Source organism: Pseudophryne corroboree, chromosome 1, assembly GCF_028390025.1.
Source record: "Pseudophryne corroboree isolate aPseCor3 chromosome 1, aPseCor3.hap2, whole genome shotgun sequence".
Taxonomy (NCBI): domain Eukaryota; kingdom Metazoa; phylum Chordata; class Amphibia; order Anura; family Myobatrachidae; genus Pseudophryne; species Pseudophryne corroboree.
The window spans coordinates 1,246,669,921-1,246,814,099 of record NC_086444.1 but is presented as its reverse complement, the minus strand read 5'-3'; the positions used below and the strand labels follow the sequence as shown (position 1 = coordinate 1,246,814,099).

The 144,179-nt window shown below is 48.3% G+C and overlaps 1 protein-coding gene across 4 annotated transcripts; it reads left to right on the top strand.

Moving 5' to 3' along the window:
* The first annotated feature begins 79,813 nt into the window (after positions 1-79,813).
* PCGF1 (polycomb group ring finger 1) lies at positions 79,814-137,173 on the top strand. 4 transcript variants are annotated; one of them, XM_063954171.1, is made up of 9 exons: positions 79,814-80,001; positions 100,330-100,432; positions 100,533-100,685; positions 115,676-115,750; positions 115,942-116,050; positions 117,480-117,513; positions 117,679-117,783; positions 124,947-125,027; positions 136,863-137,173. In XM_063954171.1, exons 1-9 carry the CDS (start codon positions 79,912-79,914, stop codon positions 136,908-136,910), a joined length of 798 nt encoding a protein of 265 aa, XP_063810241.1. In that variant the 5' UTR covers positions 79,814-79,911; the 3' UTR covers positions 136,911-137,173. The 4 variants fall into 4 exon arrangements, with proteins under 4 accessions (XP_063810241.1, XP_063810258.1, XP_063810231.1 ...); XM_063954188.1 differs by having other exon boundaries at positions 79,817-80,001; positions 100,327-100,432; positions 117,700-117,783; XM_063954161.1 differs by having other exon boundaries at positions 79,818-80,001; positions 100,327-100,432.
* Positions 137,174-144,179: the final 7,006 nt, after the last annotated feature.

Below are 144,179 nucleotides of genomic sequence, written 5' to 3'. Positions count from 1 at the left end.
TCTCTTACTCATACTTACCTCCTCTCTCCTCCTGTCCTATCCCTTCTCTTATTCTTACTTACCTCCTCTCTCCTCCTGTCCTATCCCTTCTCTTACTCATACTTACCTCCTCTCTCCTCCTGTCCTATCCCTTCTCTTACTCATACTTACCTCCTCTCTCCTCCTGTCCTATCCCTTCTCTTATTCATACTTTCCTCGTCTCTACTCCTGTCCTATCCTTTCTCTTATTCATACTTACCTTCTCTCTACTTCTGTCCTATCCCTTCTCTTATTCATACTTACCTCCTCTCTACTTCTGTCCTATCCCTTCTCTTACTCATACTTACCTCCTCTCTCCTCCTATCCTATCCCTTCTCTTATTTATACTTGCCTCCTCTCTCCTCCTGTCCTATCCCTTCTCTTATTCATACTTACCTCCTCTCTCCTCCTGTCCTATCCCTTCTCTTACTCATACTTGCCTCCTCTCTCCTCCTGTCCTATCCTTTCTCTTATTCATACTTACCTCCTCTCTCCTCCTGTCCTATCCCTTCTATTACTCATATACTTACCTCCTCTCTCCTCCTGTCCTATCCCTTCTCTTACTCATACTTACCTCCTCTCTCCTCCTGTCCTATCCCTTCTCTTACTCATAATTACCTCCTCTCTCCTCCTGTCCTATCCCTTCTCTTACTCATACTCACCTCCTCTCTCCTCCTGTCCTATCCCTTCTCTTACTCATACTCACCTCCTCTCTCCTCCTGTCCTATCCCTTCTCTTACTCATACTCACCTCCTCTCCCTTCTCTTATTCATACTTACCTCCTCTCTCCTCCTGTCCTATCCCTTCTCTTACTCATACTTACCTCCTCTCTCCTCCTGTCCTATCCCTTCTCTTACTCATACTTACCTCCTCTCTCTTCCTGTCCTATCCCTTCTCTTATTCATACTTACCTCCTCTCTCCTCCTGTCCTATCCCTTCTTATTCATACTTACCTTCTCTGTCCTCCTGTCCTATCCCTTCTCTTATTCATACTTACCTCCTATCTCCTCCTGTCCTATCCCTTCTCTTATTCATACTTACCTCCTCTCTTCTCCTGTCCTATCCCTTCTCTTACTCATACTTACCTCCTCTCTCCTCCTGTTCTATCCCTTCTCTTACTCATACTTACCTCCTCTCTCCTCCTATCCTATCCCTTCTCTTATTTATACTTGCCTCCTCTCTCCTCCTGTCCTATCCCTTCTCTTATTCATACTTACCTCCTCTCTCCTCCTATCCTATCCCTTCTCTTACTCATACTTACCTCCTCTCTCCTCCTGTCCTATCCCTTCTATTACTCATGTACTTACCTCCTCTCTCCTCCTGTCCTATCCCTTCTCTTACTCATACTTACCTCCTCTCTCCTCCTGTCCTATCCCTTCTCTTACTCATACTTACCTCCTCTCTCCTCCTGTCCTATCCCTTCTCTTACTCATACTTACCTCTTCTCTCCTCCTGTCCTATCCCTTCTCTTACTCATACTCACCTCCTCTCTCCTCCTGTCCTATCCCTTCTCTTACTCATACTCACCTCCTCTCTCCTCCTGTCCTATCCCTTCTCTTATTCATACTTACCTCCTCTCTCCTCCTGTCCTATCCCTTCTCTTACTCATACTTACCTCCTCTCTCCTCCTGTCCTATCCCTTCTCTTACTCATACTTACCTCCTCTCTCTTCCTGTCCTATCCCTTCTCTTATTCATACTTACCTCCTCTCTCCTCCTGTCCTATCCCTTCTTATTCATACTTACCTTCTCTCTCCTCCTGTCCTATCCCTTCTCTTATTCATACTTACCTCCTATCTCCTCCTGTCCTATCCCTTCTCTTATTCATACTTACCTCCTCTCTTCTCCTGTCCTATCCCTTCTCTTACTCATACTTACCTCCTCTCTCCTCCTGTTCTATCCCTTCTCTTACTCATACTTATCTCCTCTCTCCTCCTATCCTATCCCTTCTCTTATTTATACTTGCCTCCTCTCTCCTCCTGTCCTATCCCTTCTCTTATTCATACTTACCTCCTCTCTCCTCCTGTCCTATCCCTTCTCTTACTCATACTTGCCTCCTCTCTCCTCCTGTCCTATCCTTTCTCTTATTCATACTTACCTCCTCTCTCCTCCTGTCCTATCCCTTCTATTACTCATATACTTACCTCCTCTCTCCTCCTGTCCTATCCCTTCTCTTACTCATACTTACCTCTTCTCTCCTCCTGTCCTATCCCTTCTCTTACTCATACTCACCTCCTCTCTCCTCCTGTCCTATCCCTTCTCTTACTCATACTCACCTCCTCTCTCCTCCTGTCCTATCCCTTCTCTTACTCATACTCACCTCCTCTCCTATCCCTTCTCTTATTCATACTTACCTCCTCTCTCCTCCTGTCCTATCCCTTCTCTTACTCATACTTACCTCCTCTCTCCTCCTGTCCTATCTCTTCTCTTACTCGGGTTCACTACGGCTGGCCGGCGGTCGGGCTCCCGGCGACCAGCATGCCGGCGCCGGGAGCCCGACCGCCGTCATACCGACAGTGTGGCGAGCGCAAATGAGCCCCTTGCGGGCTCGCTATGCTCGCCACGCTATGGGCACGGTGGCGCGTATTCTCCCTCCAGAGGGGTCGTGGACCCCCACGAGGGAGAATAAGTGTTGGTATGCCGGCTGTCGGGATCCCGGCGCTGGTATACTGTGCGCCGGGATCCCGACAGCCGGCATACTGAAGACCACCCCTCTTACTCATACTTAGCTCCTCTCTCCTCCTGTCCTATCCCTTCTCTTATTCATACTTACCTCCTCTCTCCTCCTGTCCTATCTCTTCTCTTATACATACTTACCTCCTCTCTCCTCCTGTCCGATCCCTTCTCTTACTCCTCCTGTCCTATCCCTTCTCTTACTCATACTTACCTCCTCTCTCTTCCTGTCCTATCCATTCTCTTATTCATACTTACCTCCTCTCTCCTCCTGTCCTATCCCTTCTCTTATTCATACTTACCTCCTCTCTCCTCCTGTCCTATCCCTTCTCTTATTCATACTTTCCTCCGCTCTCCTCCTGTCCTATCCCTTCTTATTCATACTTACCTCCTCTCTCCTCCTGTCCTATCCCTTCTCTTACTCATACTTGCCTCCTATCTCATCCTGTCCTATCCCTTCTCTTATTCATACTTACCTCCACTCTCCTCCTGTCCTAACCCTTCTCTTATTCATACTTACCTCCTCTCTCCTCCTGTCCTATCCCTTCTCTTATTCATACTTACCTCCTCTCTCCTCCTGTCCTATCCATTCTCTTATTCATACTTACCTCCTCTCTCCTCCTGTCCTATCCTTTCTCTTATTCATACTTACCTCCTCTCTCCTCCTGTCCTATCCATTCTCTTATTCATACTTACCTTCTCTCTCCTCCTGTCCAATCCCTTCTCTTACTCATACTTACCTCCTCTCTCCTCCTGTCCTATCCCTTCTCTTATTCATACTTACCTTCTCTCTCCTCCTGTCCTATCCCTTCTCTTACTCATACTTACCTCCTCTCTCCTCCTGTCCTATCCCTTCTCTTATTCATACTTACCTCCTCTCTCCTCCTGTCCTATCCTTTCTCTTATTCATACTTACCTCCTCTCTCCTCCTGTCCTATCCATTCTCTTATTCATACTTACCTCCTCTCTCCTCCTGTCCTATCCCTTCTCTTATTCATACTTACCTCCTCTCTCCTCCTGTCCTATCCCTTCTCTTACTCATACTTACCTCCTCTCTCCTCCTGTCTTATCCCTTCTCTTACTCATACTTACCTCCTCTCTCCTCCTGTCCTATCCATTCTCTTATTCATACTTACCTCCTCTCTCCTCCTGTCCTATCCCTTCTCTTATTCATACTTACCTCCTCTCTCCTCCTGTCCTATCCCTTCTCTTACTCATACTTGCCTCCTCTCTCCTCCTGTCCTATCCTTTCTCTTATTCATACTTACCTCCTCTCTCCTCCTGTCCTAACCCTTCTTTTATTCATACTTACCTCCGCTCTCCTCCTGTCCTATCCCTTCTTTTTCATACTTACCTCCTCTCTCCTCCTGTCCTATCCCTTCTCTTATTCATACTTACCTCCTCTCTCCTCCTGTCCTATCCCTTCTCTTATTCATACTTACCTTCTCTCTCCTCCTGTCCTATCCTCTTATTCATACTTACCTCCGCTCTCCTCCTGTCCTAACCCTTCTCTTATTCATACTTACCTCCTCTCTCCTCCTGTCCTATCCCTTCTCTTATTCATACTTACCTCCTCTCTCCTCCTGTCCTATCCCTTCTCGTATTCATACTTACCTCCTCTCTCCTCCTGTCCTATCCCTTCTCTTATTCATACTTACCTCCTCTCTCCTCCTGTCCTAACCCTTCTCTTATTCATACTTACCTCCTCTCTCCTCCTGTCCTATCCCTTCTCTTATTCATACTTACCTCCTCTCTCCTCCTGTCCTATCCCTTCTCTTATTCATACTTACCTCCTCTCACCTCCTGTCCTATCCCTTCTCTTATTCATACTTACCTCCTCTCTCCTCCTGTCCCGTCTCTTCTCTTACTCATACTTACCTCCTCTCTCCTCCTGTCCTATCCCTTCTCTTACTCATACTTACCTCTTCTCATCTCCTGTCCTATCCCTTCTCTTATTCATACTTTCCTCCTCTCTCCTCCTGTCCTAACCCTTCTCTTATTCATACTTACCTCCTTTCTCCTCCTGTCCTATACCTTCTCTTACTCATACTTACCTCCTCTCTCCTCCTGTCCTATCCCTTCTCTTAGTCATACTTTCCTCCTCTCTCCTCCTGTCCTAACCCTTCTCTTATTCATACTTACCTCCTCTCTCCTCCTGTCCTATCCCTTCTCTTACTCATACTTACCTCCTCTCTCCCCTGTCCTATCCCTTCTCTTATTCATACTTTCCTCCTCTCTCCTCCTGTCCTATCCCTTCTCTTATTCATACTTACCTTCTCTCTCCTCCTGTCCAATCCCTTCTCTTACTCATACTTACCTCCTCTCTCCTCCTGTCCTATCCCTTCTCTTATTCATACTTACCTTCTCTCTCCTCCTGTCCTATCCCTTCTCTTACTCATACTTACCTCCTCTCTCCTCCTGTCCTATCCCTTCTCTTATTCATACTTACCTCCTCTCTCCTCCTGTCCTATCCTTTCTCTTATTCTTACTTATCTCCTCTCTCCTCCTGTCCTATCCATTCTCTTATTCATACTTACCTCCTCTCTCCTCCTGTCCTATCCCTTCTCTTATTCATACTTACCTCCTCTCTCCTCCTGTCCTATCCCTTCTCTTACTCATACTTACCTCCTCTCTCCTCCTGTCTTATCCCTTCTCTTACTCATACTTACCTCCTCTCTCCTACTGTCCTATCCATTCTCTTATTCATACTTACCTCCTCTCTCCTCCTGTCCTATCCCTTCTCTTATTCATACTTACCTCCTCTCTCCTCCTGTCCTATCCCTTCTCTTACTCATACTTGCCTCCTCTCTCCTCCTGTCCTATCCTTTCTCTTATTCATACTTACCTCCTCTCTCCTCCTGTCCTAACCCTTCTCTTATTCATACTTACCTCCGCTCTCCTCCTGTCCTATCCATTCTTTTTCATACTTACCTCCTCTCTCCTCCTGTCCTATCCCTTCTCTTATTCATACTTACCTCCTCTCTCCTCCTGTCCTATCCCTTCTCTTATTCATACTTACCTTCTCTCTCCTCCTGTCCTATCCTCTTATTCATACTTACCTCCGCTCTCCTCCTGTCCTAACCCTTCTCTTATTCATACTTACCTCCTCTCTCCTCCTGTCCTATCCCTTCTCTTATTCATACTTACCTCCTCTCTCCTCCGGTCCTATCCCTTCTCTTATTCATACTTACCTCCTCTCTCCTCCTGTCCTATCCCTTCTCTTATTCATACTTACCTCCTCTCTCCTCCTGTCCTAACCCTTCTCTTATTCATACTTACCTCCTCTCTCCTCCTGTCCTATCCCTTCTCTTATTCATACTTACCTCCTCTCTCCTCCTGTCCTATCCCTTCTCTTATTCATACTTACCTCCTCTCTCCTCCTGTCCTATCCCTTCTCTTATTCATACTTACCTCCTCTCTCCTCCTGTCCCGTCTCTTCTCTTACTCATACTTACCTCCTCTCTCCTCCTGTCCTATCCCTTCTCTTACTCATACTTACCTCTTCTCATCTCCTGTCCTATCCCTTCTCTTATTCATACTTTCCTCCTCTCTCCTCCTGTCCTAACCCTTCTTTTATTCATACTTACCTCCTTTCTCCTCCTGTCCTATACCTTCTCTTACTCATACTTACCTCCTCTCTCCTCCTGTCCTATCCCTTCTCTTAGTCATACTTTCCTCCTCTCTCCTCCTGTCCTAACCCTTCTCTTATTCATACTTACCTCCTCTCTCCTCCTGTCCTATCCCTTCTCTTACTCATACTTACCTCCTCTCTCCCCTGTCCTATCCCTTCTCTTACTCATACTTACCTCCTCTCTCCTCCTGTCCTATCCCTTCTCTTATTCTTAGTTACCTCCTCTCTCCTCCTGTCCTATCCCTTCTCTTACTCATACTTACCTCCTCTCTCCTCCTGTCCTATCCCTTCTCTTACTCATACTTACCTCCTCTCTCCTCCTGTCCTATCCCTTCTCTTATTCATACTTTCCTCGTCTCTACTCCTGTCCTATCCTTTCTCTTATTCATACTTACCTTCTCTCTACTTCTGTCCTATCCCTTCTCTTATTCATACTTACCTCCTCTCTACTTCTGTCCTATCCCTTCTCTTACTCATACTTACCTCCTCTCTCCTCCTATCCTATCCCTTCTCTTATTTATACTTGCCTCCTCTCTCCTCCTGTCCTATCCCTTCTCTTATTCATACTTACCTCCTCTCTCCTCCTGTCCTATCCCTTCTCTTACTCATTCTTGCCTCCTCTCTCCTCCTGTCCTATCCTTTCTCTTATTCATACTTACCTCCTCTCTCCTCCTGTCCTATCCCTTCTCTTACTCATACTTACCTCCTCTCTCCTCCTGTCCTATCCCTTCTCTTACTCTTAATTACCTCCTCTCTCCTCCTGTCCTATCCCTTCTCTTACTCATACTCACCTCCTCTCTCCTCCTGTCCTATCCCTTCTCTTACTCATACTCACCTCCTCTCTCCTCCTGTCCTATCCCTTCTCTTACTCATACTCACCTCCTCTCCCTTCTCTTATTCATACTTACCTCCTCTCTCCTCCTGTCCTATCCCTTCTCTTACTCATACTTACCTCCTCTCTCCTCCTGTCCTATCCCTTCTCTTACTCATACTTACCTCCTCTCTCTTCCTGTCCTATCCCTTCTCTTATTCATACTTACCTCCTCTCTCCTCCTGTCCTATCCCTTCTTATTCATACTTACCTTCTCTGTCCTCCTGTCCTATCCCTTCTCTTATTCATACTTACCTCCTATCTCCTCCTGTCCTATCCCTTCTCTTATTCATACTTACCTCCTCTCTTCTCCTGTCCTATCCCTTCTCTTACTCATACTTACCTCCTCTCTCCTCCTGTTCTATCCCTTCTCTTACTCATACTTACCTCCTCTCTCCTCCTATCCTATCCCTTCTCTTATTTATACTTGCCTCCTCTCTCCTCCTGTCCTATCCCTTCTCTTATTCATACTTACCTCCTCTCTCCTCCTGTCCTATCCCTTCTCTTACTCATACTTGCCTCCTCTCTCCTCCTGTCCTATCCTTTCTCTTATTCATACTTACCTCCTCTCTCCTCCTGTCCTATCCCTTCTATTACTCATATACTTACCTCCTCTCTCCTCCTGTCCTATCCCTTCTCTTACTCATACTTACCTCTTCTCTCCTCCTGTCCTATCCCTTCTCTTACTCATACTCACCTCCTCTCTCCTCCTGTCCTATCCCTTCTCTTACTCATACTCACCTCCTCTCTACTCCTGTCCTATCCCTTCTCTTACTCATACTCACCTCCTCTCCTATCCCTTCTCTTATTCATACTTACCTCCTCTCTCCTCCTGTCCTATCCCTTCTCTTACTCATACTTACCTCCTCTCTCCTCCTGTCCTATCTCTTCTCTTACTCGGGTTCACTACGGCTGGCCGGCGGTCGGGCTCCCGGCGACCAGCATGCCGGCGCCGGGAGCCCGACCGCCGTCATACCGACAGTGTGGCGAGCGCAAATGAGCCCCTTGCGGGCTCGCTATGCTCGCCACGCTATGGGCACGGTGGCGCGTATTCTCCCTCCAGGGGGGTCGTGGACCCCCACGAGGGAGAATAAGTGTTGGTATGCCGGCTGTCGGGATCCCGGCGCTGGTATACTGTGCGCCGGGATCCCGACAGCCGGCATACTGAAGACCACCCCTCTTACTCATACTTAGCTCCTCTCTCCTCCTGTCCTATCCCTTCTCTTATTCATACTTACCTCCTCTCTCCTCCTGTCCTATCTCTTCTCTTATACATACTTACCTCCTCTCTCCTCCTGTCCGATCCCTTCTCTTACTCCTCCTGTCCTATCCCTTCTCTTACTCATACTTACCTCCTCTCTCTTCCTGTCCTATCCATTCTCTTATTCATACTTACCTCCTCTCTCCTCCTGTCCTATCCCTTCTCTTATTCATACTTACCTCCTCTCTCCTCCTGTCCTATCCCTTCTCTTATTCATACTTTCCTCCGCTCTCCTCCTGTCCTATCCCTTCTTATTCATACTTACCTCCTCTCTCCTCCTGTCCTATCCCTTCTCTTACTCATACTTGCCTCCTATCTCATCCTGTCCTATCCCTTCTCTTATTCATACTTACCTCCACTCTCCTCCTGTCCTAACCCTTCTCTTATTCATACTTACCTCCTCTCTCCTCCTGTCCTATCCCTTCTCTTATTCATACTTACCTCCTCTCTCCTCCTGTCCTATCCATTCTCTTATTCATACTTACCTCCTCTCTCCTCCTGTCCTATCCTTTCTCTTATTCATACTTACCTCCTCTCTCCTCCTGTCCTATCCATTCTCTTATTCATACTTTCCTCCTCTCTCCTCCTGTCCTATCCATTCTCTTATTCATACTTACCTTCTCTCTCCTCCTGTCCAATCCCTTCTCTTACTCATACTTACCTCCTCTCTCCTCCTGTCCTATCCCTTCTCTTATTCATACTTACCTTCTCTCTCCTCCTGTCCTATCCCTTCTCTTACTCATACTTACCTCCTCTCTCCTCCTGTCCTATCCCTTCTCTTATTCATACTTACCTCCTCTCTCCTCCTGTCCTATCCTTTCTCTTATTCATACTTACCTCCTCTCTCCTCCTGTCCTATCCATTCTCTTATTCATACTTACCTCCTCTCTCCTCCTGTCCTATCCCTTCTCTTATTCATACTTACCTCCTCTCTCCTCCTGTCCTATCCCTTCTCTTACTCATACTTACCTCCTCTCTCCTCCTGTCTTATCCCTTCTCTTACTCATACTTACCTCCTCTCTCCTCCTGTCCTATCCATTCTCTTATTCATACTTACCTCCTCTCTCCTCCTGTCCTATCCCTTCTCTTATTCATACTTACCTCCTCTCTCCTCCTGTCCTATCCCTTCTCTTACTCATACTTGCCTCCTCTCTCCTCCTGTCCTATCCTTTCTCTTATTCATACTTACCTCCTCTCTCCTCCTGTCCTAACCCTTCTTTTATTCATACTTACCTCCGCTCTCCTCCTGTCCTATCCCTTCTTTTTCATACTTACCTCCTCTCTCCTCCTGTCCTATCCCTTCTCTTATTCATACTTACCTCCTCTCTCCTCCTGTCCTATCCCTTCTCTTATTCATACTTACCTTCTCTCTCCTCCTGTCCTATCCTCTTATTCATACTTACCTCCGCTCTCCTCCTGTCCTAACCCTTCTCTTATTCATACTTACCTCCTCTCTCCTCCTGTCCTATCCCTTCTCTTATTCATACTTACCTCCTCTCTCCTCCTGTCCTATCCCTTCTCGTATTCATACTTACCTCCTCTCTCCTCCTGTCCTATCCCTTCTCTTATTCATACTTACCTCCTCTCTCCTCCTGTCCTAACCCTTCTCTTATTCATACTTACCTCCTCTCTCCTCCTGTCCTATCCCTTCTCTTATTCATACTTACCTCCTCTCTCCTCCTGTCCTATCCCTTCTCTTATTCATACTTACCTCCTCTCACCTCCTGTCCTATCCCTTCTCTTACTCATACTTACCTCCTCTCTCCTCCTGTCCTATCCCTTCTCTTACTCATACTTACCTCCTCTCTCCTCCTGTCCTATCCCTTCTCTTATTCATACTTTCCTCGTCTCTACTCCTGTCCTATCCTTTCTCTTATTCATACTTACCTTCTCTCTACTTCTGTCCTATCCCTTCTCTTATTCATACTTACCTCCTCTCTACTTCTGTCCTATCCCTTCTCTTACTCATACTTACCTCCTCTCTCCTCCTATCCTATCCCTTCTCTTATTTATACTTGCCTCCTCTCTCCTCCTGTCCTATCCCTTCTCTTATTCATACTTACCTCCTCTCTCCTCCTGTCCTATCCCTTCTCTTACTCATTCTTGCCTCCTCTCTCCTCCTGTCCTATCCTTTCTCTTATTCATACTTACCTCCTCTCTCCTCCTGTCCTATCCCTTCTCTTACTCATACTTACCTCCTCTCTCCTCCTGTCCTATCCCTTCTCTTACTCTTAATTACCTCCTCTCTCCTCCTGTCCTATCCCTTCTCTTACTCATACTCACCTCCTCTCTCCTCCTGTCCTATCCCTTCTCTTACTCATACTCACCTCCTCTCTCCTCCTGTCCTATCCCTTCTCTTACTCATACTCACCTCCTCTCCCTTCTCTTATTCATACTTACCTCCTCTCTCCTCCTGTCCTATCCCTTCTCTTACTCATACTTACCTCCTCTCTCCTCCTGTCCTATCCCTTCTCTTACTCATACTTACCTCCTCTCTCTTCCTGTCCTATCCCTTCTCTTATTCATACTTACCTCCTCTCTCCTCCTGTCCTATCCCTTCTTATTCATACTTACCTTCTCTGTCCTCCTGTCCTATCCCTTCTCTTATTCATACTTACCTCCTATCTCCTCCTGTCCTATCCCTTCTCTTATTCATACTTACCTCCTCTCTTCTCCTGTCCTATCCCTTCTCTTACTCATACTTACCTCCTCTCTCCTCCTGTTCTATCCCTTCTCTTACTCATACTTACCTCCTCTCTCCTCCTATCCTATCCCTTCTCTTATTTATACTTGCCTCCTCTCTCCTCCTGTCCTATCCCTTCTCTTATTCATACTTACCTCCTCTCTCCTCCTGTCCTATCCCTTCTCTTACTCATACTTGCCTCCTCTCTCCTCCTGTCCTATCCTTTCTCTTATTCATACTTACCTCCTCTCTCCTCCTGTCCTATCCCTTCTATTACTCATATACTTACCTCCTCTCTCCTCCTGTCCTATCCCTTCTCTTACTCATACTTACCTCTTCTCTCCTCCTGTCCTATCCCTTCTCTTACTCATACTCACCTCCTCTCTCCTCCTGTCCTATCCCTTCTCTTACTCATACTCACCTCCTCTCTACTCCTGTCCTATCCCTTCTCTTACTCATACTCACCTCCTCTCCTATCCCTTCTCTTATTCATACTTACCTCCTCTCTCCTCCTGTCCTATCCCTTCTCTTACTCATACTTACCTCCTCTCTCCTCCTGTCCTATCTCTTCTCTTACTCGGGTTCACTACGGCTGGCCGGCGGTCGGGCTCCCGGCGACCAGCATGCCGGCGCCGGGAGCCCGACCGCCGTCATACCGACAGTGTGGCGAGCGCAAATGAGCCCCTTGCGGGCTCGCTATGCTCGCCACGCTATGGGCACGGTGGCGCGTATTCTCCCTCCAGGGGGGTCGTGGACCCCCACGAGGGAGAATAAGTGTTGGTATGCCGGCTGTCGGGATCCCGGCGCTGGTATACTGTGCGCCGGGATCCCGACAGCCGGCATACTGAAGACCACCCCTCTTACTCATACTTAGCTCCTCTCTCCTCCTGTCCTATCCCTTCTCTTATTCATACTTACCTCCTCTCTCCTCCTGTCCTATCTCTTCTCTTATACATACTTACCTCCTCTCTCCTCCTGTCCGATCCCTTCTCTTACTCCTCCTGTCCTATCCCTTCTCTTACTCATACTTACCTCCTCTCTCTTCCTGTCCTATCCATTCTCTTATTCATACTTACCTCCTCTCTCCTCCTGTCCTATCCCTTCTCTTATTCATACTTACCTCCTCTCTCCTCCTGTCCTATCCCTTCTCTTATTCATACTTTCCTCCGCTCTCCTCCTGTCCTATCCCTTCTTATTCATACTTACCTCCTCTCTCCTCCTGTCCTATCCCTTCTCTTACTCATACTTGCCTCCTATCTCATCCTGTCCTATCCCTTCTCTTATTCATACTTACCTCCACTCTCCTCCTGTCCTAACCCTTCTCTTATTCATACTTACCTCCTCTCTCCTCCTGTCCTATCCCTTCTCTTATTCATACTTACCTCCTCTCTCCTCCTGTCCTATCCATTCTCTTATTCATACTTACCTCCTCTCTCCTCCTGTCCTATCCTTTCTCTTATTCATACTTACCTCCTCTCTCCTCCTGTCCTATCCATTCTCTTATTCATACTTTCCTCCTCTCTCCTCCTGTCCTATCCATTCTCTTATTCATACTTACCTTCTCTCTCCTCCTGTCCAATCCCTTCTCTTACTCATACTTACCTCCTCTCTCCTCCTGTCCTATCCCTTCTCTTATTCATACTTACCTTCTCTCTCCTCCTGTCCTATCCCTTCTCTTACTCATACTTACCTCCTCTCTCCTCCTGTCCTATCCCTTCTCTTATTCATACTTACCTCCTCTCTCCTCCTGTCCTATCCTTTCTCTTATTCATACTTACCTCCTCTCTCCTCCTGTCCTATCCATTCTCTTATTCATACTTACCTCCTCTCTCCTCCTGTCCTATCCCTTCTCTTATTCATACTTACCTCCTCTCTCCTCCTGTCCTATCCCTTCTCTTACTCATACTTACCTCCTCTCTCCTCCTGTCTTATCCCTTCTCTTACTCATACTTACCTCCTCTCTCCTCCTGTCCTATCCATTCTCTTATTCATACTTACCTCCTCTCTCCTCCTGTCCTATCCCTTCTCTTATTCATACTTACCTCCTCTCTCCTCCTGTCCTATCCCTTCTCTTACTCATACTTGCCTCCTCTCTCCTCCTGTCCTATCCTTTCTCTTATTCATACTTACCTCCTCTCTCCTCCTGTCCTAACCCTTCTTTTATTCATACTTACCTCCGCTCTCCTCCTGTCCTATCCCTTCTTTTTCATACTTACCTCCTCTCTCCTCCTGTCCTATCCCTTCTCTTATTCATACTTACCTCCTCTCTCCTCCTGTCCTATCCCTTCTCTTATTCATACTTACCTTCTCTCTCCTCCTGTCCTATCCTCTTATTCATACTTACCTCCGCTCTCCTCCTGTCCTAACCCTTCTCTTATTCATACTTACCTCCTCTCTCCTCCTGTCCTATCCCTTCTCTTATTCATACTTACCTCCTCTCTCCTCCTGTCCTATCCCTTCTCGTATTCATACTTACCTCCTCTCTCCTCCTGTCCTATCCCTTCTCTTATTCATACTTACCTCCTCTCTCCTCCTGTCCTAACCCTTCTCTTATTCATACTTACCTCCTCTCTCCTCCTGTCCTATCCCTTCTCTTATTCATACTTACCTCCTCTCTCCTCCTGTCCTATCCCTTCTCTTATTCATACTTACCTCCTCTCACCTCCTGTCCTATCCCTTCTCTTATTCATACTTACCTCCTCTCTCCTCCTGTCCCGTCTCTTCTCTTACTCATACTTACCTCCTCTCTCCTCCTGTCCTATCCCTTCTCTTACTCATACTTACCTCTTCTCATCTCCTGTCCTATCCCTTCTCTTATTCATACTTTCCTCCTCTCTCCTCCTGTCCTAACCCTTCTCTTATTCATACTTACCTCCTTTCTCCTCCTGTCCTATACCTTCTCTTACTCATACTTACCTCCTCTCTCCTCCTGTCCTATCCATTCTCTTAGTCATACTTTCCTCCTCTCTCCTCCTGTCCTAACCCTTCTCTTATTCATACTTACCTCCTCTCTCCTCCTGTCCTATCCCTTCTCTTACTCATACTTACCTCCTCTCTCCCCTGTCCTATCCCTTCTCTTATTCATACTTTCCTCCTCTCTCCTCCTGTCCTATCCCTTCTCTTATTCATACTTACCTTCTCTCTCCTCCTGTCCAATCCCTTCTCTTACTCATACTTACCTCCTCTCTCCTCCTGTCCTATCCCTTCTCTTATTCATACTTACCTTCTCTCTCCTCCTGTCCTATCCCTTCTCTTACTCATACTTACCTCCTCTCTCCTCCTGTCCTATCCCTTCTCTTATTCATACTTACCTCCTCTCTCCTCCTGTCCTATCCTTTCTCTTATTCTTACTTATCTCCTCTCTCCTCCTGTCCTATCCATTCTCTTATTCATACTTACCTCCTCTCTCCTCCTGTCCTATCCCTTCTCTTATTCATACTTACCTCCTCTCTCCTCCTGTCCTATCCCTTCTCTTACTCATACTTACCTCCTCTCTCCTCCTGTCTTATCCCTTCTCTTACTCATACTTACCTCCTCTCTCCTCCTGTCCTATCCATTCTCTTATTCATACTTACCTCCTCTCTCCTCCTGTCCTATCCCTTCTCTTATTCATACTTACCTCCTCTCTCCTCCTGTCCTATCCCTTCTCTTACTCATACTTGCCTCCTCTCTCCTCCTGTCCTATCCTTTCTCTTATTCATACTTACCTCCTCTCTCCTCCTGTCCTAACCCTTCTCTTATTCATACTTACCTCCGCTCTCCTCCTGTCCTATCCATTCTTTTTCATACTTACCTCCTCTCTCCTCCTGTCCTATCCCTTCTCTTATTCATACTTACCTCCTCTCTCCTCCTGTCCTATCCCTTCTCTTATTCATACTTACCTTCTCTCTCCTCCTGTCCTATCCTCTTATTCATACTTACCTCCGCTCTCCTCCTGTCCTAACCCTTCTCTTATTCATACTTACCTCCTCTCTCCTCCTGTCCTATCCCTTTTCTTATTCATACTTACCTCCTCTCTCCTCCTGTCCTATCCCTTCTCTTATTCATACTTACCTCCTCTCTCCTCCTGTCCTATCCCTTCTCTTATTCATACTTACCTCCTCTCTCCTCCTGTCCTAACCCTTCTCTTATTCATACTTACCTCCTCTCTCCTCCTGTCCTATCCCTTCTCTTATTCATACTTACCTCCTCTCTCCTCCTGTCCTATCCCTTCTCTTATTCATACTTACCTCCTCTCTCCTCCTGTCCTATCCCTTCTCTTATTCATACTTACCTCCTCTCTCCTCCTGTCCCGTCTCTTCTCTTACTCATACTTACCTCCTCTCTCCTCCTGTCCTATCCCTTCTCTCACTCATACTTACCTCTTCTCATCTCCTGTCCTATCCCTTCTCTTATTCATACTTTCCTCCTCTCTCCTCCTGTCCTAACCCTTCTTTTATTCATACTTACCTCCTTTCTCCTCCTGTCCTATACCTTCTCTTACTCATACTTACCTCCTCTCTCCTCCTGTCCTATCCCTTCTCTTAGTCATACTTTCCTCCTCTCTCCTCCTGTCCTAACCCTTCTCTTATTCATACTTACCTCCTCTCTCCTCCTGTCCTATCCCTTCTCTTACTCATACTTACCTCCTCTCTCCCCTGTCCTATCCCTTCTCTTACTCATACTTACCTCCTCTCTCCTCCTGTCCTATCCCTTCTCTTATTCTTACTTACCTCCTCTCTCCTCCTGTCCTATCCCTTCTCTTACTCATACTTACCTCCTCTCTCCTCCTGTCCTATCCCTTCTCTTACTCATACTTACCTCCTCTCTCCTCCTGTCCTATCCCTTCTCTTATTCATACTTTCCTCGTCTCTACTCCTGTCCTATCCTTTCTCTTATTCATACTTACCTTCTCTCTACTTCTGTCCTATCCCTTCTCTTATTCATACTTACCTCCTCTCTACTTCTGTCCTATCCCTTCTCTTACTCATACTTACCTCCTCTCTCCTCCTATCCTATCCCTTCTCTTATTTATACTTGCCTCCTCTCTCCTCCTGTCCTATCCCTTCTCTTATTCATACTTACCTCCTCTCTCCTCCTGTCCTATCCCTTCTCTTACTCATTCTTGCCTCCTCTCTCCTCCTGTCCTATCCTTTCTCTTATTCATACTTACCTCCTCTCTCCTCCTGTCCTATCCCTTCTCTTACTCATACTTACCTCCTCTCTCCTCCTGTCCTATCCCTTCTCTTACTCTTAATTACCTCCTCTCTCCTCCTGTCCTATCCCTTCTCTTACTCATACTCACCTCCTCTCTCCTCCTGTCCTATCCCTTCTCTTACTCATACTCACCTCCTCTCTCCTCCTGTCCTATCCCTTCTCTTACTCATACTCACCTCCTCTCCCTTCTCTTATTCATACTTACCTCCTCTCTCCTCCTGTCCTATCCCTTCTCTTACTCATACTTACCTCCTCTCTCCTCCTGTCCTATCCCTTCTCTTACTCATACTTACCTCCTCTCTCTTCCTGTCCTATCCCTTCTCTTATTCATACTTACCTCCTCTCTCCTCCTGTCCTATCCCTTCTTATTCATACTTACCTTCTCTGTCCTCCTGTCCTATCCCTTCTCTTATTCATACTTACCTCCTATCTCCTCCTGTCCTATCCCTTCTCTTATTCATACTTACCTCCTCTCTTCTCCTGTCCTATCCCTTCTCTTACTCATACTTACCTCCTCTCTCCTCCTGTTCTATCCCTTCTCTTACTCATACTTACCTCCTCTCTCCTCCTATCCTATCCCTTCTCTTATTTATACTTGCCTCCTCTCTCCTCCTGTCCTATCCCTTCTCTTATTCATACTTACCTCCTCTCTCCTCCTATCCTATCCCTTCTCTTACTCATACTTGCCTCCTCTCTCCTCCTGTCCTATCCTTTCTCTTATTCATACTTACCTCCTCTCTCCTCCTGTCCTATCCCTTCTATTACTCATATACTTACCTCCTCTCTCCTCCTGTTCTATCCCTTCTCTTACTCATACTTACCTCCTCTCTCCTCCTGTCCTATCCCTTCTCTTACTCATACTTACCTCCTCTCTCCTCCTGTCCTATCCCTTCTCTTACTCATACTTACCTCTTCTCTCCTCCTGTCCTATCCCTTCTCTTACTCATACTCACCTCCTCTCTCCTCCTGTCCTATCCCTTCTCTTACTCATACTCACCTCCTCTCTCCTCCTGTCCTATCCCTTCTCTTACTCATACTCACCTCCTCTCCTATCCCTTCTCTTATTCATACTTACCTCCTCTCTCCTCCTGTCCTATCCCTTCTCTTACTCATACTTACCTCCTCTCTCCTCCTGTCCTATCTCTTCTCTTACTCGGGTTCACTACGGCTGGCCGGCGGTCGGGCTCCCGGCGACCAGCATGCCGGCGCCGGGAGCCCGACCGCCGGCTTACCGACAGTGTGGCGAGCGCAAATGAGCCCCTTGCGGGCTCGCTATGCTCGCCACGCTATGGGCACGGTGGCGCGTATTCTCCCTCCAGGGGGGTCGTGGACCCCCACGAGGGAGAATAAGTGTTGGTATGCCGGCTGTCGGGATCCCGGCGCTGGTATACTGTGCGCCGGGATCCCGACAGCCGGCATACTGAAGACTACCCCTCTTAGGGCTGTAACACACACTCCGGTTTTTCCCGGATGGCAAAAAGCCAGACAAACTTTGTCCGGCTTTTTGCCATCCGGGAGAAACCGGCAGTGTCTGTCACACTGGACGGCTTTGAGCCGTGTGTGAAGCTGTGCGCATGCGCAGCATCAGACACGGCTGCAGAAGAAACCGTTGTGTGTGAAAGCTCCCCTTCACACACACGGTTCACTGGCTCCAAAGACGGCCCGGCGGCCGCCCGGCCGCCGGACCCTCCAGTGGTGAGACCCGGCTGCAACCCGGCAGCCGGGCCGGGACCGTGCAGTGTGAAGGGACCCTACCCCTCACACTGTTAACTACAATGCCGGCACGGGAAAAAGCCGTCCGGCTTTTTCCCGGCCGGCAACAACCGTGTAGTGTGTTTTAGCCCATACTCATACTTAGCTCCTCTCTCCTCCTGTCCTATCCCTTCTCTTATTCATACTTACCTCCTCTCTCCTCCTGTCCTATCTCTTCTCTTATACATACTTACCTCCTCTCTCCTCCTGTCCGATCCCTTCTCTTACTCCTCCTGTCCTATCCCTTCTCTTACTCATACTTACCTCCTCTCTCTTCCTGTCCTATCCATTCTCTTGTTCATACTTACCTCCTCTCTCCTCCTGTCCTATCCCTTCTCTTATTCATACTTACCTCCTCTCTCCTCCTGTCCTATCCCTTCTCTTATTCATACTTTCCTCCGCTCTCCTCCTGTCCTATCCCTTCTTATTCATACTTACCTCCTCTCTCCTCCTGTCCTATCCCTTCTCTTACTCATACTTGCCTCCTATCTCCTCCTGTCCTATCCCTTCTCTTATTCATACTTACCTCCTCTCTCCTCCTGTCCTAACCCTTCTCTTATTCATACTTACCTCCTCTCTCCTCCTGTCCTATCCCTTCTCTTATTCATACGTACCTCCTCTCTCCTCCTGTCCTATCCATTCTCTTATTCATACTTACCTCCTCTCTCCTCCTGTCCTATCCTTTCTCTTATTCATACTTACCTCCTCTCTCCTCCTGTCCTATCCATTCTCTTATTCATACTTTCCTCCTCTCTCCTCCTGTCCTATCCCTTCTCTTACTCATACTTACCTTCTCTCTCCTCCTGTCCTATCCCTTCTCTTACTCATACTTACCTCCTCTCTCCTCCTGTCCTATCCTTTCTCTTATTCATACTTACCTCCTCTCTCCTCCTGTCCTATCCATTCTCTTATTCATACTTACCTCCTCTCTCCTCCTGTCCTATCCCTTCTCTTATTCATACTTACCTCCTCTCTCCTCCTGTCCTATCCCTTCTCTTACTCATACTTACCTCCTCTCTCCTCCTGTCCTATCCATTCTCTTATTCATACTTACCTTCTCTCTCCTCCTGTCCAATCCCTTCTCTTACTCATACTTACCTCCTCTCTCCTCCTGTCCTATCCCTTCTCTTATTCATACTTACCTTCTCTCTCCTCCTGTCCTATCCCTTCTCTTACTCATACTTACCTCCTCTCTCCTCCTGTCCTATCCCTTCTCTTATTCATACTTATCTCCTCTCTCCTCCTGTCCTATCCTCTTATTCATACTTACCTCCTCTCTCCTCCTGTCCTATCCATTCTCTTATTCATACTTACCTCCTCTCTCCTCCTGTCCTATCCCTTCTCTTATTCATACTTACCTCCTCTCTCATCCTGTCCTAACCCTTCTCTTACTCATAATTACCTTCTCTCTCCTCCTGTCCTATCCCTTCTTATTCATACTTACCTCCTCTCTCCTCCTGTCCTATCCCTTCTCTTTTTTTTTTTTTAAAGTGTTTTTATTGACCAGTGAAATACTAGTACAACAGGATTAACAGTATGCATTATATGAACAATACATTGCAAACAAGTATTATCGATGTATGTTAGTATACTCCGTATAGGCCGTATAAGCTGTGTCGGTCCCACATATTAATAGTATAGGAAACGAAACTGAAACTGTGGAGAGTGTATGTTAGCCACTGAAATGTGGGAGATTTAGGCATTGAGCATATGTGATTTTGAGTAGTATAGAACAGGGGTTTAGAAAGGAGGCGGTGTGGAGTCTAATGTCTCCTGCAAGTACCATTTCGTGTCTTTGAAACAGTTTCGCAAGGCTTCCCTTGTAACCTGGGGGAGACCCTGGACATAGGGTAGCCACGTCTGAAAGAATTTCTCGGTCAGTTTGTCTTTTTGTAATGTGGTATTGGTCCAATCTAGATGGAATAGATGAGAGATCCTAGGATGTAGCAGGGAGACGGGGGTTGGGTCAGTGGATATCCATTGAGATAGGATCGTTTTTTTTGTGGCTGCTGCTAGTTTAGTTAAAAGAATACGTTGACCCTTGGACAAGTCGGGGTGATGTTGTTTCTGGAATATGCCCCAGAACGCCCATATCTTGGTGATGGTAAATTGTAGTTGTAGGTCTGTTGTGATGTATGATTGAAGTGCCTGCCAGAGTGTATATACCTTGGGGCATGACCATAGGCAGTGTACGAGGTCAGCTTCTGGAGCAGTGCATTTAAAGCAGTGAGAGGATGGGGCTGCTCCGATAAGGTGTCGTAGTTTGGGGGTGATATAAGCTCTATGTAGAATTTTTTGATGCATCTCTGAGTATGTGACTGAGCCTAGTGTTTTATCTAAGTAGGTGTTGGCCTCTAAGATCTGATTCATTGTAAGTTCTGGGAATTCCCGTCTCCATTTCAGGAGGCCTATTGAGCCGGTATCTACATCTAGTAGAATGCGGGAGTGAGTATATATGAGTGCTGTGGAAAAGTTACCATCTCGGGAGCGTCGTAATGTGTTGTCCAGGGCATGGGATCTATCCTGTATGGATAATGAAGATATGATCTTTTGTACATAGCTGCATGCTTGAAGGAAAGGGAAAAAGGGGATTGGTAAGGATGGGAAACGTGTTATGAGTTGAGAGTGTGTAAGTAAGGTTAGAGTTTCTGCATGTAGAAAATGATGAATGAATTTCAGCCCACCATCGTGCCAGGTCTGAAATATGGGGGAGGTGTTGTGAGGTTTGAATTTTGGGTTATTCCAGAGAGGTAGAAATAATGATGTATGTTGTGATAATTTCAATCGTGAGCGGGTCTGTCTCCATGCAGCGCAGGTAGTGGAAATAAGTATGTTGTCTGATACATTATGTGGAATGGAGGCGGGTGAGGTGTGTAGTAGGGACACTAGAGCCTGGGATGGGACAAAAGACTGTTCCAACTGTATGTTAGCATATATATCGCGTCCACCAATCCAGTCCAAAGCTATCCTGTAGTTGGCTGCTAAGGCGTAGGAGTAGAGGCATGGTAGATTAAGGCCTCCAAGAGAACGGGGTTGGCGTAATTTAAATAATGAAAATCTAGGATGTTTATCCGCCCAAATGAATTTAGACAGTGCTTTGTCTAGTTGAGCTAGTGCGTGTTTGGATGGAATCAGTGGGAGCATCTGTAGTACATAAAGGAAGCGGGGGAAACTAATCATTTTGTACAGGTGGCTCCTGCCAGTGTACGTAAGGGGGAGATGGGACCATCTGGCGAAGTCCGTGTATGTCCTGGTCAATAGTGGGGGGAGATTAAGCGAGTATAGTTTGGATGGATGATCAGGGAATTTAATGCCTAGGTATGTAATGCAATTATTTGTGGCCCAGTGGAATGGGAACGTGTCCCCCCATCCTGTCTTTATTGAAGGAAAGAAAGCTAAGGCTTCTGTTTTGGAGGGATTGATCTTAAAGCCAGAAACTAGTTCAAATGAATCTAGAATGTTGAGTAGATATGGCATTGCTATTCGGGGATTGCTAAAATAAAGTAGGATGTCATCTGCAAATGCTGAAAATTTGATTTCGTGATTGGCCAGTTTTATGCCATGCCATCTATTTTCTCTGCAGAAGTGGCGAAGGAGGGGGTCTAAGGCTAAGTTGAATAATAGGGGGGATAGGGGGCAACCTTGTCTGGTGCCACGGTATAGGGAGAATAGTCTTGAATTGTGTCCATTCACCGTCAGAAAGGCTTGTGGCGTTTGGTAGATAATATGAAACACCTTAACAAAAGCAGTGCCAAAGTTCTGAAGTTTGAGTAATCTGTCAATGTGGGCCCATGACACTCGGTCAAAGGCTTTGTCTGCATCACAGCTTAGTACCATATTGTCTAGCTCTGATGAGTTGTGGGTTTTGTACATAGCTGCCAGCAATGAGCGAACATTGTGCACTGAGTGTTTGTGACGCATGAATCCTGTTTGCGCAGGATGTAGTAGTTTTGGTAGGACTGTTTGGAGACGAGTGGCAAGAATCTTTGTGAATATTTTAAAATCTTGGTTCAGTAGAGAGATTGGGCGATAGGATGATACCAAGGTGTGATCCTTATTGGGTTTAGGAAGGACTATAACTCGGGCCGTGTTAAAATCTGTTGGGGCTGGGTGTCCTTCCAAAAGCGCATTATACAATCGTCTGAGGTGTTCGCTTAAATTTGGGAGGAGTAATTTGTAATAGGACGCTGACATACCGTCAGGTCCTGGGGATTTCCCATTTGTAAGGGATTTGATGGTTGATTCCAATTCTATTGCGGTAATGGGACTGGTGAGTAGATCTCTATCATTCACTGATAGTGTAGGGAGATTTGCCTGTGTCAAAAATGTCATGCCCGCTGTAGGGTTATCAGGTGGTGCGGTGTATAATTTCTCAAAGAAAGTTAGAAAAGTGTCACTAATCTGTTCTTGCGTCGTTGAGAGGGGTCTGTCTGTGTCTCTAATTGTAGGGATGTACTTAGGTGTTGTGTGAGTTTTTACCATGTTAGCTAATAGCTTCCCTGGACGGTTACCCCAGCGAAAGTATTTATTAGACTGGAAAGAGAGGAATAGTTTGGCTCGTTCAGTACATAGAGTATCATATACTGATTTGGTGTCCTTGTATAATTTCCTGTTAGTTTCGGATGGGTCAGCTAGTAGTTGGGAATAGGTCGAGGCTACCTGGAGGGACGTCTGTCAACCTCTCCCGAAGCTGTCTTTTCCTGGCTGCCACATAAGAAATGATCTGTCCTCTAAGTACAGGTTTGGAAGCCTGCCAGAAAAGGTTTGGGTCATTGATATGTTCTGTGTTATCTTGTGTATAGTTGAGATATGATTGTGTCAGCAATAGTTTGAAGTCTTCAGAGTGAGCAAGGTACAGTATTCAGGAAATCGCCAGGTGTAGGAGTGTTGTCGGGTAGTAGTTAGTTTAATTGTTAGGGTAATGGGAGCATGATCTGATATGAGTATAGCGGCTATGGTGGAATCTAGGATTCTATGTATTGTAGAGGCCGGTACTAGCCAATAATCTAGTCTTGAGAATGTTTTGTGTGGGTGCGAAAAGAAGGAGTATTCCCTAGAATCAGGGTGGAGGAATCTCCATGGGTCTAGCAGTTGTAGGGAGTCTTGTAGTAGTGACAGGGATGGTGGCGTAGATCTACTGTAATTCAGTTGTCTGGGGCCGCCTGATGCATCCAGTAATGGGTCTAGCACGATATTAAAGTCTCCCCCTATGATTAAGACTCCGTCCGTCCAGTCCTGCAGTTTAACATAGATGTCTGAGAAGAAGGCGGTGTTTGGCCCTGTAGGGGCGTAAATACATGCCAGCGTGAAAAGTTCACCCTCTATCTCTATCTTCAGGAACAAAAACCTGCCCTCGGGATCTATCCAGTCGTCTTTGATCTTATAGTGTAAAGATCTACGGAATAGAAGAAGTACTCCCCTTGTTTTAGTAGTATAAGAGGCGCTCCTGAAGTCTTCCACCCAAGCGTCTCTAAGTGTATTGGGGTCATTAAGACGCCAGTGTGTTTCCTGTAGGAACACTATATCAGGGCGAAATTTTTTAAGATGGGTTAATACCTTTTTTCTCTTTATCGGTGTATTTAGACCCTCTACGTTCCATGATACTAACTTAAGGGACGTCTTAGAGCCGTCTATGGTGGCCCCATTGTCTCTAGGGGTCGTCATTATCCAATTCCCATTCTAGTGGAGCGTAGAAGGAGTAGCCATAGTCGGCAGTCCTTTCCCCTGTCCCAGCTCGCATGGGGAGGACTAAGATATTGTGTAGGGCAAACTAACGGAGTTAGGGTAGATATAAGATAACTGAACAATGCAATGCAGAAAGAAAATAGTGGTCGATATAGTATAGGCCACCAGTCATAACATTTTGCAATTTTTTGAACCCAGGAAGACAGTTGTAATAACCGTCCATCTGTAACAGAAACTTTAGGTTGGTTAGTAGGGGAGGGGAAGGAGAGGGGTGGTGATAACCACAAAACAACTAACAACCATGTGCTATCCATTGGATAAGGAAAAAAGATGTAACAACGGAGGGGGATATTTGGGTCTGGGAGAGTCAGTCCGCATCGTCCATTCGAGGATCAGGTTGTGATGATGATAGTGATTTAAGGAAGTTCCGAGCTGCATCTGGATTGTCAAAGAAGTAAGGTTTGCCGTCATGATGGACTCTCAGTTTTGCTGGATACAGAAGGGCGAATCTGATATTTTTGGCCTGAAGTTCTTTGCATATTGGGGAGAACTCCCGCCGTTGTGTCGAGACTTGAAAGGAGAAGTCCTGGAACAAGAGAAGTTTGGATTCCTTGTATCTTAGGTCAGTGCATTTGCGGTAGGCTTCCATGATTTTGACTTTGTCGAGGTAATTTAGTAGCCTGAAAATGACTGGCCTGGGGCGTGGTGAAGAGGTTTGTGAAGATTGTTTGTCAGGACCGATGCGGTGAACTCTTTCCACCATGTAGGAGGTGGGGGATGATGGTAGGTTAAGAGCTGAGGGGAGCCAATGTGTGACCAAGTCCATTAGGTCTGTTTGTCTGACGGTTTCTGGAAGTCCAATCAGGCGTAGGTTATTCCGGCGATTTCGATTTTCTAAATCTTCGATCTTGTCGGCCATGGCCACTAGGGTGTTATCATGTTTTTGTTGTTGGGAATGAATTGTTTGATAGTCGTCTTCCAATGTAGATATTCGATCTTCGGCTTCAGCCAGGCGTTGTGTGTGCTGGGTCAGTTGTGCTGCTGCTGATGTGATAGCTTCCATTAGTGGTGCTAATTTTGCGTCCAGCAAAGGAGATATAATGTCTGATATTTCTCTGGCCCTTTGTATTGAGGATGGGCTAGCTTGGGTGTCGATGGGTATCGTGTCGTCAGTAGCTCGCCTGTTTGGTGAATAAGGGGATCCTTGAGGGATAAGGCTGGATTCTCTTTCCTTAGCTGTTGTCTTGTTTTTGTTTTTAGAATTTTTATTCGTGCGTGGTGTTTTGGCCACGTATTTTTCCATGGTGGGGAATATGTCTCTCGAATTATGAAGCAAGGAACTTCTGTTTCTGTGTTAGTAGCATGTATTTTTATGCACTCAGTTGTGTTGTGCTGGGTTGGGGGATAGGGATAGCGTGGGATCCAGGGGGGTTAGCAGGTAACAACAGCACGTTGTTGTAGGATGCTAGGGATCCCTCAAGCAGCCGGGTCAACACTTTCTTTGAGACCCAAAATGGCCGCCGTCATTTATTTGCACACTTGTTTGTGTGCGTTATAGTGGGGGAGGTGATGGGGGGTGGGTGAGCAGGTCACAATTCTGCACCAGGTGGTTAGTTCAGGTGCATGTGCTCAAGTGTCGGATCTCGCCCCTGCCCGGGGGTCGATGATGTGAGGTACGCCTCTTAGTGTTGGGAGGATAGGTGCCTGTTGTGGTGCGGTACACTCTTGTGCGGTATGGTTCTGCGGTTAGCTGTCAACAGAGTGCGCCCGGTGACTGTATTAACCCGATTTGATCCCGGCTGGCGGTGGGTGAAGGAGTGAAGGAGGTGGAGGTGAGCGGGTTCCCAGGGGTTTACCCCTGCTGTTCTGACCCAAAGGGGTTACAAGGATCAGCCGCAGGGCAGGGTCCGCAGTGCTGCTTCGTTTACCCAGGTGTCTATAGCCGGGCCTCCGGTCGCGTCCGCCCGCTGATGAGCGGTGCAGGTGTTATTTGCCGGGGGGTGGGTGATTCAGGGGGACGGCTCACCTTTGTAGCTGCACGGAGCTGCTGGGCTGCACTTCTGATGTGTCTCCTTTCCACTCCACTCTGTGGGTCCCGAGACTCAAGATGGCCGCCGCCTCCGGATCCCAGGGCCGCTCTTTTGGTCTTTCCTCTCCTCTCCCTTGGCGTTGGCTGGCGCGGCGGTTCAGGGAGTAGGGGGGTATGGAGGTAGGGAGGTGAGTCCGGATTCAGGCGGCACAAGCATGTGTGCTCCGAGGGCGCCCTCCGGCCCGTTGCTCCGTCCGGTCCGCGGCGTCGGTGTCATAAATCTAGGCCCCGGCTTTGTGGTGTCGAGTAGGCCGCAATCCGCGGGAGCCAGTAGACCGGCTCCCCGATTCCGCGGCTCTGCATCACCACAGCGGTTTGTTCCCACTGACAGGGGGGTTGAATTTAGAGGGTTTCAGCGGGGCAGGGGGAGAAATAAAAGGTTTTATTTCCTTTTTTTTGTCAGAGCTCTGTGTGCGAGCTGCCTTCCACCTCAGCCTCCAGGCCACGCCCCCTTATCCCTTCTCTTATTCATACTTACCTCCTCTCTCCTCCTGTCCTATCCCTTCTCTTATTCTTACTTACCTCCTCTCTCCTCCTGTCCTATCCCTTCTCTTATTCATACTTACCTCCTCTCTCCTCCTGTCCTATCCCTTCTCTTATTCTTACTTACCTCCTCTCCTCCTGTCCTATCCCTTCTCTTATTCATACTTACCTCCTCTCTCCTCCTGTTCTATCCCTTCTCTTATTCATACTTACCTCCGCTCTCCTCCTGTCCTATCCCTTCTCTTATTCATACTTACCTCCTCTCTCCTCCTGTCCTATCCCTTCTCTTATTCATACTTACCTCCTCTCTCCTCCTGTCCTATCCCTTCTCTTATTCATACTTACCTCCTCTCTCCTCCTGTCCTATCCCTTTTCTTACTCATACTTACCTCCTCTCTCCTCCTGTCCTATCCCTTCTCTTACTCATACTTACCTCCTCTCTCCTCCTGTCCTATCCCTTCTCTTACTCATACTTACCTCCTCTCTCCTCCTGTCCTATCCCTTCTCTTACTCATACTTACCTCCTCTCTCCTCCTGTCCTATCCCTTCTCTTAGTCATACTTACCTCCTCTCTCCTCCTGTCCTATCCCTTCTCTTACTCATACTTACCTCCTCTCTTCTCCTGTCCTATCCCTTCTCTTACTCATACTTACCTCCTCTCTTCTCCTGTCCTATCCCTTCTCTTACTCATACTTACCTCCTCTCTCCTCCTGTCCTATCCCTTCTCTTACTCATACTTACCTCCTCTCTCCTCCTGCCCTATCCCTTCTCTTATTCATACTTACCTCCTCTCTCCTCCTGTCCTATCCCTTCTCTTACTCATACTTACCTCCTCTCTCCTCCTGTCCTATCCCTTCTCTTACTCATACTTACCTTCTCTCTCCTCCTGTCCTATCCCTTCTCTTACTCATACTTACCTCCTCTCTCCTCCTGTCCTATCCATTCTCTTATTCATACTTACCTCCTCTCTCCTCCTGTCCTATCCATTCTCTTATTCATACTTACCTCCTCTCTCCTCCTGTCCTATCCCTTCTCTTACTCATACTTACCTCCTCTCTCCTCCTGTCCTATCCCTTCTCTTACTCATACTTACCTCCTCTCTCCTCCTGCCCTATCCCTTCTCTTATTCATACTTACCTCCTCTCTCCTCCTGTCCTATCCCTTCTCTTACTCATACTTACCTCCTCTCTCCTCCTGTCCTATCCCTTCTCTTACTCATACTTACCTTCTCTCTCCTCCTGTCCTATCCCTTCTCTTACTCATACTTACCTCCTCTCTCCTCCTGTCCTATCCATTCTCTTATTCATACTTACCTCCGCTCTCCTCCTGTCCTATCCCTTCTCTTACTCATACTTACCTCCTCTCTCCTCCTGTCCTATCCCTTCTCTTAGTCATACTTACCTTTTCTCTCCTTCTGTCCTATCCCTACTCTTATTCATACTTGATCTGGATGGTTTCGATCCAGAGAGTCCAACACCAGAACCAGCCCCAGGACCCTCCCCCCAAGAGTGGGAGTATCCACTTGGAATAAAGTATCCCAACCCCTATCCTTAGGCAAAGGGGTTTTAGGACTTTTTGAAGATTTAGGTAAAAGACGTTCACCCTGCTGTGAAACACACAATGTGGACACCTTCTCAGGAGACGCAGTCTCCGGCCGCACTGCAGTAGTCCTCGCAGGAGAGAAAACAATTTCCCTGAGAAGCTCGTCTTGCAATGGAAACGGATCCAGGTCGGATTCTTGGACCTGTATCCCTGTAGTAAATGAGATAACCTCATTACAAGGCCCCCCCTCATGATGTGCTGATAGTAAAGCAGGGACTGTTGTTTCAGGACAAAGCACTGTAAGAGTAGTGGCTGCAGGATACAGCCATGTCTATCCATTGTCATTCGTGTTTTCTGAAATTGTCTATGACAATTTTGCCAGGAAGGACCTTTCACCTGTAAACAGGAAGGCAACGGCGCAGTTGATGATGTAATCCCCCCTGACCGGACACCCACAAGGCAGTCCCAGCGTCATTGTGGGGTAGAGGACGGAACAGAATCGGTTTTCTGATCTTGAGTCCCAGCCGTCCCAGGCTTACCCCCACGTCCATGACCCCTTCCGCTACCAAAGAAATGGGTGGAACCTCTAGCTCTCCCCACTTTATCACCCCTGAAAGGTTGTGGAGATGGACCAAAATAAGGCTTCTTCGGAGGAAGAGCAGCGGAAGGAAGAAAAGCAGACTTTCCTGCTGTAGTTTTAGATATCCACGCATTCAGCGCTTCACCAAACAGAACCTCCCCGTTATAGGGTAGAGATTCTACATTTTTCTTACATTCAGCCTCTGCCGACCACTGGTTAAGCCAGAGGTCCCTGCGAGCAGATACCGCCAAGGCAGATGACCGTGCCGCTAACAAGCCAATATCTTTCATGGCTTCAACCATATATTCTCCTGAATTTTTAATAAGATTCATTGTGGAAATAATTGTATCCTTGTCAACGGTGTCAATATTTGTAATCAAATTTTCTGCATATTTTTCAATAGCATTAGAAACCAGAGCCGGATTAAGGCCCCGGGAGGCCAGGGGTACTAAAGTGCAGGGGCCCCCCATGGACTAAAAAACTAATAAATATATATATATATATATATATATATATATATATATTATTTTTTTTAATTAGTTTTTTAGTCCACTGAAGGAGGAGGGATTCTTTATATATTTATATATATTTTTATATATATATATATATATATATATATATATAGAATGGAGAGGGACGGCGGCACTCAGAGTCTTTCACTCCCAAGTGAATTAAAGCAAAAAGTGCATTTATTAGTCAATGTTTCGGGGGACGGACCCCCTTCCTCAGGACACTGCAAACTAGTGACAATACAAAGAAAAACAACTTAAATACCTTACCTATACCGCGTACCTGCGTCTGTATCCACGTCCCCGCCGTCCAGTGTGTGGAACCCGCACTTCCGGCAGCGTGTGGCATGCGGCATCCGGAAGTCGCATCATCCCGTTACACGGACCCCTTGGTGACGTGGCTGCAGACAGAGGAAAGCCGGTAACCATGGAGACGCGACGCAGCATCACAATGCTGCGCCGCCTCACGTAACACATAAAGCATACAACAATGAATTAAAAACTACCAGTGCTTGCATGAGTGAATGAATTACATGTCAAATATTCTACAATACAGTGAATCATAAAATCATCATACAATACTCATATAAACAGTGAAAGTGAATAACGTAAGTATAATTGCACAAGTTGACCACTAATATCAACCCAGAGTGGCCACTAGTGGACCACACTTGGTCCTGTCACACCAGGACTGCTTAAACAGAGAATTAAACAAACTTGTATGCGACAAATCGATTAATCTAGACATCAATAAATGTGTAGGAAGTATAATTCCTACGTAACCCCTGTTTATGGACTACCTGTACCTGGGTCGCGGATCTATTCTATCTCCGGTTTAAGGCCAAATGATACTTAAAACTTGTTTTTACTACATGTTGTTAACTTTTTAGGGGAGATGTATAATAAACTATTTGAAGACCTTGTGGGCACACTGCTGCAAAGGCATGGTACACACCTTGCTGCAAGAAATGTCCTGGGGCACAGTGGTGGAGCAAAAAATCGTCATGCAGCAGCCAAAAAAAGGTGTTGTTATTGTATCTGCTGGGAAAACTGGGAACAAAACATCACATGAATGGTCAATTACAGATGCCAAGCCCAACTATAGAAAACACTGTAAATTAAGTTGTTCATTAAGGCCTTAATGAACAACTTAATTTACAGTGTTTTCTATAGTTGGGCTTGGCATCTGTAATTGACCATTCATGTGATGTTTTGTTCCCAGTTTTCCCAGCAGATACAATAACAACACCTTGTTTTGGCTGCTGCATGACGATTTTTTGCTCCACCACTGTGCCCCAGGACATTTCTTGCAGCAAGGTGTGTACCATGCCTTTGCAGCAGTGTGCCTGAAAGGATAGGTCCCTCTATTACCTTAACCCTCGATGTGATGGCCTCTTAGACGTCTGGAGTGTGAACTTTTAGCCACAAGGTACATGCACAACACAAGCAGTAAAAATTCACACTGTTTATTATGAGGTTAACAAAAGTATATAAGACAATGCATATGGGTGTAACTGACATGTCGTTACACTCCCATTGGCTCGCCAGCAGCCACCAGGCAGAATAGAAAAAGGCGGATGTTCATATATGGGTTTTCTACAAGTTTCTCAAAACATTTAACAAAGTCTGTAACAGGTTTCATCTGGTATAGAACTGTCCTTGAGAAACAGACACATACAAGCCTGGTATTGTATGAGGAGATAAAGGTATCCTGGCACAGGGTAATACGTATCTATGCAAACACATAACAGTTCATATAGCATGTTTTAACCCTTCATTAGGGAGGTAGAAATATTCACTTTTACACTGTAACTATTATAAGGAAATTGATCATATAAAAAGTAATATTTACAAAGACAGAAGAGCTAACCCTTCAATCCCCTCTTAGAATCATGATTATTATATGACATGATTCTTGAGTGAGGCTCCTTTCTTGTTCCTCCAGTTCTTGAGATATTGGACATAATCGTCGGGTCCCTTACTATCAGAGGAGGTGACAGGACTGGTGGTTATATCATAGTACATCAGGGCCTTATCAATGCCTTTGGAGGTAAGTTTCTTTCCACAGGGAATTACACAATAAACTATAATGCCTACAAGAATTAAAGTTACAAGTATGAATATGCTTATTTGCACAATACCCTGGTGGGAAGGTTTTTAAATTTCTCCCTGTGGTGGTGTTAGATGTATAACAGGTATAGTTTCCAGGATATATGGTTATGGTGCTTCCTGGGTTGGGATTTTTTGACAATATGGGATATTCCCTTTTCCACATTTCGCACTGACTGTCATTTGTTTTGGTGTCATTAAAAAGGCTGAAAAAAAAACAATTTTCCTGTTCTAGGGGTATATTAAGGGGCACTGTACCTAGGTGGGGCCTAGATTTGCCACAGACATAACAGTTGCTTTTATTGTGTTTGTTAGCACTATACTTCATCCATTCCAACCAAAAATTAATGTCAGAGAAACCAGTTTCAATAGCTAGGGTGTCTTCAAAGGTAGGGTTAGTAATAGCCACCATATCTTTAAAAGTGGCAATATGGGGCTTTAAAGGTTTGTTTTGGGGAGCAATTTTAGGCTGGTATTTTGGGTTTTTGTACATATCCCATAAATAAAACCTTTGTCTTGCACTATAGTATCCTGCTTGCCACCATATACCAACTACATAAGTTGCATTATCCCGGTTGCTGGGATGCACTATGTTTAGCCTGAACCGATATGAGTCTGGGCCCTCTTCCATTTTATGAATAGACAATCTTTGAAGTAAGTTCAGATGTTGACCATATCTGTTTTTGGCAGCTGATGGGCGATATCCCCAATCTGTTCCTGTATTCCACCCCACAGCTTCCCAGGAATTACAATTAGATCCATAATATCTAATGTCATAGTACCATTCGTCAGTAACACAAATATATACTGTCTCAGACATTCCTGATTTCCTCCTTTGTTGTATATAATATTTGTCATCAGCAATTTTAGGGAACATGAAATAATCAAGGATATATGTGGCTACGTGTGTGTTAGAGGAATTATACCACAAGGTGGGGATCCCATTAGTGTGTGTAATATCAACCTCACATATTGTGTGGTGAGTGAGGGCCAGTAGGGCTATCAAGGTAGTCCCCAGGATAAAGATAGGGGACAGGTTCCTCATCTTCTTCTGTTCTTCTTTCTTCGCTAGGTGGGAGGTCAGGGCTGTCTGCCCCGGTTCGTACCTCACTGGAATCACTTGCTTCCCTCTCTAGGTCTGGTCTAGGAACCTTTTTACTCGGGATGCATGGATCCAGGTAGGACTTTCCTCTGTCAGGACTGCTGTTCGGGTAACTGCTACGACCTCTGTCTCTGGACCATAGGTGAAGTCTCCTGGGCTCTTGTTCCTGGGGAGCACCTTCACCACGACTCTGTCTCTGACTTTAAAGGGGTGTGTAGGTTCCTGTGGATTCAAAGGGTTTTTACAAACAACCTCATGTTCAATTTCATTCAGTTTTGTTATCAGGGACCTGACATACTCTTCTCTGATGAGTTCTAGATCTCCTTCCTGTATTACTAGTGGTTTCTTAGCCCAGGGTGTAGGAAAAGGGTCTACCCATTAGTATTTCAAATGGGGAGTATCCTAGAGTTTTCTGTGGGGTATTCAAGATGCTGGTGTTTAGCTTTATTAGGGTTGTTCCTGAGGCAAGTGATGCATCTGCTAACATACTGGTCCACAAGTGATTTGGCATTAGTAACATAAAAATCATTGGTTAGTAGGAGGAGTGTTGTGGCTTCACCACGGTGACCAACACCACGGCACTGGGCAACGAGCAAAGGGGCACTGGACTGGGGTATACAGGGTTTCCCCTCTTTGCAGATTAATCCTGATTTAGGATTTTTTCTGCAGAATTGGGTAAGTCCAGTCGGAGAGATCAGTATTAGTCGCAGCAGCTTGAAGTTGAGTGAGCAGATGGACGTTGTCAAGGGAGGGACATGCTCTAGTGAGTGCAATGAGTTCTGCAGCTTGCGCGGACTGATAAGGTGTTGGTAGGGTTTCCAACACAGTGTCAGGGAGGGTGACAATGGCATAGCCAGCCTGGTATGTATTGTCATTGGGCCTACTACAGGAGCCGTCAACAAAAACTATGTCTGCGCCTGATATGGGAACGGGAGACATGTCAAGTCTGGGAGAAGTTTCAGCTTCAATGGAAGCAGCACAGTCATGTAGGTCGGGTGGTTCATCCTCGGGACCTTTCAAGCCTAAAAGGGCATTGAGAATGGGTGCAGGGCCAGAAGAACCAGCAGTGTACTTGATGGTAAGGGTAGGGTTACTCAAAAGGAGTACTTCATATCCACTAAGGCGTTGTGCTGACATGTGCTGTGTGTAAGCCTTTAAGTATTGCCAGGACATCATGTGTGGTGTGGAGTACTGTGATGTGGCCTAAAGTGAGGGTAGTGGCCATTTCTGCAACCATTGCACAGGCTGCCAAAGCCCTGAGGCAGGCAGGCATACCTTGCACAGACACTGGCATGACTTTGGGAAGAAAATGCCACGGGGCGCAACTTCCCTCCATGAAACTGTGTGAGCACCCCCGCCATGGTTTTACAATTGTCCCTTGCATATAGATGGAAAGGTAGTACATAATTGGGGAGGCCAAGTGCCGGACTTTTCATCAACATACATTTTAAACTTTCATATGCAGTTAACATTTCTTGTGACCATTGTACAGTTTTAGGTTTGTCCTTCAGTGTGGCTTGTCTCAAAATGTTATCATAATAAGAGCAATCAGAAATCCACTGTCTGCAGTAATTTACCATACCCAGGAAGGACAGTAGTTCCTTCTGGGTAGTTGGGGTGACCAGGCCCAATACAGACTGTATGCGTTGTGGACTGATTTTCCTCTCTCCCTGAGTGAGCACAAAACCTAAGTAATCAACATGCTTTTTACACCATTGCATTTTTATTTTGGACACCTTGTGTCCACATTCACAAAGCCAGTTTAGTAATGAAACACCATCCTCTCGGCAGGCCTCCTCAGTTTGACTACAGAGCAGCAGATCATCTGCATACTGTAGCAGGACTGAACCATGGTGAGGTTGCCAGGGCCTCAATGTGGCCTGGAGACAACAGGTGCGTCAATAATCTGCACCAGGTAAGTTGTTTACCCTCAAAAGAAAAGGCAAAAAGTAATTGTGTCTGTGAATCTACAGGTATGCTGAAAAAAGGCATTCTTCAAATCAATTACAGAGAAGAACGCAGCATCTGCAGGGATTGCAGAAATGAGTGAGTTTACATCTGGAACAATTGGTGCAATTGGGACAATTAGCTGATTGATCGCTCTGAGATTCTGTACAAATCTTATACTGCCATCAGCTTTGGCAACAGGGTTCACAGGAGTACAGTATGGTGATACAATATGTCTGAGAATACCCTGTTGTAAGAATTGCTGTATCATGGGGCGGAGACCTTCTATCTTTTCTGGTGAGAGGGGATACTGCATAAGTCAGAACACAAAACACTGGTTGTTGCACCGCTGTCCACTAAAAAGGGAATTTTACTTCCATTTATAATAAGTGGCAGCAGAGGTGAATCTTTACTATGACGGGTGAGTTGAATAAAGGCTGGGATACCCTCCTCCGGGCCCCGTCAGTGCGCGGGGTCTTTGGAATCTTCCCTGACTGCGGGGTTGGTTCTGTCTGTCAAAGCGTCTGGAGTTCTGATAGTTATGAATGGGTGGGGAAATGAGTAAGCTTTCTGAGTTAAGCAAAGGTAAGCCAGCGTCATCTGTCCAGCAGTCCTTAAACCTTTTCCAAAACGCAGTAACAGACTATGAAGGTTTCTGTTTACAAGCCACAGCGACAGGCAAAAAAAAAGCACAGGCAAAAAAGCACAGGCTTTAAAGACTTCCTTCATATGTGTATAGCTGCGTCCTTTGCAAGCTTTGCGCAAATAAGATATACAGCCATCGAGGGTAATGGTGGGCTTGGGACAGTGTTTTACTATTATCTAAACTCTGGGTTATTGGTGCGTTAGGGACAGAGCTAGTGGACGCACCCTCCAGCAGTGGAGTTGGAGGCGATCCCATCTAGTGTGAAAGGGTTACTGCTGCCAAGAGATTTGTGTCTCTGAGCGCAGGATACATTGGAATGCAAGGGGGAGGGAGAGGGTTTTCAAAGATTTACAGTTTCTCTGCAGCTTCGCTTCTGTGCTGTTGGGAACTGACATTTTTTCTTAAATCTCCATATAGAAAGGGTAATTACTGCCTTCCCGTAGGAATGGGTCCTGTCCTGCTTTCTCTATCCATCCCGCTAAATTATCCACCCATGGGTTAACTAAGTAATACTCTGAGGTAGAGTTGCGGGCGACATACATCTTGCATGTTTCCCCTGGTAAAGGTGGGGGGGTAAATGACTGTCTTACTCTGACCCCCTCCCATAGTAAAAATGCAATTTACACCAACGTTCTATGCAATTTTACAATAACAATGCAATTTACAATAACTTTCTATGCAATTTTTACAATAACAATGCAATTTACAATAACTTTCTATGCATGCATCAGCTTAACCAGTTAATTAGTCATTGACAATATCACAATATTATCTGTATAGTGAGAACATGAAATCTTTTGACGTGTACGATACTTACCATTCGTACAAGATGTCAGAAAAATACAGCGTTTTAAACAGGAAGCAAGAAAAGTGTTTGAGTAAAGATATCTGGCAGACGAAAACTTACCAGCCGTCTGGACCAAATATAAGAACTTATCTCACTACAAACATACAAGTATAGACGATCAAATCGAGGTATAATCTACGTTACGTATAGACCCCAGGTCTATTTTAAGTATCCCAGATACTAACGTCTTTGGAGAATTGCGCTTGGACCCCTGGTCCCTTCTCAGACGTATCTTTAAGTCCCAGACATTAAAGATGTTTGGTCACGTGTTCCCAGAACACTGACACGGATTCAGCTTCAGTGTATCTTTAAGTCCCAGACATTAAAGATGTTTGGTCACGTGTTCCCAGAACACTGACACGGATTCAGCTTCAGTGTATGACCGCAATCCCGCATGACAAAGACAGACAATAAATTCTCTATCTTTACCATTCGGGGACGATCACTGAATCGCGGACGTAGCCCCCAGCTGAAAGGATAGGTCCCTCTATTACCTTAACCCTCGATGTGATGGCCTCTTAGACGTCTGGAGTGTGAACTTTTAGCCACAAGGTACATGCACAACACAAGCAGTAAAAATTCACACTGTTTATTATGAGGTTAACAAAAGTATATAAGACAATGCATATGGGTGTAACTGACATGTCGTTACACTCCCATTGGCTCGCCAGCAGCCACCAGGCAGAATAGAAAAAGGCGGATGTTCATATATGGGTTTTCTACAAGTTTCTCAAAACATTTAACAAAGTCTGTAACAGGTTTCATTTGGTATAGAACTGTCCTTGAGAAACAGACACATACAAGCCTGGTATTGTATGAGGAGATAAAGGTATCCTGGCACAGGGTAATACGTATCTATGCAAACACATAACAGTTCATATAGCATGTTTTAACCCTTCATTAGGGAGGTAGAAATATTCACTTTTACACTGTAACTATTATAAGGAAATTGATCATATAAAAAGTAATATTTACAAAGACAGAAGAGCTAACCCTTCAGTGCCCACAAGGTCTTCAAATAGTTTATTATACATCTCCCCTAAAAAGTTAACAACATGTAGTAAAAACAAGTTTTAAGTATCATTTGGCCTTAAACCGGAGATAGAATAGATCCGCGACCCAGGTACAGGTAGTCCATAAACAGGGGTTACGTAGGAATTATACTTCCTACACATTTATTGATGTCTAGATTAATCGATTTGTCGCATACAAGTTTGTTTAATTCTCTGTTTAAGCAGTCCTGGTGTGACAGGACCAAGTGTGGTCCACTAGTGGCCACTCTGGGTTGATATTAGTGGTCAACTTGTGCAATTATACTTACGTTATTCACTTTCACTGTTTATATGAGTATTGTATGATGATTTTATGATTCACTGTATTGTAGAATATTTGACATGTAATTCATTCACTCATGCAAGCACTGGTAGTTTTTAATTCATTGTTGTATGCTTTATGTGTTACGTGAGGCGGCGCAGCATTGTGATGCTGCGTCGCGTCTCCATGGTTACCGGCTTTCCTCTGTCTGCAGCCACGTCACCAAGGGGTCCGTGTAACGGGATGACGCGACTTCCGGATGCCGCATGCCACACGCTGCCGGAAGTGCGGGTTCCACACACTGGACGGCGGGGACGTGGATACAGACGCAGGTACGCGGTATAGGTAAGGTATTTAAGTTGTTTTTCTTTGTATTGTCACTAGTTTGCAGTGTCCTGAGGAAGGGGGTCCGTCCCCCGAAACGTTGACTAATAAATGCACTTTTTGCTTTAATTCACTTGGGAGTGAAAGACTCTGAGTGCCGCCGTCCCTCTCCATTCTGCATATTGGGGTCGCCATACCCCTAGGAGGGCACCGGAGCGATACCCCTATGGGGACAACGGAGTGCCGGGCTGCCACCATGGACTATATATATATATATATTGTGACAAGAACACTGGGATAGTGTTTGAGGGCAGGTATATTTGTCCCAGGTTCTTGTCTTACATGTTTTAGAAAATGTTAACTTCTAGGAAAAATGCTTTTTGTTTTGTCTGAACCTTTTCAGTTTGCTGTAAAAGCTGGGTAAAGGCTCTGAGAGAGAGATAAGGCGAGTTCTAGACATTGGGCCCAGTTCGGGTCTTTGGCCTCACAGAGGGCTAATCAGGGTTTCAGCTGTGTAAGTGTGTTATAGTGCTGCTAACCTGATTAGTATGGGCAGACTGCCTGGGAAGGCTGAGGGATCTGTGTGTGAGAGACACGCTTTCTGATGCAAGTGAGCTATACAGTATGTACTTAAGAACTCTGTGTTTTGTTTAGTGACAGTTAGGAATATCTTATGTTTAGTTAGTGCCGGACAGGCAAGGTATTTTTATTTTGGGGTTTGTTTTATTTTCTGTTTCAATAAAACTGGCCGGGGTCAGTTGTACCAGAAACTGGACTTGTGTTGTTCCTCAGCTGCTGCGTGCTACCATATTCCCCAGGAAAAGGCGCCTTGCACCCCTACAGTGTTACAACTTGGTGGAGAATGCGAGCAACCCCGTTCTGCGCATAAGTGAAAGCAGCAGCTTTGTGAGGCCTGCAGAAAACGGTGGTTTATGCAGATACAGCCCAGTGTGAAGTTACTGAGACTCACCCCTGAGGGTTTGATATATGTCTTGGGTGAAAGCAGCTACAAAGCCGCCTGAAAAATCTGTCGACATGGAGGATCTGCTTAAAGCCTTGCTGCAAGCTACAGCGGCTCAGCAGGAGGCCAACCGACAGCAGCAGGTGGCAATGGAGGAAAATAGGAGACAGCAGCAGGTGGCTATTGACGAACTTTACCGGCAACAGCGTCAGGATAGAGAGGCCTTAACAGAAGTGGTGCAGAGCCTTGCAGCCCGGATTGGAGATGTGGCCGTCAGTGCTCCGACCAGCTCTAGTTCTATACGGGCCAGTCACTTCTTGCAGAAAATGACAGAGGCTGACGATGTGGAGGCCTACTTGACCACGTTTGAAAGGATTGCAGAGCGTGAGAACTGGCCAAAAGCACAGTGGGCCAGTCTGCTGGCACCTTTTCTGTCAGGTGAGCCCCAAAAAGCGTACTTTGATTTAAGCCCTGCTGAGGCTCGGGACTATGATAAACTAAAGACTGAGATCCTGACCCGCCTGGGAGTCACGCTGTCAGTACGAGCACAACGGGTGCACCGTTGGGTGTACGCCATGGAGAAGCCTCCGCGCTCTCAGATGCACGACCTTATTCAGCTAACAAAAAAATGGCTACAGCCAGAGACATTAACTGGTCCCCAGATGGTTGAAAGAGTCGTCATGGACCGCTACTTGAGATCTTTGCCCATGGTCCTGCGCAAGTGGGTGAGCCATGGAAACCCGGGTACTGCTGACCAATTAGTAGACATGGTAGAGCGGTATTTGGCAGCAGAGGAACTACTGATGACCACCCAGCAACCCATAGATCCTCGACAGCGCCCTTCAGTAAAGACTGGTAAGACTGTTCCGTGGGAAAACGTTGCTGGGCGGTTAAGAGAACGCAAGGCTGGAGAGACTGTAAACACTGGCCCTGGAGACAGGCCAATGGGGCTAGAACGGTCTATGTTGCCCAAACGGGTTGATAATCGTGTGGTTAAATGTTTTAGATGTGGTATGCCAGGTCATGTTGTTGCCAATTGCCCAGTCATGCAAGAACCCATGCAATGTGATGCTGCCTTTGAATGTCGCAGAATGTCTTTCTTTGCTAGGTTAGCCTGTACTGTGGTACCTTCACCTGAGCTGGAAAAACAAATGTGTGATGTGTTCTTAGAAGGTAACCGGGTAGAGGCCTTGCTAGATTCAGGAAGTTTAGTTACCCTCGTGAAAGCTGGGTTAGTGAACCCCTTAAAGGTCCAGCAAATACCTATTGGGGTAACTTGCATACATGGGGATACCCAACATTATGCCACTGCTGAGGTGAATATAGAAACTTGTTGTGGGTCAGCAATGGTTAAAGTGGGACTGGTCCCTACCTTGGTGCATGAGGCCATAATAGGGAGGGATTTTCCTCATTTTTGGAAACTGTGGGAATCACGGTTATCAACAGATGTGAGAAGTAAAAAGCCAGTTGATAATACCGGTGATTTTATGGATGTACGTGGGTCTTCGGAACTTTCTGGCCCTTTGCCTTTTGCTAGTTTGGCTGGGGAAGTGACAGATGGGGAGTCCAGTGAGGACCCTCTTGCCGGGAACAGAGACATAGTAGTTAGAACTGAAAGCGTGCCTGACCTGGAGGTAAAGAAGGATCTGTTTGCGTCTGAACAGTTAAAGGATCCTACCTTAATAAAGGCTAGAGAGAATGTTAAGATTGTTAATGGGGAACCTGTGGTACCAGGTGACAGGGTTACGTATCCCCACATGGCCATCTGTAATGAGCTCTTGTACCACTTTGTCAAAAGGGGTGAGGATGTGGTAGAACAGCTGGTAGTTCCCCAGCCTTATCGGAGAACGGTACTAGATTTAGCTCATAGTCACGTTACCGCAGGACATTTAGGGGCAGAAAAAACCACTGAAAGAGTTTTACAAAGGTTCTTTTGGCCAGGGGTTTATAAAGAAGTGTCTGAATATTGTTCTTCCTGTCCTGAATGCCAGTATCATGCCCCTAGACCCCATTTCAGGAGCCCACTAGTTCCCATGCCTATTATAGAGGTCCCGTTTGACAGAATAGCCATGGATCTCGTGGGGCCCTTGTTAAAGTCTGCTCGGGGCCATCAGTATATCCTGGTAATTATGGACTATGCCACTCGATATCCTGAGGCTGTCCCTTTACGCACTATCACAACCAAGGCGATAGCTAAGGAGCTGGTGCAGGTATTTAGTAGAGTGGGAATACCAAAAGAAATTTTGACTGACCAAGGTACTCCATTTATGTCAAGGATCATGAAAGAATTGTGCAAGTTATTTAAGGTCACTCACCTCAGGACGTCCATCTACCATCCCCAAACTGACGGGTTGGTGGAAAGGTTTAATAAAACATTAAAAAGTATGTTAAAAAAGGTTGTTGAGAGAGATGGGAAAAACTGGGATTGTTTGTTGCCCTACTTGTTAATGGCCATCAGAGAAGTTCCTCAGTCCTCTACGGGGTTTTCTCCATTTGATTTGTTGTATGGTAGACACCCCAGAGGGCTGTTGGATATTGCCAAAGAGACGTGGGAAGGACAGCCCACTCCTTATAGAAGCGTTATTGAGCATGTAACACAAATGCAGGATAGGATTGCAGCCGTGGTACCTGTTGTCAGAGAGCACATGGAACAGGCCCAAAGTGCTCAACAGAGGGTCTATAACCGGAGTGCCAAGATACGGGAATTTGCTCCTGGAGATAGAGTTCTTGTTTTGGTACCCACTGTGGAAAGCAAATTCCTAGCTAAATGGCAGGGTCCATTTGAGATTAGGGAAAAAGTGAATGAGGTTAATTACAAAGTATACCAGCCGGGAAAGAGAAAACCCGAACAGATTTACCATGTTAACTTAATCAAACCCTGGAAAGATAGGTTGTCTCTGTTAGCGGAGCCTTGCCCTTCGGTGTCTTCACCCCGGTTGCTTCCCGCAGTGAAGGTGTCAGAGACATTATCAGCTGATCAGAACAATCAGGTTAAAGAATTTCTCATCCAAAATAGGGAGGTATTTTCAGAGCTGCCTGGCCGAACGACCATAATAAAACATGACATTGTCACAGAACCAGGGGTCAGGGTTCATTTAAAGCCATATAGGATTCCTGAAGCTCAGCGAGAAGCTATTTCTAAGGAAGTTAAAACCATGTTAGAACTTGGAGTCATAGAGGAGTCTAACAGTGAGTGGTCCAGTCCCATAGTGCTCATCCCGAAGCCCGACGGTAGCATACGCTTCTGTAATGACTTTCGTAAGTTAAATGAGGTGTCCAAGTTTGACGCATACCCCATGCCCCGTGTGGATGAGCTTGTAGAAAGGCTGGGAACAGCCAGGTTTCTCACCACATTGGACCTGACCAAAGGTTACTGGCAAATACCTTTATCTGATAGCGCCAAAGAAAAAACAGCCTTTTCGGTTCCGGAGGGGCTGTACCAGTATAAGATGTTACCCTTTGGGTTGCATGGGGCTCCAGCAACCTTTCAACGGGCGATGGATAAAATTTTGAGGCCCCATAGAAAATATGCAGCTGCCTATTTGGATGATGTGGTAATTCACAGTACAGACTGGGGGTCCCATTTGGTTAAAGTACAAGCAGTACTGGACTCAATCAGAGAGGCAGGGTTAACTGCTAACCCAAAGAAGTGCTGCCTCGCAATGGAGGAGGTCAAATACTTGGGCTTCACCATAGGCAGAGGTCTGATTAGGCCCCAATTGAATAAAGTTGATGCTATTCAAAACTGGCCTCGTCCAGTGAATAAAAAACAGGTAAGGGCTTTTTTGGGAATTACTGGGTACTATAGACGGTTTATTCCTAATTTTGCGACCACAGCGGTGCCGTTGTCAGACCTTACCAAAGGGAAGCAGTCAAATGTGGTGAAATGGAACCCTGATGCAGAAAAGGCGTTCCAAGCGTTAAAAGTGGCTTTGTGTTCACAACCGGTGTTGATAACACCAGATTTTTTCAAAAGAATTTGTGGTACAGACAGATGCCTCAGAGGTAGGGATAGGTGCTGTGCTGTCCCAAACCAGAGATGGGGACGAACACCCTATCATTTATTTGAGTAGGAAACTCAATGAGCATGAAAAAAGGTATGCCATTGTGGAAAAGGAGGCTTTGGCCATTAAGTGGGCACTAGATACCTTGAGATATTACCTCTTGGGTAGACAATTCAGACTAGTGACAGACCATGCCCCTTTAAAATGGATGTATGTAAATAGAGGCAAGAATGCTCGTGTAACTAGATGGTTTCTAGCGTTGCAGGACTTTAAGTTTACTGTCGAACATAGACCGGGAACACAATTGGCCAACGCAGATGCATTGTCTCGCATCTTCTGTTTGGGGGCTACAAGTGTTCCGGCCCCTAGGTCGAAACAGGGGAGGGGGATATGTGACAAGAACACTGGGATAGTGTTTGAGGGCAGGTATATTTGTCCCAGGTTCTTGTCTTACATGTTTTAGAAAATGTTAACTTCTAGGAAAAATGCTTTTTGTTTTGTCTGAACCTTTTCAGTTTGCTGTAAAAGCTGGGTAAAGGCTCTGAGAGAGAGATAAGGCGAGTTCTAGACATTGGGCCCAGTTCGGGTCTTTGGCCTCACAGAGGGCTAATCAGGGTTTCAGCTGTGTAAGTGTGTTATAGTGCTGCTAACCTGATTAGTATGGGCAGACTGCCTGGGAAGGCTGAGGGATCTGTGTGTGAGAGACACGCTTTCTGATGCAAGTGAGCTATACAGTATGTACTTAAGAACTCTGTGTTTTGTTTAGTGACAGTTAGGAATATCTTATGTTTAGTTAGTGCCGGACAGGCAAGGTATTTTTATTTTGGGGTTTGTTTTATTTTCTGTTTCAATAAAACTGGCCGGGGTCAGTTGTACCAGAAACTGGACTTGTGTTGTTCCTCAGCTGCTGCGTGCTACCATATTCCCCAGGAAAAGGCGCCTTGCACCCCTACAGTGTTACAATATATATATATATATATATATAATTTATCTAAGAATCCCTCCTCCTTCAGTTCAGCGTGCGGCGTGCCAATGACTGAGCCGCAGGCTTGCTGAGCCGGACAGCAATTGGACAGCTGAGCCGTCGCTCAGCTGCCCTGACTACAGCTGTTAGAGCACTCTTCTTAGAGCTGTAGTCAGCGCAGCTGAGCGACGGCTCAGTTGTCCAATTGCTGTCCGGCTCAGCAAGCCTGCGGCTCCGTCATTGGTGCGCCGCACGCTGTACTGAAGGAGGAGGGACAGGGCAGCGGGGAGCCGGGGCTCGTGAGCGCAGCACCGCAGATCGGATTGAAGAAAGGTCCGATCTGTGGTGTGGCAGGGGGCCCTTTTGGAAAGGGGGGCCCGGGGTACGTATCCCCGGGACCCCCCCCCCCCCCCTAATCCGTCTCTGTTAGAAACCCATGCACCAGCAATGGTAGGCCTAAGTATAGCGCCACTGGCTGAGTAAATAGACTTGAGGGTACGCTCAATCTTACGGTTCCTTCAGTGAAGCCGTGCCGGGGGCGGCTAACGTAACCTTTTTGGACAAACGGGACAGGGAGGAGTCTACCACAGGAGAAGTTTCCCACTTCTTTCTATCACCCTCAGGAAAGGGATATGCGAGTAACAACCTCTTAGGAAATAGGAATTTCTTGTCTGGCGTCTTCCAGGCCTCACTAAACAGAGCATTTAAATCTTCCGACACAGGAAAAGTAACTACAGGCTTCTCCAGATGAAAATAAACTTTCTTCCCCTGCACAGGAGTTTCATCAGGAATCTCTAACACTTCCTTAACACTAGTAATCAAATCCTGAATACGCTTAGAGAGAGTAGCCTCCGCCCCCTTAGAATCCCCGTTAGCGTCCCCTGTGTCGTCATCAGTATCTGTGTCGACATTTAGTAACCGCACAAGGAGCGTTTGGTGGGACCTGAAGAGGGACCCCCTGCTGAGGCAGAGGGACCTGTACATAGGGAATCTTCTATAGATCTCTTCCAAGTCTGAAATTCCCTATCAGATTGTCTAAATCTGTCATGTAACTGAGCAATCATATGTTTAATGGTTCCCAATCCTTCTGGTTCTTCCACAGAAGGATCAGGGAACAACAGACATTCCTGTTTATCAGGGAGGAAATCTCCCTCAGTAGAAATAACTTCTGCATCTTCTAAATTCTCCATTGTAAAAATACAAGAATACTGTGTACATACACTCACATACACACTCAGTCACACAGGGTGTATACAGGTCCTGCACCTAGATCTGAAAGGACACAGAAGCACGAGCTAGCCCCACACAGCGCTATAAGACTGGTAAAAAACCTTGCAGCGCTTATTTACACACACATACAGATAGATAGATAGATAGATAGATAGATAGATAGATAGATAGATAGACCCTATAGGTCCCATCATTTATGCTCTCCTCCTTTCTATAACACCCTGGTAGCAAGGGGTGAAGATGAGGAGGCCAGCCTCTCTGCCACGCGTCCCGTGCGGTCCGTGCAGTGAAAATGGGGCCGGAGGCTGGAGCTGAAAGACAAGAGAAGAAGTCCGCCCCTTTTGGTGCGGAATCTCCCGCGTTCAATAATTTAGACTGGCCCGGAGGGATTTCACCGCAAACAGAGGGTTAATAACCCCTGTGTGCCACATGCCAGTACAGGGTTAATGCCAGCTCAGAGCCGCCCCCACGGTCTGCACCCAGTGGAGTGCCATGCAAGCTACTAGCGGAGCGCAGCGTCTCCGTTCCTCTTCAGCCGCCATAGACGCTGTCGGATTGATAGCGTGTACTACTCACCACTAGACGTCTCCTGGCAGTGTCAGGGGGTGGCGGCTGGTGCTGTGGAAGTGAGCGATCACCCTCAGGGGCTAATGGTGTCCTGTCAGCAGGAGTAGGAACCATTACCTCTCTATTAAATTGGTTCCTGCCCCCCCCCCCGTGAGTCCCAGGAAGCAGGGAGACTGTCGCCAGCAGTCTCCCTGTACTTGAAAACTTAGAAATATTCTTTCCTGGGCTCCTCTTCTGGAGCTTCACGGAATGCTGCCGGCTCTCTCGGGCACAAGTTCTAAACTGAGGTCTGGAGGAGGCGCATAGAGGGAGGAGCCAGCCCACACTATTCCAAGGCTCCACAGGACCCGTCTATACCCCATGGTCTTTGATGCTTCCCCAACATCCTCTAGGACGTAAGAGAAAAATAAGAATTTACTTACCGATAATTCTATTTCTCGGAGTCCGTAGTGGATGCTGGGGTTCCTGAAAGGACCATGGGGAATAGCGGCTCCGCAGGAGACAGGGCACAAAAAAGTAAAGCTTTACTAGGTCAGGTGGTGTGCACTGGCTCCTCCCCCTATGACCCTCCTCCAGACTCCAGTTAGGTACCGTGCCCGGACGAGCATACACAATAAGGGAGGCATTTTGAATCCCGGGTAAGACTCATACCAGCCACACCAATCACACCGTACAACTTGTGATCTAAACCCAGTTAACAGTATGACAACAGAAAGGGCCTCTTAAAGATGGCTCCTTAACAATAACCCGAATTAGTTAACAATAACTATGTACAAGTATTGCAGATAATCCGCACTTGGGATGGGCGCCCAGCATCCACTACGGACTCCGAGAAATAGAATTATCGGTAAGTAAATTCTTATTTTCTCTATCGTCCTAAGTGGATGCTGGGGTTCCTGAAAGGACCATGGGGATTATACCAAAGCTCCCAAACGGGCGGGAGAGTGCGGATGACTCTGCAGCACCGAATGAGAGAACTCCAGGTCCTCCTTTGCCAGGGTATCAAATTTGTAAAATTTTACAAACGTGTTCTCCCCCGACCACGTAGCTGCTCGGCAGAGTTGTAATGCCGAGACCCCTCGGGCAGCCGCCCAAGATGAGCCCACCTTCCTTGTGGAGTGGGCTTTTACAGTTTTAGGCTGTGGCAGGCCTGCCACAGAATGTGCAAGTTGAATTGTGTTACAAATCCAACGAGCAATCGACTGCTTAGAAGCAGGTGCGCCCAACTTGTTGGGTGCATACAATATAAACAGCGAGTCAGATTTTCTGACTCCAGCCGTCCTTGCAATGTATATTTTTAAGGCTCTGACAACGTCCAACAACTTGGAGTCCTCCAAGTCGCTAGTGGCCGCAGGCACCACAATAGGTTGGTTCAGATGAAATGCTGATACCACTTTAGGGAGAAAATGCGGACGAGTCCGCAGTTCTGCCCTATCCGAATGGAAGATTAGATAAGGACTTTTATAAGATAAAGCCGCCAATTCAGATACTCTCCTGGCAGAGGCCAGGGCTAGTAACATAGTCACTTTCAATGTGAGATATTTCAAATCCACCTTTTTCAATGGTTCAAACCAATGGGATTTGAGGAAATCTAAAACTACATTTAGATCCCACGGTGCCACCGGAGGCACCACAGGAGGCTGTATATGCAGTACTCCCTTGACAAAAGTCTGGACCTCAGGGACAGAGGCCAATTCTTTTTGGAAGAATATTGACAGGGCCGAAATTTGAACCTTAATGGATCCCAATTTGAGACCCATAGATAATCCTGATTGCAGGAAATGTAGGAAACGACCCAGTTGGAATTCCTCCGTCGGAACCCTCCGATCCTCGCACCACGCTACATATTTTCGCCAAATGCGGTGATAATGTTTCACGGTGACTTCCTTCCGTGCCTTAATCAAGGTAGGAATGACTTCTTCTGGAATGCCTTTCCCTTTTAGGATCTGGCGTTCAACCGCCATGCCGTCAAACGCAGCCGCGGTAAGTCTTGAAAAAGACAGGGACCCTGCTGTAGCAGGTCCCTTCTCAGAGGTAGAGGCCACGGTTCGTCCGTGAGCATCTCTTGAAGTTCCGGATACCAAGTCCTTCTCGGCCAATCCGGAACCACTAGTATTGTTCTTACTCTTCTTTGCCGTATGATCTTCAATACCTTTGGTATGAGCGGCAGAGGAGGAAACACATACACTGACTGGTACACCCAAGGAGTTACCAGTGCGTCCACAGCTATTGCCTGTGGATCTCTTGACCTGGCGCAATATTTGTCCAGTTTCTTGTTGAGGCGAGACGCCATCATGTCTACAATTGGTCTTTCCCAACGGTCTATTAACATGTTGAAGACTTCTGGATGTAGACCCCACTCTCCCGGATGAAGATCGTGTCTGCTGAGGAAGTCTGCTTCCCAGTTGTCCACGCCCGGGATGAACACTGCTGACAGTGCTATCACGTGATTCTCCGCCCAGCGAAGAATCTTGGCAGCTTCTGCCATTGCACTCCTGCTTCTTGTGCCGCCCTGCCTGTTTACATGGGCGACCGCCGTGATGTTGTCCGACTGAATCAACACCGGCTTTCCTTGCAGGAGAAGTTCCGCCTGGCTTAGAGCATTGTAGATTGCTCTTAGTTCCAGAATGTTTATGTGAAGAGACTTTTCCAGACTCGTCCATACTCCCTGGAAGTTTCTTCCTTGTGTGACTGCTCCCCAGCCTCTCAGGCTGGCGTCCGTGGTCACCAGGATCCAATCCTGAATGCCGAATCTGCGGCCTTCTAATAGGTGAGCCTTCTGCAACCACCACAGAAGTGACACCCTTGTCTTTGGTGACAGGGTTATTCGCAGGTGCATCTGCAGATGCGACCCTGACCATTTGTCCAACAGATCCCTTTGGAATATTCTTGCATGGAATCTGCCGAATGGAATTGCTTCGTAAGAAGCCACCATTTTTCCCAGGACTCTTGTGCATTGATGTACTGACACTTTTCCTGGTTTTAGGAGGTTCCTGACCAGATCGGATAACTCCTTGGCCTTTTCCTCTGGAAGGAAAACCTTTTTCTGAACCGTGTCCAGAATCATTCCTAGGAACAGCAGACGAGTTGTCGGGATTAAATGGGATTTTGGAATATTCAGAATCCACCCGTGTTGTCTTAGCACCTCTTGAGATAGTGCTAAAGCTGTCTCCAGCTGTTCTCTGGACCTTGCCCTTATTAGGAGATCGTCCAAGTATGGGATAACTAATACGCCTTTTCTTCGAAGAAGAATCATCATCTCGGCCATTACCTTGGTAAAGACCCGAGGCGCCGTGGACAATCCGAACGGCAGCGTCTGAAACTGATAGTGACAGTTTTGAACAATGAACCTGAGGTACCCCTGGTGTGCGGGGTTAATCGGAACGTGTAGATACGCATCCTTGATGTCCAAGGATACCATAAAGTCCCCTTCTTCCAGGTTCGCTATCACTGCTCTGAGTGACTCCATCTTGAACTTGAACTTTTTTATGTAGAGGTTCAAGGACTTCAGATTTAGAATAGGCCTTACCGAGCCATCCGGCTTCGGTACCACAAATAGAGTGGAATAATACCCCTTTCCTTGTTGTAATAGGGGTACTTTGACTATCACCTGCTGAGCGTACAGCTTGTGAATGGCTTCCAACACCCTCTCCCTTTCGGAAGAGACGGTTGGTAAGGCAGACTTCAGGAAACGATGAGGAGGATCCGTCTCTAATTCCAACCTGTACCCCTGAGATATTATCTGCAGGATCCAGGGGTCTACCTGCGAGTGAGCCCACTGCGCGCTGTAATTTTTGAGACGGCCCCCCACTGTCCCCGAGTCCGCTTGAGAGGCCCCAGCGTCATGCTGAGGTTTTTGCAGGAGCCGGGGAGGGCTTCTGTTCCTGGGAAGGAGCTGCCTGTTGGTGTCTCTTCCCTCTTCCTCTGCCTCGTGGCAGGTACGACAAGCCCTTTGCTCTCTTATTTTTGTAGGAGCGAAAAGGCTGCGGTTGAAAGGTCGGTGCCTTTCTCTGTTGGGGAGTGACTTGAGGTAAAAAAGTGGATTTCCCGGCAGTAGCCGTGGCCACCAAGTCTGATAGACCAACTCCAAATAACTCCTCCCCTTTATACGGCAAAACCTCCATGTGACGTTTTGAATCCGCATCGCCTGTCCACTGTCGTGTCCATAAGGCTCTTCTGGCTGAAATGGACATAGCACTCACCCGAGATGCCAGTGTGCAAATATCCCTCTGTGCATCACGCATATAGATAAATGCATCCTTTATTTGTTCTAACGACAGTAAAACATTGTCCCTATCTAGGGTATCAATATTTTCAATCAGGGATTCTGACCAAACTACTCCAGCACTGCACATCCAGGCAGTTGCTATAGCTGGTCGTAGTATAACACCTGCATGTGTGTATATATTCTTTTGAATAACTTCCATCTTTCTATCTGATGGATCCTTAAGTGCGGCCGTCTCAGGAGAGGGTAACGCCACTTGTTTGGATAAGCGTGTGAGCGCCTTGTCCACCTTAGGGGGTGTTTCCCAGCGCGCCCTAACCTCTGGCGGGAAAGGGTATAATGCCAATAACTTTTTTGAAATTATCAACTTTTTATCAGGAGCAACCCACGCTTCATCACACACGTCATTTAATTCTTCTGATTCAGGAAAAACTGTTTGTAGTTTTTTCACACCATACATAATACCCTGTTTTACGGTATCTGTAGTATCAGCTAAATGTAACGTCTCCTTCATTGCCAAAATCATATAACGTGTGGCCCTACTGGAAAATACGTTTGAATTTCTACCGTCGTCACTGGAATCAGTGCCCGTGTCTGGGTCTGTGTCGACCGACTGAGGCAAAGGGCGTTTTACAGCCCCTGACGGTGTTTGAGGCGCCTGGACAGGCATTAATTGATTGTCCGGCCGCCTCATGTCCTCAACTGACTGTTTAAGGGAAGATAAACCATCACGTAATTCCACAAATAAAAGCATCCATTCTGGTGTCGACCCCCTGGGGGGTGACATCTGCATATTTGGCAATTGCTCCGCCTCCACACCAATATCGTCCTCATACATGTCGACACCACGTACCGACACACACCGCAAACTCACAGGGAATGCTCTAATGAAGACAGGACCCACTAGCCCTTTTGGGGAGACAGAGGGAGAGTCTGCCAGCACACACCACAAAGCGCTATATATACAAGGGATATCCTTATATTAAGTGCTCCCTTATAGCTGCTTTAATATATATATATATAGCCATTAATGTGCCCCCCCTCTCTGTTTTACCCTGTTTCTGTAGTGCAGTGCAGGGGAGAGACCTGGGAGCCGTTCTGACCAGCGGAGCTGTGACAGAAAATGGCGCCGTGTGCTGAGGAGATAGGCCCCGCCCCTTTTTCGGCGGGTTCTTCTCCCGCTATTTTTCCAGTCAGGCAGGGGTTAAATATCTCCATATAGCCCCTATGGGCTATATGTGAGGTATTTTTAGCCTTGTATAAGGTTTATATTTGCCTCTCAGAGCGCCCCCCCCCAGCGCTCTGCACCCTCAGTGACTGCCCAGTGAAGTGTGCTGAGAGGAAAATGGCGCACAGCTGCAGTGCTGTGCGCTACCTTATGAAGACTGAGGAGTCTTCAGCCGCCGGTTTCCGGACCTCTTCACGCTTCAGCATCTGCAAGGGGGTCGGCGGCGCGGCTCCGGGACCGGACTCCACGGCTGGGCCTGTGTTCGATCCCTCTGGAGCTAATGGTGTCCAGTAGCCAAGCAGCAAATCCACTCTGCATGCAGGTGAGTTTACTACTTTCCCCCTAAGTCCCACGTTGCAGTGATCCTGTTGCCAGCAGGACTCACTGTAAAGAAAAAAAAACCTAAACTAAACTTTCTCTAAGCAGCTCTTTAGGAGAGCCACCTAGATTGCACCCTTCTCGTTCGGGCACAAAATCTAACTGGAGTCTGGAGGAGGGTCATAGGGGGAGGAGCCAGTGCACACCACCTGACCTAGTAAAGCTTTACTTTTTTGTGCCCTGTCTCCTGCGGAGCCGCTATTCCCCATGGTCCTTTCAGGAACCCCAGCATCCACTTAGGACGATAGAGAAATAAGAATTTACTCACCGGTAATTCTATTTCTCGTAGTCCGTAGTGGATGCTGGGGACTCCGTAAGGACCATGGTGAATAGACGGCTCCGCAGGAGACTGGGCACAACTAATGAAAGCTTTAGGTCTACCTGGTGTGCACTGGCTCCTCCCTCTATGACCCTCCTCCAGACCTCAGTTAGGATACTGTGCCCGGAAGAGCTGACACAATAAGGAAGGATCTTGAATCCCGGGTAAGACTCATACCAGCCACACCAATCACACTGTACAACTTGTGATCTGAACCCAGTTAACAGCATGATAACAACTGAGCCTCTGAAAAGATGGCTCAATAATAACCCGATTTTTGTAACAATAACTATGTACCAGTATTGCAGACAATCCGCACTTGGGATGGGCGCCCAGCATTCACTACGGACTACGAGAAATAGAATTACCGGTGAGTAAAATCTTATTTTCTCTGACGTCCTAATGGATGCTGGGGACTCCGTAAGGACCATGGGGATTATACCAAAGCTCCCAAACGGGCGGGAGAGTGCGGATGACTCTGCAGCACCGAATGAGCAAACTCAAGGTCCTCCTCAGCCAGGGTATCAAATTTGTAAAACTTAGCAAAAGTGTTAGACCCTGACCAAGTAGCCGCTCGGCAAAGTTGTAAAGCAGAGACCCCTCGGGCAGCCGCCCAAGATGAGCCCACCTTCCTCGTGGAATGGGCTTTTACTGATTTAGGCTGCGATAGTCCTACCGCAGAATGCGCAAGCTGAATAGTGCTACAAATCCAGCGAGCAATAGTCTGCTTAGAAGCAGGAGCACCCAGCTTGTTGGGTGCATACAGGATAAACAGCGAGTCAGTTTTCCTGACCGTAGCCATCCTGGAAACATAAATTTTCAGGGCCCTGACAACGTCCAGTAACTTGGAATCCTCCAAGTCCCTAGTAGCCGCAGGCACCACAATAGGTTGGTTCAAGTGAAAAGCTGATACCACCTTCGGGAGAAACTGAGGACGAGTCCTCAACTCTGCCCTATCCATATGGAAAATCAGATAAGGGCTTTTACACGACAAAGCCGCCAATTCTGATACACGCCTGGCCGAAGCCAGGGCCAACAGCATGACCACTTTCCACGTGAGATATTTCAAATCCACGGTTTTAAGTGGCTCAAACCAATGTGATTTCAGGAACCCCAAAACCACATTGAGATCCCAAGGTGCCACTGGGGGTACAAAAGGAGGCTGAATATGCAGAACTCCCTTGACAAATGTCTGAACTTCAGGCAGTGAAGCCAGTTCTTTCTGGAAGAAAATCGACAGAGCCGAAATCTGGACCTTAATGGACCCCAATTTGAGGCCCATCGTCACCCCTACTTGCAGGAAATGCAGGAATCGACCCAGTTGAAATTCCTCCGTTGGGGCCTTCCTGGCCTCACACCAAGCAACATATTTCCGCCAAATGCGGTGATAATGTTTTGCTGTTACATCCTTCCTGGCTTTGATCAGGGTAGGGATGACTTCCTCCGGAATGCCCTTTTCCTTCAGGATCCGGTGTTCAACCGCCATGCCGTCAAACGCAGCCGCGGTAAGTCTTGGAACAGGCAGGGCCCCTGCTGCAGCAGGTCCCACCTTAGCGGTAGAGGCCATGGGTCCTCTGAGAGCATCTCTTGAAGTTCCGGGTACCAAGCCCTTCTTGGCCAATCCGGAACCACGAGTATAGTTCTCACTCCTCCTCTTCATATTATTCTCAGTACCTTGGGAATGAGAGGCAGAGGAGGAAACACATAAACCGACTGGTACACCCACGGTGTCACTAGAGCGTCCACAGCTATCGCCTGAGGGTCCCTTGACCTGGCGCAATATCTTTTTAGTTTTTTGTTGAGGCGGGACGCCATCATATCCACCTGTGGTCTTTCCCAACGGTTTACAATCAATTGGAAGACTTCTGGATGAAGTCCCCACTCTCCCGGGTGGAGGTCGTGCCTGCTGAGGAAGTCTGCTTCCCAGTTGTCCACTCCCGGAATGAACACTGCTGACAGTGCTAACACGTGATTTTCCGCCCATCGGAGAATCCTTGTGGCTTCTGCCATTGCCCTCCTGCTCCTTGTGCCGCCCTGTCTGTTTACATGGGCGACCGCCGTGATGTTGTCTGATTGGATCAGTACCGGCTGGTTTTGAAGCAGGGGTCTTGCTTGGCTTAGAGCATTGTAAATGGCTCTTAGCTCCAGAATATTTATGTGTAGTGAAATTTCCTGATTTGACCACAGTCCCTGGAAATTTCTTCCCTGTGTGACTGCTCCCCAGCCTCGAAGGCTGGCATCCGTGGTCACCAGGACCCAGTCCTGTATTCCGAATCTGCGGCCCTCTAGAAGATGAGCCCTCTGCAGCCACCACAGTAGAGACACCCTGGTCCTTGGCGACAGGGTTATCCGCTGATGCATCAGAAGATGCGATCCGGACCACTTGTCCAACAGGTCCCACTGGAAGGTTCTTGCGTGGAACCTGCCGAATGGAATTGCTTCATATGAAGCTACCATCTTTCCCAGGACTCGCGTGCATTGATGCACCGACACCTGTCCTGGTTTTAGGAGGTTTCTGACTAGAGACGACAACTCCTTAGCTTTTTCCTCTGGAAGAAACACTTTTTTCTGGTCCTGTGTCCAGAATCATTCCCAGGAACAGAAGACGTGTCGTAGGGACCAGCTGTGACTTTGGGATATTTAGAATCCAACCTTGCTGTTGTAGCACTTCCAGAGAAAGTGCTACCCCCACCAACAACTGTTCCTTGGATCTCGCCTTTATCAGGAGATCGTCCAAGTACGGGATAATTAAAACCCCCTTCTTCCGAAGGAGTATCATCATTTCGGCCATTACCTTGGTAAAGACCCTCGGCGCTGTGGATAACCCAAACGGCAGCGTCTGGAACTGATAGTGACAGTCCTGTACCACAAACCTGCATGTCCTGTACCACAAGTCCTGTACCATAAACCTTTATATAAAAAGATTCAAGTTCAAGATGGAATCGCTCAAGGCGGTTATTGCAAGCCTGGACGAGGGGGATTACATGGTCTCCCTGGACATCAAGGATGCTTACCTGCATGTCCCCATTTACCCTTCTCACCAGGAGTACCTCAACTCCTGGTGAGGAGGGTAAATGGGGACATGCAGGTAAGCATCCTTGATGTCCAGGGAGACCATGTAATCCCCCTCGTCCAGGCTTGCAATAACCGCCCTGAGCGATTCCATCTTGAACTTGAATCTTTTTATATACATGTTCAAGGATTTTAAATTTAAAATGGGTCTCACCGAACCGTCCGGTTTCGGTACCACAAACATTGTGGAATAGTAACCCCTTCCTTGTTGAAGGAGGGGTACCTTGATAATCACCTGCTGTGAATACAGCTTGTGGATAGCCTCCAACACTGCCTCCCTGGCTGAGGGAGTTGTTGGTAAGGCAGATTTTAGGAAACGGCGGGGAGGAGACGTCTCGAATTCCAGCCTGTACCCCTGAGATAATACTTGAAGGATCCAGGGATCCACCTGTGAGTGAGCCCACTGTGGGCTGAAATTTCTGAGACGGGCCCCCACCGTACCCGGGTCCGCCTGTGGAGCCCCAGCGTCATGCGGTGGACTTAGCGGAAGCGGGGGAGGACTTCTGCTCCTGGGAACTGGCTGTATCCTGGCGGCAATGGACATTGCGCTTATTTTTGATGCTAGACGGCAAATATCCCTCTGTGCATCACGCATGTATAAGACTGCGTCTTTTATATGCTCTATTGTCAGTAAAATATTGTCCCTATCCAGGGTATCAATATTATCCGACAGGGAGTCTGACCACGCAGCTGCCGCACTGCACATCCATGCTGAGGCAATAGCTGGTCGCAGTAAAATGCCCGTGTGTGTATATATAGCCTTCAGGGTAGCCTCCTGCTTTCTATCAGCAGGTTCCTTTAGGGCGGCCGTATCCGGAGACGGTAGTGCCACCTTTTTTGACAAACGTGTAAGCGCTTTATATACCCAAGGGGGTGTTTCCCAACGTGACCTGTCCTCTGGCGGGAAAGGGTACGTTGCTAATAACCGTTTAGAAATTACTAATTTCTTTTCGGGGGAAGCCCACGCTTCTTCACACACCTCATTTAATTCCTCAGATGCAGGAAAAACTACTGGTAGTTTTTTTTTCACCAAACATAATACCCTTTTTTGTGGTACCTGGGGTAATGTCAGAAATGTGTAATACATTTTTCATTGCCTCAATCATGTAACGTGTGGCCCTATTTGGAAGTTACACTAGTCTCATCGTCGTCGACACTGGAGTCAGTATCCGTGTCAACGTCCGTGTCTGCCATCTGAGGTAACGGGCGTTTTAGAGCCCCTGGTGGCTCTGGGCGGCTGTCCCATGTCGTCACCTTTTATGTAAGGAGCTGACACTGTCACGTAATTCCTTCCATAAGTCCATCCACTCAGGTGTCGACCCTGCAGGGGGTGACATCACATTTACCGGCATTTGCTCCGCCTCCACATCATTATCCTCATCATACATGTCGACACAGCAGTACCGACACACCGCACACACAGGGAATGCTCTGACAGAGGACAGGACCCCACAAAGCCCTTTGGGGAGACAGAGGGAGAGTATGCCAGCACACACCAGAGCGCTATATAACACTGGAATATCACTATACAGAGTGTTTTCCCCTATAGCTGCTTGTATTTTATATACTGCGCCTAAATTTAGTGCCCCCCCTCTCTTTTTTACCCTTTCTGTAGTGCAGGACTGCAGGGGAGAGCCAGGGAGCGATCCTTCCAGCGGAGCTGTGAGGGAAAATGGCGCCAGTGTGCTCAGGGAGATGGCTCCGCCCCTTTTTCGGCTGACTTTCTCCCCCGCTTTTTGTGTAATTCTGGCAGGGGTAATTTACACCTATATAGCCTCAGGGACTATATATGGTGTATGTTTTGCCAGCCAAGGTGTTATTTATTGCTGCTAAGGGCGCCCCCCCCCCCAGCGCCCTGCACCCATCAGTGACCGGAGTGTGAGGTGTGTATGAGGATCAATGGCGCACAGCTGCAGTGCTGTGCGCTACCTTGGTGAAGACCGAAGTCTTCTGCCGCCGATTTTCTGGACCACCTTCTTGCTTCTGGCTCTGTAAAGGGGATGGCGGCGCGGCTCCGGGACCGGACGACGAGGTGGGGTCCTGTGTTAGATCCCTCTGGAGCTAATGGTGTCCAGTAGCCTAAGAAGCCCAAGCTACCACCACTTAGGTAGGTTTGCTTCTTCTCCCCTTAGTCCCTCGTTGCAGTGAGCCTGTTGCCAGCAGATCTCACTGAAAATAAAAAACCTAACATATACTTTCTTTTCTAGGAGCTCAGGAGAGCCCCTAGTGTGCATCCAGCTCAGCCGGGCACAAAAATCTAACTGAGGTCTGGAGGAGGGTCATAGTGGGAGGAGACAGTGCACACCAGATAGTCCTAAATCTTTCTTTAGATGTGCCCAGTCTCCTGCGGGGCCGTCTATTCCCCATGGTCCTTACGGAGTCCCCAGCATCCACTAGGACGTCAGAGAAATGAGGGGTACAGGGTGTGATATGAGGGTACAGGGTGTGATATGGGGGTACAGTGTGTGATATGAGGGGTACAGGGTGTGATATGAGGGGTACAGGGTGTGATATGAGAATACAGTGTGTGATATGAGGGGTACAGGGTGTGATATGAGGGGTACAGGGTGAGATATGTGGGTTACAGGGTGAGAAATGAGGGTGCAGGGTGTGATATGAGGGGTACAGGGTGAGATATGTGGGTTACAGGGTGTGAAATGAGGGTACAGGGTGTGATATGAGGGTAAAGGGGGTGATATGAGGGTAAAGGGTGTGATATGAGGGTTACAGGGTGTGATGAGGGGTAAAGGGTGTGATATGAGGATACAGGGTGTGATATGAGGGGTACAGGGTGTGATATGAGGGCACAGGGTGTGATATGAGGGGTACATGGTGTAATATGAGGTACAGGGTGTAATATGAGGGTACAGGGTGTAATATGAGGGTACAGGGTGTGATATGAGGGATACAGGGTGTGATATGAGGGGTACATGTTGTGATATGAGGGGTACAGGGTGCAATAATAAGATTTTACTTACCGATAAATCTATTTCTCGTAGTCCGTAGTGGATGCTGGGACTCCGTAAGGACCATGGGGATATAGCGGCTCCGCAGGAGACAGGGCACAAAATAAAAGCTTAAGGATCAGGTGGTGTGCACTGGCTCCTCCCCCTATGACCCTCCTCCAAGCCTCAGTTAGGATACTGTGCCCGGACGAGCGTACATAATAAGGAAGGATATTGAATCCCGGGTAAGACTCATACCAGCCACACCAATCACACCGTACAACTTGTGATCTGAACCCAGTTAACAGTATGATAAACGCAAAGGAGCCTCTGAAAAGATGGCTCACAACAATAATAACCCGAATTTTTGTAACAATAACTATATACAAGTATTGCAGACAATCCGCACTAGGGATGGGCGCCCAGCATCCACTACGGACTACGAGAAATAGATTTATCGGTAAGTAAAATCTTATTTTCTCTGACGTCCTAGTGGATGCTGGGACTCCGTAAGGACCATGGGGATTATACCAAAGCTCCCAAACGGGCGGGAGAGTGCGGATGACTCTGCAGCACCGAATGAGAGAACTCCAGGTCCTCCTCAGCCAGGGTATCAAATTTGTAGAATTTAGCAAACGTGTTTGCCCCTGACCAAGTAGCTGCTCGGCAAAGTTGTAAAGCCGAGACCCCTCGGGCAGCCGCCCAAGATGAGCCCACCTTCCTTGTGGAATGGGCTTTTACTGATTTTGGCTGTGGCAATCCTGCCACAGAATGTGCAAGCTGAATTGTACTACAAATCCAACGAGCAATCGTCTGCTTAGAAGCAGGAGCACCCAGCTTGTTGGGTGCATACAGGATAAACAGCGAGTCAGATTTTCTGACTCCAGCCGTCCTGGAAACATATATTTTCAAGGCCCTGACAACGTCAAGCAACTTAGAGTCCTCTAAGTCCCTGGTAGCCGCAGGTACCACAATAGGTTGGTTCATGTGAAATGCAGAAACCACCTTAGGTAGAAATTGAGGACGAGTCCTCAATTCCGCCCTGTCAGAATGAAATATCAAGTAAGGGCTTTTATATGATAAAGCCGCCAATTCTGACACACGCCTGGCTGAAGCCAAGGCTAACAGCATCGACACCTTCCATGTGAGATATTTTAAGTCCACAGTGGAAAGTGGTTCAAACCAATGTGACTTTAGAAAACTCAACACCACATTGAGATCCCAAGGTGCCACTGGAGGCACAAAAGGAGGCTGTATGTGCAGCACCCCTTTTACAAATGTCTGAACTTCAGGTACTGAAGCCAGTTCTTTCTGGAAGAAAATCGACAGGGCCGAAATTTGAACCTTAATGGACCCTAATTTTAGGCCCATAGACAGTCCTGTTTGCAGGAAATGAAGGAAACGACCCAGTTGAAATTCCTCTGTAGGGGCCTTCTTGGCCTCACACCACGCAACATATTTACGCCAAATGCGGTGATAATGTTTTGCGGTTACGTCCTTCCTGGCTTTGACCAGAGTAGGGATGACTTCTTCTGGAATGCCTTTTTCCCTCAGGATTCGGCGTTCAACCGCCATGCCGTCAAACGCAGCCGCGGTAAGTCTTGGAACAGACAAGGCCCCTGCAGTAGCAGGTCCTTTCTTAGAGGTAGAGGCCACGGTTCGTCCGTGAGCATCTCTTGAAGTTCCGGGTACCAAGTCCTTCTTGGCCAATCCGGAACCACGAGTATAGTTCTTACTCCTCTCCTTCTTATGATTCTCAGTACTTTTGGTATGAGAGGCAGAGGAGGGAACACATACACTGACTGGTACACCCACGGCGTTACCAGAGCGTCCACTGCTATTGCCTGAGGGTCCCTTGACCTGGCGCAATATCTGTCCAGTTTTTTGTTTAGACGTGACGCCATCATGTCCACCTTTGGTTTTTCCCAACGGTTTACAATCAGGTGGAAGACTTCTGGGTGAAGTCCCCACTCTCCCGGGTGAAGGTCGTGTCTGCTGAGGAAGTCTGCTTCCCAGTTGTCCACTCCCGGAATGAATACTGCTGACAGTGCTATCACATGATTTTCCGCCCAGCGAAGAATCCTTGCAGCTTCTGCCATTGCCCTCCTGCTTCTCGTGCCGCCCTGTCTGTTTACGTGGGCGACTGACGTGATGTTGTCCGATTGGATCAACACCGCCTGACCCTGAAGCAGAGGTTTTGCTTGACTTAGGGCATTGTAAATGGCCCTTAGTTCCAGAATGTTTATATGAAGAGACGTTTCCAAGCTTGACCACAGGCCCTGGAAATTCCTTCCCTGTGTGACTGCTCCACAGCCTCTCAGGCTGGCATCCGTGGTTACCAGGATCCAATCCTGAATGCCAAATCTGCGGCCCTCTAGTAGATGAGCACTCTGCAGCCACCACAGGAGAGACACCCTTGTCCTTGGCGACAGGGTTATCCGCTGATGCATCTGCAGATGCGATCCGGACCATTTGTCCAGTAGATCCCACTGAAATGTTCTTGCATGGAATCTTCCGAATGGAATCGCTTCGTAAGAAGCCACCATTTTCCCCAGGACCCTCGTGCACTGATGCACTGAGACCTGTCCTGGTTTTAGGAGGTTCCTGACTAGCTCGGATAACTCCCTGGCCTTCTCCTCCGGGAGAAACACCTTCTTCTGGACTGTGTCCAGAATCATTCCTAGGAACAGTAGACGTGTCGTTGGAATCAGCTGCGATTTTGGAATATTTAGAATCCACCCGTGCTGACGTAACACTACCTGAGATAGTGCTACTCCGACTTCTAACTGTTCCCTGGATCTTGCCCTTATCAGGAGATCGTCCAAGTAAGGGATAATTGAAATGCCTTTTCTTCGTAGAAGAATCATCATTTCGGCCATTACCTTGGTAAAGACCCGAGGTGCCGTGGACAATCCAAACGGCAGCGTCTGAAACTGATAATGACAGTTTTGTACTACAAACCTGAGGTACCCTTGGTGAGAAGGGTATATCGGGACGTGGAGATAAGCATCTTTGATGTCCAGAGACACCATATAGTCCCCTTCTTCCAGGTTCGCTATCACTGCTCTGAGTGACTCCATCTTGAATTTGAACCTTTTTATGTAAGTGTTCAAGGATTTCAGATTTAAAATTGGTCTCACCGAGCCGTCCGGCTTCGGTACCACAAACAGCGTGGAATAATACCCCTTTCCTTGTTGCAGGAGGGGTACCTTGATTATCACCTGCTGGGAATACAGCTTGTGAATGGCTTCTAGAACTGCCTCCCTGTCGGAGGGAGACTTTGGTAAAGCAGACTTCAGGAAACGATGAGGGGGAAACGCCTCGAATTCCAGTTTGTACCCCTGCGATACTACCTGTAGAATCCAGGGATCCACTTGCGAGTGAGCCCACTGCGCGTTGAAATTTTTGAGACGGGCCCCCACCATATCTGAGTCTGCTTGTAAAGCCCCAGCGTCATGCTGAAGACTTGGCAGAAGCAGGGGAGGGCTTCTGCTCTTGGGAAGCGGCTGCATGGTGCAGTCTTTTTCCTCTTCCTCTGCCCCGGGGCAGAAAGGAGTGGCCTTTTGCTCGCTTGTACTTATGGGAACGAAAGGACTGAGATTGAAAAGACGGTGTCTTTTTCTGCTGATGTGGAGTGACCTGGGGTAAAAAGGTGGATTTTCCAGCCGTTGCCGTGGCCACCAGGTCCGATAGACCAGCCCCAAATAACTCCTCCCCTTTATACGGCAATACTTCCATGTGCCGTTTGGAATCCGCATCCCCTGACCACTGTCGCGTCCACAACGCTCTTCTGGCAGAGATGGACATAGCACTTACTCTTGATGCCAGGGTGCAAATATCCCTCTGTGCATCACGCATATATAATAATGCATCCTTTAAATGTTCTATAGTTAACAAAATATTGTCCCTATCCAGGGTATCAATATTCTCAGTCAGGGAATCCGACCATGCGACTCCAGCACTGCACATCCAGGCTGAGGCGATTGCTGGTCGCAGTATAACACCAGTATGTGTGTATATACTTTTTAGGATATTTTCCAGCCTTCTATCAGCTGGTTCTTTGAGGGTAGCCGTATCAGGAGACGGTAACGCTACTTGTTTAGATAAACGTGTGAGCGCCTTATCTACCCTAGGGGGTGTTTCCCAACGCGCCCTAACCTCTGGCGGGAAAGGATATAATGCTAATAATTTTTTAGAAATTAGCTGTTTTTTATCGGGAGAAACCCACGCTTTTTCACACACCTCATTTATTTCCTCTGACTCAGGAAAAAATATTGGTAGTTTTTTCTCACCCCACATAATACCCTTCTTTGTGGTACTTGTAGTGTCAGAAAGGTTCAATGCCTCTTTCATTGCCGTGATCATGTAACGTGTGGCCCTACTGGACATTACGTTTGTCTCGTCACCGTCGACACTAGACTCAGTATCTGTGTCAGGGTCTGTGTCGACCCACTGAGGTAACGGGCGTTTTAGCGCCCCTGACGGTGTCTGAGACGCCTGGACAGGCACTAACTGATTTGCCGGCTGTCTCATGTCGTCAACAGTTTTTTGCAAATTGCTGACATTATCACTTAATTGTTTAAATACAATCATCCAGTCAGGTGTCGACTCCCTAGGGGGTGACATCACCAACGCAGGCAACTGCTCCGCCTCCACATAATTTTCCTCCTCATACATGTCGACACACGCGTACCGACACACAGCACACACACACCGGGAATGCTCTGATAGAGGACAGGACCCCACTTAGCCCTTTGGAGAGACAGAGGGAGAGTCTGCCAGCACACACCCAGCGCTATATATATACAGGGATAACCTTATATAAGTGTTATTCCCTTATAGCTGCTGTTAATTATTGTTATTTGCTGCCAACAATGCCCCCCCTTCTCTTTTTTACCCTGATTCTGAAGCAGGACTGCAGGGGAGAGTCAGGGAGCCGTCCTTCCAGCGGAGCTGTGAGGGAAAATGGCGCTTGTGTGCTGAGGAGATAGGCTCCGCCCCTTCACGACGTCCTTATCTCCCGCTTTTTTGTGTAAAATGGCAGGGGATTAAAATACATCCATATAGCCCAGGAGCTATATGTGATGTATTCTGTTTTGCCACCTAAGGTATTCTGTTATATTGCGTCTCAGGGCGCTCCCCCCCCAGCGCCCTGCACCCTCAGTGACCGGAGTGTGAAGTGTGCTGAGAGCAATGGCGCACAGCTGCGGTGCTGTGCGCTACCTTAGTCTGAAGACAGGATGTCTTCTGCCGCCGATTTCACCGGACCTCTTCGTCTCTTCTGGCTCTGTAAGGGGGACGGCGGCGCGGCTCCGGTGACCCATCCAGGCTGAACCTGTGATCGTCCCTCTGGAGCTAGTGTCCAGTAGCCTAAGAAACCCGATCCACTCTGCACTCAGGTGAGTCCGTTTCTTCTCCCCTTAGTCCCACGATGCAGTGAGCCTGTTGCCAGCAGGACTCACTGAAAATAAAAAAAACCTAACTAAACTTTTATTCTAAGCAGCTCAGGAGAGCCACCTAGATTGCACCCTTCTCGGCCGGGCACAAAAATCTAACTGGAGGAGGGTCATAGGGGGAGGAGCCAGTGCACACCACCTGATCCTTAAGCTTTTATTTTGTGCCCTGTCTCCTGCGGAGCCGCTATATCCCCATGGTCCTTACGGAGTCCCAGCATCCACTAGGACGTCAGAGAAATGAGGATACAGGGTGTGATATGAGGGTACAGGGTGTGATATGAGGGGTACAGGGTGTGATATGAGGGGTACAGAGTGTGATATGAAGGATACAGGGTGTGATATGGGGTACAGGGTGTGATATGAGGGTACAGGGTGTGACATGAAGATACATGGTGTGATATGAGGGGTACAGGGTGTGATGAGGGGTACAGGGTGAGATATGAGGGTACAGGGTGTGACATGAAGATACAGGATGTGATATGAGGGGTATAGGGTGTGATGAGGGGTACAGGGTGAGATATGAGGGTACAGGGTGTGATATGAGGATACAGGGTGTGATATGAGGATACAGGGTGTGATATGGGGGTACAGGGTGTGATATGAGGGTACAAGGTGTGATATAAGGGGTACAGGGTGTGATATGAGGGATACAGGGTGTGATATGAGGGTACAGGGTGTGATATGGGGGTACAGGGTGTGATATGAGGATACAGGGTGTGATATGAGGGGTACAGGGTGTGATATGAGGGGTACAGGGTGTGATATGAGGGGTACAGGGAGTGATATGAGGGGTACAGGGTGTGATATGAGGGGTACAGGGTGTGATATGAGGATACAGGGTGTGATATGTGGGTACAGGGTGTGATATGAGGGTACAGGGTGTGATATGGGGGGTACAGGGTGTGATATGAGGGTACAGGGTGTGATATGAGGGGTACAGGGTGTGATATGAGGGGTACAGGGTGTGACATGAAGATACAGGATGTGATATGAGGGGTATAGGGTGTGATGAGGGGTACAGGGTGAGATATGAGGGTACAGGGTGTGATATGAGGGGTACAGGGTGTGATATAAGGGGTACAGGGTGTGATATGAGGATACAGGGTGTGATATGAGGGGTACAGGGTGTGATATGGGAGTACAGGGTGTGATATGAGGGTACAGGGTGTGATATGAGGGGTACAGGGTGTGATATGAGGATACAGGGTGTGATATGAGGGGTACAGGGTGTGATATGAGGGGTACAGGGTGTGATATGGGGGTACAGGGTGTGATATGAGGGTACAGGGTGTGATATGAGGGGTACAGGGTGTGATATGAGGGATACAGGGTGTGATATGAGGGATACAGGGTGTGATATAAGGGGTACAGGGTGTGATATGAGGGGTACAGGGTGTGATATGAGGGGTACAGGGTGTGGTATGAGGGGTATAGGGTGTGATATGGGGGTACAGGGTGTGATATGAGGGTACAGGGTGTGATATGAGGGGTACAGGGTGTGATATGAGGATACAGGGTGTTATATGAGGATACAGGGTGTGATATGAGGGGTACAGGGTGTGATATGGGGGTACAGGGTGTGATATGAGGATACAGGGTGTGATATCAGGATACAGGGTGTGATATGAGGGGTACAGGGTGTGATATGAGGGGTACAGGGTGTGATATGAGGGGTACAGGGTGTGATATGAGGGATACAGGGTGTGATATGGGGGTACAGGGTGTGATATGAGGGGTACAGGGTGTGATATGGGGGTACAGGGTGTGATATGAGGATACAGGGTGTGATATGGGGGTACAGGGTGTGATATGAGGGATACAGGGTGTGATATGAGGGTACAGGGTGTGATATGGGGGTACAGGGTGTGATATGAGGATACAGGGTGTGATATGAGGGGTACAGGGTGTGATATGAGGGGTACAGGGTGTGATATGAGGATACAGGGTGTGATATGAGGGGTACAGGGTGTGATATGGGGGTACAGGGTGTGATATGAGGGTACAGGGTGTGATATGAGGGGTACAGGGTGTGATATGAGGGATACAGGGTGTGATATGAGGGATACAGGGTGTGATATAAGGGGTACAGGGTGTGATATGAGGGGTACAGGGTGTGATATGAGGGGTACAGGGTGTGATATGAGGGGTACAGGGTGTGGTATGAGGGGTATAGGGTGTGATATGGGGGTACAGGGTGTGATATGAGGGTACAGGGTGTGATATGAGGGGTACAGGGTGTGATATGAGGATACAGGGTGTTATATGAGGATACAGGGTGTGATATGAGGGGTACAGGGTGTGATATGGGGGTACAGGGTGTGATATGAGGATACAGGGTGTGATATGAGGATACAGGGTGTGATATGAGGGGTACAGGGTGTGATATGAGGGGTACAGGGTGTGATATGAGGGATACAGGGTGTGATATGGGGGTACAGGGTGTGATATGAGGGGTACAGGGTGTGATATGGGGGTACAGGGTGTGATATGAGGATACAGGGTGTGATATGAGGATACAGGGTGTGATATGGGGGTACAGGGTGTGATATGAGGGTACAAGGTGTGATATAAGGGGTACAGGGTGTGATATGAGGGATACAGGGTGTGATATGAGGGTACAGGGTGTGATATGGGGGTACAGGGTGTGATATGAGGATACAGGGTGTGATATGAGGGGTACAGGGTGTGATATGAGGGGTACAGGGTGTGATATGAGGGGTACAGGGAGTGATATGAGGGGTACAGGGTGTGATATGAGGGGTACAGGGTGTGATATGAGGATACAGGGTGTGATATGTGGGTACAGGGTGTGATATGAGGGTACAGGGTGTGATATGGGGGGTACAGGGTGTGATATGAGGGTACAGGGTGTGATATGAGGGGTACAGGGTGTGATATGAGGGGTACAGGGTGTGATATGAGGATACAGGGTGTGATATGAGGGGTACAGGGTGTGATATGAGGGGTACAGGGTGTGATATGTGGGTACAGGGTGTGATATGAGGGTACAGGGTGTGATATGAGGGGTACAGGGTGTGATATGTGGGTACAGGGTGTGATATGAGGGGTACAGGGTGTGATATGAGGGTACAGGGTGTGATATGGGGGTACAGGGTGTGATATGAGGGGAACAAGGTGTGATATGAGGGTACAGGGTGTGATATGGGGGTACAGGGTGTGATATGAGGGGTACAGGGTGTGATATGAGGATACAGGGTGTTATATGAGGATACAGGGTGTGATATGAGGGGTACAGGGTGTGATATGAGGGGTACAGGGTGTGATATGAGGGTACAGGGTGTGATATGGGAATACAGGGTGTGATATGAGGGGTACAAGGTGTGATATGAGGGTACAGGGTGTGATATGGGGGTACAGGGTGTGATATGAGGGGTACAGGGTGTGATATGAGGTGTACAGGGTGTGATATGAGGATACAGGGTGTGATATGTGGGTGCAGGGTGTGATATGAGGGTGCAGGGTGTGATATGAGGGGTACAGGGTGTGATATGAGGGGTACAGGGTGTGATATGAGGGGTACAGGGTGTGATATGAGGATACAGGGTGTGATATGAGGGGTACAGGGTGTGATGAGGGGTACAGGGTGAGATATGAGGGTACAGGGTGTGACATGAAGATACAGGATGTGATATGAGGGGTACAGGGTGTGATGAGGGGTACAGGGTGAGATATGAGGGTACAGGGTGTGATATGAGGGGTACAGGGTGTGATAATAAGAATTTACTTACCGATAATTCTATTTCTCGTAGTCCGTAGTGGATGCTGGGGACTCCGTCAGGACCATGGGGATTAGCGGCTCCGCAGGAGACAGGGCACAAAAATAAAGCTTTAGGATCAGGTGGTGTGCACTGGCTCCTCCCCCTATGACCCTCCTCCAAGCCTCAGTTAGGATACTGTGCCCGGACGAGCGTACACAATAAGGAAGGATCTTGAATCCCGGGTAAGACTCATACCAGCCACACCAATCACACCGTACAACTTGTGATCTGAACCCAGTTAACAGTATGACAAAACGTAGGAGCCTCTGAACAGACGGCTCACAACAATAACAACCCGATTTTTTTGTAACAATAACTATGTACAAGTATTGCAGACAATCCGCACTTGGGATGGGCGCCCAGCATCCACTACGGACTACGAGAAATAGAATTATCGGTAAGTAAATTCTTATTTTCTCTAACGTCCTAAGTGGATGCTGGGGACTCCGTCAGGACCATGGGGATTATACCAAAGCTCCCAAACGGGCGGGAGAGTGCGGATGACCCTGCAGCACCGAATGAGAGACTCCATGTCCTCCTCAGCCAGGGTATCAAATTTGTAGAATTTAGCAAACGTGTTTGCCCCTGACCAAGTAAATGCTCAGCAAAGTTGTAAAGCCGAGACCCCTCAGGCAGTCGCCCAAGATGAGCCCACTTCCTTGTGGAATGGGCTTTTTCTGATTTTGTCTGTGGCAAGCCTGCCACAGAATGAGCAAGCTGAATTGTACTACAAATCCAGCGAGCAATCGTCTGTTTAGAAGCAGGAGCACCCATCTTGTTGGGTGCATACAGGCTAAACAGCGAGTCAGATTTTCTGACTCCAGTCGTCCTGGAAACATATATTTTCAGGGCCCTGACAACGTCAAGTAACTTGGAGTCCTCCAAGTCCCTAGTAGCCGCAGGTACCACAATAGGTTGGTTCATGTGAAAAACAGAAAACACCTTAAGGAGAAATTGAGGACGAGTCCTCAATTCTGCCCTGTCAGAATGAAAAATTAAGTAAGGGCTTTTATAAGATAAAGCCGCCCATTCTGACACACGCCTGGCTGAAGCCAGGGCTAATAGAATCTTCACCTTCCATGTGAAATATTTTAAGTCCACAGTGGTGAGTGGATCAAACCAATGTGACTTTAGGAAACTCAAAACAACATTGAGATCCCAAGGTGCCACTGGGGGCACAAAAGGAGGCTGTATATGCAGTACCCCTTTTACAAACGTCTGAACTTCAGGCACTGAAGCCAGTTCTTTCTGGAATAAATTTGACAGGGTCGAAATTTGAACCTTAATGGACCCTAATTTTAGGCCCATAGACAGTCCTGTTTTCAGGAAATGTAGGAAACGACCCAGTTGGAATTCCTCTGTAGGGACCTTCTTGGCCTCACACCACGCAACATATTTTCGCCAATTGCGGTGAAAATGTTTTGCGGTTACATCCTTCCTGGCTTCGACCAGGGTAGGGATGACTTCATCTGGAATGCCCTTTCAGGATCCGGCGTTCAACTGCCATGCCGTCAAACGCAGCCGCGGTAAGTCTTGGAACAGACAAGGCCCCTGCTGGAGCAGGTCCTTTCTTAAAGGTAGAGGCCACGGTTCTTCCGTGAGAATCTCTTGAAATTCCGGGTACCAAGTCCTTCTTGACCCATCCGGAACCACGAGTATCGTTCTTACTCATCTCCTTGATTCTCAGTACTTTTGGTATGAGATGCATAGGAGGGAACACATACCATGACTGGTACACCCACAGTGTTACCAGAGCGTCCACCGCTATTGCCTGAGGGTCCCTTGACCTGGCGCAATATCTGTCTAGTTTTTTGTTCAGGCGGGACGCCATCATGTCCACCTTTGGTTTTTCCCAACGGTTTACAATCATGTGGAAGACTTCCCGCTGAAGTCCCCACTCTCCCGGGTGGAGGTTATGCTGAGGAAGTCTGCTTCCCAGTTTTCCACTCCCGGAATTAACACTGCTGAGAGTGTTATCACATGATTTTTCACCCAGCGAAGAATCCTTGCAGTTTCTGCCATTTCCCTCCTGCTTCTTGTGCCGCCCTGTTTTCGTGGGCGACTGCCGTGATGTTGTCCCACTGGATCAATACCGGCTGACCTTGAAGCAGAGGTCTTGCTAAGCTTAGAGCCTTGTAAATTGGCCTTAGCTCCAGTATATTTATGTGGAGAGAAGTCTCCAGACTTGATCACACTCCCTGGAAATTTTTTCCTTGTGTGACTGCTCCCCAGCCACTCAGGCTGGCATCCGTGGTCACCAGGACCCAGTCCTGAATGCCGAATCTGCGGCCCTTTCATAGATGAGCACTCTGCAGCCACCGCAGAAGAAACACCCTTGTCCTTGGAGACAGGGTTATCCGCTGATGCATCTGAAGATGCGATCCGGACCATTTTCCCAGCAGATCCCACTGAAAGGTTCTTGCGTGAAATCTACCGAATGGGATCGCTTTGTAAGAAACCACCATTTTTCACAGGACCCTTTGTGCAATGATGCACTGATACTTTTCCTGGTTTTAGGAGGTTCCTGACTAGCTCGGATAACTCCCTGGCTTTCTTCTCCGGGAGAAAACATCCTTTTCTGGACTGTGTCCAGAATCATCCCTAGGAACATTAGACGTGTTGTCGGAAAAAGCTGCGATTTTGGAATATTTAGAATCTACTCGTGCTGTCGTAGAACTGCTTGAGATAGTGCTACTCCGACCGCCAACTGTTCTCTGGACCTTGCCCTTATCAGGAAAGCGTCCATATTTCTTTTAGGAAGAATCATCATTTCGGCCATTACCTTGGTAAAGACCCGGGGTGCCGTGGACAATCCAAACGGCAGCGTCTGAACTGATAGTGACAGTTCTGAACCACGAACCTGAGATACCCTTGGTGAGAAAGGCAAAATTTGGACTTGTAGGTAAGCGTCCCTGATATCCAGTGACACCATATCGTCCTGGTTCGCTATCACTGCTCTGAGTGACTCCATCTTGATTTGAACCCTTGTATGTAATTGTTCAAATCTTTTAGATCTCACCGAGCCGTTTGGCTTCAGTACCACAATATAGTGTGGAATAATACCCCTTCCCTTGTTGTAGGAGGGGTACTTTGATTATCACGTGCTGGGAATACAGCCTGTGAATTTTTTTCCAATACTGCCTCCCTGTCGGAGGGAGACGTTGGTAAAGCAGACTTCAGGAACTTGTGAGGGGAAGACGCCTCGAATTTCCAATGTACACCTGGGATACTACGTGTAGGATCCAGGAGTCCACTTGCGAGTGAGCCCACTGCGTGCTGAAACTCTTGAGATGACCCCCCACCGCACCTGAGTCCGCTTGTATGGCCCCAGCGTCATGCTGCGGACTTGGCAGAAGCTGTGGAGGACTTCTGTTCCTGGGAATGAGCTGCCTGCTGCAGTCTTCTTCCCTTTCCTCTAACCCTGGGCAGATATGACTGGCCTTTTGCCCGCCTGCCTTTATGGGTACGAAAGGACTGAGACTGAAAAGACTGTGTCCTTTTCTGCTGAGATGTGACTTGGGGTAACAAAAGTGGATTTTCCAGCTGTTGCCATGGCCACCAGGTCCGATGGACCGCCCCTTTATACGGCAATACTTCCATGTGCCGTCTGGAATCTGCATCACCTGACCACTGTCGTGGACATCACATCTACTCTTGATGCCAGAATGCAAATATCCCTCTGCGCATCTCGCATATATAGAAATGCATCCTTAAAATGCTCTATAGTCAATAAAATATTGTTCCTGTCAAGGGTATCAATATTTTCAGTCAGGAAATCCGACCAAGCCCCCCCAGCGCTGCACATCCAGGCTGAGGCGATTGCTGGTCGTAGTACAACACCAGTATGTGTGTATATACTTCTTAGGATATTTTTCAGCTTCCTATCAGCTGGCTCCTTGAGGACGGCCGTATCTGGAGACGGTAACGCCACTTGTTTTTATAAGCGTGTGAGCGCCTTATCCACCCTAAGGTGTGTTTCCCAACTCGCCCTCACTTCTGGCGGGAAAAAGTATACCTCCAATAATTTTCCATCGGAGGAAACCCACGTATCATCACACACTTTAATTTATCTGATTCAGGAAAAACTACAAGTAGATTATTCCCACCCTACATAATACCCTTATTTGTGGTACTTGTAGTATCAGAAATATGTAACACCTCCTTCATTGCCCTTAACATGTAACGTGTGGCCCTAAAGGAAAATACGTTTGTTTCTTCACCGTCGACACTGAAGTCAGTGTCCGTGTCTGTGTCGACCAACAGAGGTAAATGGGCGTTTTTACAAGCCCCTGACGGTGTCTGAGACGCCTGGACAGGTACTAATTTGTTTGCCGGCCGTCTCATGTCGTCAACCGACCTTGCATCGTGTTGACATTATCACGTAATTCCTAAATAAGCCATCCATTCCGGTGTCGACTCCCTAGAGAGTGACATCACCCATACAGGCAATTTGCTCCGCCTCCTCACCAACATCGTCCTCCTACATGTCGACACACACGTACCGACACACAGCACACACACAGGGAATGCTCTGATAGAGGACAGGACCCCACTAGCCCTTTGGGGAGACAGAGGGAGAGTTTGCCAGCACACACCAAAAACGCTATAATTATATAGGGACAACCTTATATAAGTGTTTTCCCTTATAGCATCTTTATATATATGTCTAACGCCAAATTAGTGCCCCCCCTCTCTGTTTTAACCCTGTTTCTGTAGTGCACTGCAGGGGAGAGCCTGGGAGCCTTCCTCTCAGCAGAGCTGAGCAGGAAAATGGCGCCGTGTGCTGAGGAGAATAGGCCCCGCCCCCTAAAACGGCGGGCTCTTCTCCCGGAGTTTGTGAGATCTGGCAGGGGTTAAATACATCCATATAGCCTCAAGGGCTATATGTGATGTATTTTAGCCATAAAAAAGGTATAATACATTGCTGCCCAGAGCGCCCCCGGCAGCGCCCTGCACCCTCAGTGACCGCTGGTATGAAGTGTGCTGACAACAATGGCGCACAGCTGCAGTGCTGTGCGCTACCTTATGAAGACTGAAAGTCTTCTGCCGCCTGTTTCTGGACCTCTTCAACTTCGGCATCTGCAAGGGGGGTCGGCGGCGCGGCTCCGGGACGAACCCCAGGGTGAGACCTGTGTTCCGACTCCCTCTGGAGCTAATGGTGTCCAGTAGCCTAAGAATCCAATCCATCCTGCACGCAGGTGAGTTGAAATTCTCTCCCCTAAGTCCCTCGATGCAGTGAGCCTGTTGCCAGCAGGACTCACTGAAAATAAAAAACCTAAAAAACTTTTTCTAAGCAGCTCTTTAGGAGAGCCACCTAGATTGCACCGTGCTCGGACGGGCACAAAAACCTAACTGAGGCTTGGAGGAGGGTCATAGGGGGAGGAGCCAGTGCACACCACCTGATCCTAAAGCTTTATTTTTGTGCCCTGTCTCCTGCGGAGCCGCTAATCCCCATGGTCCTGACGGAGTCCCCAGCATCCACTTAGGACGTTAGAGAAATAAGGGGTACAGGGTGTGATATGAGGATACAGGGTGTGATATGAGGGGTGCAGGGTGTGATATGGGAGTACAGGGTGTGATATGAGGGTACTGGGTGTGATATGAGGGGTACAGGGTGTGATATGAGGGGTACAGGGTGTGATATGAGGGTACAGGGTGTGATATGAGGGTACAGGGTGTGATATGAGGGGTACAGGGTGTGATATGAGGGGTACAGGGCGTGATATGGGGATATGGGGGTACAGGGCGTGATATGGGGGTACAGGGTGTGATATGAGGGGTACAGGGTGTGATATGAGGGTACAAGGTGTTATAAGGGGTACAGGGTGTGATATGAGGGGTACAGGGTGTGATATAAGGGGTACAGGGTGTGATATGAGGGGTACAGGGTGTGATATGAGGGGTACAGTGAGTGATATGAGGGGTACAGGGTGTGATATGGGGGTACAGGGTGTGATATGAGGGTACAGGGTGTGATATGAGGATACAGGGTGTGATATGGGGGTACAAGGTGTGATATGAGGTACAGGGTGTGATATGAGGGTACAGGGTGTGATATGTGGGTACAGGGTGTGATATGAGGATACAGGGTGTGATATGAGGGGTACAGGGTGAGATATGAGGTACAGGGTGTAATATGAGGGTACAGGGTGTGATATGTGGGTACAGGGTGTGATATGAGGGTACAGGGTGTGATATGAGGATACAGGGTGTGATATGAGGGGTACAGGGTGTGATATGAGGATACAGGGTGTTATATGAGGATACAGGGTGTGATATGAGGGGTACAGGGTGTGATATGGGGGTACAGGGTGTGATATGAGGATACAGGGTGTGATATGAGGGGTACAGGGTGTGATATGAGGGGTACAGGGTGTGATATGAGGGATACAGGGTGTGATATGGGGGTACAGGGTGTGATATGAGGGTACAGGGTGTGATATGAGGGGTACAGGGTGTGATATGGGGGTACAGGGTGTGATATGAGGATACAGGGTGTGATATGGGGGTACAGGGTGTGATATGAGGGTACAAGGTGTGATATAAGGGGTACAGGGTGTGATGAGGGATACAGGGTGTGATATGAGGGTACAGGGTGTGATATGGGGGTACAGGGTGTGATATGAGGATACAGGGTGTGATATGAGGGGTACAGGGTGTGATATGAGGGGTACAGGGTGTGATATGAGGGGTACAGGGTGTGATATAAGGGGTACAGGGTGTGATATGGGGGTACAGGGTGTGATATGAGGGGTACAGGGAGTGATATGAGGGGTACAGGGTGTGATATGGGGGTACAGGGTGTGATATGAGGGGTACAGGGTGTGATATGAGGATACAGGGTGTGATATGAGGGTTACAGGGTGTGATATGAGGGTACAGGGTGTGATATGTGGGTACAGGGTGTGATATGAGGGTACAGGGTGTGATATGGGGGGTACAGGGTGTGATATGAGGGTACAGGGTGTGATATGAGGGGTACAGGGTGTGATATGAGGGGTACAGGGTGTGATATGAGGGGTACAGGGTGTGGAGGGGTACAGGGTGTGATATGAGGGTACAGGGTGTGATATGAGGGGTACAGGGTGTGATATGTGGGTACAGGGTGTGATATGAGGGGTACAGGGTGTGATATGGGGGTACATGGTGTGATATGAGGGTACAGGGTGTGATATGAGGGTACATGGTGTGATATGAGGGGTACAGGGTGTGACATGTGGGTACAGGGTGTGATATGAGGGTACAAGGTGTGATATGGGGGTACAGGGTGTGATATGAGGGGTACAAGGTGTGATATGAGGGTACAGGGTGTGATATGAGGATACAGGGTGTGATATGGGGGTACAGGGTGTAATAATAAGAATTTACTTACCGATAATTCTATTTCTCGGAGTCCGTAGTGGATGCTGGGGTTCCTGAAAGGACCATGGGGAATAGCGGCTCCGCAGGAGACAGGGCACAAAAAAGTAAAGCTTTACTAGGTCAGGTGGTGTGCACTGGCTCCTCCCCCTATGACCCTCCTCCAGACTCCAGTTAGGTACCGTGCCCGGACGAGCATACACAATAAGGGAGGCATTTTGAATCCCGGGTAAGACTCATACCAGCCACACCAATCACACCGTACAACTTGTGATCTAAACCCAGTTAACAGTATGACAACAGAAAGGGCCTCTTAAAGATGGCTCCTTAACAATAACCCGAATTAGTTAACAATAACTATGTACAAGTATTGCAGATAATCCGCACTTGGGATGGGCGCCCAGCATCCACTACGGACTCCGAGAAATAGAATTATCGGTAAGTAAATTCTTATTTTCTCTATCGTCCTAAGTGGATGCTGGGGTTCCTGAAAGGACCATGGGGATTATACCAAAGCTCCCAAACGGGCGGGAGAGTGCGGATGACTCTGCAGCACCGAATGAGAGAACTCCAGGTCCTCCTTTGCCAGGGTATCAAATTTGTAAAATTTTACAAACGTGTTCTCCCCCGACCACGTAGCTGCTCGGCAGAGTTGTAATGCCGAGACCCCTCGGGCAGCCGCCCAAGATGAGCCCACCTTCCTTGTGGAGTGGGCTTTTACAGTTTTAGGCTGTGGCAGGCCTGCCACAGAATGTGCAAGTTGAATTGTGTTACAAATCCAACGAGCAATCGACTGCTTAGAAGCAGGTGCGCCCAACTTGTTGGGTGCATACAATATAAACAGCGAGTCAGATTTTCTGACTCCAGCCGTCCTTGCAATGTATATTTTTAAGGCTCTGACAACGTCCAACAACTTGGAGTCCTCCAAGTCGCTAGTGGCCGCAGGCACCACAATAGGTTGGTTCAGATGAAATGCTGATACCACTTTAGGGAGAAAATGCGGACGAGTCCGCAGTTCTGCCCTATCCGAATGGAAGATTAGATAAGGACTTTTATAAGATAAAGCCGCCAATTCAGATACTCTCCTGGCAGAGGCCAGGGCTAGTAACATAGTCACTTTCAATGTGAGATATTTCAAATCCACCTTTTTCAATGGTTCAAACCAATGGGATTTGAGGAAATCTAAAACTACATTTAGATCCCACGGTGCCACCGGAGGCACCACAGGAGGCTGTATATGCAGTACTCCCTTGACAAAAGTCTGGACCTCAGGGACAGAGGCCAATTCTTTTTGGAAGAATATTGACAGGGCCGAAATTTGAACCTTAATGGATCCCAATTTGAGACCCATAGATAATCCTGATTGCAGGAAATGTAGGAAACGACCCAGTTGGAATTCCTCCGTCGGAACCCTCCGATCCTCGCACCACGCTACATATTTTCGCCAAATGCGGTGATAATGTTTCACGGTGACTTCCTTCCGTGCCTTAATCAAGGTAGGAATGACTTCTTCTGGAATGCCTTTCCCTTTTAGGATCTGGCGTTCAACCGCCATGCCGTCAAACGCAGCCGCGGTAAGTCTTGAAAAAGACAGGGACCCTGCTGTAGCAGGTCCCTTCTCAGAGGTAGAGGCCACGGTTCGTCCGTGAGCATCTCTTGAAGTTCCGGATACCAAGTCCTTCTCGGCCAATCCGGAACCACTAGTATTGTTCTTACTCTTCTTTGCCGTATGATCTTCAATACCTTTGGTATGAGCGGCAGAGGAGGAAACACATACACTGACTGGTACACCCAAGGAGTTACCAGTGCGTCCACAGCTATTGCCTGTGGATCTCTTGACCTGGCGCAATATTTGTCCAGTTTCTTGTTGAGGCGAGACGCCATCATGTCTACAATTGGTCTTTCCCAACGGTCTATTAACATGTTGAAGACTTCTGGATGTAGACCCCACTCTCCCGGATGAAGATCGTGTCTGCTGAGGAAGTCTGCTTCCCAGTTGTCCACGCCCGGGATGAACACTGCTGACAGTGCTATCACGTGATTCTCCGCCCAGCGAAGAATCTTGGCAGCTTCTGCCATTGCACTCCTGCTTCTTGTGCCGCCCTGCCTGTTTACATGGGCGACCGCCGTGATGTTGTCCGACTGAATCAACACCGGCTTTCCTTGCAGGAGAAGTTCCGCCTGGCTTAGAGCATTGTAGATTGCTCTTAGTTCCAGAATGTTTATGTGAAGAGACTTTTCCAGACTCGTCCATACTCCCTGGAAGTTTCTTCCTTGTGTGACTGCTCCCCAGCCTCTCAGGCTGGCGTCCGTGGTCACCAGGATCCAATCCTGAATGCCGAATCTGCGGCCTTCTAATAGGTGAGCCTTCTGCAACCACCACAGAAGTGACACCCTTGTCTTTGGTGACAGGGTTATTCGCAGGTGCATCTGCAGATGCGACCCTGACCATTTGTCCAACAGATCCCTTTGGAATATTCTTGCATGGAATCTGCCGAATGGAATTGCTTCGTAAGAAGCCACCATTTTTCCCAGGACTCTTGTGCATTGATGTACTGACACTTTTCCTGGTTTTAGGAGGTTCCTGACCAGATCGGATAACTCCTTGGCTTTTTCCTCTGGAAGGAAAACCTTTTTCTGAACCGTGTCCAGAATCATTCCTAGGAACAGCAGACGAGTTGTCGGGATTAAATGGGATTTTGGAATATTCAGAATCCACCCGTGTTGTCTTAGCACCTCTTGAGATAGTGCTAAAGCTGTCTCCAGCTGTTCTCTGGACCTTGCCCTTATTAGGAGATCGTCCAAGTATGGGATAACTAATACGCCTTTTCTTCGAAGAAGAATCATCATCTCGGCCATTACCTTGGTAAAGACCCGAGGCGCCGTGGACAATCCGAACGGCAGCGTCTGAAACTGATAGTGACAGTTTTGAACAATGAACCTGAGGTACCCCTGGTGTGCGGGGTAAATCGGAACGTGTAGATACGCATCCTTGATGTCCAAGGATACCATAAAGTCCCCTTCTTCCAGGTTCGCTATCACTGCTCTGAGTGACTCCATCTTGAACTTGAACTTTTTTATGTAGAGGTTCAAGGACTTCAGATTTAGAATAGGCCTTACCGAGCCATCCGGCTTCGGTACCACAAATAGAGTGGAATAATACCCCTTTCCTTGTTGTAATAGGGGTACTTTGACTATCACCTGCTGAGCGTACAGCTTGTGAATGGCTTCCAACACCCTCTCCCTTTCGGAAGAGACGGTTGGTAAGGCAGACTTCAGGAAACGATGAGGAGGATCCGTCTCTAATTCCAACCTGTACCCCTGAGATATTATCTGCAGGATCCAGGGGTCTACCTGCGAGTGAGCCCACTGCGCGCTGTAATTTTTGAGACGGCCCCCCACTGTCCCCGAGTCCGCTTGAGAGGCCCCAGCGTCATGCTGAGGTTTTTGCAGGAGCCGGGGAGGGCTTCTGTTCCTGGGAAGGAGCTGCCTGTTGGTGTCTCTTCCCTCTTCCTCTGCCTCGTGGCAGGTACGACAAGCCCTTTGCTCTCTTATTTTTGTAGGAGCGAAAAGGCTGCGGTTGAAAGGTCGGTGCCTTTCTCTGTTGGGGAGTGACTTGAGGTAAAAAAGTGGATTTCCCGGCAGTAGCCGTGGCCACCAAGTCTGATAGACCAACTCCAAATAACTCCTCCCCTTTATACGGCAAAACCTCCATGTGACGTTTTGAATCCGCATCGCCTGTCCACTGTCGTGTCCATAAGGCTCTTCTGGCTGAAATGGACATAGCACTCACCCGAGATGCCAGTGTGCAAATATCCCTCTGTGCATCACGCATATAGATAAATGCATCCTTTATTTGTTCTAACGACAGTAAAACATTGTCCCTATCTAGGGTATCAATATTTTCAATCAGGGATTCTGACCAAACTACTCCAGCACTGCACATCCAGGCAGTTGCTATAGCTGGTCGTAGTATAACACCTGCATGTGTGTATATATTCTTTTGAATAACTTCCATCTTTCTATCTGATGGATCCTTAAGTGCGGCCGTCTCAGGAGAGGGTAACGCCACTTGTTTGGATAAGCGTGTGAGCGCCTTGTCCACCTTAGGGGGTGTTTCCCAGCGCGCCCTAACCTCTGGCGGGAAAGGGTATAATGCCAATAACTTTTTTGAAATTATCAACTTTTTATCAGGAGCAACCCACGCTTCATCACACACGTCATTTAATTCTTCTGATTCAGGAAAAACTGTTTGTAGTTTTTTCACACCATACATAATACCCTGTTTTACGGTATCTGTAGTATCAGCTAAATGTAACGTCTCCTTCATTGCCAAAATCATATAACGTGTGGCCCTACTGGAAAATACGTTTGAATTTCTACCGTCGTCACTGGAATCAGTGCCCGTGTCTGGGTCTGTGTCGACCGACTGAGGCAAAGGGCGTTTTACAGCCCCTGACGGTGTTTGAGGCGCCTGGACAGGCATTAATTGATTGTCCGGCCGCCTCATGTCCTCAACTGACTGTTTAAGGGAAGATAAACCATCACGTAATTCCACAAATAAAAGCATCCATTCTGGTGTCGACCCCCTGGGGGGTGACATCTGCATATTTGGCAATTGCTCCGCCTCCACACCAATATCGTCCTCATACATGTCGACACCACGTACCGACACACACCGCAAACTCACAGGGAATGCTCTAATGAAGACAGGACCCACTAGCCCTTTTGGGGAGACAGAGGGAGAGTCTGCCAGCACACACCACAAAGCGCTATATATACAAGGGATATCCTTATATTAAGTGCTCCCTTATAGCTGCTTTAATATATATATATATAGCCATTAATGTGCCCCCCCTCTCTGTTTTACCCTGTTTCTGTAGTGCAGTGCAGGGGAGAGACCTGGGAGCCGTTCTGACCAGCGGAGCTGTGACAGAAAATGGCGCCGTGTGCTGAGGAGATAGGCCCCGCCCCTTTTTCGGCGGGTTCTTCTCCCGCTATTTTTCCAGTCAGGCAGGGGTTAAATATCTCCATATAGCCCCTATGGGCTATATGTGAGGTATTTTTAGCCTTGTATAAGGTTTATATTTGCCTCTCAGAGCGCCCCCCCCCAGCGCTCTGCACCCTCAGTGACTGCCCAGTGAAGTGTGCTGAGAGGAAAATGGCGCACAGCTGCAGTGCTGTGCGCTACCTTATGAAGACTGAGGAGTCTTCAGCCGCCGGTTTCCGGACCTCTTCACGCTTCAGCATCTGCAAGGGGGTCGGCGGCGCGGCTCCGGGACCGGACTCCACGGCTGGGCCTGTGTTCGATCCCTCTGGAGCTAATGGTGTCCAGTAGCCAAGCAGCAAATCCACTCTGCATGCAGGTGAGTTTACTACTTTCCCCCTAAGTCCCACGTTGCAGTGATCCTGTTGCCAGCAGGACTCACTGTAAAGAAAAAAAAACCTAAACTAAACTTTCTCTAAGCAGCTCTTTAGGAGAGCCACCTAGATTGCACCCTTCTCGTTCGGGCACAAAATCTAACTGGAGTCTGGAGGAGGGTCATAGGGGGAGGAGCCAGTGCACACCACCTGACCTAGTAAAGCTTTACTTTTTTGTGCCCTGTCTCCTGCGGAGCCGCTATTCCCCATGGTCCTTTCAGGAACCCCAGCATCCACTTAGGACGATAGAGAAATGAGGATACAGGGTGTGATATGAGGGGTACAGGGTGTGATATGAGGGGTACAGGGTGTGATATGGGGGTACAGGGTGTGATATGAGGGTACAGGGTGTGATATGGGGGTACAGGGTGTAATATGAGGATACAGGGTGTGATATGAGGATACAGGGTGTGATATGAGGGTACAGGGTGTGATATGGGGGTACAGGGTGTAATATGAGGATACAGGGTGTGATATGAGGGGTACAGGGTGTGATATGAGGGGTACAGGGTGTGATATGGGGGTACAGGGTGTAATATGAGGATACAGGGTGTGATATGAGGGGTACAGGGTGTGATATGTGGGTACAGGGTGTGATATGAAGGAGTGGGTGAGTAGCAGAAGCAGAAGGGTGATCTGTAGGTGAGGGGCGTGGCGCGTGTTGGCGTGACGGAGGTCACATGGTCCCGTCTGTCACGTGACCGGCAGCTCCCCCGGAAGTGAGGACACGGGGAGCAGTAAGATGGCGGCTGTGCCGGGAGCGATGGTGAACTCGATGCGTCTCCGGAATCAGCTGCAGTCCGTGTATAAGATGGATCCGCTGCGGAACGAGGTGTCTGTGTGTCCTTATACCCCTGTGTACACCTGTGTATATCCTCCTGTCACTGTATGCACCTGTATATATCCTCCTGTCACTGTATACACCTGTATGTATCCTCCTGTCCCTGTATACACCTGTATGTATCCTCCTGTCCCTGTATACACCTGTATGTATCCTCCTGTTCCTGTATACACCTGTATATATATCCTCCTGTCACTGTATACACCCTCCTGTCACTGTATACACCTGAATATATCCTCCTGTCACTGTATACACCTGAATATATCCTCCTGTCACTGTATACACCTGTATGTATCCTCCTGTCACTGTATACACCTGTATGTACCCTCCTGTCACTGTATACACCTGAATATATCCTCCTGTCACTGTATACACCTGTATGTATCCTCCTGTCACTGTATACACCTGTATGTATCCTCCTGTCACTGTATCCACCTGTATATATCCTCCTGTCACTGTATACACCTGTATGTATCCTCCTGTCACTGTATACACCTGTATGTATCCTCCTGTCACTGTATACACCTGTATATATCCTCCTGTCACTGTATACACCTGTATATATCCTCCTGTCACTGTATACACCTGTATATATCCTCCTGTCACTGTATACACCTGTATGTATCCTCCTGTCACTGTATACACCTGTATGTATCCTCCTGTCACTGTATACACCTGTATATATCCTCCTGTCACTGTATACACCTGTATATATCCTCCTGTCACTGTATACACCTGTATATATCCTCCTGTCACTGTATACACCTGTATATATCCTCCTGTCACTGTATACACCTGTATGTATCCTCCTGTCCCTGTATACACCTGTATATATATATCCTCCTGTCACTGTATACACCCTCCTGTCACTGTATACACCTGTATATATTCTCCTGTCACTGTATACACCTGAATATATCCTCCTGTCACTGTATACACCTGAATATATCCTCCTGTCACTGTATACACCTGTATGTATCCTCCTGTCACTGTATACACCTGTATGTATCCTCCTGTCACTGTATACACCTGTATGTATCCTCCTGTCACTGTATACACCTGTATGTATCCTCCTGTCACTGTATACACCTGTATATATCCTCCTGTCACTGTATACACCTGTATGTATCCTCCTGTCACTGTATACACCTGTATATATCCTCCTGTCACTGTATACACCTGTATATATCCTCCTGTCACTGTATACACCTGTATATATCCTCCTGTCACTGTATACACCTGAATATATCCTCCTGTCACTGTATACACCTGAATATATCCTCCTGTCACTGTATACACCTGAATATATCCTCCTGTCACTGTATACACCTGAATATATCCTCCTGTCACTGTATACACCTGAATATATCCTCCTGTCACTGTATACACCTGAATATATCCTCCTGTCACTGTATACACCTGTATGTATCCTCCTGTCACTGTATACACCTGTATATATCCTCCTGTCACTGTATACACCTGTATATATCCTCCTGTCACTGTATACACCTGTATATATCCTCCTGTCACTGTATACACCTGAATATATCCTCCTGTCACTGTATACACCTGAATATATCCTCCTGTCACTGTATACACCTGAATATATCCTCCCGTCACTGTATACACCTGTACGTATCCTCCCGTCACTGTATACACCTGTACGTATCCTCCCGTCACTGTATACACCTGTACGTATCCTCCCGTCACTGTATACACCTGTATGTATCCTCCTGTCACTGTATACACCTGAATGTATCCTCCTGTCACTGTATACACCTGAATATATCCTCCTGTCACTGTATACACCTGTATGTATCCTCCTGTCACTGTATATATCCTCCTGTCACTGTATACACCTGTATGTAACCTCCTGTCACTGTATACACCTGTATGTATTCTCCTGTCACTATATTCACCTGTATATATCCTCCTTTCACTGTATACACCTGTATGTATCCTCCTGTCACTGTATACACCTGTATATATCTTCCTGTCGCTGTATACACCTGTATGTATCCTCCTGTCACTGTATATATCCTCCTGTCACTGTATACACCTGTATGTAACCTCCTGTCACTGTATACACCTGTATGTATCCTCCCGTCACTGTATACACCTGTACGTATCCTCCCGTCACTGTATACACCTGTATGTATCCTCCTGTCACTGTATACACCTGTATGTATCCTCCTGTCACTGTATACACCTGAATATATCCTCCTGTCACTGTATACACCTGTACGTATCCTCCTGTCACTGTATACACCTGTATGTATCCTCCTGTCACTGTATACACCTGTATGTATCCTCCCGTCACTGTATACACCTGTATGTATCCTCCTGTCACTGTATACACCTGTATGTATCCTCCTGTCACTGTATACACCTGTATGTATCCTCCTGTCACTGTATACACCTGTATGTATCCTCCTGTCACTGTATACACCTGTATGTATCCTCCTGTCACTGTATACACCTGTATGTATCCTCCTGTCACTGTATACACCTGTATGTATCCTCCTGTCACTGTATACACCTGAATATATCCTCCTGTCACTGTATACACCTGTATGTATCCTCCTGTCACTGTATACACCTGCATTTATCCTCCTGTCACTGTATACACCTGCATTTATCCTCCTGTCACTGTATACACCTGTATGTAACCTCCTGTCACTGTATACACCTGTATGTATCCTCCTGTCACTGTATACTCCTGTATGTATCCTCCTGTCACTGTATACTCCTGTATGTATCCTCCTGTCACTGTATACTCCTGTATGTATCCTCCGGTCACTGTATACACCTGTATGTATCCTCCTGTCACTGTATACACCTGTATGTATCCTCCTGTCACTGTATACTCCTGTATGTATCCTCCTGTCACTGTATACTCCTGTATGTATCCTCCTGTCACTGTATACACCTGTATGTATCCTCCGGTCACTGTATACACCTGTATGTATCCTCCGGTCACTGTATACACCTGTATGTATCCTCCCGTCACTGTATACACCTGTATGTATCCTCCTGTCACTGTATACACCTGTATGTATCCTCCTGTCACTGTATACACCTGAATATATCCTCCTGTCACTGTATACACCTGAATATATCCTCCTGTCACTGTATACACCTGAATATATCCTCCTGTCCCTGTATACACCTGCATATATCCTCCTGTCACTGTATACACCTGTATGTATCCTCCTGTCACTGTATACACCTGTATGTATCCTCCTGTCACTGTATACACCTGTATGTATCCTCCTGTCACTGTATACACCTGTATGTATCCTCCTGTCACTGTATACACCTGTATGTATCCTCCTGTCACTGTATACACCTGTATGTATCCTCCTGTCACTGTATACACCTGTATGTATCCTCCTGTCACTGTATACACCTGTATGTATCCTCCTGTCACTGTATACACCTGTATGTATCCTCCTGTCACTGTATACACCTGTATGTATCCTCCTGTCACTGTATACACCTGTATGTATCCTCCTGTCACTGTATACACCTGTATGTATCCTCCTGTCACTGTATACACCTGTATGTATCCTCCTGTCACTGTATACACCTGTATGTATCCTCCTGTCACTGTATACACCTGAATATATCCTCCTGTCACTGTATACACCTGTATATATCCTCCTGTCACTGTATACACCTGTATATATCCTCCTGTCACTGTATACACCTGTATGTATCCTCCTGTCACTGTATACTCCTGTCACTGTATACACCTGTATGTATCCTCCTGTCACTGTATACACCTGTATGTATCCTCCTGTCACTGTATACACCTGTATGTATCCTCCTGTCACTGTATACACCTGTATGTATCCTCCTGTCACTGTATACACCTGTATATATCCTCCTGTCACTGTATACACCTGTATATATCCTCCTGTCACTGTATACACCTGTATATATATCCTCCTGTCACTGTATACACCCTCCTGTCACTGTATACACCTGAATATATCCTCCTGTCACTGTATACACCTGAATATATCCTCCTGTCACTGTATACACCCTCCTGTCACTGTATACACCTGTATGTATCCTCCTGTCACTGTATACACCTGTATGTATCCTCCTGTCACTGTATCCACCTGTGTATATCCTCCTGTCACTGTATCCACCTGTGTATATCCTCCTGTCACTGTATACACCTGTGTATATCCTCCTGTCACTGTATACACCTGTGTATATCCTCCTGTCACTGTATACACCTGTGTATATCCTCCTGTCACTGTATACACCTGTGTATATCCTCCTGTTACTGTATACACCTGTGTATATCCTCCTGTCACTGTATACACCTGTATATATATATCCTCCTGTCACTGTATACACCTGTATATATATATCCTCCTGTCACTGTATATATCCTCCTGTCACTGTATACACCTGTGTATATCCTCCTGTTACTGTATATATCCTCCTGTCACTGTATACATCTGTATATATCCTCCTGTCACTGTATACACCTGTGTATATCCTCCTGTTACTGTGTATATCCTCCTGTCACTGTATACACCTGTGTATATCCTCCTGTCACTGTATACACCTGTATGTATCCTCCTGTCACTGTATACACCTGTATGTATCCTCCTGTCACTGTATACACCTGTATATATCCTCCTGTCACTGTATACACCTGTATATATCCTCCTGTCACTGTATACACCTGTATGTATCCTCCTGTCACTGTATACACCTGTATGTATCCTCCTGTCACTGTATACACCTGTATGTATCCTCCTGTCACTGTATACACCTGTATGTATCCTCCTTTCACTGTATACACCTGTATGTATCCTCCTGTCGCTGTATACACCTGTATGTATCCTCCTGTCGCTGTATACACCTGTATGTATCCTCCTGTCGCTGTATACACCTGTATGTATCCTCTTGTCGCTGTATACACCTGTATGTATCCTCCTGTCACTGTATACACCTGTATATATCCTCCTGTCGCTGTATACACCTGTATATATCCTCCTGTCACTGTATACACCTGTATACATCCTCCTGTCACTGTATACTCCTGTATGTATCCTCCTGTCACTGTATACACCTGTATACATCCTCCTGTCACTGTATACACCTGTATATATCCTCCTGTCACTGTATACACCTGTATACATCCTCCTGTCACTGTATACACCTGTATATATCCTCCTGTCACTGTATACACCTGTATATATCCTCCTGTCACTGTATACACCTGTATATATCCTCCTGTCACTGTATACACCTGTATGTATTCTCCTGTCACTATATTCACCTGTATGTATCCTCCTGTCACTGTATACACCTGTATATATCTTCCTGTCGCTGTATACACCTGTATGTATCCTCCTGTCACTGTATATATCCTCCTGTCACTGTATACACCTGTATGTATCCTCCTGTCACTGTATACACCTGTATGTATCCTCCTGTCACTGTATACACCTGTATGTATCCTCCTGTCACTGTATACACCTGTATGTATCCTCCTGTCACTGTATACACCTGTATGTATCCTCCTGTCACTGTATACACCTGTATGTATCCTCCTGTCACTGTATATCCCTGTGCAGGTCCTCAGCTACGTATCCTCTCTTCCACATTGTGCAGTGTGCGCCTGCGCCCCTCTTATTCCCCAGCCACGTATCCTCTCTTCCACATTGTGCAGTGTGCGCCTGCGCCCCTCTTATTCCCCAGCCGCGTATCCTCTCTTCCCCATTGTGCAGTGTGCGCCTGCGCCCCTCTTATTCCCCAGCCGCGTATCCTCTTTTCCCCATTGTGCAGTGTGCGCCTGCACCCATCTTATTCCCCAGCCACGTATCATCTCTTCCACATTGTGCAGTGTGCGCCTGCGCCCCTCTTATTCCCCAGCCGCGTATCACCTCTTCCCCATTGTGCAGTGTGCGCCTGCGCCCCTCTTATTCCCCAGCCACGTATCATCTCTTCCACATTGTGCAGTGTGCGCCTGCGCCCCTCTTATTCCCCAGCCGCGTATCACCTCTTCCCCATTGTGCAGTGTGCGCCTGCGCCCCTCTTATTCCCCAGCCGCGTATCCTCTCTTCCCCATTGTGCAGTGTGCGCCTGCGCCCCTCTTATTCCCCAGCCGCGTATCCTCTTTTCCCCATTGTGCAGTGTGCGCCTGCACCCATCTTATTCCCCAGCCACGTATCATCTCTTCCACATTGTGCAGTGTGCGCCTGCGCCCCTCTTTCTCTGACGTCCTAGTGGATGCTGGGAACTCCGTAAAGACCATGGGGAATAGCGGGCTCCGAAGGAGGCTGGGCACTCTAGAAAGATTTATGACTACCTGGTGTGCACTGGCTCCTCCCACTATGACCCTCCTCCAAGCCTCAGTTAGATCTTGTGCCCGGCCGAGGTTTTATGCACACTAGGGGCTCTCCTGAGCCCTTAGAAAGAAAGTATATTTAGGTTTTCTCTATCGTCCTAGTGGATGTTGGGGTTCCTGAAAGGACCATGGGGAATAGCGGCTCCGCAGGAGACAGGGCACAAAAAGTAAAGCTTTAGGATCAGGTGGTGTGCACTGGCTCCTCCCCCTATGACCCTCCTCCAAGCCTCAGTTAGATTTTTGTGCCCGGCCGAGAAGGGTGCAATCTAGGTGGCTCTCCTAAAGAGCTGCTTAGAAAAGTTTAGCTTAGGTTTTTTATTTTCAGTGAGTCCTGCTGGCAACAGGATCACTGCAACGAGGGACTTAGGGGAGAAGAAGTGAACTCGCCTGCGTGCAGGATGGATTGGCTTCTTGGCTACTGGACATTAGCTCCAGAGGGACGATCACAGGTACAGCCTGGATGGTCACCGGAGCCTCGCCGCCGGCCCCCTTGCAGATGCTGAAACGAGAAGAGGTCCAGAATCGGCGGCAGAAGACTCCTCAGTCTTCTTAAGGTAGCGCACAGCACTGCAGCTGTGCGCCATTTTCCTCTCAGCACACTTCACACGGCAGTCACTGAGGGTGCAGGGCGCTGGGAGGGGGGCGCCCTGGGAGGCAAATGAAAACCTTTTTTGGCTAAAAATACCTCACATATAGCCTCCGGGGGCTATATGGAGATATTTAACCCCTGCCAGAATCCGTTAAGAGCGGGAGACGAGGCCGCCGAAAAAGGGGCGGGGCCTATCTCCTCAGCACACAGCGCCATTTTCCCTCACAGAAAGGCTGGAGGGAAGGCTCCCAGGCTCTCCCCTGCACTGCACTACAGAAACAGGGTTAAAACAGAGAGGGGGGGCACTAATTTGGCGTTAGAAATATATAAAAAAGATGCTATAAGGGAAAACACTTATATAAGGTTGTCCCTATATAATTATAGCGTTTTTGGTGTGTGCTGGCAAACTCTCCCTCTGTCTCTCCAAAGGGCTAGTGGGTCCTGTCCTCTATCAGAGCATTCCCTGTGTGTGTGCTGTGTGTCGGTACGTGTGTGTCGACATGTATGAGGACGATGTTGGTGAGGAGGCGGAGCAATTGCCTGTAATGGTGATGTCACTCTCTAGGGAGTCGACACCGGAATGGATGGCTTATTTAGGGAATTACGTGATAATGTCAACACGCGCCAAGGTCGGTTGACGACATGAGACGGCCGACAAACAATTAGTACCGGTCCAGACGTCTCAAAAACACCGTCAGGGGTTTTAAAACGCCCGTTTACTTTAGTCGGTCGACACAGACACAGACAGGGACACTGAATCCAGTGTCGACGGTGAATAAACAAACGTATTCCTTATTAGGGCCACACGTTAAGGGCAATGAAGGAGGTGTTACATATTTCTGATACTACAAGTACCACAAAAGAGGGTATTATGTGGGATGTGAAAAAACTACCGTAGTTTTTCCTGAATCAGATAAATTAAATGAAGTGTGTGATGATGCGTGGGTTTCCCCCGATAGAAAAATGGTGACTTCCTTCGAAGCAATTCCAGTCGGCAGATTTCATGCAAGAACTTTTCAGTGGGATCTGCTGGACAAATGGTCCGGATCGCATCTTCAGATGCATCAGCGGATAACCCTATATCCAAGGACAAGGGTGTCTCTCCTGTGGTGGTTACAGAGTGCTCATCTTCTAGAGGGCCGCAGATTCGGCATTCAGTTTTGGATGTTGGTGACCACGGAGGCCAGCCCAAGAGCCTGGGGAGCAGTCACACAAGGAAAAAATTTCCAGGGAGTGTGATCAAGTCTGGAGATTTTCTCCACATAAATATAGCTAAGGGTAAATTTATAATGCTCTAAGCTTAGCAAGACCTCTGCTTCAAGGTCAGCCGGTATTGATCCGGTGGGATAAAACATCACGGCAGTCGCCCACGTAAATAGACAGGGCGGCACAAGAAGCAGGAGGGCAGTGGGCAAAAACTGCAAGGACTTTTCGCTGGGCGGAAAATCATGTGATAGCACTGTCAGCAGTGTTTCATTCCGGGAATGGAAACTGGGAAGCAGACTTCCTCAGTAGGCACGACCTCCACCCGGCAGAGTGGGAACTTCATGGGGAAGTTTTCCACATAATTGTAAACCGTTGGGAATTACCAAAGGTGGACATGATGGCGTCCCGTCTGAACAAAAAACGGGACAGGTATTGCGCCAGGTTAAGAGACCCTCAGGCAATAGCTGTGGACGTTCTGGTAACACCGTGGGTGTACCAGTCGGTGTATGTGTTCCATCCTCTGCTTTTCATACCTAAGGTACTGAGAATTATAAGACATAGAGGAGTAAGAACTATACTCATGGCTCCGGATTGGCCAAGAAGGACTTGGTACCCGGAACTTCAAGAGATGCTCACAGAGGACTTATGGCCTCTGCCGCTAAGAAGGGACTTGTTTCAGCAAGTACCATGTCTGTTCCAAGACTTACCGCAGCTGCGTTTGACGGCATGGCGGTGGAACGCCGGATCCTAAGGGAAAAGGCATTCAGGAAAAGGTCATTCCTACCCTGGTCAAAGCCAGAAAGGAGGTGACCGCACAACATTATCACCACATGTGGCGAAAATATGTTGCGTGGTGTGAGGCCAGGAAGGCCCCACGAAGAAATTTCAACTCGGTCGATTCCTGCATTTCTTGCAAACAGGAGTGTCTATGGGCCTCAAATTGGGGTCCATTAAGGTTCAAATTTCGGCCCTGTCGATTTTTCTTCCAGAAAGAATTGGCTTCAGTTCCTGAAGTCCAGAAGTTTGTCAAGGGAGTATTGCATATACAACCCCCTTTTGTGCCTCCAGTGGCACTGTGGGATCTCAACGTAGTTCTGGGATTCCTCAAAACACATTGGTTTAAAACCAGTCAAATCTGTGGATTTGAAGCATCTCACATGAAAAGTGAACATGCTCTTGGACCTGGCCTGGACCAGGCGAGTGTCAAATTGGTGGTTTTTTTCTCAAAAAAGCCCATATCTGTTTGTCCATTCGGACAGGGCAGAGCTGCGGACTCGTCCCCAGTTCTCTCCCTAAGGTGGTGTCAGGGTTTGCACCTGAACCAGCTTATTGTGGTGTCTTGCGCCTACTAGGGACTTGGAGGACTCCAAGTTGCTAGATGTGGTCAGGGCCCTGAAAATATAGGTTCCAGGACGGCTGGAGTCAGGAAAACTGACTTGCTGTTATCCTGTATGCACCCAACAAACTGGGTGCTCTTGCTTTTAAGCAGACTTTTGCTAGTTGGATGTGTAATACAATTCAGCTTGCACATTCTGTGGCAGGCCTGCCACAGCCAAAATATGTAAATGCCCATTCCACAAGGAAGGTGGGCTCATCTTGGGCGGCTGCCCGAGGGGTCTCGGCTTTACAACTTTGCCGAGCGGCTATTTAGTCAGGGGCAAACACGTTTGTAAAATCCTACAAATTTGATACCCTGGCTAAGGAGGACCTGGAGTTCTCTCATTCGGTGCTGCAGAGTCATCCGCACTCTCCCGCCCGTTTGGGAGCTTTGGTATAATCCCCATGGTCCTTTCAGGAACCCCAGCATCCACTAGGACGATAGAGAAAATAAGAATTTACTTACCGATAATTCTATTTCTCGGAGTCCGTAGTGGATGCTGGGCGCCCATCCCAAGTGCGGATTATCTGCATTACTTGTACATAGTTACAAAAATCGGGTTATTATTGTTGTGAGCCATCCTTTCAGAGGCTCCGCTGTTATCATACTGTTAACTGGGTTCAGATCACAGGTTGTACAGTGTGATTGGTGTGGCTGGTATGAGTCTTACCCGGGATTCATAAATCCTTCCTTATTGTGTACGCTCGTCCGGGCACAGTATCCTAACTGAGGCTTGGAGGAGGGTCATAGGGGGAGGAGCCAGTGCACACCACCTGATCCTAAAGCTTTACTTTTTGTGCCCTGTCTCCTGCGGAGCCGCTATTCCCCATGGTCCTTTCAGGAACCCCAGCATCCACTACGGACTCCGAGAAATAGAATTATCGGTAAGTAAATTCTTATTTTTTATTTTCAGTGAGACCTTCTGGCAACAGGCTCACTGCAGCGAGGGACTAAGGGGAGAAGAAGCGAACTCGCCTGCTTGCAGCCGGATTGGGCTTCTTAGGCTACTGGACACCATTAGCTCCAGAGGGATCGACCGCAGGCCCAGTCCTTGGTGTTCGGTCCCGGAGCCGCGCCGCCGTCCCCCTTACAGAGCCAGAAGCAAGAAGAGGTCCGGAAAAACGGCGGCAGAAGACATCAGTCTTCACCAAGGTAGCGCACAGCACGGCAGCTGTGCGCCATTGCTCCTCACACTTCACACTCCGGTCACTGAGGGTGCAGGGCGCTTGGGGGGGGCGCCCTGAGCAGCAATAAAAACACCTTGGCTGGCAAAAATACCACAATATATAGCCCCAGAGGCTATATATGTGGTAAATACCCCTGCCAGAATCCAGAAAAAAGCGTGAGAATAGGCCGCGGAAAAGGGGCGGAGCTATCTCCCTCAGACACACTGGCGCCATTTTCTCTTCACAGTGCATCTGGAAGAAAGCTCCCCAGGCTCTCCCCTGTAGTTTTCAGGCTCAAAGGGTAAAAAAGAGAGGGGGGGCACTAAATTTAGGCGCAATATTGTATATACAAGCAGCTATGGGGGAAAATTCACTCAGTTATAGTGTTAATCCCCTCATTATATAGCGCTCTGGTGTGTGCTGGCATACTCTCTCTCTGTCTCCCCAAAGGGCTTTGTGGGTCCTGTCCTCAGTCAGAGCATTCCCTGTGTGTGTGCGGTGTGTCGGTACAGCTGTGTCGACATGTTTGATGAGGAGGAGACTTATATAGTGACGGAGCAGATGCCGATAAATGTGATGTCGCCCCCTGTGGGCCGACACCAGAGTGGATGGTTAGGTGAAAGGTATTAACAGACAGTGTCAACTCCTTACATAAAAGGGTGGATGACGTAACAGCTGTGGGACAGCCGGCTTCTCAGCCCGTGTCTGCCCAGGCGTCTCAAAGGCCATCAGGGGCTCAAAAACGCCCGCTCATTCAGATGGCAGACACAGATGTCGACACGGATTCTGACTCCAGTGTCGACAAGGTTGAGACATATACACAATCCACTAGGAACATCCGTGACTTGATCCCGGCAATAAAAATAATGTGTTACACATTTCTGACATTAACCTCTAAAAATGGGGTTTTTATGTTTGGGGAGAAAAAGCAGGCAGTGTTTTGTTCCCCCATCAGATGAATGAATGAAGTGTGTGAAAAGCGTGGGTTCCCCCTGATAAGAAACTGGTAATTTCTAAAAAGTTACTGATGGCGTACCCTTTCCCGCCAGGTGGATAAGTTACGCTGGGAGATATCCCCTAGGGTGGATAAGGCGCTCACACGGTTGTCAAAATAGGTGGCACTGCCGTTTTAGGAACGGCCACTTTGAAGGTACCTGTTGATAAAAAGCAGGAGGCTATCCTGAAGTCTGTATATACACACTCAGGTACTAGACTGAGACCTGCAGATCGTGCTGCTGCAGCGTGGTCTGTGACCCTGTCAAGCATACTAGTTTGCTAACATGAGAACAGATTAAAGACGTCGTCTTATATATGAGGGATGCACAGAGGGATATTTTGCCGGCTGGCATCCAAAATGAATGTAATGTCCATTCTGTCAGGAGGGTATTAGAGACCTGTCCCTGGACAGGTGATGCTGACCTTAAAAGGCGCATAGAGATTCTGCCTTATAAGGGTGAGGAATTATTTGGGGATGGTCTCTGGGACCTCGTATCCGCAGCAACAGCTGGGAAGAAATATTTTTACCTCAGGTTTCCTCACAGACTAAGAAAGCACTGTATTATCAGGTACAGTCCTTTCGGCTTCAGAAAAGCAAGCGGGTCAAAGGCGCTTCCTTTCTGTACAGAGACAAGGGAAGAGGGAAAAAGCTGCACCAGTCAGCCTGTTCCCAGAATCATAATTCTTCTCTCGCTTCCTCTGAGTCCACAGCATGACGCGGGGGCTCCACAGGTGTAGCCAGGTACGGTGGGGGGCCGTCTCAACAATTTCAGCGATCAGTGGGCTCGCTCACAGGTGGATCCCTGTTTCATTCAAGTAGTATTTCAGGGGTACAAGCTGGAATTCGAGATGTCTTCCCCCCGCCGTTTCCTCAAATATGCCTTGCCGACAACTCCCTCAGGCAGGGAGGCTGTGCTAGAGGCAATTAATAAGCTGTATTCCCAGCAGGTAATACTTAAGGTGCCCCTACTTCAACAAGGACGGGATTACTATTCCACACGGTTGGGGTACCGAAACCGCATGGTTCGGTGTGACCCTTCTTTATATTTAAAATCCTTGAACACATGCATAAAAAATTCAAGTTCAAGATGGAATCGCTCAGGGCGGTTATTGCAAGCCTGGACGAGGGGGATTACATGGTATCCCGGGACATCAAGGATGCTTACCTGCATGTCCCTATTTACTATCCTCGTCAGGAGTACCTCAGATTTGTGGTACAGGATTACCATTACCAAGTCCAGACTCTGCCGTTTGGACTGTACATGGCACCGAGGGTGTTACCAAGGTATGATGATACTCCTTCGAAAAAGGGGAGTTTTAATTATCCCGTACTTGGACAATCTCCTTATAAGGGCGAGGTCCAAGGAGCAGTTGCTAGTCGGGGTAGCACTATTTTGGAAAGTGCTACAACAGCACGGTTGGACTCTAAACAGTCCAGAGTCACAGCTGGTTCCTACGACACGTCTACTGTTCCTGGGGATGGTTCTGGACACAGACCAGAAATAAGTGTTTCTCCCGGTGGAGAAAGCCAAGGAGCTGTCATCTCTAGTCAGAGACCTCCTGAAGCCAAAACAGTTATCGGTGCATCATTGCACGCGAGTCCTGGGAAAAATGTTAGCTTCCTACGAAGCAATCCCATTCGGCAGGTTCCATGCAAGAACTTTTCAGGGGGACCTGTTAGACAAGTGGTCCGGGTCGCATCTTCAGATGCATTAGGCTGATAACCCTGTCTCCAAGGACCAGGGTATCTCTACTGTAGTGGCTGCAGAGTGCCCATCTTCAAGAGGGCCGAAGGTTCGACATACAGGACTAGGTCCTAGTGACCATGGATGCCAGCCTTTGAGGCTGGGGGGCAGTCACACAGGGAAGAAACTTCCAGGGACTTTGGTCAAGTCAGGTGACTTCCCTACATAAAATTCTGGAACAGAGGGCCATTTACAATGCCCTGAGTCAGGCAAGGCCTCTGCTTCAAAACCAGCCGGTCCTGATCCAATCAGGCAACATCACGGCAGTCGCCCATGTAAACCAACAGGGCGGCACAAGAAGCAGGATGGCGATAGCAGAAGCCACAAGGATTCTCCGATGGGCGGAAAATCATGTGTTAGCACTGTCAGCAGTGTTCATTCCCGGAGTGGACAACTGGGAAGCAGATCTTCTCAGCAGACACGACTTCCACCCGAGAGTGTGGGGACTTCATCCAGAAGTCTTCCAAAGAATTGTACACCATTGGGAAAGGCCACAGGTGGACATGAAGGCGTCCCACCTCAACAAAAAGCTATAAAAGATATTGCGCCAGGTCAAGGGACCTTCAGGCGATAGCTGTGGACGCTCTGGTAACACCGTGGGTGTACCAGTCGTTTTATGTGTTCCCCCCTCTGCCTCTCATACCAAAGGTACTGAGAATAATAAGAAGGCGAGGAGTAAGAACGATACTCGTGGTTCCGGATTGGCCAAGAAGAGCCTGGTACCCAGAACTTCAAGAAAATGTATCAGAGGACCCATGGCCTCTGCCGCTCAGACAGGACCTGCTGCAGCAGGGGCCCTGTCTGTTCCAAGACTTACCGCGGCTACGTTTTGATGGCATGGCGGTTGAACGCCGGATCCTAAAGGAAAAGGGCATTCCGGAGGAAGTCATTCCTACGCTGATTCAAGCCAGGAAAGATGTAACTGCAAAACATTATCACCGCATATGGCGGAAATATGTTGCTTGGTGTGAGGACAAAAAAGGCCCCAACAGAGGAATTTCAACTAGGTCGATTTCTGCATTTCCTACAAGCAGGAGTGTCTATGGGCCTAAAATTAGGCTCCATTAAGATACAGATCTCGGCTCTGTCGATTTTCTTCCAGAAAGCATTAGCTTCAGTACCTGAAGTTCAGACATTGTAAAAGGAGTGCTGCATATTCAGCCCCCGGTTGTGCCTCCAGTGGCACCTTGGGATCTCAACGTGCTGTTGAGTTTCTTAAAATCACATTGGTTTGAACCACTTAAAACCGTGGATCTAAAATATCTCACGTTGAAAGTGGTCATGTTATTGGCCTTGGTTTCGGCCAGGCGTGTATCAGAATTGGCGGCTTTGTCATATAAAAGTCCTTATCTGATTTTCCATATGGATAGGGCAGAATTGGGGACTCGTCCCCAGTTTCTCCCTAAGGTGGTATCAGCTTTTCACTTGAACCAACCTATTGTGGTGCCTGCGGCTACTAGGGACTTGGAGAATTCCAAGTTACTGGACGTAGTCAGGGCCTTGAAAAATTATGTTTCCAGGACGGCTAGAGTCAGAAAAATTGACTCGCTATTTATCCTGTATGCACCCAACAGGCTGGGTGCTCCTGCTTCTAAGCAGACTATCGCTCGCTGGATCTGTGACACGATTCAGCAGGCGCATTCTGCGGCTGGACTGCCGCATCTTAAATCAGTGAAAGCCCATTCCACAGGGAAGGTGGGCTCATCTTGGGCGGCTGCCCGAGGGGTCTCGGCTTTACAACTTTGCCGAGCTGTTACTTGGTCAGGGGCAAACACGTTTGCAAAATTCTACAAAATTGATACCCTGGCTGAGGAGGACCTGGAGTTCTCTCATTCGGTGCTGCAGAGTCATCCGCACTCTCCCGCCAGTTTGGGAGCTTTGGTATAATCCCCATGGTCCTTACGGAGTTCCCAGCATCCACTAGGACGTCAGAGAAAATAAGATTTTACTCACCGGTAAATCTATTTCTCGTAGTCCGTAGTGGATGCTGGGCGCCCATCCCAAGTGCGGATTGTCTGCAATACTTGTATATAGTTATTGCCTAACTAAAGGGTTATTGTTGAGCCATCTGTTGAGAGGCTCAGTTATATTCATACTGTAAACTGGGTATAGTATCACGAGTTATACGGTGTGATTGGTGTGGCTGGTATGAGTCTTACCCGGGATTCAAAATCCTTCCTTATTATGTCAGCTCGTCCGGGCACAGTATCCTAACTGAGGTCTGGAGGAGGGTCATAGTGGGAGGAGCCAGTGCACACCAGGTAGTCATAAATCTTTCTAGAGTGCCCAGCCTCCTTCGGAGCCCGCTATTCCCCATGGTCCTTACGGAGTTCCCAGCATCCACTACGGACTACGAGAAATAGATTTACCGGTGAGTAAAATCTTATTTATTCCCCAGCCACGTATCCTCTCTTCCACATTGTGCAGTGTGCGCCTGCGCCCCTCTTATTCCCCAGCCACGTATCCTCTCTTCCACATTGTGCAGTGTGCGCCTGCGCCCCTCTTATTCCCCAGCCACGTATCCTCTCTTCCACATTGTGCAGTGTGCGCCTGCGCCCCTCTTATTCCCCAGCCACGTATCCTCTCTTCCACATTGTGCAGTGTACGCCTGCGCCCCTCTTATTCCCCAGCCACGTATCCTCTCTTCCACATTGTGCAGTGTGCGCCTGCACCCATCTTATTCCCCAGCCACGTATCCTCTCTTCCCCATTGTGCAGTGTGCGCCTGCGACCTGTCTTATTCCTCAGCCGCGTATCATCTCTTCCCCATTGTGCAGTGTGCGCCTGCGCCCCTCTTATTCCCCAGCCACGTATCCTCTCTTCCACATTGTGCAGTGTGCGCCTGCACCCATCTTATTCCCCAGCCACGTATCCTCTCTTCCACATTGTGCAGTGTGCGCCTGCGCCCCTCTTATTCCCCAGCCACGTATCCTCTCTTCCACATTGTGCAGTGTACGCCTGCGACCCGTCTTATTCCTCAGCCGCGTATCTCTTCCCCATTGTGCAGTGTGCGCCTGCGCCCCTCTTATTCCCCAGCCACGTATCCTCTCTTCCACATTGTGCAGTGTGCGCCTGCGCCCATCGTATTCCTCAGCCGCGTATCATCTCTTCCCCATTGTGCAGTGTGCGCCTGCGACCTGTCTTATTCCTCAGCCGCGTATCTCTTCCCCATTGTGCAGTGTGCGCCTGCGCCCCTCTTATTCCCCAGCCACGTATCCTCTCTTCCACATTGTGCAGTGTACGCCTGCGACCCGTCTTATTCCTCAGCCGCGTATCCTCTCTTCCCCATTGTGCAGTGTGCGCCTGCGGCCCATCTTATTCCTCAGCCGCGTATCATCTCTTCCCCATTGTGCAGTGTGCGCCTGCGGCCCGTCTTATTCCTCAGCCGCGTATCATCTCTTCCCCATTGTGCAGTGTGCAAACAAAAAATGTATATTCTCTGCGCAAAGATTAAAGGGGTGCAGCTAATCACCAGGTCACCACAGACCTAAATACATGTGCATACAAAAAAGATGTGAATTGCGCTCCCCAATTAAGGTATATATCACCCAGAATAATGTCCGTGAAATTCTGCAAGGAGCAATCCTGCGATCACTTTTCCAGTGTCTGGTATCTTCTCTTATGTCCGTTTTTGATACCTCAAATACAATTAGAAAAAAACGCCTTTCATAGCGTAAAACAATTTTTACATTTATTCTAAAATTTTAAAATTCATAAAACAACAATCAATGAATTATCCACCACCATACGGAATGACTGCGTACCAGAATGGGCCTATGCAAGGCATATGTTTCGCATGAAAGGGTTAGTCCCGGGTGTAACTCCTCCACGGTTCAGATGTTCAGCCCTTTAAGGTTCCACGCTGTACCAGTCTCCGCCTGTATCCACCAACGCGTTTCAACAATAAGTCTTTTTCAAGGTGCGCCTACACCCATCTTATTCCCCAGCCACGTATCCACTCTTCCCCATTGTGCAGTGTGCGCCTGCACCCATCTTATTCCCCAGCCACGTATCCTCTCTTCCCCATTGTGCAGTGTGCGCCTGCACCCATCTTATTCCCCAGCCACGTATCCTCTCTTCCCCATTGTGCAGTGTGCGCCTGCACCCATCTTATTCCCCAGCCACGTATCCTCTCTTCCCCATTATGCAGTGTGCACCTGCACCCATCTTATTCCCCAGCCACGTATCCTCTCTTCCCCATTGTGCAGTGTGCGCCTGCACCCATCTTATTCCCCAGCCACGTATCATCTCTTCCCCATTGTGCAGTGTGCGCCTGCACCCATCTTATTCCCCAGCCACGTATCATCTCTTCCCCATTGTGCAGTGTGCGCCTGTGCCCCTCTTATTCCTCAGCCACGTATCCTCTCTTCCCCATTGTGCAGTGTGCGCCTGCACGCATCTTATTCCCCAGCCACGTATCCTCTCTTCCCCATTGTGCAGTGTGCGCCTGTACCCATCTTATTCCCCAGCCACGTATCCACTCTTCCCCATTGTGCAGTGTACGCCTGCACCCATCTTATTCCCCAGCCACGTATCCTCTCTTCCCCATTGTGCAGTGTGCGCCTGCGCCCATCTTATTCCCCAGCCACGTATCCTCTCTTCCCCAATGTGCAGTGTGCGCCTGTGCCCCTCTTATTCCTCAGCCACGTATCCTCTCTTCCCCATTGTGCAGTGTGCGCCTGCACCCATCTTATTCCCCAGCCACGTATCCTCTCTTCCCCATTGTGCAGTGTGCGCCTGCGCCCCTCTTATTCCTCAGCCACGTATCCTCTCTTCCCCATTGTGCAGTGTGCGCCTGCGCCCCTCTTATTCCTCAGCCACGTATCCTCTCTTCCCCATTGTGCAGTGTGCGCCTGCGCCCCTCTTATTCCTCAGCCACGTATCCTCTCTTCCCCATTGTGCAGTGTGCGCCTGTGCCCCTCTTATTCCTCAGCCACATATCCTCTCTTCCACGTTGTGCAGTGTACCCCTGCATCCCTCTTATTCCTCAGCCACGTATCACCTCTTCCCCATTGTGCAGTGTGCGCCTGTGCCCCTCTTATTCCTCAGCCACATATCCTCTCTTCCACGTTGTGCAGTGTACCCCTGCATCCCTCTTATTCCTCAGCCACGTATCACCTCTTCCCCATTGTGCGCCTGCGCCCGTCTTATTCCTCAGCCACGTATCCTCTCTTCCACATTGTGCAGTGTGCGCCTGCGCCCGTCTTATTCCTCAGCCACGTATCACCTCTTCCCCATTGTGCAGTGTGCGCCTGCGCCCGTCTTGTTCCTCAGCCACGTATCCTCTCTTCCACATTGTGCAGTGTGCGCCTGCGCCCGTCTTATTCCTCAGCCACGTATCCTCTCTTCCACATTGTGCAGTGTGCGCCTGCGCCCGTCTTATTCCTCAGCCACGTATCCTCTCTTCCACATTGTGCAGTGTGCGCCTGCGCCCGTCTTATTCCTCAGCCACGTATCACCTCTTCCCCATTGTGCAGTGTGCGCCTGCTCCCGTCTTGTTCCTCAGCCACGTATCACCTCTTCCCCATTGTGCAGTGTGCGCCTGCATCCATCTTATTCCTCAGCCACGTATCCTCTCTTCCACATTGTGCAGTGTGCGCCTGCGGCCCGTCTTGTTCCTCAGCCACGTATCCTCTCTTCCACATTGTGCAGTGTGCGCCTGCGCCCGTCTTATTCCTCAGCCACGTATCCTCTCTTCCACATTGTGCAGTGTGCGCCTGCGCCCCTCTTATTCCTCAGCCACGTGTCACCTCTTCCCCATTGTGCAGTGTGCGCCTGCACCCATCTTATTCCCCAGCCACGTATCCTCTCTTCCACATTGTGCAGTGTGCGCCTGCGGCCCGTCTTGTTCCTCAGCCACGTATCCTCTCTTCCACATTGTGCAGTGTGCGCCTGTGCCCGTCTTATTCCTCAGCCACGTATCCTCTCTTCCACATTGTGCAGTGTGCGCCTGCGCCCGTCTTATTCCTCAGCCACGTATCCTCTCTTCCACATTGTGCAGTGTGCGCCTGCGCCCCTCTTATTCCTCAGCCACGTGTCACCTCTTCCCCATTGTGCAGTGTGCGCCTGCACCCATCTTATTCCCCAGCCACGTATCCTCTCTTCCCCATTGTGCAGTGTGCGCCTGCACCCATCTTATTCCCCAGCCACGTATCACCTCTTCCCCATTGTGCAGTGTGCGCCTGCGCCCATCTTATTCCTCAGCCACGTATCCTCTCTTCCACATTGTGCAGTGTGCGCCTGCGCCCCTCTTATTCCTCAGCCACGTGTCACCTCTTCCCCATTGTGCAGTGTGCGCCTGCGCCCCTCTTATTCCCCAGCCACGTATCACCTCTTCCCCATTGTGCAGTGTGCGCCTGCACCCATCTTATTCCCCAGCCACGTATCCTCTCTTCCCCATTGTGCAGTGTGCGCCTGCACCCATCTTATTCCCCAGCCACGTATCACCTCTTCCCCATTGTGCAGTGTGCGCCTGCGCCCCTCTTATTCCCCAGCCACGTATCACCTCTTCCCCATTGTGCAGTGTGCGCCTGCACCCATCTTATTCCTCAGCCACGTATCCTCTCTTCCACATTGTGCAGTGTGCGCCTGCATCCCTCTTATTCCTCAGCCACGTATCCTCTCTTCCACATTGTGCAGTGTGCGCCTGCGCCCGTCTTATTCCCCAGCCACGTATCACCTCTTCCCCATTGTGCAGTGTGCGCCTGCACCCATCTTATTCCTCAGCCACGTATCACCTCTTCCCCATTGTGCAGTGTGCGCCTGCACCCATCTTATTCCTCAGCCACGTATCACCTCTTCCCCATTGTGCAGTGTGTAAGTAATAAGTGTATGTAGTTGTGACCCAGCGTCTTCCCGCAGGAGGTGGTGAAAGTGAAGATAAAGGAGCTGAATGAACACATTGTGTGTTACCTGTGTGCCGGGTACTTTATAGATGCCACAACCATCACTGAATGTCTGCATACATGTGAGTACACTGACACTGGTCTGGGGAACAGTCTAATACTCCGCTCTCCCCCATATAGACAGTATATAGGTGATCCCCTTCTGTATCCTCTCGCCCTCAGTCTGTAAGAGCTGCATAGTGAAATATCTGCAGACCAGTAAGTACTGTCCTCTGTGCAATATAAAGATCCACGAAACCCAACCACTCCTCAACCTGAAACTGGACCGAGTCATGCAGGACATTGTCTACAAGCTGGTGCCTCGCCTGCAGGAAAGTAAGAGCACTATCTGTACTCCCACGTATCCTATACCCACAATGCATCTGTGTGCTGCTGCTGCCCTTCCCCAAGCCTTCCTCTGTACACTACTGCTGCTGCTCCTAATCCTGCCTGTGTGCTGCTGCTCCTCCTCCTCCTCGCCCCGCCTGTGTGCTGCTGCTCCTCCCTACCCCGCCTGTGTGTGCTGCTGCTCCTCCTAATCCTGCCTGTGTGCTGCTGCTCCTACCTACCCCGCCTGTGTGTGCTGCTGCTCCTCCCTACCCCGCCTGTGTGTGCTGCTGCTCCTCCCTACCCCGCCTGTGTGTGCTGCTGCTCCTCCTAATCCTGCCTGTGTGCTGCTGCTCCTAATCCTGCCTGTGTGCTGCTGCTCCTAATCCTGCCTGTGTGCTGCTGCTGCTGCTTCTCCTCACCCCGCCTGTGTGCTGCTGCTGCTCCTCCTCCTAATCCTGCCTGTGTGCTGCTGCTGCTGCTTCTCCTCACCCCGCCTGTGTGCTGCTGCTGCTCCTCCTCCTAATCCTGCCTGTGTGCTGCTGCTCCTCCTCCCCCCGCCTATGTGTGCTGCTGCTCCTCCCTACCCCGCCTGTGTGTGCTGCTGCTGCTGCTTCTCCTCACCCCGCCTGTGTGTGCTGCTGCTGCTGCTTCTCCTCACCCCGCCTGTGTGTGCTGCTGCTTCTCCTCACCCCGCCTGTGTGTGCTGCTGCTGCTGCTTCTCCTCACCCCGCCTGTGTGCTGCTGCTGCTGCTTCTCCTCACCCCGCCTGTGTGCTGCTGCTGCTCCTCCTCCTAATCCTGCCTGTGTGCTGCTGCTGCTGCTTCTCCTCACCCCGCCTGTGTGCTGCTGCTGCTCCTCCTCCTAATCCTGCCTGTGTGCTGCTGCTCCTCCTCCCCCCGCCTATGTGTGCTGCTGCTCCTCCCTACCCCGCCTGTGTGTGCTGCTGCTGCTGCTTCTCCTCACCCCGCCTGTGTGTGCTGCTGCTTCTCCTCACCCCGCCTGTGTGTGCTGCTGCTGCTGCTTCTCCTCACCCCGCCTGTGTGTGCTGCTGCTGCTGCTTCTCCTCACCCCGCCTGTGTGTGCTGCTGCTGCTGCTTCTCCTCACCCCGCCTGTGTGCTGTTGCTGCTCCTCCTCCTAATCCTGCCTGTGTGCTGCTCCTCCTCCTCCCCCCGCCTATGTGTGCTGCTGCTCCTCCCTACCCCGCCTGTGTGTGCTGCTGCTGCTGCTTCTCCTCACCCCGCCTGTGTGTGCTGCTGCTGCTGCTTCTCCTCACCCCGCCTGTGTGCTGTTGCTGCTCCTCCTCCTAATCCTGCCTGTGTGCTGCTCCTCCTCCTCCCCCCGCCTATGTGTGCTGCTGCTCCTCCCTACCCCGCCTGTGTGCTGCTGCTCCTCCCTACCCCCGCCTGTGTGCTGCTGCTCCTCCCTACCCCCGCCTGTGTGTGCTGCTCCTCCTCTCCCCATTACATTATAAAATTTCTCTGACGTCCTAGTGGATGCTGGGAACTCCGAAAGGACCATGGGGAATAGCGGCTCTGCAGGAGACTGGGCACAACTAAAGAAAGCTTTAGGTCACCTGGTGTGCACTGGCTCCTCCCACTATGACCCTCCTCCAAGCCTCAGTTAGATTTTGTGCCCGGCCGAGGTTGGATGCACACTAGGGGCTCTCCTGAGCTTCTAGAAAGAAAGTATAGAATTAGGTTTTTTATTTTCAGTGAGACCTGCTGGCAACAGGCTCACTGCAGCGAGGGACTAAGGGGAGAAGAAGCGAACCTACCTGCTTGCAGCCAGCTTGGGCTTCTTAGGCTACTGGACACCATTAGCTCCAGAGGGATCGGCCGCAGGCCCAGCCTTGGTGTTCGGTCCCGGAGCCGCGCCGCCGTCCCCCTTACAGAGCCAGAAGCAAGAAGAGGTCCGGAAAAGCGGCGGCAGAAGACATCAGTCTTCACCAAGGTAGCGCACAGCACTGCAGCTGTGCGCCATTGCTCCTCATACACACTTCACACTCCGGTCACTGAGGGTGCAGGGCGCTGGGGGGGGCGCCTGAGCAGCAATAAAAACACCTTGGCTGGCAAAAATACCACAATATATAGCCCCAGAGGCTATATATGTGGTAAATACCCCTGCCAGAATCCAGGAAAAAGCGGGAGAATAGGCCGCGGAAAAGGGGCGGAGCTATCTCCCTCAGCACACTGGCGCCATTTTCTCCCTCACAGCTCCGCTGGAAGGAAGCTCCCTGGCTCTCCCCTGCAGTCTACACTACAGAACAGGGTAAAAAAGAGAGGGGGGGCACTAAATTTAGGCGCAGTATATATACATATAGATAAAGCAGCTATAGGGGACATAATTCAGTTAGTCCCTGCATTATATAGCGCTCTGGTGTGTGCTGGCATACTCTCACTCTGTCCCCCCAAAGGGCTTTTGTGGGGTCCTGTCCTCTGTTAGAGCATTCCCTGTGTGTGTGCGGTGTGTCGGTACGGCTGTGTCGACATGTTTGATGAGGATAATGATGTGGAGGCGGAGCAGATGCCTATAGAAGGGATGTCACCCCCTGCGGGGCAGACACCTGAGTGGATGGTTTTATGGAAGGAATTGCGTGCACGTATAGACTCTTTACACACAAAATTTGACGACATGCCAAATACGGGACAGCCGGCTTCTCAGCTCGTGCCTGTCCAGGCGTCTCAAAGGTCATCAGGGGCTCTAAAACGCCCACTACCGCAGATGGCAGACGCGGATGTCGACACGGATACTGACACCAGTGTCGACGACGATGAGTCTAGTTTAATGCCCACTAAGGCCATTCACTGCATGATTGAGGCAATGAAAGAGGTGTTACACATTTCTGATATAACTACAGGTACCACTAAAAAGGGTATTATGTTTGGGGAGAAAAAACTACCTGTAGTTTTTCCCCCATCAGAAGAATTAAATGAAGTGTGTGAAGAAGCGTGGGCTTTCCCTGATAGAAGATTGGTAATCTCTAAGAAGTTACTAATGGCGTTCCCTTTCCCGCCAGAGGATAGGTCACGTTGGGAGACACCCCCTAGGGTGGATAAAGCGCTCACACGTTTGTCTAAAAAGGTGGCACTACCGTCTCCGGATACGGCCGCCCTCAAGGAACCTGCTGATAGAAAGCAGGAGGCGATCCTGAAGTCTGTATATACACACTCAGGCATTATACTTAGACCAGCTATTGCGTCAGCATGGATGTGCAGTGCTGCAGCTGCGTGGTCAGATTCCCTGTCAGAAAATATTGACACCCTAGACAGGGACACTATTCTCCTAACCATAGGGCATATAAAAGACTCGGTCTTATACATGAGAGATGCACAGAGGGAGATCTGCCGGCTGGCATCTAAAATAAGTGCATTGTCCATTTCTGCTAGGAGAGGCTTATGGACTCGCCAGTGGACAGGGGATGCAGATTCAAAAAGGCACATGGAAGTTTTGCCTTATAAGGGTGAGGAGTTATTTGGGGATGGTCTCTCGGACCTAGTTTCCACAGAAACATCTGGGAAGTCAGCATTTTTACCCCATGTTCCCTCACAGCCTAAGAAGGCGCCGTTTTATCAGGTTCAGTCCTTTCGGACCCAGAAAAACAGGTGTGGAAAAGGCGGGTCTTTTCTGTCCAGAGGCAGAGGTAGGGGAAAAAGGCTGCAGCAAACAGCAGGTCCCCAGGAGCAAAAGTCCTCCCCCGCTTCTTCTTCCAAGTCCACCGCATGACGGTGGGGCTCCACAGGCGGAGCCAGGTACGGTGGGGGGCCGCCTCAGGAATTTCAGCGTTCAGTGGGCTCGCTCACAGGTGGATCCCTGGATCCTTCAAATAGTATCTCAGGGGTACAAACTGGAATTCGAGGCGGCTCCACCCCACCGGTTCCTAAAGTCTGCCTTGCCGATTGCTCCCTCAGACAGGGAGGCGGTGCTAGAGGCAATTCACAAGCTGTATTCCCAGCAGGTGATAATCAAGGTGCCCCTACTTCAACAAGGACGGGGTTAATATTCCACACTATTTGTGGTACCGAAACCGGATGGTTCGGTGAGACCCATTTTAAATTTGAAATCCTTGAACACATACATAAAAAAATTCAAGTTCAAGATGGAATCGCTCAGAGCGGTTATTGCAAGTCTGGACGAGGTGGATTACATGGTGTCCCTGGACATCAAGGATGCTTACCTGCATGTCCCCATTTACCATCCTCACCAAGAGTACCTCAGATTTGTGGTACAGGATTGCCATTACCAATTCCAGACGTTGCCATTTGGACTGTCCACGGCACCAAGGGTGTATACCAAGGTAATGGCGGAAATGATGATACTCCTTCGAAAAAAGGGAGTTTTAATTATCCCGTACTTGGACGATCTCCTAATAAAAGCGAGGTCCAAGGAACAGTTGTTGGTAGGAGTGGCACTATCTCAGGAGGTGCTGCACCAGCACGGTTGGATTCTGAATATTCCAAAATCACAGCTGGTTCCGACGACACGTCTACTGTTCCTGGGTATGATTCTGGATACAGTCCAGAAAAAAGTGTTTCTCCCGGAGGAGAAAGCCAAGGAGCTGTCATCTCTAGTCAGAGACCTCCTAAAACCAAAACAGGTATCAGTGCATCACTGCACGCGGGTCCTGGGAAAGATGGTAGCTTCTTACGAAGCAATTCCTTACGGCAGATTCCATGCCAGAATCTTTCAGTGGGACCTGCTGGACCAATGGTCCGGATCGCATCTCCAGATGCATCGCTTAATAACCCTGTCTCCAAGAACCAGGGTGTCTCTACTGTGGTGGCTGCAGACGGCTCATCTTCTAGAGGGCCGCAGATTCGGCATACAGGACTGGGTCCTGGTGACCACGGATGCCAGCCTTCGAGGCTGGGGGGCAGTCACACAGGGAAGAAGCTTCCAAGGACTATGGTCGAGTCAGGAGACTTCCCTACACATAAATATTCTGGAACTAAGGGCCATTTACAATGCCCTAAGTCAGGCAAAATCCCTGCTTCTACACCAGCCGGTACTGATCCAATCAGACAACATCACGGCAGTCGCCCATGTAAATCGACAGGGCGGCACAAGAAGCAGGATGGCAATGGCAGAAGCCACAAGGATTCTCCGTTGGGCGGAAAATCACGTACTAGCACTGTCAGCAGTGTTCATCCCGGGAGTGGACAACTGGGAAGCAGACTTTCTCAGCAGGCACGACCTCCACCCGGGAGAGTGGGGACTTCATCCAGAAGTCTTCCAGATGCTGGTAAACCGTTGGGAAAAACCACAGGTGGACATGATGGCGTCCCGCCTCAACAAAAAGCTAAAAAGATATTGCGCCAGGTCAAGGGACCCTCAGGCGATAGCTGTGGACGCTCTAGTGACACCGTGGGTGTACCAGTCAGTTTATGTGTTCCCTCCTCTGCCTCTCATACCAAAGGTATTGAGAATAATAAGAAAACGAGGAGTAAGAACAATACTTGTGGTTCCGGATTGGCCACGACGAGCGTGGTACCGGAACTTCAAGAGATGATCTCAGAGGACCCATGGCCTCTGCCGCTCAGACAGGACCTGCTGCAGCAGGGGCCCTGTCTATTCCAAGACTTACCGCGGTTGCGTTTGACGGCATGGCGGTTGAACGCCGGATCCTGAAGGAAAAGGGCATTCCGGAGGAAGTCATTCCTACGCTGATTAAAGCCAGGAAAGATGTAACTGTAAAGCATTATCACCGCATATGGCGGAAATATGTTGCTTGGTGTGAGGCCAAAAAGGCCCCAACAGAGGAATTTCAACTAGGTCGATTTCTGCACTTCCTACAAGCTGGAGTGACTATGGGCCTGAAATTAGGCTCCATTAAGGTACAGATCTCGGCTCTGTCGATTTTCTTCCAGAAAGAACTAGCTTCACTGCCTGAAGTTCAGACGTTTGTGAAGGGAGTGCTGCATATTCAGCCCCCGTTTGTGCCTCCAGTGGCACCTTGGGATCTCAACGTGGTGTTGAGTTTCTTAAAATCACATTGGTTTGAGCCACTTAAAACCGTAGATCTAAAATATCTCACGTGGAAAGTGGTCATGTTATTGGCCTTGGCTTCGGCCAGGCGTGTGTCAGAATTGGCGGCTTTGTCATGTAAAAGCCCTTATCTGATTTTCCATATGGATAGGGCAGAATTGAGGACCTGTCCCCAGTTTCTCCCTAAGGTGGTATCAGCTTTTCACTTGAACCAACCTATTGTGGTGCCTGCGGCTACTAGGGACTTGGGGGAGTCCAAGTTACTGGACGTAGTCAGGGCCTTGAAAATTTATGTTTCCAGGACGGCTAGAGTCAGGAAAACTGACTCGCTATTTATCCTGTATGCACCCAACAAACTGGGTGCTCCTGCTTCTAAGCAGACTATTGCTCGCTGGATCTGTAACACGATTCAGCAGGCGCATTCTGCGGCTGGACTGCCGCATCCTAAATCAGTAAAAGCCCATTCCACAAGGAAGGTGGGCTCATCTTGGGCAGCTGCCCGAGGGGTCTCTGCTTTACAACTTTGCCGAGCTGCTACTTGGTCAGGGGCAAACACGTTTGCAAAATTCTACAAATTTGATACCCTGGCTGAGGAGGACCTTGAGTTCTCTCATTCGGTGCTGCAGAGTCATCCGCACTCTCCCGCCCGTTTGGGAGCTTTGGTATAATCCCCATGGTCCTTTCGGAGTTCCCAGCATCCACTAGGACGTCAGAGAAAATAAGATTTTACTCACCGGTAAATCTATTTCTCGTAGTCCGTAGTGGATGCTGGGCGCCCATCCCAAGTGCGGATTGTCTGCAATACTTGTACATAGTTATTGTTAACTAAAGGGTTATTGTTGAGCCATCTGTTGAGAGGCTCAGTTGTTTTCATACTGTAAACTGGGTAAAATATCACGAGTTATACGGTGTGATTGGTGTGGCTGGTATGAGTCTTACCCGGGATTCAAAATCCTTCCTTATTATGTCAGCTCGTCCGGGCACAGTGTCCTAACTGAGGCTTGGAGGAGGGTCATAGTTGGAGGAGCCAGTGCACACCAGGTGACCTAAAGCTTTCTTTAGTTGTGCCCAGTCTCCTGCGGAGCCGCTATTCCCCATGGTCCTTTCGGAGTTCCCAGCATCCACTACGGACTACGAGAAATAGATTTACCGGTGAGTAAAATCTTATTTTCTCTAACGTCCTGGGGGATACTGGGATGGTCTAGTATCATGGGGTATAGATGGGGTCCATTGGAGTCTGGCACTTTTAAATTTCTTCAGAGTGTGCTGGCTCCTCCCCTCTATGCCCCTCCCACAGATCCAGTTTAGAAAAATGTGCGCAGGGAGCCGGGTGCATTCTCTGGAGCTCCAGATGTTTTTTCTTTAAATGTATTTTAGTTTGTTTTTTGGCCGGACTGTTTGGCACCAGTCTGCCTGCGTCGTGGGACTTAGGGGGAGGACCGGTACCAACCTCTTAAAGGGTTAATGGTCCGGATCCCCGCTGACAGGACATAGCTCCTGAGGGGGGTTACTTTGCTCACCCACAGCGGTGAGCGCTCTCCCCCACAGCATGCCGCCACCCCTAATTGCTGTGCTGAAGACGCGCTGGTGGTGGGTACAGAGCCGGGGTCCCGGTTAGTTGGTCCCCGGTTCCGCTGGCGGCATTAGGGCGTCGGGCACACAGCTCAGAGATGGGCTGCTGTTGTCTCTCTGTATAAGCCCACAAATTGGCGCAGATACTTAAAAGGGGTTTTAACCCCATTTTCTATGTAACCCTGCCAGTATAAATTATGCGGGAACACCGCGCGCCATTAAAGGGGACGGGGCTTCCCAGAGAGCGGGACAAGTGGCTCCGGGGGCCGTTTCCTGCTGCTTCACAGACAGGCTGCATGCAATACAGCGCTGCTCCGCCAAGGAACCTCAAAAGCACCTGGTTTGGTAACAAGGGGGTTTGTAGTGGGGTGGAGCGATATGTATATTTATTATATAAGGTCCCTAGTTACTGCCCGGCAAAGCACTACTTTAGCTGTAGAGGCAAGGCGTGCTGGTTTCTCCCTCTCTGTCTCAACCCTAACGGGCTTTCTGGGTTACTGTGTTTTCACCTATTCCTGTGTGTGTGTATTCTGCTGTACGGTATGTCAGGCATGGAAGTAATATGTCAGTCCTACAGCACAAAGTTTTCCCCTCCCCCGGGGGGATCTCTGTAGTGTGCACAGTGCAGCCCCCCTTCACAAGGAAGCAGCACTCAGGAGCCAGCATGGCTAGACTCGATTAAAGGGATGATTACAGACATAGCCTCTGAACTGGCTACTGCCAGGCAGGAGAGGCAAGATTTAAAAAAATGATTTTATATTACAGAATTCTGACCAGAGGCCATCTTCTCAGCCTCCTCTGCTTATTTCACAGAGATGCACACTGCCCCATGTTCTCCAGTCTGACTTGGATGACGATATGTCAGACCTGGAGGAGGGGGAGGCTGACAAAGGAGACGGTACCCTCTTATATATTCTATTCGAGAGTTACGGAATATCCCTGATAATGAGATGGAAATAGGAGAGTCGTTTTCTTTTTATGTAAAACCAGTCTACTGCTACGTTTCCAGTCTCAAAAGAATTAAACGCGCTGTAAGGAATCATGGGTTAATCCTGATGAGAATTTTTTAGATACCTAAGCAGTTACTGACATTGTTTCCTTTTCCCCCTGAGGATAGGAAGGTGTGGGAAAATTCTCCTACAGTGGATACTTCGGTGTCCAGGCTGTCACGTAAGCTCGTACTGCCAGTACCGGGAGCTATCTCCTTAAAAGACCCTGCTGATCGTAAAAATTGAGACTACGCTCCAATCTATTTACACAGCAGTGGGAGTTGCTCAGAGACCCACAATTGCTTGTGGTTGGATTACACGGGCCATTGTTAAATGGACGGGTAATATAATTGAGGGTTTTGACACTATGCCTCAGGATGAGATTGTCACACTCCTGCAACATGTGCAGGATTCTGCTAATTTCATGAGTGAAGAAATCAAAGAGATTGGCCTGATAAATGCACGCTTTGGCCGTGTCGGCACGCAGGGCGTTATGGCTGCGGCAGTGAACAGCGGACGCTGATTCCAAAAGGTGTGTTGAGAATCTTCCCTTTACGGGGGAGGCTTTATTTGGTGAAGAACTAAATAAGTGAATTTCACAAGCGACAGTAGGCAAGTCCACCTATCTGCCGTTGGCGGCCCCTCCGGCTAGATGTGCTTACCCCGGCCCTTCTCTGCAGTCCTTTTCGAGTGGCCAGGTTTAGGAGCAAGGCCAGGGGTGTTTCCAACGCCGCAAGAGGAAACCGAGGTAAACCACGCAGACCAGCGGGCACTGGTTCCCTGGAGCAGAGCGCAAGCTCTGCCTCTTCCAAGCCCTCCAACTGACGGTTTGCCCCAGCTTCAGTAAGACTGAAAAATTTCAGGTGCGCACCCACCTGTAACTCACGTTTGGGCGAAATCCTGCCGGGACTCTTGGGTACGAGACCTAATCTCCCAGGGCTACTGGTTGGAATTTCAGGCGCTCCCACCCCACAGACTCTTAAAGTCAAACTTGCCAGTTTCATCTGTAACAAGGGCTACCTTGCAAGAAGCCATTCAAAACCTGCAGCGAATGCTGGTAATTGTTCCAGTCCCACCTCTACTCCAAAACAAAGGGTTTTAATCCAGCCTGTTCGTGGTTCGGTTTGGCCGATCTTGAACCTCAAATCTCTGAACCCGTATTTACGGGTCTTTAAATTCAAGATGGAGTCTCTGAGAGTGGTGGTTGCTACCCTGGAAGAAGGGGAGTTCCTGATATCCCTGGATATCAAGGCTGTGTACCTTCACATCCCGATATGGCCGCCTCATCAAGCTTACCTCAGGCTTGCACTGCAGGACAATCACTTCCAGTTCTGGGCCTTACCCTTTGGTCTCTCCACAGCACCGAGGGTGTCCACAAAGGTGATGGCGAAGATGATGCTCCAGCAACATTGTTCCGTACTTGGACGAACTATTCATAAAAGCAGTGTCCAGACCACGGTTGTTGGAAAGCATCGACCTGACTACGTGGCTGCTCAGAAATCACGGTTGGATTCTCAATTTACAGAAATCCCAACTGGAACCTTCGCAGAGGCTTCAGTTCCTGGGGATGATGCTGGACACGGTGTCTCAGAAAGTGTTCCTTCCTATGGACAAGGCACTGACCATTCAGGCAATGATTCGCTCCGTTCTGAAAACCGATCAAGATCTCCGTGTATCTTTGCATACGCCTACTGGGAAAGATGGTGGCCTCATACGAGGCGATTCAATATGGAAGATTCCATGCCCGTCCGTTCCAGCTGTATCTACTGGACAAGTGGTCAGGATCGCACCTGCACATGCACTATAGGATATACCTTTCACCAAAAGCAAGGGTTTCCCTGCTGTAGTGGTTACAGATCTCCCACCTAGTGAAGGGTCGATGATTCGGATATCAAGCTTGTATTCTGTTGCCTACGGATGCGAGCCTCCATGGTTGGGGTGCGGTGACCCAGGGACTCAGTTCCAAGGAATGTGGTCGCCTCAGGAGGCTTCTCTTCCAATAAATATTCTGGAGCTCAGGGCAATTTACAATGTCCTTCTACAGGCCTCTTCTCTCCTTCAACATCAGGCCATACAGGTCCAGTCGGACAACGCTACGGCGGTGGCGTACATATACCAACGGAGGAACAAAAAGCAGGGCCGCAATGCGAGAAGTGTCCAAGATACTCCTCTGAACAGAATGCAATGCCAGGGCCATGTCGGCCATATTCATTCCGGGAGTGGACAATTGGTAAGCAGACTTCCTCAGCAGACACGATTTGCACCCTGGGGAATGGGGCCTTCACCTGCAGGTGTTTCAGCTGTTGATTTATCGTAGGGGCTGCCCGTAGATCGACATGATGGCTTCTCGGTTCAACAAGAAGCTGCAGTGTTACTGTTCAAGAACGAGGGATCCTGTGGACGCTCTGATGACGCCGTGGGTTTTCCTGTTGGTCTACGTGTTCCTTCCAATTCCTCTCATTCCCAGAGTTCTGAAAAGACTAAAAAAGCGTTCAGGCAATTCTGATTGCCCCAGGTTGGCCTCGCCGGGCCTGGTATGCGGACCTCCTAGCCATGTCCCTCGAAGAGCCCTGGCCTCTGCTACTTCAAGAAGATCTGCTTCTGCAAGGGTCGTTAGTCTATCCAGACTTACTGTGGCTATGTTTGATGGCATGGAAGTTGAAATCAGGTGGAAGTTGAAATCAGGATTTTGGAACTTACCGATAAATCGCTTTCTCCGATTCCACAGGGGCCACTGGAGTGCAGATACAATGGGGATATAGTAGGCAGTAAGTGGGAGCTGGCACTTTACATTTCTAACCATGTGACTAGCTCCTCCCCTACTATGTCCCACCTCCAAGCCAGTCTAGTTAAAACTGTGCCCGAGGAGAGCTGGAAAAGACCAATGTTAAAGTAGAGGAGGTTCGCTAAGCCAACTAAAACAAGATAATACCAAGGAAACCTGGAAACATAGAGAGAGGGTAACATGAACAATACGTGCAGTCACACAGTGACATGCAACCCGATAAGTGTAGAAGGAGGAAACAGCGCTGGGTGGGCGTCCAGTGGCCCCTGTGGAATCTGAGAAAGGGATTTATAGGTAAGTACCAAAATCCTGATTTCTCCTATATCCACTAGGGGCCACTGGAGTGCAGATACAATGGGGACGTCCCAGAGCTCCTAAAACGGGCGGTAGAGCGCTGAGAGTCCTGCAAAACCGCCTGGCCAAACTGTGACACAGGGGCCGCAAAAGTGTCAAATCTGTAAAACGTGACAAACGTATGACTGCCCGACCAAGTGGCATCGCGACATGAAGTAGTCACGGAAACCTCGCGGACGGCCGTCCACAGAGCGCGTAGAGTGCGCCGAAATGGAAGATGGAGGCTCTCGAACAACAGCCAAATAAGCCTGACTGATGGTCAGACATATCCAGCGGGCCAACGTCTGCTGGGACCCCGGCCATCCAGGACTGGATCATCGTACAGAACAAAGAAGAAATCAGACTGTCGAATAGCCAAAGTCCTCTGTACAGAGGGTCGGAGCGCCCTGACAACATCCAAAGATCATGAATCCGGTGAATCCGCAGAGAGGGCCAAAAACACAAGTGGCTGATTTATGTGAAAGCGGACACCACCCCTGGAAGAGATGACAGCTGAGTATGAAGCTCAGCCCTATCCTTATGTAATATCAGGCAAGATGGCCGACAAGAGCGAAATAGAGAGAGAGAGAGAGAGAGCCAAGCTTCGACACCCATCTGGGCGAAGCCAGAGCCAGGAGAAGGACCACCTTCCAGGTGAAATAAAACTTCTCCACCGACTCCGGAAATTCAAATAACAGAGGGGGTAATTCTGAGTTGATCGCAGCAAGAGCTTTGTTAGCAGTTGGGCAAAACCATGTGCACTGCAGGGGAGGCAGATATAACATGTGCAGAGAGAGTTAGATTTGGGTGGGGTGTGTTCAATCTGCAATCTAATTTGCAGTGTAAAAATAAAGCAGCCAGTATTTACCCTGCACAGAAACAAAATAACCCACCCAAATCTAACTCTCTCTGCACATGTTACATCTGCCACACCTGCAGTGCACGTGGTTTTGCCCAACTGCTGTTCCTGCTGTGATCAACTCAGAATTACCCCCATAGACTGCAGAAACGTGAGAACCAGTTTGAGGTCCCATGGTGCCGTTGGAGGGCGAAAGGGAGGCTGCATTTAAAGAACTCCCTGCAAGAAAGTCCGAACTTCCGGCAGCCAGGCTAATTCCCTTTGGAAGAAAACCGAAAGAGCAGAGACCTGAAACTCAAGTAAACCTAGTCGAAGCGCAACCGAGAAAACCACCTGGAGAAAGCAAAGCGGCTAAATGAAAAACCCTCGTCATTCCCACCAGGCCACATAAAGTTTCCAAAAGTGGCAATAGTGAGACGAGGTAACTGACTTCAGAATTCGGAGCATAGTAGGTATAACCGAACGAGGGAACTCCTTCCTTCTGAGAAGGTCTCGTGAACAGCCACGCCGTCATACGAAACCTGTGTGAGGCTGAACAAAGAAAAGGACCCTGTTGAAGTAGATCGTCCCGTAGATGCAGGAGGACTAGGCTCCTCTACTGACAACAGGTGCAGGGTGGAGTTCCAAGTCCTGCGTGGCCAATCTGGAGTCACCGGGAGGACTAGCGCGCATTCTCCCTTTTATGCGTTTCAGAAATTGAGGTAGTAACAGAAAAGGAGGAAAGATAGACTAACCAGAAGTGGGACCCTGCCGGCAGCTCCCGCGGTTCAGACTGGCAGAGGCAGAGCTGCCAGTCTGTGAGTAAAAATAAAAGAATAAATAAAAATAAAAAATTCTTCTGGAGAAGTCCCGAGAGCGAACCAGCTCCCTTGGGCATAAATTAAAGACTGGCTTGGAGGGGGGACATAGAAGGGGAGGAGCTAGTCATATGGTTATAAATTTAAAGTGCCAACTCCCAGTTACTGCCTACTATATCCCCATTGTATCTGCACTCCAGTGTCCCCTAGTGGATGAAGGAGAAAGGGAGATTTTAGCCAGGAAATGTCTTCCCGGCAAGGTTATCTCGACTATTGTCCAAACCAGGAAGATGGTCACGTCAAAACCTTACCATCGCATGTGGAAGAAGTACGTTACTTGGTGTAAGGTTTGACAGTATTCTACTGTGGCTTTTCATCTACGTAGGTTCTTACTCTTCCTGCAGGCAGATGTGGATATCGCCCTACGCTTAGGCTCCATCAAGGTTCAGATCTCGGCCTTATCTATCTTCTTCCAGACAGTTGGCTGTTATCCCGGAAGTCCAGATGTTCTTGAAGGGTGTCCTTCGTATTCAACCACCCTTTGTGCCTCCCACAGCGCCGTTGGATCTCAATTTGGTTCTGACCTTTCTCCAATTGGACTGGTTTGAACCTTTACACAGGGTGGACATGAAGTATTTGACATGGAAGGCTATCATGTTGTTGGTCTTGGCCTCTACGAGACGTGTTTCAGAGTTAGGGCCCTTATCTGGTGGTCCACAAGGACTGGGTGGAGCTCAGAACTCGGCCGCAATTTTTACCTAAAGTGGTGTCGGTGTTTCGCATCAATCAGTCAGTAGTGGTTCCTGTTACGCCAAAGTCCTGGGACGTGGTTCGGGCTTTGAAGGTTTATGTCAAGAGTCGCATTTTGTTCTCTGACGTTCCCAAGATTGGTTGTCCTGCTTCTAAGCAGTCAGTTGCGCATTGGATCAGGCTTGCGATCCAACAGGCTTGCTCTGCGGCAGCTTTGCCGCTGCCAAGGTCTGTTCAGGCCCACTCCACGCGGTCGGTGGGTTCTTCCTGGGCGGCTGCCCGGGGTGTCTCGGCTTATGCCGAGCGGCTACTTGGTCTGGTTCAAACACGTTTGTTAAATTGTACAGGTTCGATACTTTGGCTACAGAGGACCTTCAGTTTGGTCAATCGGTTTTGCAGGGGTCTCAGCACTCTCCCACCCGGTCTGGGAGCTTTGGGACTTCCCCGTGATACTAGACTATCCCAGTATCCCCTAAGACGTTAGACAAAATAGGAATGTAATATATACTGGTAATTCCTTTTCTCGTAGTGCGTAGGGGATACTGGGCACCCTCCTCTGTGCTTCGTTCTTTCTGCAAGTGTTCTTGTTTGGGTCTGCTGTTGCTGTCCCTATTTTTAGTTGTGGTTAGCATTGCTATCCTCTTGTTATGGTTGTGCTGGTTCGTTTCTCACTACCTTCTTGTCTATTTTCCTCCTCTCAAAGTATGTCCGTCTCCTCGGGCACAGTTTTCCTAGACTGGGTCTGCTGGAGGGGCATAGAGGGAGGAGCCAGCACACACTGAAGAAATTTAAAGTGCCAGGCTCCAATGGACCCGATCTCTATACCCCATGATACTAGACCATCCCAGTATTCCCTACAGACTACGCGAAAAGGAATTACCGGTAGGTATTAAAGTCCTATTATTACTACTTTCTCTTGGCTTTTTAGATGAGGACAGCAGAATCCGGGAATTCTATCAGTCACGAGGACTGGAACGAGTCCTGCAGACAAGCACAGTTGAAGGTAAAAGTAGCTAATGTCTGTTACTAACCCGCAGTTATAATTCTGTCCTACCCAGAGAAAAAGAGAAAATGCAGATGCACACTCTATAGCACTACACACTGCTGATCAGAATCATTATAATAAACTCTGCAATGTAACATAAAGCAAAACTGAGGCGCTGCTCACTCCTCTTACCTTTTATTTTCCTGTAGATCCGGTGGTGGATGTATCTCGGCTGTCTCTCTCACTGGCCGTCTCTCAGAGTACATCACACTATTACAGGAATGATGAACACGTCTGTCTGTGCCTGGAGAAATTGGGGTAAGATGATATAACCTATGGAAGTGATTTGTGGGTTGTAATCCTAGATCCATGGTCAGACACCTGGAGAGGAAAACATAGAAATAAGGGTATGAGTGCGTGGTGGGAACAGTTTGGTGACGCTACAATGTATCCCGGGACACGTGTATAAATACAGAGGGTGTATTAGATTCTAGATCCGCAGACAGGACGGTAAATGCAGTGCGTGTTATTAGGTACTAGAACTGTATAAGATGATGAACGTGTGTAAATGCTAGAATATATTGTATTCGAGTCTCTAAATCCAGAGACAGGTGTGTGTGTAAATGCAGATGGTGTACGAGGGTCTAGATCCGGGGACAGGTGTGTGTAAATGCAGATGGTGTAGGAGGGTCTAGATCCGGGGACAGGTGTGTGTAAATGCAGATGGTGTGGGAGGGTCTAGATCTGGGGACAGGTGTGTGTAAATGCAGATGGTGTAGGAGGGTCTAGATCCGGGGACAGGTGTGTGTAAATGCAGATGGTGTGGGAGGGTCTAGATCTGGGGACAGGTGTGTGTAAATGCAGATGGTGTAGGAGGGTCTAGATCCGGGGACAGGTGTGTGTAAATGCAGATGGTGTAGGAGGGTCTAGATACGGGGACAGGTGTGTGTAAATGCAGATGGTGTGGGAGGGTCTAGATACGGGGACAGGTGTGTGTAAATGCAGATGGTGTAGGAGGGTCTAGATCCGGGGACAGAAGTGTGGGAGGGTCTAGATGCAGGGACACGTGTGTGTGTGTGTGTGTGTGTGTGTGTAAATGCAGATGGTGTAGGAGGGTCTAGATCCGGGGACAGGTGTGTGTAAATGCAGATGGTGTAGGAGGGTCTAGATCCGGGGACAGAAGTGTGGGAGGGTCTAGATGCGGGGACACGTGTGTGTGTAAATGCAGATGGTGTACGAGGGTCTAGATCCGGGGACAGGTGTGTGTAAATGCAGATGGTGTGGGAGGGTCTAGATACGGGGACAGGTGTGTGTAAATGCAGATGGTGTAGGAGGGTTTAGATCCGGGGACAGAAGTGTGGTAGGGTCTAGATGCAGGGACACGTGTGTGTGTGTGTGTGTGTGTGTGTGTGTGTGTAAATGCAGATGGTGTAGGAGGGTCTAGATCCGGGGACAGGTGTGTGTAAATGCAGATGGTGTAGGAGGGTCTAGATCCGGGGACAGGTGTGTGTAAATGCAGATGGTGTAGGAGGGTCTAGATCCGGGGACAGGTGTGTGTAAATGCAGATGGTGTAGGAGGGTCTAGATCCGGGGACAGGTGTGTGGGAGGGTCTAGATCTGGGGACAGGTGTGTGTAAATGCAGATGGTGTAGGAGGGTCTAGATCCAGGTTCACTCTGAGAATGGAGAAAGTCCTCTTTCTGGAGTTCAGTTCTTGCGCTTTGCTCACATGTTTCTTGGTCTTTTAGGGCTGGAAAGGACAAGAAGAAGTTCATCTTGCAGGTGACCTATTTTTTGAACCTATATATCTGGTGTCTATTCTTTTCCCCTGAACTTCATAAGGGAACCATAGCACCCAGTCTGTGCCTGCGTTATACCTCAGGGGTGTCTGTCTCTGCCGGTCCTCATGTTTTCTAACCTTAGGCTGATGTCTCTTTGTAACCTTAGGCTGATGTCTCTTTACAGCAGAAATATGTCAGGTGTTCAGTGCGGTCAGAAGTTCGTCACCTGCGCAGGGTTCTCTGTCACCGCCTTGGTGCACCGTTCCCACAGGTAAATAATCCCATCTTTCTGCCCTCTATCCCAGAGCCTAGGACTGTCGGCGAACTTGAGACTAGGGTAGTTCTGGCTGGAGAACAAGTGGTTGTACGGCCTTGCATGTTATAGCTCACTGCTTCCTTCCCACTATTCCGTCACCTTCTGTGTTCTTCATATAGCATTTAATAATAGCTCCATCCAATGCATAGGCATAGGGCATAGTCTTAAAACGGAACTTTTACGTCCGATATTCGGTCTCCATTTCTAAGTATTAAGTCTAATATTGCGTCTTTCCGGGTGAGGGAGCCCACTTGGAAAGACGCAATATTAGACTTAATACTTACAAATGGAGACAGAATATCGGACGTAAAAGTGGGTGAAAACCTGGGATCCAGTGATCATCAAGCAGTATGGTTCAGCATAAAGACAGAGACTCATCCCATATAAAAACAAAGGTGTTGGATTTTAGGAAGGCTGATTTTGTAGGGATGGGAAAATGTGTAAGCGATTCTTTGGCAGAGTGGAGGAACGTGGAAGGAGTGCAGGAGAGGTGGGAAACATTAAAATGTGCAATATTGAAGGCAACAGACCTTTGTATCAAAAGTGTTAGGAAAAACACAAGGAAAAGGAAGCCAGTGTGGTTTGCAAAAGAAGTAGCAAATATTGTGAGAGCAAAATAGAGGGATTTTAGGAAATATAAGCAGACACAAAATAATGAAGACAAAGAGATATATCTTGTTAGACAGAAGGAGACAAAGAAGGTAATCAGATGTGCAAAGGCACAAGCTGAGGAGAAAATGGCCCAGTCAGTGGGTAAAGGAGGCAAAACGTTTTTTAGGTATATAAGTGAAAGGAGAAAAACAAAAAGCGGAATTATAAAACTAAAGACGGACACTGGGAGTCTTGTTGAAGGAGACAATGTAATAGCAGATCATCTTAATCATTATTTTTGCTCAGTATTTACTACTGAAAGAGAGGGGAAGGGGCCACAGTTAAGTTGCAGGGATATTCAGGAAAATGAAACAAGTACATTTACAGAGGAGAAGGTCCTAACAGAACTCTCAAAGCTGAAAGTGGACAAATCTATGGGGCCAGATGGGATACATCCAAGGATATTAAAAGAACTTAAAGAGGTGCTGGTAGCGCCACTGACAGATTATTCAACCAGTTATTAGCTACAGGAGTAATTCCAGGGGACTGGAAAAGAGCAAACGTAGTCCCACTGCACAATAGTGGAAGTAAGGAAGAGGCAAACAACTACACACCAGTGAGTCTTACATCAGTCGTAGGGAAATTGATGGAAACACTCTTAAAAGAAAGAGTTGTACATTATCTCAAATCCGGCAATTTACTGGATCCCAAACAGCATGGATTCACTGGGGGGAGATCATGTCACACAAATCTTATTGATTTTTTTTGACTGTGACTAAAGTGATGGATAAAGGTGGAGCCATGGATATAGCTTATCTAGACTTTAGTAAGGCTTCTGACACTGTTCCACATCAGACTGCTAAAAACACTTAGAAGCTTGGGATTGGAGACTAAGATTATTGAATGGACAAGATCTTGGTTGAAGGATAGAAAACAGAGAGTTGTGGTAAATGGAGTGCATTCACAGGAGGGAATTGTTACCAGTGGAGCACCCCATGCATTGGGTCGACATGCACTAGGTCGGTAGGTCAACATGTGCAAGGTCAAAAGGTCGACATGGGTTTTTAAACTTTTTTTGGGTGTCATTTTCTTTGTAGAGTGACAGGGAACCCAAATTAGTGTACCGCGTTCCCCTTGCATGGCTCGCTTTGCTCGCCATGCTTCGGGCAAGGTGCCTCACTCCGCTACCAATGCGCTCGGCACAGATTACCGTTGCACGTGGACTACTAATGGGAACGGTAAAGTAAGAAAAAGGTCAAAAAATGATAAAAATCGTGAAAAACTCATGTCGACCTTTTGACCTGTCGACCTAATGAACCTGTCTACCTAACGACCACAACCCACACCAGGGATCTGTACTTGGACCAGTGCTTTTTAATATCTTTTTGGTGACATTCCAAATGGCATTAAAGGGACAGTATGCCTTTTTACAGATGACACAATGGTATGCAACAGGGTAGACACACCAGGTGGGGTAAAACAAATGATTGAGGATCTAGGTAGACTAGAGGAATGGTCAAGAGTCTGGCAATTACAGTTCTATATAGTATATAGTTTAAATATAGTATTAATGGCACTATACTGGGAACTACTGAGGAGGAAAGGGATCTAGGAGTCACTATTTCAGGTGACATAAAGGATAAATATAGTATTAATGGCACTATACTGGAAACTACTGAGGAGGAAAGGGATCTAGGAGTCACTATTTCAGGTGACATAAAGGATAAATATAGTATTAATGGCACTATACTGAAAACTACTGAGGAGGAAAGGGATCTAGGAGTCACTATTTCAGGTGCCATACAGGATAAATATAGTATTAATGGCACTATACTGGAAACTACTGAGGAAAGGGATCTAGGAGTCACTATCTCAGGTGACATAAAGGATAAATATAATATTAATGGCACTATACTGGAAACTACTGAGGAGGAAAGGGATCTAGGAGTCACTATCTCAGGTGACATAAAGGATAAATATAGTATTAATGGCACTATACTGGAAACTACTGAGGAGGAAAGGGATCTAGGAGTCACTATCTCAGGTGACATAAAGGATAAATATAGTATTAATGGCACTATACTGAAGACTACTGAGGAGGAAAGGGATCTAGGAGTCACTATCTCAGGTGACATAAAGGATAAATATAGTATTAATGGCACTATACTGGAAACTACTGAGGAGGAAAGGGATCTAGGAGTCACTATTTCAGGTGACATAAAGGATAAATATAGTATTAATGGCACTATACTGGAAACTACTGAGGAGGAAAGGGATGTAGGAGTCACTATCTCAGGTGACATAAAGGATAAATATAGTATTAATGGCACTATACTGGGAACTACTGAGGAGGAAAGGGATCTAGGAGTCACTATCTCAGGTGACATAAAGGATAAATATAGTATTAATGGCACTATACTGGAAACTACTGAGGAGGAAAGGGATCTAGGAGTCACTATTTCAGGTGACATAAAGGATAAATATAGTATTAATGGCACTATACTGGGAACTACTGAGGAGGAAAGGGATCTAGGAGTCACTATTTCAGGTGACATAAAGGATAAATATAGTATTAATGGCACTATACTGGACACTACTGAGGAGGAAAGGGATCTAGGAGTCACTATCTCAGGTGACATAAAGGATAAATATAGTATTAATGGCACTATACTGGAAACTACTGAGGAGGAAAGGGATCTAGGAGTCACTATTTCAGGTGACATAAAGGATAAATATAGTATTAATGGCACTATACTGGGAACTACTGAGGAGGAAAGGGATCTAGGAGTCACTATTTCAGGTGACATAAAGGATAAATATAGTATTAATGGCACTATACTGGGAACTACTGAGGAGGAAAGGGATCTAGGAGTCACTATTTCAGGTGACATAAAGGATAAATATAGTATTAATGGCACTATACTGGAGACTACTGAGGAGGAAAGGGATCTAGGAGTCACTATTTCAGGTAACATAAAGGATAAATATAGTAGTAATGGCACTATACTGGAAACTACTGAGGAGGAAAGGGATCTAGGAGGAACTATTTCAGGTGACATAAAGGATAAATATAGTATTAATGGCACTATACTGGACTCTACTGAGGAGGAAAGGGATCTAGGAGTCACTATTTCAGGTGACATAAAGGATAAATATAGTATTAATGGCATTATACTGGAAACTACTGAGGAGGAAAGGGATCTAGGAGTCACTATTTCAGGTGACATAAAGGATAAATATAGTATTAATGGCGCTATACTGGAAATTACTGAGGAGGAAAGGGATCTAGCAGTCACTATTTCAGGTGACATAAAGGATAAATATAGTATTAATGGCACTATACTGGAAACTACTGAGGAGGAAAGGGATCTAGGAGGAACTATTTCAGGTGACATAAAGGATAAATATAGTATTAATGGCACTATACTGGGAACTACTGAGGAGGAAAGGGATCTAGGAGTCACTATTTCAGGTGACATAATGGATAAATATAGTATTAATGGCACTATACTGGAAACTACTGAGGAGGAAAGGGATCTAGGAGTCACTATTTCAGGTGACATAAAGGATAAATATAGTATTAATGGCGCTATACTGGAAACTACTGAGGAGGAAAGGGATCTAGGAGTCACTATTTCAGGTGACATAAAGGATAAATATAGTATTAATGGTTCTATACTGGAAACTACTGAGGAGGAAAGGGATCTAGGAGTCACTATTTCAGGTGGCATAAAGGATAAATATAGTATTAATGGCACTATACTGGAAACTACTGAGGAGGAAAGGGATCTAGGAGTCACTATCTCAGGTGACATAAAGGATAAATATAGTATTAATGGCACTATACTGGAAACTACTGAGGAGGAAAGGGATCTAGGAGTCACTATTTCAGGTGGCATAAATGATAAATATAGTATTAATGGCACTATACTGGAAACTACTGAGGAGGAAAGGTATCTAGGAGTCACTATTTCAGGTAACATAAAGGATAAATATAGTATTAATGGCACTATACTGGAAACTACTGAGGAGGAAAGGTATCTAGGAGTCACTATTTCAGGTAACATAAAGGATAAATATAGTATTAATGGCACTATACTGGAAACTACTGAGGAGGAAAGGGATCTAGGAGTCACTATTACAGGTGACATAAAGGATAAATATAGTATTAATGGCACTATACTGGTGACTACTGAGGAGGAAAGGGATCTAGGAGGAACTATTTCAGGTGACAAAGGATAAATATAGTATTAATGGCACTATACTGGGACTACTGAGGAGGAAAGGGATCTAGGAGTCACTATTTCAGGTGACATAAAGGATAAATATAGTATTAATGGCACTATACTGGGTATTACTGAGGAGGAAAGGGATCTAGGAGTCACTATTTCAGGTGACATAAAGGATAAATATAGTATTAATGGCACTATACTGGGAACTACTGAGGAGGAAAGGGATCTAGGAGTCACTATTTCAGGTGACATAAAGGATAAATATAGTATTAATGGCACTATACTGGAAACTACTGAGGAGGAAAGGGATCTAGGAGTCACTATTTCAGGTGACATAAAGGATAAATATAGTATTAATGGCACTATACTGGGAACTACTGAGGAGGAAAGGGATCTAGGAGTCACTATCTCAGGTGACATAAAGGATAAATATAGTATTAATGGCACTATACTGGAAACTACTGAGGAGGAAAGGGATCTAGGAGTCACTATTTCAGGTGACATAAAGGATAAATATAGTATTAATGGCACTATACTGGGAACTACTGAGGAGGAAAGGGATCTAGGAGTCACTATTTCAGGGGACATAAAGGATAAATATAGTATTAATGGCACTATACTGGGAACTACTGAGGAGGAAAGGGATCTAGGAGTCACTATTTCAGGGGACATAAAGGATAAATATAGTATTAATGGCACTATACTGGAAACTACTGAGGAGGAAAGGGATCTAGGAGTCACTATTTCAGGTGGCATAAAGGATAAATATAGTTTTAATGACACTATACTGGAAACTACTGAGGAGGAAAGGGATCTAGGAGTCACTATTTCAGGTGACATAAAGGATAAATATAGTATTAATGGCGCTATACTGGGAACTACTGAGGAGGAAAGGGATCTAGGAGTCACTATTTCAGGTGACATAAAGGATAAATATAGTATTAATGGCACTATACTGGGAACTACTGAGGAGGAAAGGGATCTAGGAGTCACTATTTCAGGTGACATAAAGGATAAATATAGTATTAATGGCACTATACTGGGAACTACTGAGGAGGAAAGGGATCTAGGAGTAACTATTTCAGGTGACATAAAGGATAAATATAGTATAATGGCACTATACTGGAAACTACTGAGGAGGAAAAGGATCTAGGAGTCACTATCTCAGGTGACATAAAGGATAAATATAGTATTAATGGCACTATACTGGAAACTACTGATGAGGAAAGGGATCTAGGAGTCACTATCTCAGGTGACATAAAGGATAAATATAGTATTAATGGCGCTATACTGGGAACTACTGAGGAGGAAAGGGATCTAGGAGTCACTATCTCAGGTGACATAAAGGATAAATATAGTATTAATGGCGCTATACTGGGAACTACTGAGGAGGAAAGGGATCTAGGAGTCACTATTTCAGGTGACATAAAGGATAAATATAGTATAATGGCGCTATACTGGTAACTACTGAGGAGGAAAGGGATCTAGGAGTCACTATTTCAGGTGACATAAAGGATAAATATAGTATTAATGGCACTATACTGGAAACTACTGAGGAGGAAAGGGATCTAGGAGTCACTATTTCAGGTGGCATAAAGGATAAATATAGTATTAATGGCACTATACTGGGAACTACTGAGGAGGAAAGGGATCTAGGAGTCACTATTTCAGGTGACATAAAGGATAAATATAGTATTAATGACACTATACTGGGAACTACTGAGGAGGAAAGGGATCTAGGAGTCACTATTTCAGGTGACATAAAGGATAAATATAGTATTAATGACACTATACTGGAAACTACTGAGGAGGAAAGGGATCTAGGAGTCACTATCTCAGATGACATAAAAGCAGGTAAGCAATGTAACAATTAATTAAATTAATAAAAATTATTTCACAGAAAGGGTAGTGGACAAGTGGAATTGCCTCCCAGCAGAGGTGGTAGAGTATAAGACAGTAGAGCAATGTAACATGCATGGGATAGACATAAGGAGCCTTACAATGAAATAAGGATCAAATAAGGTTTGAGGTAAAAAGATGGTGGTTACAAAATAAAAATAAAAAGTGTCAGAGTAGATGGGCCGAGTGGTTCTTATCTGCCGTTACATTCTATGTTTCTAACTGTGGGGCGCACTTACTCTACCATGACCAGTCATGCTGGAGACCGCGGCTGCTTAGCGTAATATTTCTATGTGCCCGTGTCTGGTCGGCTGAAGTTAGATGTGTGAATATGGTCATTATGTACAGTAACTATTCATATTCATAATTTATTGGGATGGGTTCATGTTTGTGCAGGTTCAATTGTTGTTCGACAATAAGACCTTACCTGACAATATGACCATGAAGCAACTGTGGCTGTCTCACTGGTATGGCAAGGTGAGTGAGGAGGTGGGGGTGGTTGGGGTGACAGGAGGGTGGCTGGATAGAGGGCAAGGTGGTAGAGTGACTGGATAGAGGGGTAGGTGGTAGGGTGACTGGATAGAGGGCAAGGTGGTAGAGTGACTGGATAGAGGGGAAAGATGATAGGGTGACTGGATAGAGGGGTAGGTGGTAGGGTGACTGGATAGAGGGGGAGGTGGTAGAGTGACTGGATAGAGGGGAAAGATGATAGGGTGACTGGATAGAGGGGTAGGTGGTAGGGTGACTGGATAGAGGGGTAGGTGGTAGGGTGACTGGATAGAGGGGGAGGTGGTAGAGTGACTGGATAGAGGGGAAAGATGATAGGGTGACTGGATAGAGGGGTAGGTGGTAGGGTGACTGGATAGAGGGGGAGGTGGTAGGGTGGCTGGATAGAGGGGGAGGTGGTAGGGTGGCTGGACAGAGGGGGAGGTAGTAGGGTGACTGGACAGAGGGGGATCCGGAAGGGTGACTGGACAGTGGGGGATACGGTAGGGTGACTTGACAGAGGGGGAGGTGGTAGTGTGACTGGATAGAGTGGTAGATGTTAGGGTGACTGGATAGAGGGGGAGGTGGTAGGGTGGTTGGACAGAGGGGAATACGTTAGGGTGACTGGACAGAGGGGAATACGTTAGGGTGACTGGACAGAGGGAGGTACGGTAGGGTGACTGGACAGAGGGGGATACGTTAGGGTGGTTGGACAGAGGGGGATACGTTAGTGTGACTGGACAGAGGGGGATACGTTAGGGTGACTGGACAGAGGGAGATACGGTAGGGTGACTGGACAGAGGGGGAGGTGGTAGTGTGACTGGATAGAGGGGTAGATGGTAGGGTGGCTGTATAGAGGGGGAGGTGGTAGGGTGGCTGGACAGACGCTGAGGTGGTAGGGTGGCTGGACAGAGGGGGAGGTGGTAGGGTGGCTGGACAGAGGGGGAGGTGGTAGGGTGGCTGGACAGAGGGGGAGGTGGTAGGGTGACTGGACAGAGGGGGATACAGTAGGGTGACTGGGTAGAGGATGAGGTGGTAATGTGACTGGACAGAGGGGGAGGTGGTAGGGTGACTGGATAGAGGGGTAGATGGTAGGGTGACTGGATAGAGGGGGATACGGTAGGGTGGCTGGACAGAGGGGATACGGTAGGGTGGCTGGACAGAGGGGAATACGGTAGGGTGACTGGACAGAGGGGGATACGGTAGGGTGACTGGATAGAGGGGGATACGGTAGGGTGACTGGATAGAGGGGGATACGGTAGGGTGACTGGATAGAGGGGGATACGGTAGGGTGACTGGATAGAGGGGGATACGGTAGGGTGGCTGGATAGAGGGGGATACGGTAGGGTGGCTGGATAGAGGGGGAGATGGTAGGGTGGCTGGATAGAGGGGGAGATGGTAGGGTGGCTGGATAGAGGGGAGGTGGTTGGGGTGATGGTAGGGTGGCTAGATAGAGGGAGAGGTGGTAGGGTGACTGGATAGAGGGGTAGGTGGTATTGTGACTGGATAGAGGGGGAGATGGTAGGGTGACTGGATAGCGTGGAAGTGGTTGGGGTGATGGTAGGGTGACTGGATAGAGGGGGAGGTGGTAGGGTGACTGGATATAAGGGGAGGTGGTAGGGTGGCTAGATAGAGGGGAGGTGGTTGGGGTGATTGTAGGGTAGCTAGATAGAGGGGAAGGTTGTACGGTGGCTGGATAGAGGAGGTGGTTGGGGGATGATGGGAGGTGAGAGGTTATTGGTGTGACTAATTTTGGGAATGTTAAGTGTCCATGTTCCCATAATCTAGGATGGCCTAAGACACTTGATGCTTCCTCTTGGGTTTTCTCTAGTCTCCTTTACCAGAATAGTGCGTTATATTCCCTTATGTTCCTAGCAGTAACATTATAAGTAGCGAGTGATCTTTGTCTGTACTATTAGTGATTTATTTGTAGCTAATGCAGTGTGTGATAAGAACAAAGTCCCAACCTGGTACCTACTCTCTCTACTGTCCTTCTGTGAGGTGCAGGGGGACTACAGGTGGGGCCGCATCTCCTCATTCCTTGTAAGGACTCCTCCAGCAGACCGCTCCCTACTGTCACTAATCTTGCTTTGTATAGCAGACCTGAGGTATACAGTGCATCCGGAAAGTATTCATAGCGCTTCACCTATTCCAAATGTTGTTATGTTACAGCCTTATTCCAAAATGGAATAAATTCATTTTGTCCTCAAAATTCTACACACAATACCCCATAATGACAACGTGAAAAGTTATTTTTTTAGATTTTTGCTAATTTATTCTAAATATAAAAAACTGAGAAATCACATGTACACAAGTATTCACAGCCTTTGCCATAAAGCTCAAAATTGAGCTCAGGAGCATCCTGTTTCCACTGATCATCAGTGAGATGTTCTTACAGCTTAATTGGAGTCCACCTGTGGTAAATTCAGTTGATTGGACATGATTTGGAAGGGTACACACCTGTCTATATAAGGTCCCACACTTGACAGTGTATGTCTGAGCACAAACCAAGTATGAAGTCAAAGGTATTATCTGTAGACTTCCGAGACAGGAATGTCTCTCGAGGCACAAATCTGGGGAAGGCTGCAGAAAAATATCTGCTGCTTTGAAGGTCCCAATAAGCACAGTGGCCTCCATCATCCGTAAATGGAAGTAGTTCGGAACCACCAGGACTCTTCCTAAAGCTGGCTGGCCGTCTAAACTGAGCAATCATGGGAGAAGGGCCCTAGTCAGGGAGGTGACCAAGAACCCGATGGTCACTCTGTCAGAGCTACAGCATTCCTCTTTGCAGAGAGGTGAACCTTCTAGAAGAACAGCCATCTCTCCAGCAATCCATCAATCAGGCCTGCATGGTAGAGTGACCAGACGGAAGTCACTTTTTAGTAAAAAACACATGGCAGCCTGTGACAGGACTGTTCCGTACGAAAGCACTCGCCGCTTTCGCGTCCCGCCCCCTGCGCACAGAATGGAAGGTCAGGTCACACGAGGCCTGTCCACATAGGGGATTCCCACTTAACGTCAGTAACCGCCTGTTACTGACTCCACCCACTGCGCTGTGGGCGGATTTATGCTGCCACCACCAAACTCCTAACCTGCCGTGGCGTTTGGAACCACGGTTCTGCTCTTTATGTGCCGACACCCTGCCTTACCACACCTGTGTGGTGTTGACGAATCCCCACTAGTCACCTGACTAGGCCGCTACCGGTAGCTGGTGGAAGGCGGAACTTTGAGACGTTAGGTGTTTCCCTGGACAGCCGGAGGACGGGGCTATGTTTGGCATAACCCTGTAGGTCACAAGATGAAGCAATCTTTTGAGGCAGATGATGTTTATTTGCTCAATAATAGCCTTTAAAAAGACTCCTCCCTATTGCTAGGGGCAACAGCATACAACAAGATGTTCCAGCAGAATAAAGATGGTACAATACAACTTTCATGGGGCAACTGCCCTCCTTTTATCTAACTCCAATACACATTACCACAGGGGGTAAGCCCGCCTGGTGGTCTACAACCAATCAATGTTTACCCATGAGCTGTGTATGCCTTGGTCACATGCACAGCTAACATTGTTCTCTATGGACAGTGGGGAGTGGTCACTCTCCTTTGTCTGTCCCATCCTGGAGGATCAGGATACGCCCCGGTGCCATTCAGTCTAGGCTGGGGGAAGTTTTCCCGCCTAAACTGACTTCCAGAAACCTGCCCGGGACCTAGCCCACTGTCTGCAGCCTGGATGCGGGCACCAAAGCTGGGCAGCCTAGCTCCCCGGTCAGGGTTTCCTGGCCACTACGGGTGATCTCTATGGAGCTCCAGAAAACCACTCAGCTTGTTTCATAGCTGAGCTTCTCCTCTCTCTCTCTCTCTCAATTCCCCTTTCAAGAGTGAGGCTGGAAGGGAAAGTATTTTCCGTTTTTGGGGAAAAGGTCTGGGAGAATCCATCAGCCTGCACAGCCATGGATTCCCCCCTCCTGGGACACGCAACCAAGTAAGTGCAATTTACCTTTAAATATATTTCATTTAAAATACACTGTACATTCCCCTTTTAATATACACTGAGCCTGTGCCCTGCACAGGCTCCACATACCAAGGCACTGCAATGCCTCTCGGCACAATACACTTTTTATTACTTTTAAAACACAAGGTTTTTGTTTTAAATACTGTGCCCAGCGCTGGCTCCCCTAGCCCTGCAGCCTGGCTGCTAGGGCTCTCTCTCTCGGTGCTGGAGGTATGGGGCTGGCTTCCCCCATCCTCCAGCCTACCTGCCTGCCACTGGGGTCCATGGAGCTGGCTCTCCCTGTCTCCCCAGTGTGGCACTACTTCACTGGCCTCGCCGCACGGTGCGGCGCACCCCCCTTATTGGAAGCCCGTCTGCTCAGGACGCTTGTCCCAGCCGCCGTGGCTCTGTGCCCTTTGCAGCGCTGAGGTGCCGGGAGCGTCCCCCATGAGCGGCGCTGAACTGTGGCCTCGTCGCAGCATCCGGCGGGGAGCCGGGCTACGGCGAACCCCCCTTGCCGCCCAGCAGCCCGGGACGTTCGTCCTGGCTGCCGCGGCTGGCCACCTCCGATTGGCTGAGGCGCCGGGAGCAGCGGCGGCACCCACAGAGAGCACTGCAGCGGGAGCTGAGCTCCCAGCCGCAGCGGCTCCCCCTTCTCCCCCCGGCGCGCACACAGCTAGTGCGCCGGGGGGCTGTGCTCGCGGTCGCCGGGAGCAGAGCTCCCGGTCTCCGGCAGCGCACCTCTGATGGCTGCAGCGGGAGCTGATCTTCCGGCTACAGCGGTTCCCCTCTCCCCCGGTGCGCACACACTGCTCAGCGCGTCGGGGGCTGCCCTCACTGCCGCGGTCGCCGGAGAGGTCCGGGACCGCGGCACACATTTAAAAATATATATTTCTCTGACGTCCTAGTGGATGCTGGGGACTCCGTAAGGACCATGGGGAATAGACGGGCTCCGCAGGAGACTGGGCACTCTTAAAGAAAGATTAGGTACTATATCTGGTGTGCACTGGCTCCTCCCTCTATGCCCCTCCTCCAGACCTCAGTTAGAATCTGTGCCCGGCCAGAGCTGGAGGCACCTAGTGGGCTCTCCTGAGCCTGCTAGAAAAGAAAGTATTTGTTAGGTTTTTTATTTTCAGTGAGATCTGCTGGCAACAGACTCTCTGCTACGAGAGCTAGGTTGTGCTTCTTAGGCTATTGGACACCATTAGCTCCAGAGGGATCGAACACAGGCACCTGTCCTCGGTCGTCCGTTCCCGGAGCCGCGCCGCCGTCCCCCTCGCAGAGCCAAAAGCACTGGAGTCCAGGATAGAAGATCAAAATCGGCGGCAAGAAGACCCTGTCTTCATTTTAAGGTAGCGCACAGCACCGCAGCTGTGCGCCATTGCTCCCACCGCACACCGGTCACTGTAGGGTGCAGGGCGCTGGGGGGAGCGCCCTGGGCAGCAATTACATTACCTTTGGGCAAAAATATAACGTATATACAGTCCTAGACTGTATATATGTAAAACCCCCGCCATTTTCAGTATCTGAGAGCTGGACAGAAGCCCGCCGCTAAGTGGGCGGAGCTTCTTCCTCAGCACTAACCAGCGCCATTTTTTCTTCACGGCTCCGCTGGAAGAGGCTCCCCAGGCTCTTCCCTGCAGTATACAAGGTACAACAAGGGAAAAAAGAGAGGGGGGGGCACTTAAATTTAGGCGCATATTTACAGTATCAGCAGCGAAGGGGAAAAACATAGTTATAGTGTAAATCCCTGGGTTATTTAGCGCTGTGGTGTGTGCTGGCATTCTCTCTCTCTGTCTCCCCAAAAGCCTTTGTGGGGTCCTGTCCTCAATTAGAGCATTCCCTGTGTGTTTGCTGTGTGTCGGTACGTCAGTTGACATGTTTGAGGAGGGATACGTGGAGGCGGAGCAAGTGCAGATGGATGTGGTGTCGCCGACAGCGGTGTCGACACCGGACTGGATGGATATGTGGAAGGTGTTAAATGAGAATGTTTACTCTTTGCATAAGAGGTTAGACAAAGCTGAAGCCTTGGGACAGTCAGGGTCTCAACCAGTGCCTGATCCCACAGCTCAGGGACCTTCAGGCGCTCACAAGCGGCCGCTATCCCAGTTAGTTGACACAGATGCCGACACGGAGTCTGACTCCAGTGTCGACGAGGAGGAGGCGAGATTACAGCCTAAAATGGTTAAGGCCATACGTTACATGATAATTGCAATGAAGGATGTTTTGCACATTTCAGAGGAAACCCCTGTCGCTGACAAGAGGGTTCATATGTATGGGGAGAAAAAGCAAGAAGTCACTTTTCCCCGTCCCATGAACTGAATGAGTTATGTGAAAAAGCCTGGGAATCTCCTGAGAGAAAATTTGTGATTTCCAAGAGATTGCTGATGGCGTACCCCTTCCCGCCAAAAGACAGGCTGCGTTGGGAGTTGTCCCCCAAGGTAGACAAGGCGTTGACGCGCTTGTCTAAAAAGGTGGCCTTCCCGTCTCCGGATACGGCCACCCTCAAGGACCCGGCGGATAGGAAACAGGAAGGTATCCTGAAATCGGTTTACACGCACTCGGGTACTTTGCTCAGGACAGCTATCGCTTCAGCCTGGATGTGTAGCGCAGTGGCGGCATGGACAGATACTCTGTCCGAGGAATTAGATACCCTGGATAGGTAATCTGTTTTATTAACCCTGGGACATATTAAGGTAACTGTCCTGTATATGCGGGATGCTCAGAGAGATATTTGCTTGCTGGGTTCTAGGGTAAGCGCCCTCTCCATTGCAGCCAGAAGGGTCTTATGGACTCTGCAATGGACAGGGGACGCTGATTCTAAGAGACATATGGAAGTTTTATCATATAAAGGTGAGGAACTGTTTGGTGAAGGTCTCTCGGACCTCGTAGCCACAGCTACTGATGGGAAATCAAAGTTTCTGCCATTTTGTTTCCTCACAGCCTAAGAAAGCACCATATTACCAAATGCAGTCCTTTCGTCCACCAAGAAGCAAGAAGGTTAGAGGGGCCTCCTTTCTTGCCAGAGGTAGGGGTAGAGGTAAGAAGCTGCACCATGCAGCCAGTTCCCAGGAACAAAAATCCTCCCCTGCTTCCGCTAAGTCCACCGCATGACGCTGGGGCTCCAAAGGTGGAGCCAGGAGCGGTGGGGGCGCGCCTCAGATATTTCAGCCACCAGTGGGTTCGCACACAAGTGGATCCTTGGGCAATACAAATACTATCCCAGGGTTACAAGCTGGAATTCGAGGTGATACCGCCTCACCGTTTCCTAAAATCGGCCTTGCCAGCTTCCCCCATGGAAAGGGAGGTGGTGCTGGCGGCAATTCACAAGCTATACCTTCAACAGGTAATTGTAAAGGTACCCGTCCTTCAACAGGGAAAGGGTTACTATTCCACGTTTTTTGTGGTTCCGAAACCGGACGGTTCAGTAAGACCAATTCTGAATTTAAAGTCCCTGAACGTTTACCTGAGGAAATTCAAATTCAAAATGGAATCGCTCAGAGCGGTCATTGCAAGCCTGGAAGTTGGGGATTTTATGGTGTCTCTGGACATCAAGGACGCGTACTTACATGTCCCAATCTACCCCCCTCATCAGGAGTACCTCAGGTTTGTGGTACAAGACTCTCATTACCAGTTCCAGACGCTGCCGTTTGGTCTCTCCACGGCACCGAGAATTTTTACCAAGGTAATGGCGTAGATGATGGTACTCCTTCGAAGACAAGGAGTTTCAATTATCCCATACTTGGACGATCTCCTCATAAAGGCGAGATCCAGGGAGCAGTTGCTGATCAATGTTGCTCATTCCCAAATGGTGTTGCAACAACACGGCTGGATCCTGAATATTCCAAAGTCGCAGCTAATACCCTTTCTGGGCATGATTCTGGACACAGTCCAGAAAAAGGTGTTTCTCCCGGAGGAAAAGGCTCAGGAGCTGGTGACGTTGGTCAGAGATCTCCTGAAGCAAAAGCAGGTATCGGTGCATCACTGCACTCGAGTCCTGGGAAAGATGGTGACGTCATATGAAGCCATTCCCTTCGGCAGGTTCCATGCGAGGATCTTTCAGTGGGATCTACTGGACAAGTGGTCCGGATCCCACCTTCATATGCACCGGCTGATCGCCCTGTCCCCCAGGGCCAGGGTGTCTCTGCTGTGGTGGCTGCAAAGGACTCACCATCTCGAGGGTCGCAGGTTCGGCATACAGGACTGGGTCCTGGTGACCACGAATGCAAGCCTCCGAGGGTGGGGGGCAGTCGCTCAAGGAAGAAACTTCCAAGGAATGTGGTCAAGTCAGGAGACTTGTCTACACATCAATATCCTGGAACTAAGGGCGATATACAACGCCCTGAGTCAGGCGGAGCCTCTACTCCGAGACCAACCTGTTCTGATACAGTCAGACAACATCACGGCGGTCGCCCATGTAAACCGCCAGGGCGGCACAAGAAGCAGAGTGGCTATGGCGGAAGCCACCAGGATTCTTCGTTGGGCGGAGAATCATGTACAAGCACTGTCAGCAGTGTTCATTCCGGGAGTGGACAACTGGGAAGCAGACTTGCTCAGCAGGCACGACCTACACCCGGGAGAGTGGGGACTTCATCAGGAGGTCTTTTCGTTAATTGTAAATCAGTGGGAACTACCACAGGTGGACATGATGGCGTCCCGGCTAAACAAAAAGTTAAAAAGGTATTGCGGCAGGTCAAGGGACCCTCAGGCAATAGCAGTGGACGCCCTGGTAACGCCATGGGTGTTCCAGTCAGTCTATGTGTTTCCTCTTCTGCCTCTCATACCCAAGGTGTTGAGAATTGTAAGGAAAAGAGGAGTAAGAACAATCCTCGTAGCTCCGGATTGGCCAAGAAGAACTTGGTACCCGGAACTGCGGGAAATGCTCACAGAGGACCCATGGCCTCTGCCTCTCAGACCAGACCTGTTACAACAGGGGCCTTGTCTGTTCCAAGACTTACCGCGGCTGCGTTTGACGGCATGGCGGTTGAACGCCGGATCCTAGCAGAAAAGGGCATTCTGGAAGAAGTAATTTGTACGCTAATAAAGGCTAGGAAAGACGTCACGGCAAAACAATATCACCGAATTTGGCGAAGATATGTTGCCTGGTGTGAGGCCAAGAAGGCCCCTACCGAGGAATTCCAGTTGGGAAGATTCCTGCTCTTTCTACAAGCAGGTGTGACTATGGGCCTAAAATTAGGGTCCATAAAGGTCCAAATCTTGGCCCTATCCATTTTCTTTCAAAAAGAACTGGCTTCGTTGCCTGAGGTTCAGACATTCGATAAAGGAGTGCTGCACATTCAGCCCCCTTTTGTGCCACCAGTGGCACCTTGGGATCTCAACGTAGTATTGGAATTTCTAAAATCCCACTGGTTCGAGCCACTTAAGACAGTGGAGCTCAAGTACCTCACTTGGAAAGTGGTCATGTTGTTGGCCTTGGCTTCGGCTAGGCGTGTGTCAGAATTGGCGGCTTTATCTTGTAAAAGCCCCTATCTGGTTTTCCATATGGACAGGGCAGAATTGCGGACCCGTCCACGTTTTCTGCCAAAGATGGTGTCATCTTTTCATCTGAACCAACCTATTGTGGTGCCTGCGGCTACTCGTGATTTGGAGGACTACAAGTTACTGGACGTATTCCAGGCTTTGAAGATTTATGTTTCCAGAACGGCTGCAGTCAGGAAGACTGACTCGCTGTTTATACTGTATGCACCCAACAAGTTGGGAGCACCTGCTTCAAAGCAAACAATTGCTCGCTGGATATTTAACACAATTCAGCAGGCTCATTTTGCGGCGGGATTGCTGCATCCTAAATCAGTAAAGGCCCATTCCACAAGGAAGGTGGGCTCTTCTTGGGCGGCTGCCCGAGGGGTCTCGGCACTGCAACTTTGCCGAGCAGCTACTTGGTCGGGGTCAAACACGTTTGCAAAATTCTACAAGTTTGATACCCTAGCTAAGGAGGACCTTGAGTTTGCCCATTCGGTGCTGCAGAGTCATCCGCACTCTCCCGACCGTTTGGGAGCTTTGGTATAATCCCCATGGTCCTTACGGAGTCCCCAGCATCCACTAGGACGTCAGAGAAAATAAGATTTTACTCACCGGTAAATCTATTTCTCGTAGTCCGTAGTGGATGCTGGGCGCCCGTCCCAAGTGCGGACTGTTTCTGCAATGCTTGTATATAGTTATTGTTAATTACAGGGTTTTTTGTTATGAGCCATCCGTTGTGTGAGGCTCAGTTATATTCATACTGTTAACTGGGTAAGGTTATCACAAGTTGTACGGTGTGATTGGTGTGGCTGGTTTGAGTCTTACCCTGGGGTTCAAATCCTTTCCTTGTAATGTTAGCTCTTCCGGGCACAGTTTCCTTAACTGAGGTCTGGAGGAGGGGCATAGAGGGAGGAGCCAGTGCACACCAGATATAGTACCTAATCTTTCTTTAAGAGTGCCCAGTCTCCTGCGGAGCCCGTCTATTCCCCATGGTCCTTACGGAGTCCCCAGCATCCACTACGGACTACGAGAAATAGATTTACCGATGAGTAAAATCTTATTTTTTTTCATTAATAGACACCTAGCGCCCTATACATTTTAAATATGGCGCCAAGCGCCCATTGTCCTTATAATGGCGCCGGGCACTAGGGGTTAACCCCTTCAGTGCTGCGGCGTCCATTGTCCACATGGCCGGGGGTCTCTCCGGCCACACAGCCCACCTGGAGTTTGCCAAAATGCACCTGAAGGACTCTCAGCCCATGAGAAACAAAATTTTCTGGTCTGATGAGACAAAGATTGAACTCTTTGGCGTGAATCCCTGGGTACTGTTTGGAGGAAACCAGGCACCGCTCATCACCAGGCCAATACCATCCCTACAGTGAGGCATGGTGGTGGCAGCATCATGCTGTGGGGATGTTTTTCAGCAGCAGGACCTGGGAGACTAGTCAGGAGAGAGGGAAAGATGAATGCAGCAATGTACAGAGACATCCTGGATAAAAACCTGCTCCAGAGCGCTCTTGACTTCAGACTGGTGCGACTGTTCATCTTTCAGCAGGACAACGACCCTAAGCACACAGCCAAGATATCAAAGGAGTGGCTTCAGGACAACTCTGTGAATGTCCTTGAGTGGCCCAGCCAGAGCCCAGACTTGAATCCGATTGAACATCTCTGGAGAGATCTGAAAATGGCTGTGAACCGACGCTTCCCCTCCAACCTGATGGAGCTTGAGAGGTGCTGCAAAGAGGAATGGGCGAAACTGCCCAAAGATAGGTGTGCCAAGCTTGTGGCATGATATTCAAAAAGACTTGAGGCTGTAATTGCTGCCAAAGCTGCATCAACAAAGTATTGAGCAAAGACTGAATACTTATGTACATGTGATTTCTTAGTTTTTTATTTTTAATAAATTTGCAAAAATCTCAAAAAAACTTTTTTCACGTTGTCATTATGGGGGTATTGTGTGTAGAATTCTGAGGGGAAAAAATGAATGTATTCCATGTTGGAATAAGGCTGTATCGTAACCAAATGTGGAAAAATTGAAGCTCTGTGAGAACTTTCCGGATGCACTGTAGCTCCCTACTTTCGCTCCTCTTGTTTTGTATAGTAGAACCAGGGTGTAGCTCCCTACTTTTGCTGCTCGTTGCACTGTGTCTAGCAGACCCGGGTTGTAGCTCCTTACTTTTGCTGCTCGTTGCACTGTGTCTAGCAGGCCCGGGGTGTAGCTCCCTACTTTTGCTGCTCGTTGCACTGTGTCTAGCAGACCCGGGTTGTAGCTCCTTACTTTTGCTGTTCGTTGCACTGTGTCTAGCAGACCCGGGGTGTAGCCGAGCCCCTGTAACCACCTGTATTCTGTTTTGCAGCCGGCTCCCCTCGTTCTGTCCTACAGTGTGAAGGAGAAGAGGAGGTGACACAGACCGATAACCTGAACTATATCCATTGTCCATATGTATATACAGAAGAGTTCTCCTTTATTGGCCAGTGGGCTGTGTGAAGATGGTGGAACGGGGTAGTCTGCCCACCACTCTGAGGACCCCCAGCCTGTCCGTGCCTTTACGCTTTTATATAGGCTATTTTTAGAGTGAAAAGTTTATTTTGTGTTTTTTATTTAATAATAATAATAATAATAATAATAATAATAATAAAAAAAAGCTATTTTCATGAATGACCATTTCGTGAGGCTTGGAAGTGGGTTATTCTCCGCAGATTTGCTTCACCCACAATGCCCTCACACTACTGGGGTATCGTTATCTTGGGAGATCCCTGGTGAAGGCGGTCAGCTAGGTTTAGGGAGGCTTCTGTATGGGGAGCACAAGGGCAGGAAGAAGAGTGGACACTTCTGGAGCTAAAGGTTGGTGGGATTACACGCGTAATGTGGTTACTACATCCGAGCTGCAATTCTCCATTCCACTGACGCCAGTCTGGCCTCTCCCCTGATGTATGGGCACCTCAACGTGGCTGGGGCAGTGTACAAATTGTCTAGCTGCACAGAACTGGATAACGGCAGAAATAGGTGACTTGTATATACGTGGCCAGGTATCCTTCACTAACAACTTGGCCATCGCAAAACATTTCCTTGTTAGTGTCGTTGTCGCTTTAGATTTTATGTTGGTGCCTGAGGGTTATATGACAGTTATTATAATTCAGAAAGGACTTTTATACTCCACAGATAGAAACGCTGCTCACGTGCTGTAAGTTCAGGCTTCTCTGCAAGGTAAGTCACGGGTCCCCTGAGCAGCGGAGATATGATGGTATTGCAGGCGTGCACCATCTTCTCCCAGTACATGGCGCACCGTGCTATCAGGGCCTGATTGTAATGCATTGTACCGGCCATGTCTTGCGCTCTCCATCCAGCCCCCGGCAGTATGTGTGGCAGGAGACTTTCTGGACTTTGCATGCCCCCAGTTCCATCAGAGTGTGTTCCTGCTGCTTGTCACTGGCAGTGAAGGTCAGCTAGCGCGTTTCTCTGCTCAGCATGTGGCAGTTTCGTCAAAACGTTTCCAGCTGCATGTCACTGGCATTGAAGGTCAGCTAGCGCGTTTCTCTGCCCAGCATGTGGCGGTTTCATCAGTGTGTTCCAGCTGCGTGTCACTGGCAGTGTAGGTCAGCTAGCGCGTTTTTCTGCTCAGCAAGTGCGGTTTCAGCAGAGCGTTTCCAGCTGCGTGTCACTGGCAGTGAAGGTCAGCTAATGCATTTCTCTGGCCAGCATGTGGCGGTTTCGTCAGAATGTTTCCAGCTGCGTGTCACTGGCAGTGAAGGTCAACCAGCGCGTTTCTTTGCCCAGCATGTGGCGGTTTTGTCAGTGTGTTCCAGCTGCATGTCACTGGCAGTGTACGTCAGCTAGCACGTTTCTCTGCTCAGCATGTGGTGGTTTCGTCAGAGAGTTTCCAGCTGCGTGTCACTGGCAGTTGAAGGTCAGCTGGCGCGTTTCTCTGCTCAGCATGTGGCAGTTTCATCAGTCTGTTCCAGCTGCGTGTCACTGGCAGTGAAGGTCAACCAGCGCGTTTCTTTGCCCAGCATGTGGCGGTTTTGTCAGTGTGTTCTAGCTGCATGTCACTGGCAGTGTACGTCAGCTAGCGCGTTTCTCTGCTCAGCATGTGGTGGTTTCGTCAGAGCGTTTCCAGCTGCGTGTCACTGGCAGTTGAAGGTCATCTGGCGCGTTTCTCTGCTCAGCATGTGGCAGTTTCATCACTGTGTTCCAGCTGCATGTCACTGGCAGTGTACGTCAGCTGGCGCGTTTCTCTGCTCAGCATGTGGCAGTTTCATCAGTGTGTTCCAGCTGCGTGTCACTGGCAGTGAAGGTCAGCAAGCACGTTTCTCTGCTCAGCATGTGGTGGTATCGATGGCATTAGCCGCTTACACTCCCACTTGTCTTGTATTTAGTGTTCAGCGAATCAACTGTGTTAAGTGATTAATCTGCTCCGTTGGATCGGCCTTATACTAGACCATTAGGGATGAATTACCAATTTCACGTTACAAAACCAACAGCTGATTGGTGTAGAAATATATATTTCTGCAGTGGGGTACACTGTGATTCCACAGGGAAATACATCGGGGTGTAGAGTTGGATCTTGATCCGAGACACCAACAGGGTAAACCTTTGACTGTTCCCAGGATGCACTGCACCGCCTCCTCTATAGCCCCGCCTCCAGGCACTGGAGCTCAGTGTGTAAATTGGTGTCTGCAGTGCAGGCAGGTAACAGGGAGGGCTGCGCTGGGCAGCCCTGAAAAGAGATTTTCTGAAAAAAAGAAGACTACAAGGGCCGCAGCACAGGCTCTAGATGCTATATGTCACGCTGACATATCGTGCTGCGACTCCATCATCTGTATACTCCCACGCCCTGGTTGCCGGGTACTTACAGCAGAGGGCTCCGGTAACTTCAAGGCACGCACCCACTGCTGCTCTCCTGGATTGCGTGGCCGCATCTTCGGGAGGAGGTAAGAGGGTCCCCAAGACGGGACCCACTGAAATCACGATTCAGCACGGTCTACGGAGATGGCCCGCGCGTGCAGGCGTGGACACTGTGGCTGTACAGGGACCCCACTAGACCACCAGGGCAAGGGGCACAGGTCGGATTATCTCATAATCCAGTTTAATAGGTCCCACAGTACCCGGTGGTGACGTCCAGCAAGGGATAAGGCTCTGACTTGTAGCCCCTCCCCCAGCCCCGGGCACCATTTACTGCATATGTTCTCTCACCCTCACTCCCTGTCAGCATTTGGGCGCCATTATACACAGCTGCGCTGATCCTGGGACTGCTGGGCACGGTCTCCTCTGTAAAGCCGCCTGCATCATCAGCGCTGTGCATTTACAGGACACTTAAGTATTCTACATGTCATTTAGACAGTGTTAGTTAAGAACAAGTGCATAACTACAGGGATATTTACTACAAGTATTCTGTGATATACTTCCAGTCTATACTGTGCATTGTTATATCTGTATATATACATAGCTTTACTTAGTAGTCCAGCTACTTACTATTGCTAGTCCAGTGCAGTTTTATTGTTTGTGATAATCTCTGCATTGTACATGTGACTGTGTGTGCCTATAGCTGCTGTGTGATCTCTATTCCGTGTATCTCACAAATACTGCTATCCCTATATTCTGTACCGTGAGGGGGACTAAGTGCATCAGGGTTCTCATATAATATAGTGTCTCGCAGGATATACTCTTGTGGAATTTTTCTGTGTGTTTCAGTCACCATATATCTCTTACATTCTCTGTTTGTGCTCTGCTTTGCAGTCGCACTATACAGGGGTTTTTGTCAGGTACTTTGTCTGCTTTCATTGTACTGTTACGCCCTAAGGTTACGCTTACAAATAATGTCTTCTAAACAGGGTGATAGATCCATGGCTGATCCTGCACCATGCTGTGCTGACGCCACGGATTACTCGGAGGAAAACATTGCCGCTGAGGGTCCGGGTACCGGGGCTTCTATACCCCACAGTCAGTCTGCAGCAACGGGGGCACACCAAGACCCACCTTTGGCTGCCTCTTCTAATTTACTGACTACGCTAGTAACTAGACTTGCGCCCCATGTGAGACCTCCTGTGCCACTACAGCTACATATTGTCCCTGCAGTTAATCCGCCATCGGCAGAACTCTGTCATACCAGTTACACCTATTACATCAGTCTTTGGTTAAACAAAAACCTAACCCTCGCCCGCCTAGGACCAAGTGGTCATCTAAGCGGGCCATTACCTCCTCACAATCCACACATGTTTCGGATACTTCATCCGATGAAGATGGCGCATATACTGACCCCTCAGACACTGATGCAGATGCTTCTGATGGGGAATCTATTACACAGGTGGATGTTCCTGACCTCTTGGAGGCTATCAGGCTGATTCTTCATATTGATGATGACGCAGAACCTCCAGATAACTCTAAGAAACCTGATAAGTTCAAGTGTCAGAAGGTCACTAAATTAGTTGTACCCCACTCTGACCATTTGGTTGACATACGTCAGGAATCCTGGGAGTCTCCAGGAAAGAAATTCTCCCTGTCTAAGAAGATGCTAGCTCGTTATCCCCTCGCTGCAGAGTTAAGTAAAAATTGGGAAACACCGCCACCGGTGGACTCGCATGTCACACGTGTCCTCTGCTCTACCTGTCACCACCGTCACCTCTCTGAAGGAACTGACTGATAAGCGTGTGGAGGGTTGCTTGAAGTCTATTTACACTCTTGCAGAAGCTGTGCATAGACCCACTATAGCGGCTACTTGGGCTGCGAAGGCTATTGAAGCCTGGATTCAGGAAGTTGAAGTGGAGCTACCGTCTGATTTTCCTGATAATGCCAGACAGTGTCTTTAATATATTATCACACCCTCTCATTATATTCAGGAGGCGGCCTCTGATGCCGGTGTCCTGGCGGCCAAAGCGTCTACTACGTTCATTCTGGCTTGCTGGATTCTATGGTTGCGGTCCTGGTCTGTAGATCTGGACTCTAAAAAGACCTTTGGAGGTGATCCCCTTTAAGGGAAACATCCTTTTTGGGGAAGATCTCAACAAGATTGTTGCTGACTTAGCGTCTGCTAAGACTGCATGTCTGCCTAGTACTAATCCTTTGGCTCTGAAGGCTAAAGGTACTACCTTTCGCTTCTTTTTGACCTCCAAATAAAGCAAAGGGTCAGGCGTACCCGAAATAGGCTCGCACTTCCAAATCCACGAAGACTAAACCTAAACGTTCGTGGGCTGCCCGTCAGCCTGCTTCCAAACCAGACAAGCCTGCTGCATGACGGGGCGGGCCTCCCCCTGGGGGACCCCAGGGTGGGAGGCCGACTTCTGCGGTTTGCTCAGGTACAGTTGCAGACCACTTCAGACGCCTGGGTAAAGGAAGTCGTCACTCACGGATACGCCATTTCTTTCAAGAAACGTCCCCCTCGCCAGTTTTGCTCAACAAACATCCCTTTGGATCAGGTAAAAGCAAAAACTCTCCACTTGGTGGAGCAATCTCTCTTGAATACAGGAGTGATAGTGCCGGTGCCTCTGGCTCAGAGAGGCATGGGGTACTATTCAACGTTGTTCCTAGTTCCGAAACCGTATGGGTCTTCCCAGCCCATTCTCAACCTCAAGTCTTTGAACAAATTTGTGAAGGTATCCAAATTCCATATGGAAACTCTTCACTCTATTGTTCTGGCCTTGGAGCCCATGGACTATATGATATCCCTGGACATACAGGATGCTTACCTGCATATACCTATTGCCATGTCGCATCAGCAATACCTGCGGTTTGCTATTCGCAACCTACATTTTAAATTCCAGGCCTTACCTTTTGGTCTGACCACGACTCCGAGAAACTTCACCAAGGTCATGACGGCTATGCTCGGCCGCCTGGGTATCACGATCCTACATTATCGGCACGACTTATTGATCCTGGCGAACTCTCCGGAGGTTCTCCTCCGTCATCTGGAATTGACTGTCCAATTCCTGCAAGTCCACGGGTGGCTCATCAACTGGAAGAAATCCTCACTGGTCCCTGCTCTGAGCATGGTGCACCTGGGGGCGTTATTGGACACCCACAACCAGTGGTTGTTCTGGTCTCCAGAGAAAGTCCTGAAACTTCAGGACAAGATAAGATGCTTCCTATCTCACCCACATATGTCAATACACTCGGCAATGCAAGTACTAGGCCTCATGGTTTCGGCTTTCAACATGGTGGAATACGCTCAATTTCATTCCCGCCCTCTGCAGAGCTTAATCCTTTCCAAATGGGACGGCCTGCCTCACCGGATCAGGACTCGCATGATCTCCTTGACTCCGAAGGTTCACCTGTCACTCATTTATATATCTAGAACACTTGGCAATACATTCACACATTATCATTTCAAGAAATATAGAAATAATCCTCACTGGGTAAACATCTAAATATACAAGTACTAACATGACAAGTGATGTACCCAAATTGTGTATATTCTTACATTGTTCATTTATACTTTGTGGAATATACAAAACTCTCCCATCCTACAGAAAAGACTATAACCCACTAATTGTAGCTGTAACTTGCTGAGTAGTTGTGTCCCGCTCCTTCCTCGTTCCCTGCCATATAACTCCAGGTATTATTAATGCTACGTCTGTGTCTGCTGTTGGTGAATGACTGTGGCATGATACCGGATGCTGGTAAACATTACTGAGAACTGTTCCGTGAGCAGCGATCTGTCCACTTCAGTTGGATCAGGCCTGGCCAACCTGTGGCTCTCCAGATGTTGTGAAACTACACATCCCAGCATGCCCTACCACAGGTTTATCATTCCCTAACAGCAAAACTATGGCAAGGCATGATGGGACTTGTAGTTTTACAACAGCTGGAGAGCCACAGGTTGGCCAGGCCTGAGTTAGATGAAGGCCTAGGCAGTGGGAGGAGGAAGGCTATGGCCTAGGGCAGGCATGTCCAAACTGCGGCCCTCCAGCTGTTGAGAAACTACACATCCCAGCATGCCCTGACACAGCTTTAGCATTCTCTGACAGCAAAACTGTGTCAGGGCATGCTGGGATATGTAGTTTCACAGCAGCTGGAGGGCCGCAGTTTGGACATGACAGGCCTAGGGGATTGTCCTGATCTGTGAGATGGTGGGCTTTGGCGTGTGTATACAGATGGCGCCTCGCTCATCTATCCGTCTCTGCTGCACCTAGGTGCACCAAGGCTTATTAGCATAAACCTTTCATCTATTGTTCTCAGCTTCAATACAATACGGAGAGAACAATACATTGGGATTAAGTCTGACTATACTGGCTCAGTTATACTATTAAAGGGATAGATGAGCATGGCTTCATCTGTGTGTGCATGTATGTATGTTAGAAGAGCAGTTTGCACGTTCCTTCTGGAACTGGGAGCGCTACTGCACCTGTGTGGTCTGCTGACCCCACATGCACAAGTGGGCATTGGATCGCTCTCCTTATAGCTCTTATGATCTGGAGATGGCATTGGCTACTGGAGCCAAACCACTTGGCACATTTGGTGAAAATCAGCTCCTATGTAAACCAAAAAACATGGACTGCAGCAGATATTTCCTGTGCTCCCCGGTACATTTGGGGGTGACTTAATATTTATGTCTGAGCTTGCAGCTGAAAGTATCTCCTGCTGTCAGAGCCCCGTGGCTGCGTTCTTGGGCAGGAGATGAGAAGTGTAAGAACTGCCTGTCCTATCCTTTGTGATGGTGCTACATTTTTTTTTTTTATAT

Excerpts from the sequence above, each read along its gene's own strand:
- PCGF1 (XM_063954161.1), top strand. The coding sequence starts at position 79,912 with ATGGCGGCTGTGCCGGGAGCGATGGTGAACTCGATGCGTCTCCGGAAT. Across the intron at positions 117,514-117,678 it reads AGAAGAAGTTCATCTTGCAG|GCTGATGTCTCTTTACAGCA; the intron begins GTGACCTATTTT and ends TTGTAACCTTAG. Across the intron at positions 125,028-136,862 it reads TGTCTCACTGGTATGGCAAG|CCGGCTCCCCTCGTTCTGTC; the intron begins GTGAGTGAGGAG and ends TCTGTTTTGCAG.